The 131,991-nt window shown below is 35.6% G+C and overlaps 9 protein-coding genes, 2 long non-coding RNA genes and 1 pseudogene across 21 annotated transcripts; 6 read left to right on the top strand and 6 right to left on the bottom strand.

Annotated features, from left to right (window-relative positions):
• Nucleotides 1-45,126: 45,126 nt before the first annotated feature.
• On the top strand, nucleotides 45,127-50,790 carry LOC111001563 (zinc finger protein 888). Of its 2 annotated transcripts, XM_022271491.2 has the most exons (10): nucleotides 45,127-45,430; nucleotides 45,557-45,661; nucleotides 45,940-46,413; nucleotides 46,760-46,848; nucleotides 47,124-47,246; nucleotides 47,712-47,819; nucleotides 48,658-48,864; nucleotides 49,022-49,133; nucleotides 50,185-50,289; nucleotides 50,635-50,790. In XM_022271491.2, exons 1-10 carry the CDS (start codon nucleotides 45,284-45,286, stop codon nucleotides 50,770-50,772), a joined length of 1,608 nt encoding a protein of 535 aa, XP_022127183.2. In that variant the 5' UTR covers nucleotides 45,127-45,283; the 3' UTR covers nucleotides 50,773-50,790. The 2 variants fall into 2 exon arrangements, with proteins under 2 accessions (XP_022127183.2, XP_045489080.1); XM_045633124.1 differs by lacking the exon at nucleotides 45,557-45,661 and having other exon boundaries at nucleotides 45,133-45,430.
• Nucleotides 50,791-51,193: 403 nt separating this feature from the next.
• LOC123690147 (zinc finger protein 888-like) lies at nucleotides 51,194-60,241 on the top strand. 5 transcript variants are annotated; one of them, XM_045633125.1, is made up of 10 exons: nucleotides 51,218-51,884; nucleotides 51,995-52,099; nucleotides 52,392-52,865; nucleotides 53,211-53,299; nucleotides 53,565-53,687; nucleotides 54,157-54,264; nucleotides 56,888-57,094; nucleotides 58,534-58,645; nucleotides 59,639-59,743; nucleotides 60,086-60,241. In XM_045633125.1, exons 1-10 carry the CDS (start codon nucleotides 51,738-51,740, stop codon nucleotides 60,221-60,223), a joined length of 1,608 nt encoding a protein of 535 aa, XP_045489081.1. In that variant the 5' UTR covers nucleotides 51,218-51,737; the 3' UTR covers nucleotides 60,224-60,241. The 5 variants fall into 5 exon arrangements, with proteins under 5 accessions (XP_045489085.1, XP_045489083.1, XP_045489084.1 ...); XM_045633129.1 differs by lacking the exon at nucleotides 58,534-58,645 and having other exon boundaries at nucleotides 51,194-51,884; XM_045633127.1 differs by lacking the exons at nucleotides 59,639-59,743; nucleotides 60,086-60,241 and adding an exon at nucleotides 58,898-59,281 and having other exon boundaries at nucleotides 51,195-51,884.
• A 508-nt stretch (nucleotides 60,242-60,749) lies between these two features.
• Nucleotides 60,750-67,161, top strand: LOC110998881 (zinc finger protein 624-like). Of its 2 annotated transcripts, none has more exons than XM_045633131.1 (10): nucleotides 60,750-61,335; nucleotides 61,443-61,547; nucleotides 61,779-62,252; nucleotides 62,624-62,712; nucleotides 63,324-63,446; nucleotides 63,820-63,927; nucleotides 64,626-64,832; nucleotides 65,346-65,457; nucleotides 65,863-66,048; nucleotides 66,507-66,554. In XM_045633131.1, exons 1-9 carry the CDS (start codon nucleotides 61,189-61,191, stop codon nucleotides 65,989-65,991), a joined length of 1,494 nt encoding a protein of 497 aa, XP_045489087.1. In that variant the 5' UTR covers nucleotides 60,750-61,188; the 3' UTR covers nucleotides 65,992-66,048; nucleotides 66,507-66,554. The 2 variants fall into 2 exon arrangements, with proteins under 2 accessions (XP_045489087.1, XP_045489086.1); XM_045633130.1 differs by lacking the exon at nucleotides 65,863-66,048 and adding an exon at nucleotides 66,954-67,161 and having other exon boundaries at nucleotides 60,823-61,335; nucleotides 66,507-66,611.
• Nucleotides 67,162-68,746: 1,585 nt separating this feature from the next.
• On the top strand, nucleotides 68,747-75,139 carry LOC110998878 (zinc finger protein 93). Of its 2 annotated transcripts, XM_022267681.2 has the most exons (9): nucleotides 68,756-69,103; nucleotides 69,288-69,422; nucleotides 69,585-70,103; nucleotides 70,338-70,537; nucleotides 71,058-71,165; nucleotides 71,445-71,666; nucleotides 72,877-72,988; nucleotides 73,900-74,004; nucleotides 74,962-75,139. In XM_022267681.2, exons 1-9 carry the CDS (start codon nucleotides 68,969-68,971, stop codon nucleotides 75,118-75,120), a joined length of 1,695 nt encoding a protein of 564 aa, XP_022123373.1. In that variant the 5' UTR covers nucleotides 68,756-68,968; the 3' UTR covers nucleotides 75,121-75,139. The 2 variants fall into 2 exon arrangements, with proteins under 2 accessions (XP_045489078.1, XP_022123373.1); XM_045633122.1 differs by lacking the exons at nucleotides 71,058-71,165; nucleotides 71,445-71,666; nucleotides 72,877-72,988; nucleotides 73,900-74,004; nucleotides 74,962-75,139 and having other exon boundaries at nucleotides 68,747-69,103; nucleotides 69,585-70,035; nucleotides 70,338-70,463.
• A 209-nt stretch (nucleotides 75,140-75,348) lies between these two features.
• On the bottom strand, nucleotides 75,349-77,591 carry LOC110998879. Its single transcript, XM_022267682.2, has one exon. It carries the CDS (start codon nucleotides 77,162-77,164, stop codon nucleotides 76,427-76,429), a length of 738 nt encoding a protein of 245 aa, XP_022123374.1. The 5' UTR covers nucleotides 77,165-77,591; the 3' UTR covers nucleotides 75,349-76,426.
• A 557-nt stretch (nucleotides 77,592-78,148) lies between these two features.
• Nucleotides 78,149-83,600, bottom strand: LOC110998880 (zinc finger protein 2). Its single transcript, XM_022267683.2, has 10 exons — nucleotides 83,324-83,600; nucleotides 82,780-82,917; nucleotides 81,960-82,373; nucleotides 81,673-81,855; nucleotides 80,934-81,049; nucleotides 80,209-80,319; nucleotides 79,488-79,697; nucleotides 79,123-79,234; nucleotides 78,595-78,705; nucleotides 78,149-78,400 (listed from the first exon to the last, which is right to left on the bottom strand). The coding sequence occupies exons 1-10, from the start codon at nucleotides 83,474-83,476 to the stop codon at nucleotides 78,233-78,235; spliced, it is 1,716 nt and encodes a 571-aa protein (XP_022123375.2). The 5' UTR covers nucleotides 83,477-83,600; the 3' UTR covers nucleotides 78,149-78,232.
• A 10,490-nt stretch (nucleotides 83,601-94,090) lies between these two features.
• LOC110998876 lies at nucleotides 94,091-95,539 on the bottom strand (annotated as a pseudogene).
• A 6,919-nt stretch (nucleotides 95,540-102,458) lies between these two features.
• Nucleotides 102,459-103,013, bottom strand: LOC123690158. The gene is made up of 2 exons (XR_006750955.1): nucleotides 102,788-103,013; nucleotides 102,459-102,702 (listed from the first exon to the last, which is right to left on the bottom strand). It is a non-coding gene; the product is annotated as an uncharacterized LOC123690158 (long non-coding RNA).
• Nucleotides 103,014-103,120: 107 nt separating this feature from the next.
• LOC123690157 lies at nucleotides 103,121-105,750 on the top strand. 2 transcript variants are annotated; one of them, XR_006750953.1, is made up of 3 exons: nucleotides 103,121-103,698; nucleotides 104,721-104,877; nucleotides 105,006-105,750. It is a non-coding gene; the product is annotated as an uncharacterized LOC123690157 (long non-coding RNA). The 2 variants fall into 2 exon arrangements; XR_006750954.1 differs by having other exon boundaries at nucleotides 105,011-105,750.
• Nucleotides 103,818-105,945, bottom strand: LOC123690151. Its single transcript, XM_045633137.1, has 2 exons — nucleotides 105,648-105,945; nucleotides 103,818-104,609 (listed from the first exon to the last, which is right to left on the bottom strand). Exons 1-2 carry the CDS (start codon nucleotides 105,778-105,780, stop codon nucleotides 103,963-103,965), a joined length of 780 nt encoding a protein of 259 aa, XP_045489093.1. The 5' UTR covers nucleotides 105,781-105,945; the 3' UTR covers nucleotides 103,818-103,962.
• A 19,421-nt stretch (nucleotides 105,946-125,366) lies between these two features.
• Nucleotides 125,367-127,839, top strand: LOC123690170 (protein ANTAGONIST OF LIKE HETEROCHROMATIN PROTEIN 1-like). 3 transcript variants are annotated; one of them, XM_045633223.1, is made up of 3 exons: nucleotides 125,394-125,479; nucleotides 125,584-125,841; nucleotides 126,903-127,839. In XM_045633223.1, exons 1-3 carry the CDS (start codon nucleotides 125,448-125,450, stop codon nucleotides 127,804-127,806), a joined length of 1,194 nt encoding a protein of 397 aa, XP_045489179.1. In that variant the 5' UTR covers nucleotides 125,394-125,447; the 3' UTR covers nucleotides 127,807-127,839. The 3 variants fall into 3 exon arrangements, 2 of the variants coding, with proteins under 2 accessions (XP_045489179.1, XP_045489178.1); XR_006750970.1 differs by lacking the exon at nucleotides 126,903-127,839 and adding an exon at nucleotides 125,946-126,053 and having other exon boundaries at nucleotides 125,367-125,841; XM_045633222.1 differs by lacking the exon at nucleotides 125,394-125,479 and having other exon boundaries at nucleotides 125,534-125,841.
• LOC123690171 lies at nucleotides 125,837-128,310 on the bottom strand. The gene is made up of 2 exons (XM_045633224.1): nucleotides 127,841-128,310; nucleotides 125,837-126,775 (listed from the first exon to the last, which is right to left on the bottom strand). The coding sequence occupies exons 1-2, from the start codon at nucleotides 128,013-128,015 to the stop codon at nucleotides 125,982-125,984; spliced, it is 969 nt and encodes a 322-aa protein (XP_045489180.1). The 5' UTR covers nucleotides 128,016-128,310; the 3' UTR covers nucleotides 125,837-125,981.
• Between the last annotated feature and the right edge of the window lie 3,681 nt (nucleotides 128,311-131,991).

The raw sequence follows: 131,991 nt of genomic DNA on the forward strand, positions 1-131,991 counted from the left end.
TTGATATTGGGCGTAATGGTAATATTTCTTGTTTCCGCAGGCCTTTCATTATCGGGACACACCTCAAGAAGCAGATGGTCATTCCCATCCTCGATAATGCCAATCACCCAATGGCCTTCGATATGCCTCCCACGGTTATACTTTCTCTTGCCAAATTTTGACACGTCTATTTGGACAATTTTATTAGGACCCCCTATCTTCCCTTGGGCCCTTTGATGTTCGAGTTCAAAAATAACAATGGTTTCTCGACAATAGCTAAACCAATCAGCCACAGTTCTCTCCGAAACTACGAGGCCGTCATCATATGCCAGTTCCTTCCTGGTTTGGTGGTAAGACAGTCCCTCACTTAACGCGTACATTATTTGAAATATTAAATTAAGAGACTGATGCGCATTTTCGAACCATGTGCCGATAGCACGAGAGACTATATTTGTACGGCAGTTGCTTTCCGGCATCTGAATTTCCCAACTTGGCCGTACTTTTCTGATAACACCATTGGTTTCTTGTGATATATACATATTTTATTTACCGGAGTAAGAACTCTCTCCTCCGCAAACTGAAGACACTGTTCATTTGTACGCAACTTGGAGAAGATTTTCTCCAGTTCCACGTGGATCTGAAAAAAAAACGGTATACATAGTAAGCAGCAAATTAAAAGTTTGACTAATTATAGGTCCTTTTAAAACCTGATCTGACCTGAAATAGCAATGATATAAATTCTGAGAAGATCTAATTTGTAAATTCAGTGCCTTCATCGGTGGCAATTGATAAATAAACTTGTACGACTGGTATTGAGGTCTTTTTCGTTTTGTGCTGTAAAAAGATCAAGATGATCTATTTGGAAAGGCTTTGAAGGTGGAGGTACAAGTTGTACCGTACGACCAAACATCTCGGATCTCTATCTAATCGATTTTATTTATATATTTACGATATTTTCATCCTCGATGTGATTTGGGAGAGGAGCTCGCTAGTTTAAATTATTTGTCCTAATTTGTCTTCTTATGAGTTTGTGGCATTTGATTTTCGCAGCTTTCAAAGGATCAGCTAATCGCTGACCGAATCTATTGCTTGAAGTTGTTCTTTTAGATCTTTTTTAAGGTTATATAGAATAAAGTTTCGTCATATGAGAGTCTTGATATTGGGCGTAATGGTAATATTTCTTGTTTCCGCAGGCCTTTCATTATCGGGACACACCTCAAGAAGCAGATGGTCATTCCCATCCTCGATAATGCCAATCACCCAATGGCCTTCGATATGCCTCCCACGGTTATACTTTCTCTTGCCAAATTTTGACACGTCTATTTGGACAATTTTATTAGGACCCCCTATCTTCCCTTGGGCCCTTTGATGTTCGAGTTCAAAAATAACAATGGTTTCTCGACAATAGCTAAACCAATCAGCCACAGTTCTCTCCGAAACTACGAGGCCGTCATCATATGCCAGTTCCTTCCTGGTTTGGTGGTAAGACAGTCCCTCACTTAACGCGTACATTATTTGAAATATTAAATTAAGAGACTGATGCGCATTTTCGAACCATGTGCCGATAGCACGAGAGACTATATTTGTACGGCAGTTGCTTTCCGGCATCTGAATTTCCCAACTTGGCCGTACTTTTCTGATAACACCATTGGTTTCTTGTGATATATACATATTTTATTTACCGGAGTAAGAACTCTCTCCTCCGCAAACTGAAGACACTGTTCATTTGTACGCAACTTGGAGAAGATTTTCTCCAGTTCCACGTGGATCTGAAAAAAAAACGGTATACATAGTAAGCAGCAAATTAAAAGTTTGACTAATTATAGGTCCTTTTAAAACCTGATCTGACCTGAAATAGCAATGATATAAATTCTGAGAAGATCTAATTTGTAAATTCAGTTCCTTCATCGGTGGCAATTGATAAATAAACTTGTACGACTGGTATTGAGGTCTTTTTCGTTTTGTGCTGTAAAAAGATCAAGATGATCTATTTGGAAAGGCTTTGAAGGTGGAGGTACAAGTTGTACCGTACAACCAAACATCTCGGATCTCTATCTAATCGATTTTATTTATAAATTTACGATATTTTCATCCTCGATGTGATTTGGGAGAGGAGCTCGCTAGTTTAAATTATTTGTCCTAATTTGTCTTCATATGAGTTTGTGACATTTGATTTTCGCAGCTTTCAAAGGATCAGCTAATCGCTGACCGAATCTATTGCTTGAAGTTGTTCTTTTAGATCTTTTTTAAGGTTATATAGAATAAAGTTTCGTCATATGACTGAGTCTTGATATTGGGCGTAATGGTAATATTTCTTGTTTCCGCAGGCCTTTCATTATCGGGACACACCTCAAGACGCAGATGGTCATTCCCATCCTCGATAATGCCAATCACCCAATGGCCTTCGATATGCCTCCCACGGTTATACTTTCTCTTGCCAAATTTTGACACGTCTATTTGGACAATTTTATTAGGACCCAGTGCCTGCCAACGTTTATTGAAAAAGAAAGTTAAGCAACCAACCTCCCCTGAATTGTGTTGGATATTCATTTTTTCCCTTCTTTGTTAGGAAATGGGTATTTTTAAGTTGTTTTTTTTGTGGGTATCACGAAAATTATTTTTTTCATTTTGTGCCTGGGGTCTATATTTAGATGTAGATGCTGTCGATTCTTTGTATCTAGGTTTAAAAACCTCTCTTACTATTGGAGGTTGCGGCGGGGATAACCAGAATTGTGGCCCACTGAGGGATTGTACGAGGGACGCGAGTTTATTTTTGTCAATTAAAAATTCCTCGCTAGGAAGTATGTTACTAAGCGCAGTTTGAATACTTTTGTCCGAAATCTCGCTTATTAATCTTTTACGCCTTGTTTTTATTTTATACATTCCGCTCGTTTTCCGCATACAATTTGCAGAGTTTGTTAATGCAATTTGTGAGAGGTTATTCACTATTTCGGTTAAATTTAAAATTATGTTTAAATAATTATAAGTTAAAATACAATAATACATAACTTCAATCCGTTAAGAAAGTGTTTTTCTTTAAATTTGTAAAAGTTATGCTACTAAAGGCAATACTAGGTGATTCACTACCAAATATATCGGATATTTTTGTGAAAAGAATATCGGATTACAAAAGCCTGCAGAAGCCACAATGTCTACCAAGGCTTTTTGTATATGTCGCAGGCATTTTGTATGATTCCGCCGTTTACATACGGCGTCGGCAGTTTATAAACGCTCGCTGTTATTTAAAATGCCGAAGGCAAAATGTATAATGCCGTGTCATTATGTAATAGGCCTAAACATTTGATTGTCGATTGAATCGCTATATACATAATGCCGCGGCAAATTGAAGTATTTAGTTCTGTTTTTTACCACGCGCGTCGCTGTTGACCGAAACAAACAAAATGGCGTCAAGTTGTGGTTTTGTGTCACAAAAAATGATTGAAAACAGTGCAAATACTATGTGTTCAAAAGACTTTTCACAAAATAATTGTGATTTTAAAGACATTTATTATAGTGAGTTGAAAAAGTATTACGATCTTCAAGCGGGAGCAGTAAAAAAGCCGTGGACAAATGAGAAGATTTTTGAGGTTATCCGGCTCCTAAAAGATGCTAAGGTGTCCATAGAATCTGGTTCTCGGAAGACCCCTGCACAATATTTCTGGTCAAAAAAATGTTTGACATGCGCAAATAAATAATTCTTGATTTCTGTATTACTAAAACCCGCCTAATAATAATAGGCGAATTTTTTATTTCTTTTTATAATATTTTTCTAAATATGTTTTTCTTTGGATATTTTTTGTATTTGATTACTAAGACCCGCCTAATAATTACAGGCGAATTTTTGATTTCTTTTTATAATATTTTTCTAAATATCTTTTTCTTTGGACATTTTTGTATTTGATTACTTAGACCCGCCTAATAATTACAGGCGAATTTTCGATTTCTTTTTATAATATTTTTCTGAATATGTTTTCATCTGGATATTTTTGTATTTGACTGTGTAGAGGTATTGGGAAATATTAATAAATTTCGTTGAAATACGGATTTCAACAATACCAAACTAAGCAAATTATAACTAGGTTAATTTAAAATTAGTGTGAAGGAAAATATACTATATTTTTTAAATATTAATATTTAGTCATTTTGAAATGAATAACATTACAACAACTTACAAAAACACAACAACAAACATAGCAACACAAACACAACACAACATAAAGCCGTGACTCCTGCTCTCAAACAATATACAAAACATACCCCCGCGGGTCAGAGAGGGGAAGGGAAATGTTTGAGAAACCCTTCCTCTCTCTACCCCGCGGGGGTATGTTTTGTATATTGTTTGAGAGCAGGAGTCACGGCTTAACACAATAACAAACACACAACATAACATACACAACAACAACAAACAACAAACAACATAAATAACACATAACACACACATACATTGAAAGTGCCATATTATCCTAAGAAGTTTAATTATTGTTTAAAATATAAATGTCGTTATTGTTACTTAAATATTTTAACTAAGTAAGAAACCAAAGCACTGATTGTTAATTTTAACTAAGTAAGAAACAAAAGCACTAATTGCTAAAATAAAGTCTGATTTGTCCCAACTGTGTTTTCTTCATGGTCACCCTAAAACTACAACCAACGTTGAAATTACAACAATTGAACGAGTTGTCATATTGCCTTTGGCATTTTAAATAACAGCGAGCGTTTATAAACTGCCGACGCCGTATGTAAACGGCGGAATCATACAAAATGCCTGCGACATATATAATATGTTGCCACGTGGGACTATTAAAATGTTGGACGTTTATAAACTGACGTAATCGTTTTTCATCGGCCGTTTTAATAGTATTTTTATCGTCAATGTTTGTGCTACCTACCCCCAAGACCAGAGTTTTCGATTTTTTATTCGACGGATTAATTAAAAAAAACCGCTATCGTAGTTCGTCGGTTGGTGAGTGGCCTCGTCATTGGACGCACTTTCGTTGACATTTGGCACATATTGTTGATGCATTATAGAATTTGTAAGGAAACTCACCTGATTACATAACGCGTCGATCCGGGGATCGACCGTTACCTGTGGTTTTCGTTTTCTTTTCTTTCGTGGCGGTTCCACGCTCTCCGAGTCGCTATCAGACGCACTGCTGGTGCACGTGGAGTCCTCTTTGTCCTGCTATTGACCTTGCTCGACACTTTTCACTTTAGACTACCTGCCTGGTCGGCCCCGGTGGCGGCCTCATCGGCATCGTGAGTCGGCGCGGAATTCGTGACGCACGTGTAATGTATATATTAAACGGTTTGCTAATAATTAACACCAAGAAGGTCTATAAGAATAGTTGACTATGCACTGATTTTTGTTAATATTGAGTCGTTTCGGTTTCGACCGCACGCGGCGAAAGTACACAACGCTATGACGATGGAAATGACAACGTCCTAGCTGGTAAAGATAAGTATGAAGTTGAGGCGATTACAGCGCCAACTATTGTATTTAAGAGGAACTATTTCAGTCGGTAAGTATCGCACTTCACGGCTAAGTATACATTGCTTCTTCAATATACAATGCTGTATGTTTTCCGGAGGCACATCAATATTTAATTTAAAGAAAAACTGCGAAATTGACAGAGCCGATTGACACGTTTGTTTGTTTACATCCGAACGGCAACATCGCATCCCCGCGCCACCAACGCCGCCGCAGCAGGCGCGCACGAGCGCACGGCTTGGCAACGTCGCGCGTGAGCGGCGCTCCAGATTAGGATAGTTTCTCATACGAAATCTTTTGTTTCACGCGTCGGCCTGTGTCGATGTTTCTCTTTCGCACTCATTAAAAACAGTGCTAGTAATCGTACGAAACTTCGTTTCATAGGAGCGCATTCGCCAGCGCTCCACTCGGTTACAACTTGATGCCAAATGTACGCGTAGAAAAATAGACTATTATTACTGTAGGCATAGTAGAATGAAAAAAATACCTAGTTAGTAGGGATAGTATGTATATAATATACAAGAAATATCGAAGGATTATTTATAAAATTTTCGTGGGAGTGCACTGCACCAGCGCTCTTTAGGATGAGCCGCCTCTGCTTCCAAGGATTCTTTAGTAAAACCTGGGTCTCCTCCGATTTTTTCATACCACTTTCTAAGCCTTTTACGCCTTTCTGGTAGACAAGTAGGGTAGGGCGGGGCCCAAAGGTCCAATTTCACTATTAGCAATTGTACTGTGAAAATCAAACCGCCTATATCAAAATAAAAAACACATATGAAACAAACAACAATAGAACTATATTTACCCAATTCTCGATTGATTCATCATTACAGAAGTATATCTTTTTACTGTTTTTTAGACCTTGTCATCTGTCTCTTTTTGCCCCATAGCAGGGGTAAAACGGGACAGCGGGGAGGCCCGACGTCCAATATTTTAGTGTATATTACAAGTATATTTGTTTTTAAAAACAGAAATACTAGTGCGGTAATCATTGTAATAACAGAAAACATATTATCTTGATTTAAGTATAGGTAATTAAAAGGAATTACCTAGTCTTATTCAAATAAAAATACATGAATATTTTTTATATTTGGTTTTATTAGTAATTTCTCCTAACACTTAATAATCAGTCTCAGTTTAAATATATAAAATAAACAAATAAATGCTATCCTTTATGCATTCTGCCATAACCAGACAAAACTTTACAATAATGTCAAACATAAATATTTAAACTCTAATGAAAGGAAACAAAATGCTAAGTATTAAACAAAAAAAAATCTTCTAACTCTTATGAATATAAGAGGTATTGCTTTGGAGATAATACTTTTTGTATCTTAATCAGACTCATCATTTCCTGCATCACAATTATTACATACGAAGTAAACCCTACCTCGGTTTGAAATACATTTTTCGTGGGCCCAACGTTTGCAAAGATTACATTGTATCCAACCTTCGCCTGGAACGCTGTCATTGTAGTTCTCGCAGCAAATTCAACAGAAATATTCATCATCAGAGCTAGAATCACTATTAATCTCTTGTAATATTGCTTTTTTAACTTGTTCTACTTTTTTATTTACTTTCGCCTTCTTGTTTACACCTTAATTACATACGGTACCCTAAAGAAGATCGCTAACGTTGCAGCACGTGTATGGTCAACGTGCGGGCTTCAAGGAATCGTTTTGCTGCCTCATCATTTACCGCATTTTATTCACTTTGATTTAATAAAATATATGGCATTATATTCGTGTCTCGAATCGACTACGGATCTATATTCTGTAATTTAATTATAAGTTTAATTAATAAATAGTTACATAATTATTGGTTTTTTTTGAGAGTCCGGGCTGTCGATATCGTAATTCCTTTGGTCTTTTTTGTTCTTCGCAATGTCTTGTTCTTTTCGAAGATTTTCTTTTTCAGGTGTGTCTGTTAAAATAGCAGTTTAGCGGCGTTTTCTGTTTCCAATTGATTTTCGTGGGCCAGCTTTTGGTAGCGGCCGTACGACTTCGATACTACTACGATCGACCAATGTATCACCAGTGTCAATCATTGCGTCATGCTTGCTCTACGCCCTTGACTTGCGAACTGGTGGTAAATGTAAATTTACGATTAATTTAATTTGTTTTTCTTGACGTTCATAAGTGTACATGTTTACCTAAATGAATAAAGATATTATTATTATGACACTAGCGACCAGCCCCGGCTTCGCACGGGTGCAATGCTGATACTAAATACACTACAGAAAATCTGTGAACGTTGTATATAAAAATGTGGGTTATCCATAAGAGACATATACCATCACGGACTTTTCTGTAGACCTTTTCAATGTGTACAATACTTAGTGCATTATTTTGATAAAACTCGTAGGGTTCAGCCTGCGTTTGCAATGTAAGCGGAAAAAATGTAATTATTTACGACATCACATTAGAAACCTCAAAAATAACAGTACTTCTCCACTATTTAATGGATATTATTATACATTACCTTTCTCTTGAATCATTCTATCTATTCTAAAAAACCGCATCAAAATCCGTTGCTTAGTTTCAAAGATTTAAGCATACAAAGGGACACAGGGACAGAGAAAGCGACTTTGTTTTATACTATGTAGTGACAATACCGATAACAGATAAGATGAAAGTTCTTCCTCCGTACTTGTTTAAAAAAAAAACTGGTACGCTTAGACGGGCTGTGTACCCAACATATCACAAACGCATTATTTTTGCAATTTGTACGTCTATTTTAAAATCCGTGTGTACATTTGTTTTGCGGCACATTTTGATTGCTTGCAGAAATTACTTAATTGTTTACATTTTTATTACCACAAAAGCTGACCCGGCGAACTTTGTTCCGCCTTAATGGCAATAAATAAGCAGTTTGTTTTTTTTTATTGGAAAAAATACAAAAAAATTAAATACCTACATTAATCATTCATTATTATTTCTGTATTTTAGTACACAGGCTGCTCTTCACTTAAGTACCTTGTGATACAAGACATTTTTTGTTTTTATATAAACAACGCTGATGGTCTTCCGACCCGTGAACATGCCACGTATAATTGACCATGGGAAAAACATGAATGTTCTAGATTTAAACCACAAACTTTTAAGGATTGGCCTTGTGATTAGTTGATGGTCATCGCAAATGCAAGACGTATCGGAAATTGAAGTCTTTTAAATTCAAACGGCATATCGGTTGGGATCATCGGGATCCTCGAAATAAGAATTTCCTCACCTGTGAATTTTCCTATCATTATCGTAGCGTAAATAACATTGTTCTTCAATTTTCTAACCACCAAACGCATACCGTTGCACAGTTTTGGTTGGTTTATGTTTCGAAGCATGATTACTACGGAGCCAACCTTTAGGCGTAAATTGTGCGGTGGTAGGTAAGCCAGGCACGTCCAAAGAGTTTAAAAATTCAATTGGACTTCATCTTCATTTGTGACGCAGTGAATAGATTTGAATGAATGCATTGTTCCAATGATCTTATTTTGAATTATGTAGTTCAGGTCATCTACATCTTTATTCTTAGCCGCTAAAATTGCTCGCTCACTCAACCATTCATTATTTTTGTAGTTAGAAATAATGTTTGGAAATACATTGTTGATAAGTTCGTCTTTTGATTCCATTCATTGACAGGTACTTGACCATTACCGATAGTCAGCAATTGCTCCGAAAAATCTTCAGCAGATGTATCATTAAGCAATGTAACTCTCATGTTTGTTGTCAGCTGCAGTTTCTTCACATAGCGCCATAGATTTGACGATTTGATATGTAATAGTTGGTAATGAAGCTTTCCTTTGAAAACATACCAAATGCGACCGTATCCAGGACACCAAGCAACAGATGATGCTAATAAAACGAATTTCAATCATAGACTGTCATTAGCCCGACGACTAGTTGAAAATCGCATTGCACTCTGGCAGTGAATAGTTTATGCAAAAATGATGATATTCAGCCTTACAACGTGAGCAATGTAATGAGAGAGTGTTTGCTAAACCTTTCTAACGGGCGTCACATTTCTTACAGTCAGCCATGTTCTATTCTTTACCATAAGAGTTTTATGTTGTTTTTTATTATATCAAGTCCCAGAAGTTTTGGTAATTAAGAACCGTATCTCTAAGCAAATAGTACTGTTAACAAGAACTGTCACACACTTTATAGGTTATAATTTGAATGAAAGAAAAGTCTGTTAAAACAAACCAGGAAATGCGATTTTTAAATTTGAATTTGTCACTTTATTCTGCACTCGACGTAGTGAATAACAATTGTTGTTATAGGACCTCCGCAATTACAGCCCGATAAGCTCTTTAGACTAAGTATTTTTAAGGAAAACTATTTATTTAGCAACTACCCGTAGGTAATACTCTGCTACGCACTACTCGTACTTTGGCGCAAACTAATTGTTGTCGTCACTGGCAGAAGGACCAGCCCTGTGGAACACGTCTGCACAGCAAAATGCTGAGCCAGGTGCAGTTACCACAACACACACATATTACACACTTAAAATATACCTTATTCCTTTTAATTTATTATTATTATTGTGGGTTTCTGTGTGTTTTTAGTAATAAAGCTATACAATTGTTTTAAGCTTCGGACTGTGCGAACAATGACTCCCGTATGACAATATGTTTTTCACATACAAGAGCCGCAATGGAGACCACGAACTCGACGTTTGGTCTCAAGAATAACTTATAATTTTTATCCCGGGGAATCTGCCTCATTAGGAAGCCTCAGATCTGGGTTATTCTCCATCCCAGAGTATATTGGATACACGTTCTAAAATTTCTGGGCAATACACAATTCCGTTAAAAACTTTAAAAAGGTATAGCAAGTCGTTGTTTACCCTACGAACGCCCAGAGATTCCATGTTGTAAAAGTTTAACCGATCCTCATATTTACCTAAAATTGCACATTTATAATTTTTGAAAGATAAATGGTACAAAAACTTTCTTTGTACCCTCTCTAGCCTCGCCAAATGGGTTATGTACATTGGAGGCCAGGCACAACTATTGAACTCCTATATGTTGTTCATGTGTTGATTAGTAATACTATTGTAGCTTTGGTTACGCTGTTGAATAGATAAGGTATTTTGTTCTTCATGAACAAATTCAAGTGTTTTTTCTATAGACTCCGGACGCATCTAATTCGAGACCCGAGTGGATCACGAAGGCCAGGCTAATGAGCATGCATAGTTAACTTTTTATATAAAGCTCTTTTAACTTCATCGTATTTTGTACCGAATCATGTAGTAATGTATGACATAATTATTATACTATAAAGATTTTCAAATTAAATCAAATTCTAAATTCCTACGTACAATAGCTAACCTAGGGGTCCGTGATTCTTTAAGATGGAAAATCTTGGTTTGAAAATGACGAATCGCTCTGCCATGACCCAGCCATTGTCAGGTAAACGCACTCTGTATTCCATATGCAAAAGAGGGCTCAATCGTCAAAAAAATGTGACGTAACCTGTTATTGAAATAAACCACTCTCGCCATCGTAACGTTTCACAAAATCCTTCCTCTTTCCTAAATTGCGTTACTTAATACTTGAAAGTTTCCTTATAACTATATAAATGACAACTTTATATGCTTCAGCTTTCACTAAAGCCTTTGCCAGTAATTAGCATGTGTCGAGCAATCTATGGCTGAGCAATGTGTTGCAATATGTCTGCAATAGTATGGCCCATGATGCAGACTCCTAAACGGGCTACACAAACTGACAGCAATGGCTGATGAAATCACACTTGTCGCAGCAGCTTATATTGTTTTAAAATGAACAGAAAAAGAAGAGATTGTGGATTATTACTTAAATAGAAGTGAAACTGTAGACAATTTGAGTCTAGAAAAAAGGTTGGATGATGATAATCATGATCTTGGATAGTAAAGGACACAAGTTCTTCATAAGTTATATTTGACTGGGTTTGATCTGGAATGGCGTTATCTTCAGATTGAGGAACAATCACGTGATAAAAAGTAATTAGTTCCGACTGAGGTTGATTACGCCGGCGTACGCGTGTAATCTACATATTGTTACGAGCTAGGGGATCGGATAGAAACTGCCGTCGATTTATTCAAGGGTTTATTTTAATAAAATCTACGAGGAATTCGTTTACACTAATATCTTGAAGTTACGCACAGAAAAGCACTAATAACACACACAATTAAACACTGTCACTAATCACTTAAAACACTCAGTACTTTATCACTGGTTCGCACTTATTCGCACTTTTTCTCTTCGCTGTTTATCGCTTGGAATCGCATTCAAAACTGAACTGAGTGGTCGCGTTTTGGCTCGCTTATATATCCCTGGGAAGAATCTCGAACGATGTTTCCGATGTTTACGAGAACTTTCTAGGCGGGAGCGCTACTGAGTAGCGATCGCCTAATTCTAGAACGCGCGTACTTGCTATCTCTTTCGCACACTGCTACGTGCTTGTCGTACGACGTTCTAGAGTTCTCTGTCTAGCTTCGAGAAGGTTCTTATCTTTTCTCTCTTTCGCGTATCAAACAGTGCTTGTCCCACACCTAGAAAATTCGTTCTAGAATATTCCTTCATCAAAGGGTTATAACCAGGCCTGAAAACGCCTGAAAACGGGTCTGCTGAAAAGTGTACCATTCATCTATACGTGTTCTGAAACCGACTGAAAAAATGTTTCAGCCTCCTGAAAACTACGGCAACATTATGTAAATTTTGATTTTCTAATATGTGATTGACCCTCTCCTGAAACGGTCATAAATCATATTTCAGCCTGCTGAAAAGTTCTCTAAGTAGTGGAAAAATCTAAAAACATTGCAGTTGACCCGTCTTCGTAACACTACCCTCTCCTTAAGACATGCTCGTCCCGAGCATCATTACTTCCTTTATAGGGCGCCAATCGATTTATGTGAACGACTTTCGGTTTGCTCCTTAAACCACTCATTTTCTTTATCCGGTAAGTAACGTCATTAATCTTCGTGACTATCGTGTATGGACCGTCCCAGTCGGCTTGAAGCTTTGGTGATTTTCCTTTGCGTTTTGTCGGGTTATGGAGCCATACCTGCGAGCCTTCTTTAAATTCTATGTGATTCGTCTTCCTGTCATACCTTATCTTCGTAGTCTCACTTATTTTGCTCTGTGATGCTCGTACGTGTTCATGGATTTCATACAGTCTATTACGCAGTTCCGCCGCATATTCTGTAACAGTCTCCGGGGTGTCAGGTGGTCGTCCAGTTACAATATCCGCTGGTAATCTAAGTTGTCTCCCAAACATGGCTAAAGCAGGTGTAACGTTCGTTGTTTCATGAACCGCAGACCGGTAAGACATTAAAAATAACGGAATATACTTGTCCCAGTCCTTTTGTTGGCTGTCCACCAATTTTGCCAAATGCCTTTCCAAGGTTTGATTAAAACGTTCCACCATTCCATCTGACTGTGGGTGATATGGAGTAGTCCGCGTCTTATGAATTCCCATTAACCGGCATACTTCTTGAAACAGTTGAGACTCAAAATTTCTACCCTGATCACTGTGCATCTCCAAGGGTACTCCAAATCTAGAGAATACGTCATTTACAAGTATCTCAGCTACTGTAGCTGCCTCTTGATTAGGAATAGCGAATACTTCGGGCCACTTTGTAAAATAATCCATAACAACCATGATGTACTTATTTCCTTTTTCTGTTAATGGAAATGGTCCGGCTATGTCAACTGCTATCCTCTCCCATGGTGCTCCGACATTGTATTGCTTCATACTCGCTCTAGTTCTCGTCTGTGGGCCTTTAACAGCTGCACAAGCTTTACATTTCCGAATCCAGTCTTCTACATCTTCGCGGCAATGTATCCAATAAAATCTCTCTTTAATTTTCAGAAGAGTCCTTTTCACTCCTAAGTGCCCGCCTGATGAGCCATCATGATACATTTCCAATATGTTGCGAACCTTGGATCTTGGCACAACTAACTGCAGATGAGATGCATCCCCTCGAGTATTTTCCCATTTGCGACATAATACTCCATTGTGAAGAACTAAGCTATCCCATTGAGCCCAGTAACTCTTGGTCGTGGTGCTAGTAGATGCAACGTCATTCCATCGCGGCTTGATAGCTGAAGATTGCATCCAGTCCAGAATTGGTTTAATGTCAGAATCTTGTTGTTGCTCTTCCTGAATTAATTTCCCACACCAATCTGGACTAATGGTGTCTGTCCTTAGTATCCTTATATGGGCAACCTCTCTACCTTCGTGTCTTGTACAATGTTTGCAATCGTCCTCACATGGCCTTCGAGACAATGCATCTGCGTTCCCGTGGGCTCTGCCCTTGCGATGTTCGGTAGCAAAGTCATACTCTTGCAGTTGTTCGATCCATCGAGCCACTTGTCCTTCCGGATTCTTGAACTGAAGTAGCCATTTTAATGCAGCATGATCTGTTCTAAGACGGAACTTCCGACCTAACAAGTATTTGCTGAAGTGCTGCAGCGTCTTCACAACAGCCAGTAGTTCCCTCCGAGTGACACAGTAGTTCCGTTCTGGTTTCGACAACGACTTGCTGAAGTAGGCTATTACTTGCTCGTGCTCACCTTTTACTTGTGATAGTACACCTCCAATGCCAATTCCACTGGCATCTGTATCTACCACAAATTCGCCATCTGGATCCGGGTAGCCTAGTATCGGAGTCTCACATAGGTGGTTCTTGAGCTCATTGAACGCATCTTCGCACTCTTTGTCCCATGTGAATCGCCTCTTTTCTTCGGTGAGTCTGTGAAGTGGTTTTGCAATATCCGCGAAATTTTTCACGAACCGTCGGTAGTAAGAACATAAGCCTAAGAAAGCGCGGACTTCAGTTTTATCTTTAGGTACTGGCCACTCCTTTACCGCAACTATCTTATTGGGGTCTGTTCGAACACCATCCTGCGATATAATGTGACCCAAGTAGCTGACTTCTCTTTTGAAAAATAAACATTTCTTAGCACTAAGTTTCAGGTTGGCTTCCTGCAGTCTGGTGAGCACCCGTTGAAGATTCCGTATGTGATCATCGAAGTCTTTCCCAACGATGACTACATCATCCAAGTACACTAAGCAGGCTTCTCCTATCAGCCCTGACAGTACTTTCTCCATTAGTCTTTCGAAAGTGGCAGGTGCATTGCAAAGCCCAAACGGCATAACTTTAAATTGCCATAGTCCTTTTCCAGTTGAGAACGCTGTCTTCTCTTTATGACTTGGGTCTATCTCCACTTGCCAGTAGCCACTTTTCAAGTCTAAAGTTGTAAACCATTTGGCCCCACTTAAAGTATCCAAGGTGTCATCTATTCTAGGTAAGGGATAACTGTCCTTCTTCGTGATATCATTAAGACGACGGTAGTCGACGCAGAACCTCAAACTGTTATCCTTTTTCTTGACTAAAACTACTGGAGAACACCAAGGGCTAGAAGATGATTCAATGACATTATGGTTTGACATTTCCGCAATCATCTTGTCTATATTCTTTTCATATGCGACAGGTACTCGTCGCGGTCGCAAACGTATTGGTGATTCACTTCCAGTCTCAATTTGATGTTTGACTACTCCTGTTCTTCCTAAATCTCCATCGTGTGTAGCAAACATGTTTGAAAATGTATTCAATAGTTTCTTTGCTTTCGCAATTTCTTCTTTCGTCAAAGTTTCCTTACAGTCCTCCAATACTGCTTGAACTATCTCGCGTTGTTTACTGACTGTATCATCTGCAGTGATAGCTCTATAGACGTCGTACCCACTTTTCAACGTGTTGCCCTTTAGAGAAACTACCTCATCTCTACACTTGAATGTGCCGTTCTTCAGATCAATCTTACAGTTGTAATGCTTCATGAAGTCTAAACCGATAATACAGTCATCCACAATGTCAGCAATTACCACCTTGTGTCTGTATGATCTCCCACCAATCTTGAAGGTAGCGATACCTTCTCCTCGAACGGTTATGTGCTGGCCAGTAGCTGTAAGGAGCTGTACATTTCCACCAGAAAGACTTTTGTAAAATGATTTCAGAAGTTGGTATCTGATAACTGTCCGGGAAGCTCCAGTATCAAGGGTTAACTCACACCTAGTTCCGTTAACTTCTCCGTCAATGACAATGGTATTCCCATCCTGAGTTTGAGAGATCATAACTTTTGGGGCCTTCCTTACAGATCCGGCCAGCACCCGCCCCGTGGTCCTGGCTTCTATTCGTTTCCCTGCCGCTGTTCAGCGGCAGTCACATCCACTTCTTCGGGCTGCCCACGTCTTGTCTTCATTTCACTTTGGAGATTTCTCTTAGGGCATGAAAACCTCATATGCCCTACTTCTCCACAGAGGTAACAAGTGGGTCCACGTTGGGAAGTACGTTTTTCCGTGACAACCCTAATACGGTTAGGTCGAGAATCCTTGCAAAATGTTTCCACTTCCAACGCATGGGCAAGAGCATTCTTGAGGTCCTTATGATGTCCTAGGTTCACAGCCATTCGAATTTCACGGTCACGAATACCGTCGACGAAAGCTTGAACCAGCATCTTGTCTGCAACGTCTGGTGAGGATGCGTAGGCTTTCCTAACCAGCGTCTCTATTTCTACTCCCCATTTTTGCAAGCTTTCATTTGATTGCTGTATCCTATCCTTTAATTGAGCCCTATAGACGTGCTCTAAGTGTGCATCTCCGTACCGTGATTCCAGGGCATCCAGCAGTTGCTTCAACGTCACTTTACCTGTCTTGGTATCTAGTATGGTGAGGGCTTCATCTCGCAGTCCCATAATAAGGGCGGTGACAGCTTGATCGTCATTCCACCCGTTTGACTCTACTACAGTCTCAAACTGTACCTTGTACGCGCCCCAAGAAGATTTACCATCAAAGGGAGGCACTTTTAGATTTCCAGATGGTGCTACAGACGTTACGACACCCGTGGTCTTCAAGCACTGCATTTCATGTTCCAATCCGAGAATCCGTTTGTCCTGTTTCGCTAGCTTGCTATCCACGTCAGATTCCAAATTTTCAATTTTTTTATCAACTTCTTGTTTAAGATCTCCTAATTTTTCTCCTATATGACGAGCCTGTTCCTCCATCATACGACGTGTCTGAGCCTGTTCTTCCACCATTTGGCGTGTCTGTTCCTCTTGACGTCGTGCCTGTTCTTCCATCATTTGTCGAACTTGTTCCTCCTGATGCCGGGCCTGTTCCTCCTGACGGCGTGCCTGTTCTTCCATCATTTGTCGAACTTGTTCCTCCTGATGCCGGGCCTGTTCCTCCTGACGGCGTGCCTGCTCCTCCAGACGGCGTGCCTGTTCTTCCATCATTTGGCGCAGAGCAAGAAGGATGTTGGCGTCGCTGCTTTCGCCCATTCCGCGGTTCGCATCGAAACTCTGTCTCCGGGCGGCGTCGCGTGCTGCTTGTGCCCTGGTCTGCACTCCCTCCGCAGCTGAAGACTCTGCTACAAACTCCTCTTGACTCTCCCTTGGAGTAATTGGCATTTTTCTATCCCCAATTCTGACACCAAAATGTTACGAGCTAGGGGATCGGATAGAAACTGCCGTCAATTTATTCAAGGGTTTATTTTAATAAAATCTACGAGGAATTCGTTTACACTAATATCTTGAAGTTACGCACAGAAAAGCACTAATAACACACACAATTAAACACTGTCACTAATCACTTAAAACACTCAGTACTTTATCACTGGTTCGCACTTATTCGCACTTTTTCTCTTCGCTGTTTATCGCTTGGAATCGCATTCAAAACTGAACTGAGTGGTCGCGTTTTGGCTCGCTTATATATCCCTGGGAAGAATCTCGAACGATGTTTCCGATGTTTACGAGAACTTTCTAGGCGGGAGCGCTACTGAGTAGCGATCGCCTAATTCTAGAACGCGCGTACTTGCTATCTCTTTCGCACACTGCTACGTGCTTGTCGTACGACGTTCTAGAGTTCTCTGTCTAGCTTCGAGAAGGTTCTTATCTTTTCTCTCTTTCGCGTATCAAACAGTGCTTGTCCCACACCTAGAAAATTCGTTCTAGAATATTCCTTCATCAAAGGGTTATAACCAGGCCTGAAAACGCCTGAAAACGGGTCTGCTGAAAAGTGTACCATTCATCTATACGTGTTCTGAAACCGACTGAAAAAATGTTTCAGCCTCCTGAAAACTACGGCAACATTATGTAAATTTTGATTTTCTAATATGTGATTGACCCTCTCCTGAAACGGTCATAAATCATATTTCAGCCTGCTGAAAAGTTCTCTAAGTAGTGGAAAAATCTAAAAACATTGCAGTTGACCCGTCTTCGTAACAATATTATTTTCTCATTTTGTTGGCGACATGCTGTCCGAAAGCAGCATATTCGGTTTTTTCGAGTTCAGTTTCTAATAGAGGATCTGTAGTCTTGGACCTTTTAGTGCGTGGTTTTGGAGTAGTATCGACGCATTTTTTCAGATTTCGAGGATCGTTGGAATTTCCCTCACTACTAAGGTGCCTCGTGCACACACGTCGCAATAACCTGTCCACCGATTTAATATTATAGATAATTTCTAAAATACTTTATTAAAGATGATGTTAGAAGTTGCACTCTCACTATCTAATCCTATATTCGCGGTATTTCCATTCGCGGTCCCATCGTAAGTAAAGAGCAATGAGTACAATATTTAATTTCTCACATAATTCACTCACCATGTAGGTAAGGTGAGATTTGTGCCCATCGACGAAGAGTATTATTGGGAATTGTACCCCCGCTTTCACAAGACTGGGATACAAAACATTTTCAATATAATCATGAAAAATGTCAGACTTCATCCATCCATTGTCACTTAGCCCTATACCCCAGTCTGAAGGTATAGCAGATGTTATACTTGTTGATAGTCTTTTTAGCAACCAGAAGTGATAATTAAATTTAAAAAAAACATTTCGAAATAACCTATGAAGTGATTTACTCTTGATGACTAAGAAAACACGGTATTCTCAAAATCACACTAAAATTATCTTAAAACTGACTTATACAAACAAAACAACACGACTAGATAGTTACACAGTCACAAGACATATTTCATAATCTCTAACGAGAAACACCCACGCGTATTCTCATGCGCATTCCAAGAAAAGGGCTGACGGACTGTCTAGCTCCCAGTCTCGAATAATAGATATTAAGTTAGTCTTAAGCGAATTGCCATTGTAACCGGTACAATAAAATATTAATTAAAATAAATTTTATTCTTTTTAAAAACGCTCCAGCGCGACCTCGCGATTTGACTGGCGCAGCCGGTAGGATTTTCACACACCGCGAGTATCGAATTAAGTGAAAATACCTAAATAGATTTTCATAGTTCTTAAAATACCGTGGACTGTCTAATAGCAGAGTGAAAATCCGCGAACAAATAAATAAGTCAATAGAAGAGCATTAAAAGTGTCGGTGCAGTGCGTGATTCGTGACTCAGGAAGAATGAAATTGGGCTGGCGGTGAGTAAAGTTCACTTCCCGCTAAAAATTTCATTTTATTCCACATATATATTATTACATTATCTGATTTTGTGCGTAACAAATATACGAATAAAATTGAATTCAGAGTGTAATTAGAATAAGTATCATAGTTTTAAAATTATATTGCACAAGTATAGAATAAATATAGATAAATAAAATTTATATTATTTATAAGAACGAATTTATCGAAAATTCAGAATTATATAAATAATTTAAAGAAGTATCAGTGATTATATTGTATAATTGTATACTTATATAAAAATAAAATAAAATTAAATATTAAAAATGTCAATGGAAACATTTAAGTTAGTACCAAGTGAGGTTTTGTCCTTGATTCCTAAATATGATGGGACTGAAAACTTATTAAATTTATTTATTGCAAAAAGTGAATATGTAATTAAAGAATTTAGAGTCGAAGGTAATGCTGCCCAAAATTTATACTTATTTCATGCAATAACTAGTCGCTTAGTGGGCAAAGCGGCAACTCTATTAAGTGAAAATCAGAACATCATATCATGGGATCATTTCAAAGACATATTGACCCAGCATTTCGGCGACCCGCGTTCCGAGGAATGCATTGCTATAGAATTGGAATCGTTAAAAATTAAGTCAGGAGAGTCCTATATAGAGTTTTGTCAGAGAATTCAAAGCGTAAAAAGTTCTTTAATCTCAAAGGTTAACAGAGTAACAGATGAGGGATTAAAAGCAGCTAAATTAATAATTTACAATAATACGGCTCTTAACGTATTTCTTTATAATTTAACGGAAGACCTCTTACGTATAGTTCGCCTAAAGGGCTGCACTAATTTAGAAAGTGCTTTAAGCGTCGTTACCGAAGAGGTTAATTTCCAATACCAATACTCAATTAAAAATTAATCTTGGAAGAATAATTCACCCCCTAAACAAAATAATTTGAAACCTTTAATCTCTCAACAAAATAATTTAACATCGAATGTGCCTGTACAAAACAAGTTACAACATTAAGTTAGTCTTAAGCGAATTTCCATTGTAACCGGTACAATAAAATATTAATTGAAATAAATTTTATTCTTTTTTAAAAACGCTCCAGCGCGACCTCGCGATTTGACTAGATATTCTAAAAACACAACCGTTTATCTTAAAATAATAACAAAATCACACCGAATAAAATAACATGGAACGAACTCACAGTACGCGGCTTCGAAACCAACGACCACTCTAGTCAACGTCCGGGCAGCAAATGCTCGCGTGGCACACTGAGGCCTTTCTTTATAGTAAGCGGGTGGGGATCGAAACCACCTACTGCCCTCTGTTCAGTTTCTGCTTATAGTCTTTTATTCGGAAAAATGACCATTGGTGGAGTGATGCTTCCTTTCGCACCAAACGTGAACATAACGGTAAGTGATGTCTTAGCTGGTGCGTTGTCCACTTCATATAGATTTTTGGTTCCTTTTTGAGCCAATACTACCCCTGTTTTGGGACAAAGAAGGAAGTTTGTTTCATCACCATTATACATACACACGTGAGGGATCAGAAAGTATATGAAACAAATCGTTTTCGCGAAGATACTCCTCAATTTGTCTAAACCAACCTCTCACGTCGTTTTCTGAAATCGCCGCACTTGCAGAGGATAGCTAGCTAGAGGCTTCCGGTGTACGAAAAAAAATATTCGGATGACGGCGCAGAAAGAGTTTAAACCACTTTTCGCCGTTTTTGAAGGTAGTTGTTGTTTTCTTGTTTTTCAAAAAATGAGTAACACTACTAATGATGTCTTCCTTTCTTTTTGGGAATCCCTTTCGGCAGCATGTGTCAATCGAGTCTTCCAAAAGGTTCTCCTCTTTTTCAGTCATCACAGTAGAAGGACCTGGACGCGAATTATGGTCAGGATTCTTAATTTTGGATACCATTCAGTAACATCTTTTGTCCATTTTCCCTTATTGTTTCTTATCATATGGCCTACCCAGTTTCATTTAAGCTTTTTCACTGTGTGAGTGACATCCATAACTTTTGTCTTGCTTCTTATATTCTTAAGTTTAACTTTGTCTCTTAGCTGGAGGTTTAGGATGCTCCTCTCCATTTTGTTTTGGCACACTCTGAGTGCTCCACTCTGTTTGCTAGTGAGGGCCCAGGTTTGTGCTCCATAGGGGCCGTCCATATATTACGTCATTCTAAATTAGGGGGGGGGTTTGGTCTGCGGATGACGGTAAAATGATTGATGGGGGGGGGAGTGTTTCGAAATTGACGTCATTCTTATTTATTTACTTAAAGTTTATTTTTCACGTACAAAAAGATTATTTCTAACTAAAATAACTCATAATAAAATAACGTTTTGAAGGAAGGAAATAAAGGTGCGCCGCCAACTCCTAAAAAAACTGGACCAAAGCGAAGTTTCAAACATAAAATTGAAGAATTTACATTCTCCGCAATACGAAGAATTGTTCATCAGTTCTGTTACCGAAATGAACCTCCAACCATTGCAAAGGTTAGTCAATCAGTCAGGTTAGTCAGACAGTATTATTTTATACCTACATCTTTTATATATATAAGCAATGATTCCAAATGGTCTCGACCCCTCGAATCCCGCCGGGAAAACTGTTGCTTGGTGCTATTGTCGTAGACATGTCTCGCGGATTGCACCCTGTCAGTGGGCTTACCTTAACCAACCTTCCGAGTGGAAGGAAAACCACAATAAAAAACCCTGGATGTGCACGCGGGCCTCACTGGAGCCTCCGCCCGGGTGGACGATTTATATCCCTCATGTACCTAAACCACAATATGGAAAATAAATATGAAAAACTCAAAACAAAACAATTTTAGAAGGAGAAGTAGAGTTAACGGAGGAGAGGTGGAGAAAAGAGATGATGGAGGATGTCCAAAAATGTATACAGTCCACTACTCTTAGTTCAAATAACAGTGTCATACGATTCGATACGATTTCAAGACCCTCAATCAATTAACAAATAATTTTCAACTATAATTCCTTAACAGAGGAGATTATAAAGGGCAGCTTCGTTCATGCCCTGAAACAAGCCGTCCTAGATATAAGAAAGGATGCAGCTGCGCTCGCGCAGCAAACAATCTCAGAGGAGACGCGTGCGCTACGCCAGGACAATGAGAAGTAGAGAAGCTCAAGCTCAGATGCTGGGCCTCAGAGCCTCAGAGATGGAGGCCCGGTTCTACCGTAATATCGGGGAGAGGCTCAAGTTACATCAGAAGATGTTACATCACTGATGGATGATCTCATTAAACAGTCTAAGACTATTCCTACATTCCGGGGAAGACAAAAAATACGCCAGATTGAATTTTTTAATAACACCTTACAGTGTAGAAGACTTTCGTGTATTGTACTCACTATCATTTGGGATACTTTCAAGAAAACCCGAGATAGATAATGAGAATCACCAAGTATCTCTACCGTCTCCTTCGCGCATTCAAAAACCTACTGATGCTTCTGACAGCCATCTGATTGTTGCTATTGGAGATTATCTCCTGATTAAATGGGGCAAGGCAAGTTATCCCGGAGAGGTTCTTTCTGTTTTTGAAGATGGTTTCATGGAAAGGTGCATGAAGCGAGGACTGAAGTTTTGGAGATGGCCTTCGGTTAAAGACGAACAGTTATATAGCTGGGACAACGTTATACAGAAAATAAAGAGCGCAAAGTTAATTCCCGTAATTAATTAAATTACGTCATTACAGAGTTACATGACATTGCAATTAATAATGATGTTAAGACTGAATAATCTCTTATTTAAAATACCAAAAAATACATGTGGTTCATAAAGACTAATCAAATAATAAAAATAAATAAGTAAAGCTTAAAAATTAGTCTAGAGAAGATATTTTTAAGAGAAATGTTAAGTACAAAGTTTAAAAAGTTTAGTATCATTTGTTACCTACTGTTCTATTTTCTTTAAAAGAATTTAATTTTGTTTTTTTTCTTGACTATAAGTACAAAGTTTTGAGTTACATTTGTTTAGAATATGATACTTTAATGTTCAGTTTAATAAAAGTTACATAATTTCATATGTAATTATTTGTTTCAATATTATAAATATTTAAAAATCATTCCCTCACTCCCTTAATCATTTCCTCATTTAATTTATTTTTGAAACTCATTTTATATAGACTGTGGACAAAAATATGGAAGACTATTGCTCATAAATAAAACTCTTATAGCTACATTTTAGATTTCTGCAAAAAAAAAAATTTTATATCAAACAAAAAAAAAAATAATACCTGCAATTTCGAAATTTGATAAGAAATACCCATAAACATATGGGAGGTATAGACCGACCTTATGGAGACTTTTTGGGGTAGAAACCATATATATGTTTAATAATTAGTACCTGGATGGCCGAGCTTTGCTCAGTATTTTTATTTTTTTATAAATTGTGTTTTTTGGACGTTATATTTAAGTACGAATTACATACTAATAAAATGATGAAATATGAACATTATAGATTATATATGCTGGAATAGCTTTAGTGTTGCTGTGTCGTTAAAGCTATTAAAAAAATAGTATTATTATTCGCCGATAGATGTCAGGAAGATTCATTTTTCAGTTTAAATTGGGACTACTCAAACACCACCTTTTTGTTATTTTCTATCATTTATTCCTAGATCGATGTATCGCCCCCGAAACCCCCCGTATACTAAATTACATGAAAATCGTTGGAGCCGATGCCGAGATTCCAATTATATATATATATACATATATACAAGAATTGCTCGTTTAAAGATATAAGATAATAATCTTTTTTTAAATATAATCTTTTGTTTGCGGGTCGAAGATGTCGTTCAAGTAACACGTATTTGAATTGCTCTCGATAAATTGAAATCAAAGTGAAATTTCTTGTGTGTTTGAGTGCCTCATATTCTCTGGCTCTTTTTCTCCTTTAAAGTGCAAGCTGTCATTAGGCGAGTGAATTCTTAGGCTGAGTTGTAGACAATACCAATATACAGTAATATGACTGTCTAGGGACAAGAAAAGTCCTAAAAGGTTAATCAAAATGCCAATAGTTTCAAGTTTTCACCTCAAATCCCTCTTATGTCTACTTTATGTTTTTCAGATGCTTGTTTTAACATCCACAAAGTAAAAAGTAAACCCCATTACACAGGCTGGCCAAAGAGGCCTTTGAGGAGGAGGAATTTAAAAATGCTAAGCTTTGAGACGGCGAATGAGAACGCAGCGCGGGAGGTGGCGATCTGTTACTCGGTTGCTGTAGCTCATGGAGCAATGCACGGGTGAACAGCGTGCGTTCTGTGTAAAAGGTGTTACAAAAAATGCCGATTCGTGCATTATTGTTCGACGTTTATTTCGCTACTATGGATTGCATGACTTAAATCATCATCATTAATTAGGGCGTGGGTCAGTAAGTTCGAGGCTTACGGTTGGATAGAACCTCAACAACCTAACGAACCAATAAACGAAGTCGGAGCTTCCGTACTACGAAGTTTTGGACAATCAACTCGCAAGCGATCCATCGTACCATTTTAATTTAAATGTGCTTACGTGCATAACACACGAACAAAACAGTTGTTATTGGGCCTCAGACAATCCAAGTTTCGAACACCAAAAGCCTTTGCATTAGCCGAAAGTAACCGATCGGACCCTTCTTCTTTGAAGGCCAGCGAGGGAATTGTGTAACGGTAAATACTGACCGATACATAGCCAAGTTATGCAATTTCTTTTACCCGGAACTGTCAGAATTTTACGGGTACAATAGTGCGACATGGTTTCAACATGATGGCTGCACCAAACGAGAGTGTGGCAATCTTAAAGATGCTGGAATCTCATTTTGCGCCGAAGTGATAGCCATCTAGGATTCCGGACGTAACCCCACCAGACTTTTCCCTGTGGGGATACGTGAAAAGTAAGGAAACTCTTTTATAGCAGTACCACTACCAGTTGCCACAAACAATATTATCATCAAAAAAAAGACAAAATCAGTGACATGAGGAAGTTGTTGGAAAGACATTACAGATTGCAGTGAGGCATCAGAACTAGCATACGACAAAAAAATATTTAATAAGTTAAATTCTTAAATAAAATAATTATCACTTATTATCATATAGAAATGCAGTATGTTTTTGCAATTAGTACATAGTACCATAGCCATATTGTTGGCAAAACGACATCAAAAAAACCGCTGGTTCCAACTGAATTCAAGTAGCCCAATCTAGAGAGGTCTGGCTATCTTTGGAGGAGACCTTCACCTACAGAGGAGTTCTCACATCTAATAGCTAGTTTAAAAAGTAGGGTTAAGGAAAAACTAACAGAATTAAATTTAGGATACAAATTTAATTACTAACAAAACTATAGTGGGCTATAGTTATTCGCGTCCGTAAGAACTACCTAACCACTACCCTACACGTGACCCCTGGGTCACGGTAATATTATGTATACAGTTTTGTAACTTCATACAACAGACGACGCGCGAGCTATACCTACTCGCTCGGATCTCGGCATGCGCTCGGCATGCTACAGTCGCGGACGTGCCGCAGTGACGACCGGACGGTTTGTTGGTTTTTAGTCAGCAATCGCGCGATGGAGGAAATATTCCGAACTTCATTTAAAACTAAACATATAAATTGTAAAGTAGCTTCAGGTATCTAGCTAGGTACCAAGTAAAAGATATTCCTTTAATAACATAATATACATATACAACATAATAATAATAGGTAATTATGTCAGTATATTATTTGTTATAATCAAACATAGATAAAAATAAACATGATTTTTTAATTAAATCTACCATTAAAAAAATCTTGTATTTTTATTGAACACTTAATATTCAATTCACGAAGTATTTTATGTTATCATATTAATATTTCATATATAAAACGCTGTAGGTGGGCGACAGCCATATCGCATGCTAACGTACTGTGCTGCTGTAGGAATCTATTTCAAGGACACGGGCCAGTTACAATACTGTAGACATAATATTACCGTGCCTGGGTGGTGCCACATGAATGATAACGTCGGGTCTCGGGCGGCGGTTAATTAACCCAACCAAACCAATCTAACTCTAACCACAGTCCGCAAACGCCAAGAAAAACGGTCGACTCCACGTCGCTCCGCGCTATTAAAAAGTTTAAAATCGATTTTAAAAATAGTTCCAGTGCAGTTACAGTGACAGTTCATATACCAGTAGATGCGGAAAACCAGTAGATCCGCTCTATCTTTCAGTGTAAAGTGCATTTTAAATAATTTTCATTTTCTATTTTTTTTTAGTGAAAAACCGTAAAAAACTTAGTTATTGTGAATTCAAAAATAGTTATAGTGCTCCAAAAATTCTCGATAAGGCGCACATTTCGACCTACTTTTGGAGGATAAGGATGCAGAATTGAGGAAACCACTACCCAAAAACCGGTAAAACTTGAATAACTTTTAATCAAGATCTACGATAATAGTGTTTTACCTCTTATATAGCATCAAATCCGCCTGACAGGCAGCTACCGATTGACATATCGCACACCAAAATCGGAGGAGGAATCACTCCTCATTCATCGGAAAAAACGTTTTTGGGTATTAACCACCCCTGAACTTCCGAAAATCACATTTTACAATATACCGACACACGCGTCTTAACGCTTCAGGAGACACTAAGTTCACTAAAATCAGACACATATTTTGGGAGCTACGAAACCAGGAATATTTGCAGCCAGGGTTCCACCTGGAACCAACCACCTTAAAAATCAAGAATTACATTCGAACGATAGCCTTAATTCCGCGCTACCTTACTGCATCGCCGCCAACAAGCAACCATCGACTTCCGCCGAGCTGGTCACCAACTTTTCTGGTGACCACCTGGAATAGCTCCATCACCAACACCATTCGAAAGAGCTCGCTGCGGGCATTCAGGAAAGCCCGAACACCAACTCCTTCGAGACAGCGGCTCAGGAACAATCCAGCTGAGATTTATCAGGTAAGGTGGATGATCAGCCCCAATTTTTATTAATCCCGATTTTATCAATAACCACCCCGAGCTTGGGTTCGCCTAAACCGTCTCAACGAGACGAACACGAACCTGCACTCGGTTCCTCTCCATATACACCCTATTACCCCCCACAACCCACACAAACACCCCCACCTGCTATTAGTTTTAATATTTTTTTTAAGAAGGCAACTGATGCACAGTTGCATACCTTACTGTCAAACGTTATAATTAAGTTAAATGTAACTAGTTTTTAAGACGCAGACTCTGTGAAGTGGTTGAGGGAGAGAACTGTATCAAATAGCACAACCGACCCTCAACTACCAAACCTACAATTAATGTATAATTTATAAACTTCTTTAAATAAATAAACGGTTCTACACTTAATCTTAAGATAGCTTAGCTTCCTCGGCCCCGGGGCGTAAGTCGCCGGGGAGGTAGGCACACTAGCAATAAAAAATAAATAAATAAAAAAACACCCCCACCTCTGAAACCCACCCTCTTCGAGGGAACCCTACCGAGATTGGTATCAATCAACTCGGCTCCTTAAAGCGAACAATTCGGAACCTGTCTTAACCCCCCCTCCACCCTCTCCCCCCTTACCAGTTTTAATTTCACCGTGTTTGTACTCTATCAATTCGGCGTTACCTCGCGTACAGAACCACAGTAAATTCACTTTTATCTGCATCCTCTACAATCCCCCATCAGCAATATGCTGCCAAGAACCCCACCTAATACATCGAAAATGAGCACTCCGACATCGTCCATCTCCAACACCGCCTCTAGGCGGAGCCTAGTCGACAACTTCAGCCTAGCCTTCTCCCGCACCGATCACCCTGTGGAATCCACACAACTGCAGAGGGCGAGAGAGCTCAGACGCAAGGGTCTGCTTGCCCTCTCCACCTCGCGTAACTTAAAGACTGAGCTCAAGACGGCGCTCACTGAGGCAATTGATGGCTTATTTGGAACTGTCGCCTTTATCGTGTGGCGTACCTATGCCTTATATTCATATTAATAATTATATTAGTATAAATTCTCATGCACTCTATTAGAGCTGGGAGTATTAAATGTATCTTCGAACTGTGAACATCGTTCTTATTTAGTCCCGTAATTACATGGTGACCCTGCCATTTAAGGTTCGGTTTCAAGTTCAAGGCGGTTCAAGTTGCATTATACACATTGTTTTTTTTTGTACTTTATAATATTATTATTTTTTCTCTTTGTACTTAATATGTACATTTTATAAGATAGAATTTGTAATAGAACTTAAATGCATGATATATTAGAGTTAAAAAAGCAAATTGAGAGTATAAAAATTAATTTAACGAAACTGAGTAAAAGTAAAAGAAGTAAAAAGTTGTTAGAGCAGAAATACTTCGAGGCAAAATGTTTATATAATGAATATATTAAATACCGTGACTATTTACAGTTTAATGTTTCGAAAGGATATGTAAAACAGGACCATATAAATAGCGTATTACCTGTATTTGAGGAAATTGAAACGTATTATCAAAAAATCCAAACATTTTGTTTAGAAAGTGGACAAAATTTTAGCATCATGACTGAATTTGACATAAAAACTGCTACTTCTCTTCTACCTATTATGACAGGAGATGAAGAAGTTAATTGATTGTATCGAATTTTATAGTCAAAGTTTAAAAAAGGATCATGAACAGTTACTAATTTCATTTGTCCTTAAAACTCGTTTATCTAAGCATGCAAAGTTACGTTTGGCATCTAAATATGATTCTTTCATAGATCTTGTTACCGACATGAAAAATAACCTGTTGACTAAGCAATCGGCCACGGCGATGAAATGTTAAAATCGAGACAAGGTTCGCAGAGTATTGAAGAATTTGGTAAGAAACTTGAGGATTTATTTGTTGAATTGACGATTTCCCAAGCTAACGGTGACGATAATTCATTTAAAATATTAAGACCTGTGGCGTAGCCACAATTAATTTAATTAAACATATCTTTTTTATATAGCTGCATCGTCGTGTCCCCGAGCATTATCGGATAGTCCTCGTGTCGTATCGCACCGAGTGAGCGCGCACGAAGTCCCGTTACTGGCAGAACAAAGGAAGCCTAGAACGATCGCCGGCGCGGTGAAGCGCGCGCCCGCCGCCCGCCAGGGTGACCATTTGTGGCAGATTTCTGCCATTTGGGCAGATTTGGTACCTAAATTTTAACCCTGGCAGACCAAGCTGACGATTTAAAAAAGTGGCAGGATTTGGCAGATTTCAAAGAAATCCTAATTTTTTTTAAATACGTTTGAATGTATGTAATTCTATTTACTTAGAATACTTATAATTTTCTGTCTTATTATTTCCTTTATTTTTTATTATGCATTTATTTGGTAGGAAATCATTTACTGAGGTGGCAACTTTTGCTTGCTATGCCAGATAACACGGGAATCCCCGTTTATTCTGTTTTTATGTAGGTACGCCTTACGATTATGAACGGTAATGAATCAGTAATAAGGTTTATTTTCTTAATGATATAACTGATCGAGGTTCAAAACAATGTTTGTTGTTTTGTCTACTGCCACGTTATTCTCATTCGGCGTTGTGGTGCAGTGTCAGTGCGTTGTGTATTCCGTGCATGATGAAGAGAAAATACGAGCGTTCGTACCGACCTGAATGGGAGCAAGATCCTTTGCTTTCGTCCTGGATTTCCAGAGCAAAGGAGGACCCTGATGTTGCGTTTTGCAAAGCTTGCAATTGTAAATTAGTTACAAGATTGTCTTCATTAAAAGAACAAGTGTTATCCCAAAAACATAAGAAGCATATGATTGGGTATAGCGGCCAATCATCGGTAAGTACTTTGCAATAAATGGAAATATTTAATAGACGTAAATATGTAATACGTTTTCAATAGATACCTATTGCAAGTTTAGAAAAACTAATATCAAACAAATATTTCAGGTGCAACAGTTTTTTAAGAAATCTCCAATAGAAGAGGAAGTGAAAAAAGCAGAACTTAATATCTGTGCTATGTTAGTGGAACATAATTTACCGTTCCGATTAATGGATCATTTAAGTGAAATTATCTCAAAATGTTTTCACGATTCGGAAATTGCCAAGTCCTTTTCCTGCAAGAGAACTAAAGCAGCAGCGGTAACGTATAATGTTTTAAAGCCAGAGCTAGAAGCAGAGATGCTTGCCGATTTAAAATCATGTGAAAACATTAAAACTCGTACACCAATGTTTTCCTTAGTTATAGATGAGACCACAGATGTAACAACCACATCAACGCTTGCAGTTGTTACCAAATATTATTCCAAAAAAGATCTTCAGGTAAAAACAAAATTTTTAACTTTGGTGGACTTGCAAGGAGCATCAGCCCAAGCTTTGTTCGATTCACTTTCCAAGGCGTTAATCAATGCTAACCTTAACATTAACGATGCAATTGGTTTCGGAGCTGATACTACTAACGTTATGTTTGGCGAACAAGGTGGTATTATTGCCAAAATAAGATCTGTAAATCCCCATTGCATATTCATTAAGTGTGTATGTCATTCTACTGCTTTGTGTGTATCTCACGCCAGTAAAAACTCTTTACCAAGGGCTATTAACCAAATAGTGCAAGAGGTTTATGGATATTTTGCACATAGTAGTAAAAGGCAAAGGGAATTTGCTGAATTCCAAGACTTTATTGGCACTGAAAAGCATAAAATATTAAAACATTACGAAATTCGATGGCTATGTTTGCATGCATGTATTAAAAGAATTTTGGAGCAATGGGATGCCCTCAAACTTTTTTTTCAATCGCAGTTTCTGGAAGACAAAAATATTTCAGCTGAATTTTTATATAATAGTTTGAATGACAAGATATATAAACTTTATTTTTATGCTTTGGATTATATACTGCAAACAGTTAACAAACTGAACACTATATTTCAAGGAGATTATACGACAGTCCACACAGCATTTAAAGACATTTCCGAGGTGTACATGAGCCTCTTGAGTTATATGAAAGGTAATTATTTGAAAACCACAGATCCACTTTGTATAGATCCAAAATCTAACGTCAACTTTTTACCTTTAAAAGATTTGTATTTAGGTGTGAACGTTAGTAAAGAATTCGGTCGTCTATCTGCAGATGTTAGTCTTAAACCTGGAATTCAATCTTTCCTTCAAAGAATGCAAACATTTTTTATTGAACTCTGTAATCAGTTAAAAACACGTTTGCCACTGACTAATCTTTTTAAAGACTTACAATTTTTAGACCCGCAAAATGTTGTTTACAAAGATTTTGTATCAACAGTAAACATTGCAAATAAATTTCCCAATATAGTAGATGAAAATAATCTTCAAAAAGTTGACGACGAATTTCGACAAATTAAATTTGACAAAAGTGTAACCGATTTGTTGGAATCTGGTGGGAGTAGCACCAGTACAAATTTAAGTGTGGATAAATTCTGGGGAGCGATTGGGAAAATGCGTGATGCAAATGGAGCTCCAAAATATACTAATAGTGCAAACTTTGCAAAAGCTCTATTAATTTTGCCATTGTCAAATGCCTCTTGCGAAAGAATATTCTCCCAAGTAAATTTGAACAAAACAAAAATAAGGAACAGGTTCCAAAATAAACATGTATCCGCGTTAATAACAACAAAAGAAGGTATAAAGGAACATGGAGACTGTATCTCCTTTAAACCAACAAGGAATATGATTAAAAATATGTCGTCAAAATCAATTTACGAAAATGAAGAGTGCGGAGAAAGTTTTGATACTTTTATAGTTGAATAATAAAGGAATTCCTTTGAATAGTAGTATTTTATTTATTCATACCCGTCTTCAATGTCATTAGATGCTATAATATGATGGCATATTTTTGGCATTTTCTGGAGTTAGCTTTGGCAGATTTTGGCAGATTTTTTGCCAATATCGGGCAGATTCGCTATTTTTGAAATGGTCACACTGCCGCCGCCCGCTGTCCTTAGTCCGTCTCGCACGCTCACGGCAGACGCACGCTTGCTTTACTGCGCTAATCTTTCTGCTTACGCTTTTATTAATCATCTTTTCAGTTATATTTATATTGCTTATGCTTGATGTTAATTATATGAAATCATCCAGACCCTGAAAAGACCGGAAAACCGGTTTTCGCGTTCAAACTTCAGGAAGATAACGCACCACTTTCAAGAAAGTTACACCATCATAACCGGCTTTTCCTGGCCTATCTAACGACACAAAAATATAGTAGATCCGGAGATACCGAATTTTTTCTGAATTTTTCAGCAAATTTTGAATAACTTCCCCATTTTTAACATATTCATACAGCTCTTTACATAGAAAGATCGTTCACCAGAGACGCACCGTTTGATATATATATTGTGACAATTGGATTTCCGAAACCTGATTTTTCAGGGGCGAAAAACTGGATTTTCAGGTCTTTCAACTGCCAAATCACAACCCATACAGATACAAATAATTTGACTATTAAGAACAACGCGCAAAGCTATAAGCTATCAGCAGACATATCTTTTTTGAAAATCGGAACTGAAATAACCTCTCAAATCACTAAAAAAACAGTTTTAGCGTTCTAACACCCACAAGTCAACGCACCACAGTAACGCTCTTAATACCAAAGAAGCGCCTCCGTCTGGCGCACCAGACGGCATCAAGATCTCCATTTTTCGTCGAACAGTTCTCGAGTTACAAGCAATTTCAACTTTCAACCCAGGGTTTCCACAGGATCCACTTTAGCTAAAAATATAACTTTGATACCATCATATCCGCAATTCTTTTCTGCACCGGAACCGATCTCTTCGCCTCTTCACCACTCATCACCAGCTCCACCAGGAGCCAAAATTCCTGGTGATAATCAGCGTTGGCATCAACACCTGACAGAGCTCGGCGGGGGCTTTCAGAAAAACCCAAACACCGGGTTTTGCCAGGCAGTGTCAAAACTGCCTAAATTTCGGTCACACCAAGAGCCGCTGCCCCACAACCACCCCCACCTGCGCCAAGTGCTCCGCCAACCACCTCACAGCGCAGTTCAAGGAGGAAGTGCACAAAATCACCAACTGCCACAACCACAACACACAATTCCAAACTAACACAAGCACCCTACACCGCGCCGACTCCGACAAATGCCCGAAGGTAAGGGCCATGCGCGCACGCGTAGCGGCAAAAGTGAATTACATTTAAAGATACAAATATAAACACTAAAATCACTCAGTCAAATCAATCCACACAGTCAAATAACTAAACACAACAACAAATTAAAACAACTACTGCCTCAACGCGCGGTACCTGCCCTAAGGCATCACTAACACAAAACCACACAAAACACATAATCCCCTCCCATTATTAACACCACATTCCCTATGACCGTGGCTCAATCAATTTATAAAATAATAAACATTCCAATAACTTCACTTTGAACAACGATAAGTCGCAGATAATCCACCATTACCTACATTTACATTTTATACTTACTTAGTTTATAACTCTAAAATTCAAGTTTAATGTTTATCATCTTTATATTTCTCTTTATTTTTCACATGTTAAAATAGTTCAACCCAAATTCACTTTTGGTATATACCACTATTTTACTGTATAATTAATTTAACACCCTAATTATTATAAGTGCAATTAGAATAAGCTCTTACAGGTGAGAGATCTGTTGTATAGTTTAAATGCAAGCACATTTAATCGTATTTTTACATGTCCTAATTTTCACATGTCAAAGTAGTTTTAGCACATATTCACCTCACGTATACACCATTGTTCAAGTTTATAATTAAGTTAATACGTTAATCATTATAAGTATAATTAGAATAAGTATTGGCAAACAAGAGATCTATATTATACTATACTAGCGGATCCGACAGACGTTGTCCTGTCTATACGTCTTTAATTTGAAAATTTCAAACTTTTTTTAATAAGCTAAAACATTCTGGACCATTTTGATGAAAATTATTATTCAAATGTTATGACAATATCTAACGATCCAGCACATGGTCTACAATAACACAATGATAACAAAACTTTTTTTTTAATTTGATCGCAGCGCTAACTGTCGGGACAGACTAAAATTAAAATTCGAATATTATTTAAAATTTGACAGTGCGATGGTAGCGCCGTCTGTCGGATCCAATGTAAAACATTCCAAAATCAACAACTACTAATTAATTTAAAAAACCATTGTCCAGCGGACAAAATTGTGAATCTAAACCATTCTCGAATCTCCACGAACACACACAAAAAATTTCATCAAAATTGGTCCAGTCGTTTAGGAGGAGTTCAGTCACATACACACGCACACAAGAAATATATATATATATATTAAGATTATTTAATACAAATTTCAACAATAGTGGACTTAAACCGGGCGGCGGCTGGACGGCTATTGTATCATAGCAGAGCCGTCCACCAGCCAACCCTGTCCATCTACAGGCCTGCATTAATATTCATATTTTATCTCTACGTAACTTCAAAAGTAAATTCTCCGTAACAACCGGAAACAACCGGACTTAAACTGGGCGGGTGTGAGGAGGTGACTGTATCAAATAGCAGAACCAATCCACACCCTAAACCCGTCCTATCATACAGGCCTGCATATGTACATCCAATCATCTCTATATATCTCTAACACTTATTTTTACATGCCAAAGTAATTTTAATCCCTATTCACCTTTTAATATAGGAGCAATTAGAATAAGTACTAGCGAATAAGTAACCTGTAATAAATTAATTTTAAATGCAAATAATCTCATAAATGTCAAAATACTACAATAAATGTATGTGTAAATATTAATTTACATAACCACTAGATTTAAGACGGACTCTGTGAAATGGTTGAGGGAAAGTAGCGTATCAAATAGCATAACCGACCCTCAACCACCTAACCCACGCTCATGTATGTAAATTTTTTTTCACAATTAAACGGAACGACAAATATGCTTTATTATAGCTTAGCTTCCTCGGCCCCGGGGCGTAAGTCGCCGGGGAGGTAGGCCTACTATCAACTAGAAAAAAAAAAAAAACGCTACGCACAAAATAGTCACGCACATACACAAAGCCATCAGCGCCAACACAGACACACAAATCCGGTTCAAATGGGTAAAAGGACATTCTAACATCATCGGCAACGAGGAGGCTGACTTGGCAGCCAAATCGGCTGCAAACTCACACCTCAAATATGATGTTCAATGATTGCCCCATGTATTACATTAAGACAAAGGCCAAATCTGAAACAATGGCAACATGGGAGAAGCGATTCAATAATTAACCAACCGCGAAGCACACAAAAAACATCTTACAAAATATACACAACATTAAACGATTCACTCAACAATTTAATAATTCCCCATCACTTTTCAAACTACTCAATTACTCACTGGACATTCCTTCGCCAAAGATCACCTAAAACGCTTCCACACCACTGACAATTAACCTAAGAAGTTATTTTATGAACAAACTAAGAAAACACGATCATTTCAAAATCACATTAAAATTATCTTAAAACTGACTTATAGAAACAAAACAACACGACTTTAGATATTTTAAAAACACAACCGTTAATCTTAAAACAATAACACAAAATCACACCGAATAAAAATGACATGGAACGAACTCACAGTACGCGGCTTCGAAACCAACGACCACTCTAGTCAACGTCCGGGCAGCAAATGCTCGCGTGGCTTTTTTTTTTTTTTTTTTTTTTGAATGGAATCTCGCTGTTGGCCTTAAGGGCCTTTACAGCTCAGCACGGGCTGTTTGGCGAGCTTAGCTCAGCCGGAAAGGGGGGGTTTCCCGCGACTCGCGCAAGGGCGTCTCCTGTGAGACTCGAACCTCGGCTTGGGCCGTCGCGGGGGGGTCAATCGCCTGAAGGGCAGGACGGAAGCTCACTGGAGTGAGCGAAGTGCGAAGTAAAGGTCCTCGCCTTCCCCGGTGAAGGCGGTTTTTTACCCTAATCTGTCTATTGCTACTGCTATTATTATTGGCCGCGCGGGCGGCTTTTAATTTATCGTTAGCTACTGTGATTGGATCATCCGGATCCGTTAGTACGTGTCGGGGCCTCCTACGAGCCTTTTTAGTCGGGAAGGGGTAGTAATTGATGCTTTTACGCACCAGTGGGTTGGGATGGTGTTTAGCCTTGTCGAAGTGGCGTTCGGACGCCAACTTCATCCATTGGGCTATGGTAGGGAGCTCCAGGTCATAGTGGAGATCGACGTTTCTCACGTAGAAGGGTGCGCCGGTCGCGATTCTCATGAAACGCGACTGTAGCACCTGTAACCGGTGGATGTACGAGGGGGCACAGTGCGCGAAGACTACGCTAGCGTAAGTCATGCACGGTCGGACGCAGGCCTTGTACAAGGTTACCTTGTGTCTAAGGGACATGTGACTCCTTTTATTTAGGAGGTAATGGAGGCGAGAGAGGACAAAAGCGGCCTTCTTGCGAACGGCGGCTACATGCTTACGAAAATACATGCCGCTGTCGAGCGTGACTCACTGAGGCCTTTCTTTTATAGTAAGCGGGTGGGGATCGAAACCACCTACTGCCCTCTGTTCAGTTTCTGCTTATACGGCCTCTCCTGACCGTGCACCGTCCTCGGATGCACTGGCGATCTCTTCATCGGGAAAGCTGGTGGAAGGCACGGTGGCACCTTGCTCGCCGTGTTCACCCATATGTGATTCGTGTTTTCTTGAGGAAGCAGCAGGATCAGTACACGCAGGTGAAGGCTCACCAACGTCATCGGGGTATTCGTCATCGTTATTTGTGCAACAGTTATCCTGTTAGCTAATCATGACGATATTACGTTAGTGCCTAGTCTGTCAGTCATCACTCATCCAAGGCCCTCATACAAAAGCACACTTCCACAACATAGCTAAAACACTTCGCTTTCAAAAGTATGCATACATCATCTTAGATCAGAATTTCTCACACATTCTCATACTTGAACTTGTACAAGTTCCCACGTTAACAACGTGAACCAGGACTGCGCCTGAAGTGCGTTAAAAAGAACACACCACCCGGGACAGCGCCCGTAACACTCTCAAAGGAGCACCAGCACTGCGGCTGCCAGAACTGCGGCTCTCAGGACTGCGGCTGCCAGGACTCCGCGTGATATTCATTCAACGAACACATCTGCCGGGACAGCACCCCTCACGCGCACAGGACGCACGTCTGCCAGGACTGCGGCTGCCAGGACTACGGCTGCCAGGACTCCGCGTGATATGCATTCAAAGAACACATCTCCCGGAACAACACCCGCCACGCGCACAGGACGCAGGTCTGCCAAGGCCCGCTTCTCAAGGTTGCTGGTCCCAGGAACACACCATGACCGCACCACATTGGCAGTACGTTTCAACCAGCAAGGCACACACTTGCCTCACCCTCGCACGCATGTCAACATACGCGCGCTTCCTTAACATGAGAAAATAACACATTAGAAACAGGGTTGAAACTTACCTTCGAAAAATGTGGCACAAACTTGTACCCATAGGATTCAGGTACTGCACCCCACGTATCAACATGGATATTAAATGAAACAGTGTGACGTTTATTTACGTAATTACTTTAAACCGGGAAACCATTTAAAATTGGATCCTTCGTCTTGTCAACCTAGATATGTTCATGCTTTTCATGAAATACCCTCAGTAAGCTAAGCCTGTGACCCTTAGGTACATAACAAAGTAAACTCGGCTCCTCACCAACCGATGAATAACGATAATAGAGCACATCTCTCTCGCAGATCCTTTTTACGTGCTTTGTCCTGCTTGACGTTAGTTGGAGTAGACGAATTAACCAGCCTGCCAGCGCGTGATACAAGACTGGAGAACCGACTTAGACAGGGCAGAGATGGGTGGACATACAATAAGTGCCATATTGCCCGTCCTAACCAAGTGGCTGGAGAAGAAGCGCGGCCCTTTATCCTTTCGTCTGGTGCAGGTCATATCAGGCCATGGCTGTTTTGGCAAATACCTCCACCGCATCAGACGGGAACCGACCCCTGCGTGCCACCACTGCCAAGAGGATAACTATGGTGCCGCGCACACTCTAGCGGCTTGTCCGGCGTGGGCGGAGGAAAGGCGCCACCTGGTTGCGGCCTTCGGGACGGACCTGGGCTTGCCTGAAGTTATAAAGAAGGCGGTGGACGACCTTGACAAGTGGACCGTCCTAACAAGATTCTGTGGCGTGGTTATGCGGTTCAAGGAGGAAGCGGAGAGAGCCCGAGAATGTGAAAAAAATAAATAAAAAAAAATTATAATAATAAAAAAAAATTATAAAAAAGACAAAGGGACTAATTACTAGTGTGGTGTGTAATTATTTAAATTTTAATGTGTGTTAAGTAAACAGAGAGAGTCGCGAAAGCGGCAGCGCTAGACGGGGCGCGGTGAAAAGGCCTAGCTGTTACCCGCCCTCGTCTCATAGCGAACAGTGGGCCCTGGTGGTTTTAGTGGGTATGGGGTCATCGTATCTTACGGCCTTGACTCCCACACTCCCCGCGCCACTTAACAACTTGCCCAGGCGCGGGCGCCCGTAATCGGGTTTCCCCAGGTAAAAAAAAAAAAAAAAAGACGAATTAACCAACGCTTCAATTTTATGTAGACTCGGCCTAACCTGACCATGACTGATAACACGACCCAAGTACTAGCGCGATCTATTATTGCGCGAAAGGAAACGACGCGAATGCGAATGGGAACGAGAACGCGACCTAACGCGACGCGAATGTGACCTATCGTGACGCAAGCGCGACTTATTACGACGCAAACGTGACCTAACGCGACGTGAACGCGAGCGCGATCTATTGTGACGCGAATGAGAACGAGTCCTGCTATGACGCAAATATTATGTACGCACGTTATCACGACTTGCACACTGCCTATTGTTTAGCACAGACCACTTTTCACGGCTACCCTCAATATCAGTGCGAGGCGGCGGCGTCCTAAAGTATTGTTCACGGGAAACACGTGGCATCTTATTTTAAAATTAACGGTTGTTTACTCGTTTGAAAGGCTTATTTGTGAGCGAAATCCTATCCCACTTCTGATTTTAGCAACCAGAAGTGATAATTAAATTTAAAAAAAACAATTCGAAATAACCTAAGTTACTTTATGAACAAACTAAGAAAACACGATAATTTCAAAATCACATTAAAATTATCTTAAAACTGACTTATAGAAACAAAACAACACGACTTTAGATATTTTAAAAACACAACCGTTAATCTTAAAACAATAACACAAAATCACACCGAATAAAAATGACATGGAACGAACTCACAGTACGCGGCTTCGAAACCAACGACCACTCTAGTCAACGTCCGGGCAGCAAATGCTCGCGTGGCACACTGAGGCCTTTCTTTTATAGTAAGCGGGTGGGGATCGAAACCACCTACTGCCCTCTGTTCAGTTTCTGCTTATAATACCATCATCTCAACATCTTCACTCATACAACTATGTTCCCATCAACTTAACATAAGATATTTTGTAAATTGCACATGTAAACCTACTTTTATAGTTTTTTCTTTTATTTTATTTTTTTTCGATGTTTAAATAATTCTTTCTTTTTTATAATTAGTTTGTAAGACGCGGACTCTACGCAGGTGGTTGAGGGAAAGATGTATCAAATAGCAAAACTGGCCCTCAACCACCTCACCCATATTCAACTGTATTATTATTCCTACTTAATAAAAACAAGAGTTCTGAATAAATTTATTTGAGCTTAGCTTCCTCGGCCCCGGGGCGTGAGTCGCCGGGGAGGTAGGCCTACTAGATCAATTAAAAAAAACCAGTAACCAACTACTAAAATATAATACTACAACAACAACTAAACTAAGAGTAGGAAATGACTCCCACAAACCGCAACCCTGTGAACGCTGCTCGTAGAATCAGTAGTCTTGGCTTAATTGCCCGGACTATGAAGAAGAAATCTACTATAATAAATCACCCTAAACCTACGGTGAGATTCGTGCCAAGAGTCTGCATGGCTAGTGCGAGACCAGTGGCAAACGATCAACTTTGACGGACCTGACAAACGGCATTGTATTAGCCTTCTAGTGGCAAAAGGTGTCACCTTCCTAGCGACCTGTCATATCGGCCTTTCTCATGGGACTAAAATGGACCAATTAATTACAAATAATCAACAAACCCTACCAAATTTAAAAAAACTGACCAACCCTAATAGAATGATCCAACAACCTTTGTATGAAAGCATGTTTATTCAGAACAGAAGCAACTCGACTCGTTACTAAAATGTTTTTGTTAATTTGTGTAGTTATAAATGACGACTCATGCAATTTGTTTATATTTATACTATGTATATATTTATGTATTTCTACTTTTTATAAAATTTATTTATTTGACTGGTGTCAGTGGCCACTGGTGGGCCCAGTAGCAGTAAGCCCTTGACACATTTAGAAATAAGAATTTTAAATATCAAGTATATTAGCACACACAAGCCTTACAACCATCACAGGCCTCGAAGGTGTACAAGAGGCAGGTCTTGAGCTTCAGTACGAAGCATAGAAAGTATTGTCAATACCACACCTTAATCATCAGTTGATACAAGATTAATTGAGACAATGGAGGCAACAAATTCACGATCTCGTAAAAATAAGCCTATTGCATTTGAAAGAGCTGCAGAAGAATTTACTGCCATTGAAATTCGGCGTTTAGAAATTGATAATCAGTGTACCATAAATGAATCTGACCGCATTAGACTTGAATCAGATAAACTTAAAACAGAGGTGAGAATTGCTGAAATAAGGGAGCTTAGTAAAAACCTTAAAATACTGATAGAATAATTGAACGCAGAAATGAATAAATATTTTCATATGTTAATAGATGATTATTTGTTGTGTTCATTTTGTTTGTGATTTCTTTTGAAGATTGTTTTTCTATTCAATATTCAGACAGGCAGAGTGTTAAAGGCCTTAGGATTTTAGAGTCTGAATTGAAAAAGGCTTTTTATTTGGTTGTAAAATATCTAAATGTATATTGGACTCTAGAATTTTATTTAATATAAGTAATAGTAAAGTTGATTTATTAAGTTTGTATTTTAACAAACCTTTAAATTATGTATTAATCATTGAACTTAAAGACTGAATTGATAGGTAAATAATCCATCAAATGAAAATTACAGTCAGCTTTTAAAGTTTTTATAGTATTAAATATATAATTGATACTTGAAGTCTCAAGTAACATTAAGTATTTAAATTTTTAGTGTATTTTAAAAATGTTTTACATATTTATTATGACTTCAAGTTATTTTTTTTACATAAATCTAATTGATAATTCTAGGAGGATAATTTGACAGTAATTGATAAGTTTATCATCAACTAAAAAAGTAATGTGATTAGAAGACATCATCTCTGCCAGCAAACCTTAATGACTTTTACTCCAATCAACATAATAAGGAGAAAGACAATCTGGATTCACAGACTGAGACCCAATTTGACAGTGATTGTATGTAAGTAAACTAAATTAATCCAACCCTTGATCAGGGCTGCTTCGCACGCGAGAAGGCATTGGCTCATCTCGCTGAGTGCAGCTCATGGGGATGGGATGAGTGAGTGACTTTCGCGCCTTTCCTTTTATAGCCGTCATATATGTATAATTAATTTGTTCCACCAAATGCCACAATTAAATTATGAGGTAATAACAACTATCAGTATGTAACAAAAATTAATAAAAAATGACGAGGAAGGCTTTGACACAGGGTATTTACTAATAAAACAACTATGATAAAATGCACCTAAGGCTTGGTGATGACTTATTTACATTACACCTGAAAACCTCAATATGTATATAAAAAAACAATCAACAAGATATTGACAGCAGTCAAAAAATTATTTCAAGACAATATTTAAAAGTCTCATAACTTTTTTATAAATCCATTTGAAATTAACACAATTCAAGGTGAGTTTCCCATATACTGACCCAAATGGCAACTGAACTGAACTAATGTAGATTAAGCTGCACCGATTTTTAAAACTTGTACATTAAAAGCTGCTTAATGCTGCTGCTTTTTCAAATAAATCCAACATTAATACAAAATAATAATTCGAATTTTTTAAAATAGTTTTAGCAGTTTTAGATGCCGCAGCCGAAGCCGAATTGTCAATAAACGTCATCACTCATCTTACAATTTACATTTTTATCCTAGTTTAAAGTTTAGAAACTTGTTTACAGATTGATTTGTTTGTGACAAGCATTTTCACAGACGTCATAAAGTATAATAATATTTATTTAGTATACGCCAAGTATAACAATAGTAGTGGTAGGGCCAAATTATTATTTTTATTTATTTACTTCGTATTGAATTGAATTGTGTTATGGGATGTTCTATATTTTTATAAATCACAACCCATTTTTATCTTTGTTAAATTGATATATTTCTTAACAAACAACGGTAATTAATTTATATTCTTATAGAAAGGCTCATAGGAAAAAATACATGCTCACTCATCTTAAAAGTCTGTTCTGAGTGACGTCGTTTTTATTCTTTTCTTAGTGTCCTGTATTTATGTTGCCACATACATCAAAATCGTATAGAAAACACTACACCATACAGTATGTACATTTTTAGTGCGTATCTACGATACGCTACATCACCCCCCTACGGAGACAGAAAAGCTAAGTAGACAAATGATAGTATGTAACAATAAAATAAAAGGTACTTAAAATATTACACAACAAAAATTTTACATTACAAAGTCGCTCCAGCTCTAAATACGAAGCGTCGTTTGTTGCCATGTCGCGATGCTGGTGTTGATTGTACTCTAGCTATTTTCCGTCGAAGAGATACAATGAAATCAGCCTGGTTTCCCATTGCGAAAGTTGGCTGTTCATCTGGGACAAGGAGTTGTCCTGGTAGACTTAATGGCTCTCCATATGTCATTTCTGCAACTGAGCAGTTCAGGTCTTCCTTAAGGGCTGACCGCATACCCAGCAATATCAATGGCAACGCTCTAGTCCACGTGTCATCGTGGCAAGTTAGGGCGGCTTTAAGTTGCCGGTGAACTCGCTCAATCATGCCGTTTGCGCAGGGATGGTAAGAAGCGGTTCTTTTTCGCCTTGTAGCAAAACTTAACCTCAGCTACTTCCTCAGCGGTGATAGAATGCAAAGGCCAAGCTTCAGCCTACCTGGTCACTATCTATAGCTGTGAGGAGGTAACGGTAACTGTTACTGAAAGGTGGAGGTCCAACGATGTCAATGTGTACATGCAAAAATCGACCAGATGGCAATTTAAATTCTCCTGTTGGCGCCGAAACGTGTCGCGTAATTTCAAATTGTGAAACTAGTCAAAAACAGCGCGGCGAAAAGGAGGATTTTTTATGTACATTTTTAGTGCGTATCTACGATACGCTACAGTGTTAATTTAATCTCCGTCTGTTTTGACTTTTGAGCATTTTCTCCCAATCCCCTCCACCAACTACCATAAGCTCGTCAGCCCACCGTGCAAGAGTTCGGCGACCTCGGTTTCTTTTTCCTGGTGGCTCTTTCCACTATGTTACTCTCTTTACCTATCTGCCATTGTTCATTCGAGTGGTATGGCCCACCCATTTTCACTTAAGTTTTCAGCGATGGGATAGTGCATTAATAACCTTTTCCTTTGGTTTTAAATTGAGTAAACTGCGTTTGATGACTCGTTGGTAAGTTGTTATTTTTCTAATTCTAGTCATATATCCATGATTGGCTACCATCAAAAAGACAATACAGGCGTCCCAAACTTATTAGACATGAAGGAAAGTTAAAAGGTTCTACCTTAAATATTGTAGATAGTGTATTTTTCTGAAAGAAGACTATAAACAACCTACAGATCGCTCTTATAGCCTGCTTTTGGACTACAAATATTGATTTAATATCAACAGCATTACCCCATAAAATACCCTACATACACCATATGATGACATGATACTATAAAAAATAGCTGAAATAAACGAGCGTTGCGGTATTCTCATTGTAAAGTTTTTAAACAGGTCAACTCGAAAGATAGATCAGATTTATAAAGCTTTTATTAATTATAGGGAAATACAATACTTTTCTGTAAGACATTTTTTAAATCAACATTAACTTTTTCTTATAGGTTTGTTGCCAAGGCAACTTCTTTTATGCCAGTATATACATACTTCACCAGTATATACATACTTCACACTCATCCGTAAGATCGCGTATCTTTTTCACTGCGAACGTTGCAGAACTTAGAATATTCGAAAGACCTTTTAGGTGTCGGCCCCACTGAAGTTTACTATCTAAAGTAACTCCCAAGAACACCGCATTATCTATAACGTCTATTTCCTAATTTTTAATAATGTTCTGAGAATTACTACTATTTACATTAATTGTTGTTTCAAATTTAATACATTTTCTTTTCTTTTCGTTTAGCTTAAGATTATTATGTAAACCAGTGAACCACACTGGAGATGGCACTGTTTACTTGCTCAAATGATAGTTTCGTCATTTCACTTAAAATAAAAACGAAGTGTCATCAGCAAATGGAGTATGGAGCCTTGCGGTACATTCATAGTAACAGACGATCCCTGTGATATAGCTTCATTTGAATTCTATCGCTCCGTAAGATGTAGTGCTTTTTCGCCAATGCCATAGAGTTGAAGATTTATGACTAGTATTTCGTGATGGACACAGTCAAAAGCCTTTTTTGATAAATTGCAAAAAATTGCCAATGGCATAGTAAGAATTTTCCCAAGCATTGAAAATCTAGTAAATTAATTTAATGCCAGCAATTAATCTAACGTCGAGCTTGACCTCGTGTATAATTGATCAAGAATTTTTTCCAAACATTTTACTCAATTCAGGCAGCACAGATATGGGTCTAAAATTTGTGGGGTCAGAATAACGATGTGAATTACTTAGCTTCATCTGGTCTGGAAAGACTCCACAGTCTATATATTAATTAAATATTATGGTCAACTCTTAGCTGATAGCATCGATTACCGATTGTTAAATGAATACAGATACACCCCAAAGATCTTTAAGAACTCAATAGTTTTTAATATATCATTGCAGCTAATGTGGATAAATATAAAGTCATGATTGCATAGAGAAACATTATTTTGAAATAATAATATATAAATAATAACGCTGGTTGTATTAAACGGAATGTTAATAAATAATTTATTATAAAATTTGCATACGTCTTATCCTATATACAATAAATATACCGACGGAGGCCTTAACTATTAAGGCGGACGAGACCGTATCTTTCTTCGGTTAACTATCAAACTATGTAACATTCATCTACATTCTCTTTTTGCAACTTGACCTATGCCTTTGTTGCATTCAAAGACTACAAAATTGTACTGGCAATAGACAGATTGCATTGTTTTGACTTTTAGTTCTAAGTTCTAAGGTTTACTAATGTATTTTCACATATAAAATGTGATACGGCTTTATATTTATTTAATGTATTATATGATAATATATCATCCTTATATAGCTCTTCTTATAAATAGTACTATAAACAGATAATACAAATAAAATAATGGAGATATATTTAACTACAAATCATGAAATCATCGAAGAAAATGCTTACGAAAGATGTGTTTGTTGCAATCGAATACAAAATAATTTAACAAATTTGTCTGTTTGTAACTTTGCATACCTAATTGAACGTTTAGTGGACGTTAAGGTTTGTGTATTTTAGTTGTAATACGTGTTTTAGTACTCTTCACTTGCTTAGAAACTGAGTCGAAAGAAAAGATATATGTAAGTGTGTATATATGTAATTTCTTTTTGATTTTATTTTACTTTTCAGTTAAAAAAAAAGATATCTAAAATATGTTGTATTTGCCATTCAATTTTAAAAAGGATTTTTAAATTCACAAAACAGCTAGAAGCAAGCTTTGGACTAGATATCCAGGTATTTATCATTCGAAATATTTATTTCAGCTTAATGAAGAAACAGTCAGTTATTTTGCTTGCTTTTATTATTTTTAAAAATAAAATTATTAATTGAGAAGGTTAATGTGTAATCTTAAGTTTTTATTCTTAATTATGAGTGTGTATTTGAACATAATAATTTGTATAAACTTAATGTCTGAGAAAAAAAACAAATATATATTAGCTATAGGTTACATAATATAAATTAATTTTAAGGAAATGATTTATCTGTAATGTATTATTATGGCTTGGTTTCAGTACACCTCAAATACAAATTGGTTTAATCTTGAAAAATCAGACGTTCTCACAGTAGATACACAAGTTCCATTTTATCAACATAATAATTTAACAGAAGTCAATATTAAAGCAGAAGATATTCCCAAAATAAAAAATGAATTATCAGACGAGAATGAATCAAGTCACAGTGATGATAACTATGAAGATTTACAAGTAGAACCTATAGAACCATTACATGCTAAAAAGTTGCAAGCCACAAGTAAATGTCATAAAACAGTATTACCAGTTACTAAGAAGCCTCGTACACAACTAGAGGCTAATTATAAAGGCAAAATTAAAATTATAACAATTTCATTAGAGGAAGTTATGAAAGAGAGAAAAGAAGAACAGCTAAATAAAAAATATTTGAGATTGCCATATAAGTGTGAGGGCTGCATTGTTTCATTTCACTATGAACACGGCCTTACACAACATTTAAATAAGAGTCACTTTCCAGTAAGTTTCAAGTGCATTCACATGTACTTATACAATTATATTTTTCAATTAAGATTTTACTTGCAAAATAATCCAAAAACTTGATTGTAATGATTTACAAACCACAGTGGGGTTGATAGACTAGGCACAACTCCAATCACTGATGTTGTGCATTAAAATCTCGGCTGTACATCAAGATTTCTAACTATGTGCACAATGAATATTACATGAAGGGTGATCACCTATTAAGAATCCGTTAAGTGCCACAGGTATTTCTTTTTATAATATAATATATAATACATTGGATTTTTATTCAAATCATTTATGCCTAGTTTGTACTGTTATTGATTAAAGATTTTTTTCTTAGCACAAAAATGGAATTAAATGCACAATATGTAGTTGCATATTTCCAACACAACTATCATATGATGGCCATAGCAGGAGACATTTAAAGAGGTAATAATACCCCCATAACTCTTTCTAAGAGTTTCCTAATCTTGAATATGTCATAATATGTCATGTGATCCATAATTTAAAAATAATAATAATTACATAGAACTTAAAGTAAATGGACAATTTCAGTATCAAAGTTTAGGCCTCTTTACCAGAGGCTTGAGAATAAAATTTAAACATATTAGGTGACCCACTAAAGCCAAACAATTTTTATGACAATAGTCACGTGACCATTAATTAATGATGAACAATATTCTATATTCAAATTATTATTCCAGATATGAATGCATTCCTTGTGGAAAACGGTCGATGGCTGTATATCCATTGTTAAAACATTATAATGAAGTACATGATATTATAAAGGAGTCATATAAGTGTAAGAGATGTAATTTTGTTACAACGTAAGTATGAGAAGTAAACATTTAAGTCAGATATAAATGGGAATGGAAAAATCAATGCAGTAGTTTAGGGATGTTTTTTTAAATCTCCAATACAAAGAAGTACAGGTTTTAGACGTGACAATCAGCGGATTGTCCTTATCTTGTATAAAGTGATATCCACTAATGCCCTGTTACTTTCAATAGCTACAGCGTCCGTACGTTTAGTAAGTTTTGATGTCGCAACTTTGGAATAACACCAGTACATTTACAGTATTGGTATCAGTAAACTAATTCCTATATTTTGGTGACACAGTCGCATTTTACTCAATACTCGTGGAACTAGTATTTGTAACTAGTTTTTTTAAGTACTTGTACTCCTAAGACTTGGTCTGTCTTTAACCGAGTACGACTCACCTCTAGGTATCAGAATCGGTATTGCATGTTACAAAAGTAATTGGCATCTGTTTGAATAGTTTTTTTTTTCAGAAAATACTCGGAACACCGTCGTCATAGCCGAACTCACGGTCGTAAAGCATTCTGTAACCTCTGTGATAAAACATTCGCAAATAATACGTCGCTTGCCGTCCATGTCAGGTAATTTTCAAAGACTGAACTATTACTTTACTTTTAGTGCTGGGCAGGCTACTTCTAATTAATTTGCTATATTTGTTTTAAATATTGTAGAATTGTTTGATGATTTTCTTCTTTTTTTTAAAAAGAGTACCGAGAGTTTTTTACGCCGGCTTTTTCTCTCGGCCAATACCCTCTGTCTTCTTTGCCGATGAGTATGGATGCCAACAGGCTCGAATTTAATGACGTGGAATTAGTGATACCTTCATGATCCTATGTTCCAAAATAAACGTATTTTTTTTTATTGAACTCGTTCACTATCATTTTTGGATATATTTATGATGACATATAACAAACATATTTGATTTTATTTAAAGTAAATGAAGGTTTAAATACCGAACCAGGGTTGGATTTAGAATTACGTCGTCCGAATTTGTTGATACTGATTTTGTAGGTTTCTCGCGGGACCTTGATTGGAACATCTCCTTTTACTGCCGAAGTTCAGTCTAAGTATTAAAAAAATATTTAAAATTTTGTCATATATTGAAATTCGTCAACAATCCGTACATTTTCTACTTCTATTAGCTTATCGCTATAATCTTTTAATATATATTGGTTATGAAGAACAATATATATATATTAAAAGATTACAATATGTATTATAATAAAACATAAAAACAATCTTAACCTTAAAATATATTTTTTTATATTATCAAAGGTTATTAGAGATGTGACATTCTACACAAAATTCGATTTTTAATATTTATCGATTATTTCCTATTTTTTAATTTAAAAGTAATTAACATTGAAATTAAAATAGATTTTAGGTGAAATCCCCATGATATCTTGTATTATTTTTTAGCTCAGTACACAATACATCGAATGAAACATTTCCGTGCGATGAATGCGATAAGGTGTACAATAAACGAGCGAGTCTTTTAGCTCATCAGCGTTCTCACAAACCCGGGTTTTTTTACTGTGACGACTGTCAGAGGACGTTCAAGTCGAAGGCAATCCTGTCTACGCATTTAAAACGCCACTTACGGCATGCCAAGGATGATGCATGGCGGTGAGTTAGTAACAAACATAGAGCTGATTTTATTACACACAACTGTCATTTCTTTAATAGGCAAAAAATAAATAGTGTTTATATCATTAGTCTTCTTTTGCTTTTAAATTTATTTTTATTCCAACTACAAAACGTATTATAAATTAATTATTTTTAGATATAAATGTAACGATTGTGATGAAAAATTCATGGTGAAACGAAATCTAGAAGACCATATTAACTTCGAGCATTTGAAAATAATAAAATATGTATGCGATGTTTGCTCCAAGGTGAGTTATATAAAAATAGATATTGCGGAGTTTTTCTCCCTACTGCTTGTTTAATTTTAGTGATCTTTGAATCTGTTAATTTTCACAATTTTTTTTAAATGCTACATATTTTTATGTTTTACCTACTAGGTGAATCGAAATACATACAATGTATTTACTTACTCAAGTGACTTTGAATACAAAAATAAAAAATATTTCAGTACCGAATTACTAATTCGATGTTAAAACTTTAAAAAAATGTTCTCTTTACTTGTGCGTTTTTTACTGTTTGTTATGAAATGTAACGAAATTGAAAAATGTTCCTGGCCACAATGGTTTGCAATCTCTGTGTCACATGTCAAAAAATTATAGCTGTTAAGGACGTAAGAAAAATCGGAGTATGAAATATAAATCGAGTAAATCACGCACACATCTGGGGATCGTATAACGATAAATGTCAAGTGATAAATTATGGTTATAATTCGGTCATCTTGCAGCCTGGATAAATGTGTATCATTATTATTTAAGCTTTGTTGTCAACTAACGCACGTTTAACAATTTAAATGCATTTGCATAATTTGAGAATTTTTCATGTTATTAATACTGTTGATCAAATGAGTTGGCTAATGAGGAACTCATTTTTAATATAATTTAGCTTGATTGCGTAAATAAACCGGAAGTTAATATTGGAAGTGATATTTTATAACAATGCATTATTTTTCTTCCTAATATAGCTATTAGTAAATTTGGTCAAATATAACTTACGAGTATATTTTTAATATATTTAGTTGAATGTAACTTTTACTGCCAAATAACATTCACCATCGGTAAACACCCATTTTAAAACCAATACATACATATAATGCTTAAAACCCTAAAATGAAACGTATAACGCTATTTATTTGACTTCAGTAAATGAAGTCAAACAAGACAAGAATATACAAAACATAGAGTTCATTTCCCTTTCTCTATGATTAATAATTTTAATTTAAATAGATTTTATATTGTTGTAATTTATTTAAAATAAAAAAGTGCTTGCATACTTATAAAAAAATTGTGTATTCTTTTGCAGGTTTTCAAAACGCACCGTTGTCTTACAAGGCATGTTAAGAGTGTTCATGAAAAAATTCGCCCTCCAAAGAATAAAATTTGCGATTATTGTGGTCGGGGTTTCTCGGTAGGTATTTTTATTTACTGTATGAATTTATAACTGCATATTAATTATGTCTGCCACGCTGTGTATAAATCTATTAAATTTAATTGAATGTTTTCTTGATACTTAATTCCTACGTAATTTTTATATTATTGTTGCTGACATATTGTTCAATCTCCCTACGAACATTAATCAGCTAAATGAAATGTAGTAAAAAAAAGTATTTAAAAATACCGTATAAAAATTGAATTTGTATTTTAAAACTTATCATATTATGTGTATAAGTTTTCTTCAATTCAATTTTTTATTGGAAAGGTTATATAAATACAGGTTAAATAAAGGTTAATGACTTTAAGAGTTTTTTTTCAGTCCACAGCAGTGTTAAAAAATCATATCACAACACACACTGGAGAACGCCCCCACAAGTGCCCTTACTGTTCAGCAACGTTTGGCCAAACAGCATCTCTATACACTCATAAAAAACTTGTACATAAGAAAAATCTGTGAATATTTAGCATATACATAGAGCTTATTTTTATTTATAATTGTACCTTGTTGTATAAAAGTTATTTAAACAATCAACTATAAATAAATCTTCGTTTTATTATTATGACACCTCATGAATAGGTACTGGCATAGGTACTATAATAAATTTAAAAATTTAATCTACTGAAGTCGAGTTCAGTTAACTAAATCATATGTAATTGTCTGACGTAGTTTATACGTATAATAAGGAGTCATTTTTCAAATTATATTTATTTGAAATTTTATTTAAAAAAAGAGGGAATATTATTATTTAAGAATAAAAATATTTTGTTGCTACGAGCAAGCGGAATCATAATCCTATGCGAAGGGCAATCCTAAAAGATGTTTGACAATTGACTGTAGCCTATCTCAAAGTATATGTCAATTAAAAAAAATATTATCTGTTAAGGAATAATAACGATATCAACATATGTAGTATAAACTATTCAATTATTATTTATATTTAAGTCAAGGTGTACATTTTGAAATAAGAGTTCAATTTAGAATTACATCACCGGAATTTGATGATACTGATTATGTAGGTGTCTTGGGGGACCTTGATAGGAACACGTCCTACTGATTATTTAAAAACTTTGTGTAATGAATGGAAATTTGTGATCTAATTGTGCATTTTCTACTTTTCTATTAGTAAGTAGAGTAACTGCTGCCGGCACATAAAAGTAGTAAGGGGTGACAACAACAACCCCTTCTCTTTCTCAGTAGTAAATAAAAACGTCTTTTCTTGGCGTCCTGTAAAAAGTTGCCACATACATAAATTCTTTCAGATAAAATAATATAAAACAAAATATCTATATTTTCAGTTTATATCTATGACAAGTGGATGATAATTGATAGGCCACAGATTTATTTAATGTTTATACTCTAGCATCATTAGATAAGCTCTTCCCAGAAATCACTATAGATTGATATTTAATAAAAATAAAATAATGGAGATATATTTAACTACAAATCATGAAATCATCGAAGAAAATACTTACGAAAGATGTGTTTGTTGCAATCGAATACAAAACAATTTAACAAATTTGTCTGTTTGTAACTTTGCATACCTAATTGAACGTTTAGTGGACGTTAAGGTTTGTTTATTTTAGTTGTGATACGTGTTATTTACTTGCTCAGAAACTGAGTCGAAAGAAAAGAGTTATCAGTGTATATAATTTATTTTTGAATTTATTTTACTTTTCAGTTAAAAATAAAGATATCTAAAATATGTTGTATTTGCCATTCGATTTTAAAAAGGATTTTTAAATTCACAAAACAGCTAGAAGCAAGCTTTGGACTAGATATGCAGGTAGTTATCATTTGAAATATTCATTTCAGTTTAATGAAGAAACAAAGTCAGTTATTTTTACTTGCTTGCTTGCTTTTATTATTTTTTAAAATAAAATGACTAATTGAGAAGGTTTATGTGTACCTAATCTTAAGTTTTTATACTTAATTATGAGTGTGTATTTGAACACATTATTTAAACTTAATGTCTGAGAAAAAAAAACAAATATAGCTATAATATAATAATATATAACTTATAAATTAATTTTAAGAAAATCATTTATCTTTAATGTATTATTATGGCATGGTTTCAGTACACCTCAAATACAAATTGGTTTAATCTTGAAAAATCAGACGTTCTCACAGTAGATACACAAGTTCCATTTTATCAACATAATAATTTAACAGAAGTCAATATTAAAGCAGAAGATATTCCCGAAATAAAAAATGAATTATTAGATCAGAATGAATCAAATCACAGTGAAGATAACTATGAAGATTTACAAGTAGAACCTATAGAACCTTTACATGATGTAAAGTCGCAAGATCCAAGTAAATGTCATGAAACAGTATTACCAGTTACTAAGAAGCCTCATTCACAAAAAGAGGCTAATTATAAAGGCAAAATTAAAATTATAACAATTTCATTAGAGGAAGTTATGAAAGAGAGAAAAGAAGAACAGCTTAATGAAAAATATTTGAGATTGCCATATAAGTGTGAGGACTGCATTGTTTCATTTCACTATAAACACTGCCTTACACAACATTTAAATAAGAGTCACTTTCCAGTAAGTTTCAAGTGCATGCACATGTACATATACAATTATATTTTTCAATTAGATTTTACTTGCAAAATAATTCAAAAACTTGATTGTCATGATTTACAAAACACAGTGGGGTTGATAGACTAGGCACAACTCCAATCACTGATGTTGTGCATTAAAATCTCGGCTGTACATCAAGATTTTTAACTATGTGCACAATGAATATTACATGAAGGGTGATCACCTATTAAGAATCCGTGAAGTGCCACAGGTATTTCTTTTTATAATATTATATATAATACATTGGATTTTTATTCAAATCATTTATGCCTAGTTTGTACTGTTATTGATTAAAGATTTTTTTCTTAGCACAAAAATGGAATTAAATGCACAATATGTAGTTGCATATTTCCTACACAAAAATCATATGATGGCCATAGCAGGAGACATTTAAATAGGTAATACCCGCATAACTCTTTCTAAGAGTTTCATAATCTTGAATGTGCTTAGCATATGTCATGTAATCCATAATTTAAAAATAATAATAATTACATAGAACTTAAATTAAATGGATAACTTCACTATCAAAGTTTAGGCCTCTTTACCAAGTTTGTGAATAAAATTTAAACATTAGGTGACCCTCTACAGTCAAACAATTTTTATGACAATAGTCATGTGACCATTAATGATGAAGAGTATTCTATATTCAAATTATTATTGCAGATATGAATGCATTCCTTGTGGAAAACGGTCGATGGCTGTATATCCATTGTTAAAACATTATAATGAAGTACATGATATTATAAAGGAGTCATATAAGTGTAAGAGATGTAATTTTGTTACAACGTAAGTATGAAAAGAAGACATTTAAGTCAGATATAAATGTAAATGGAAAAATCAATGCAGTAGTTTAGGGATGTTTTTTTAAATCTCCAATACAAAGAAGTACAGGTTTTAGATGTGACAATCAGCGGATTGTCCTTATCTTGTATTAAGTGATATCCACTAATGCCCTATGTTACTTTCAATAGCTACAGCGTACGTACGTTTTGTAAGTTTTGATGTCGCAACTTTGGAATAACACCAGTACATTTACAGTATTGGTATCAGTAAACTAATTCCTATATTTTGGTGACACAGTCGCATTTTACTCAATACTCGTGGAACTAGTATTTGTAACTAGTTTTTTTAAGTACTTGTACTCCTAAGACTTGGTCTGTCTTTAACCGAGTACGACTCACCTCTAGGTATCAGAATCGGTATTGCATGTTACAAAAGTAATTGGCATCTGTTTGAATATTTTTTTTTTTCTCAGAAAATACTCGGAACACCGTCGTCATAGCCGAACTCACGGTCGTAAAGCATTCTGTAATCTCTGTGATAAAACATTCGCAAATAATACGTCGCTTGCCGTCCATGTCAGGTAATTTTCAAAGACTGAACTATTACTTTACTTTTAGTGCTGGGCAGGCTACTTCTAATTAATTTGCTATATTTGTTTTAAATATTGTAGAATTTTTTGTTTATTTGCTTTTTTTTTAAAGAGTACCGAGAGTTTTTTACGCCGGCTTTTTCTCTCGGCCAATACCCTCTGTCTTCTTTGTCTTCTTATTCGTGGAATAAGTGATACCATCATGATCTTATGTTCCAAAATAAACGTTTTTTTTTATTTTTGAATTTGTTCACTATAATTTTTGGATATATTTATGATGACAAACGTATTTGATTTTATTAAAAGTAAATGAAGGTTTAAATACCGAACCAGGGTTGGATTTAGAATTACGTCGTGCGAATTTGTTGATACTGATTTTGTAGGTTTCTCGCGGGACCTTGATTGGAACATCTCCTATTGCTGCCGGAACTCTGAACGGCTAAGCTAAGTCTAATGCCGAGATCTATAGAGCGCGCTTTGACTTAACTCAAACTTTACTAACGAAAAACTTAGCTTAGTGTACACTTAGCATAAACTATGATTTGGTATTTATAGACATTTTAACGGTAAGATTAAGGTAAGCACAAGCTAAGACAGAAAATGACAAAATACAAAGTGATGTTTCATTTCACGGAATACCTTCTTTATTATTCTTTAAAAAAGTATAACAATAACAAATATTTAAACGTCTAAAACGGTACACATTGATTGATATCTATTTATTTTATTATTGCACTAACTAGAATTTTACAAGTTTACCTTTAGAAAAATTATTTAAAAGTTAAATGACATAATTACAGAGATGACAATAATTTTTTGTTATGTAGAACGGATCGCATTGTTATGACAACTTGTATTTACAATTAAAAATTTTCAATCGCTTTTTCACTTTTGCTGTTTCTGTTTGTGTGAGCTGTTACAAATGTTTAATTATACTTTAAAACAACGACTGGCTTTGACTTGGACCTGGACCTAGCTTTATCGAAAGTGACATAATAGAGAATATAGAGAGAGAGTTCTATCTTTAATAGAAAACATTGCAAGGGTAGGAACTGCAGCCGATATGAATCCCCGAATACCAAAAGTATATGTTCGGAACGAACACAACCAAAATGAAGCTAGGACTACGGTCAAAATTGACAAATACCAGTAATATAAATATTGCTTATGCTGTACTGCATAATATAGGTATAGAGAGATGGGATGCTTATGACGATGGCCATCTTGCTGATCAGACACCAGAAGTTGAAGAACACAAAAACAATGAAATATATCTTACCGGTCTAGCATTCCGGCAATCCGTGATTGCCCAATTTAACTACGTTTTTGGTAATAAAGAAAATCAAACAAAACTTATTGTATTTTAATCATTTATTTTCCGATTCTTTTTTTAACTGTAAAGCTTCTAATGATAATTTATTTTTTAGTTGAAGAATCTATTTCTAACTGATTTTTTAATTTTAAATGTTCCATTTCTATCTCATATTTTCTTTTGTTGTTGTCCAACTCTTGCCACAGCAATTTTTTTTAAGGTCCTCAAATGAAGGTTTATTTTTTCTGCTTGCTGATTGACTTTTAGTGGTGACTTCAACACTGGTTTCCGTCAACCCAGCTTCTTCAGTCCAGTTGCGGCTTGTTCCCGGCTGATTTACATATTTAAATGTAGCATCTATAGTGGACGCTCTTGCCCTCTTTGGTCTCCAGCTTTCACTATTATTGTCATGATCAGTACCAGCTAAAAAAGTAAACAGTCTAATAAGTAAACATTTAGGAATGTCTTTTATTGGCTAAGATAACCATTAAATTTTTGCCGCGGGCTTATACCTAATTAGTGAATGAAGTGTATTAAGATCTTTGTATTTATCTTACAGCATATTGATATTTATAGATAGTGTAGATACAGTATGTGACACGGTAGAGAAGATTAAATATCTAAGATATTAATATTTTTAGGCAAACGAAAATAACAGATTTGAAGCGAGAGTTGAAGTTAGTTTGAATTTTGTTGTCAACATATGTCACTGCTATAGGGCAGATACGACAAAATAAAAAGTCAGGTAAAAGATATGATGGCAAAGTAAATTTTGAGCCATTATTTTTGTTAGGCTTATAGTCAAAGTTTTTGGTAAGTCGTCGATTTCGTGGACTTGAGATTAAGCTAAGCCAACACTCCGAGAGATTCGTAGTTTGCTCTATAAATACCAAATATGACTTAACTCGATAGTTTAGTCTGAGCAAAGTGTAAGTGCGCTCTATAGATCTCGGTAGTATTAAAAAAATATTTAAAATTTTGTGTCATGTATTGAATTTCGTCAACAATCCGTACATTTTCTAGTTCTATTGGCTTATCTATTGGTTATGAAGAACAATATATATTAAAAGATTACAATATGTATTATAATAAAACATAAAAACAATCTTGACCTTAAAATATATTTTATTATATTATCAAAGGTTATTAGAGATGTGACATTCTACACAAAAATCGATTTTTAATTAATAGATTTTTAATATTTATCGATTATTTCCTAATTTTTTAATTTAAAAGTAATTAACATTGAAATTAAAATAGATTTACAGTGAAATCCCCATGATATCTTGTATTATTTTTTAGCTCAGTACACAATACATCGAATGAAACATTTCCGTGCGATGAATGCGATAAGGTGTACAATAAACGAGCGAGTCTTTTAGCTCATCAGCGTTCTCACAAACCCGGGTTTTTTTACTGTGACGACTGTCAGAGGACGTTCAAGTCGAAATCAATCCTGTCTACGCATTTAAAACGCCACTTACGGCATGCCAAGGATGATGCATGGCGGTGAGTTAGTAACAAACATAGAGCTGATTTTATTACACACAACTGTCATTTCTTTAATACGCAAAAAATAAATAGGCATCTTGTATTCTCTTTTAGTTTTTTAATTATACTTTAACTTTTTTAATTATCATAGACAATATACAACAATGTCTTATACAATATAAAAAATATTTTTATAAAATATTCTAACTGCTAGACATCAGGAATGTAAAAAAATAATAATTTAGAGAGATTACATGTAAACAATAACATATATATAGTGGGTACAGTTTAAAGTCAAGGGAATAGAAAAATCATTATCGCACAGCTTCAGCATTACGTATTATAAGGCTGCAACTTGCAAGCTCCGCCCACCGCGTCTATTGCACTCGTAACCGTAATTCCATAATATAATGGAAATAAGGAGAGATGTTCTTGTTCGCCACAATTATCCCTGTACTGCTAATAACTTTCAATAACAATCCCATCTTTGTATGTTTTATCTAATATATAATAGTTCGTGGCGCTGTTGTTGAAACTGGTATCGTGTAGTAGAAAATCTCAACATTTATGTTGCAATCGCAGTCACTATTGGGAATTGGGATGTTAGCTCTTTAAGTAAAAACAGTTAATGATACAGTTTAGAATACTGTTACATGATACGTTAGTAATCTCGATGGTTATTAGTAGCGGCACGAAACTCTAGCGCTGACCGTTATTGCGCAGAAGTAAATTCTAAGGTACGTGACGGGGGCTAGCGGAATGAAGAGCGTCGATTGGCTCTCCAGTCGCATTCCGGCCCCCGCTCTACAGTACAAATGCGCAGCAATCCCCTCCACGTATCGGCCAGCGCTAGACTTACGTGCCTATAATAATAATATCGTCTTTTAAAACCCTTCTATACAAATATTTCCTAACCTTATCCTATCCTGATCAATCGTGACCTGTGTAATTCTTGAATCTCCTGTTCGTTTTGTTAATTCTCTATTTTCTTGAGTTTGTAAGATTAGTTTTAGCTAGTTATTATAATATATATAGTTACTAATAGATTAAGGATCTATATTTCTGCACTTCTTGCACCCATCATTTTTCTTTATTTATTTCTATTCTTACTAGGGTTGCCTGGAAGAGATCGCTTGTTAGCGATAAGGCCGCCCGTTGCATCCCTTGTAATTTATATATACTGTGTTATTTGTATTTCTTTAGCAACGAAGTGTAAATAAATAAATAAAATAAATAATAACATGAATGAAATAAAAGTAGGTACATACGACTTTTAAGATTAAATAAAATTAATATTATATTAGATCGCACAACCTCCATGCCAGTTCTCTGTCCGCACAGACTAAAACCGTTTGTAACTCTGCCATAGACTAAAAATCATTCTTATGTATTATTTTGTGCTTTTAAATTTATTTTTATTCCAACTACAAAACGTATTATAAATTAATTATTTTTAGATATAAATGTAACGATTGTGATGAAAAATTCAAGGTGAAACGAAATATAGAAGACCATATTTACTTCGAGCATTTGAAAATAATGAAATATGTATGCGATGTTTGCTCAAAGGTGAGGTATATAAAAATAGATATTGCGGAGTTTTTCATATTTCTAACTACTGCTTGTTTGATTTAAGTGATCTTTGAATCTGTTTATTTTCACAATTTTTAGTAAACCTTTAAAAAAATGTTCTCTTTACTTGTGCGTTTTTTACTGTTTGTTATGAAATGTAATTACCACTCGCCGTTAAACTACTTTTAATGCGGAGCTATGCACGTAATAAGCGGGATACATTCACTAACAAATTAAATGTATGTTTAGACTCAGATGTTCCGAATCGTATCGAAATTGACAAATGTTCCTGGCCACAATGGTTTGCAATCTCTGACATGTCATATAATTATAGCTGTCACGCACACATCTGGGGATCGTATAACGAAAAATGTCAAGTGATAAATTATGGTTATAATTCGGTCATCTTGCAGCCTGGATAAATGTGTATCATTATTATTTAAGCTTTGTTATCAACTAACGCAAGTTTAACAATTTAAATGCATTTGCATAATTTGAGAATTTTTCATGTTATTAATAGATACTGTTAATTAAATGAGTTAACTAATGAGGAACTCATTTTTATTATAATTTAGCTTGATTGCGTAAATAAACCGGAAGTTAATATTGGAAGTGATATTTTATAACAATGCATTATTTTTCTTCCTAATATAGCTGTTAGTAAATTTTTCAAATATAACTTACGAGTATATTTTTAATATATTTAGTTGAATGTAACTTTTACTGCCAAATAACATTCACCATCGGTAAACACGCATTTTAAAACCAATACATACATATAATGCTTAAAACACTAAAATTAAACGTATAACGCTATTTATTTGACTTCAGTAAATGAAGTCAAACAAGACAAGAATATACAAAACATAGAGTTCATTTCCCTTGCTCTATGATTAATAATTTTAATTTAAATAGACTTTATATTGTTGTAATTTATTTAATATAAAAAGTGCTTGCATACTTATAAAAAAATTGTGTATTCTTTTGCAGGTTTTCAAAAGGCACCGTTGTCTTACAAAGCATGTTAAGGGTGTTCATGAAAAAATTCGCCCACCAAAGAATAAAATTTGCGATTATTGTGGTCGGGGTTTCTCGGTAGGTATTTTTATTTACTGTATGAATTTATAACTGCATATTAAATAAGTCAGCCACGCTGTGTATAAATCTATTAAATTTAACTGAATGTTTTCTTGATACTTAATTCCTACGTAATTTTTATATTATTGTTGCTGACATATTGTTCAATCTCCCTACGAACATTAATCAGCTAAATGAAATGTAGTAAAAAAAGTATTTAAAAATACCGTATAAAAATTGAATTTGTATTTTAAAACTTATCATATTATGTGTATAAGTTTTCTTCAATTCAATTTTTTATTGGAAAGGTTATATAAATACAGGTTAAATAAAGGTTAATGACTAAGAGTTTTTTTTCAGTCCACAGCAGTGTTAAAAAATCATATCACAACACACACTGGAGAACGCCCCCACAAGTGCCCTTACTGTTCAGCAACGTTTGGCCAAACAGCATCTCTATACACTCATAAAAAACTTGTACATAAGAAAAATCTGTGAATATTTAGCATATACATAGAGCTTATTTTTATTTATAATTGTACCTTGTTGTATAAAAGTAATTTAAACAATCAACTATAAATAAATCTTCGTTTTATTATTATGACACCTCATGAATAGGTACTGGCATAGGTACTATAATAAATTTAAAAATTTAATCTACTGAAGTCGAGTTCAGTTAACTAAATCATATGTAATTGTCTGACGTAGTTTATACGTATAATAAGGAGTCATTTTTCAAATTATATTTATTTGAAATTTTATTTAAAAAAAGAGGGAATATTATTAATTAAGAATAAAAATATTTTGTTGCTACGAGCAAGCGGAATCATAATCCTGTGCGAAGGGCAATCCTAAAAGATGTTTGACAATTGACTGTAGCCTATCTCAAAGTATATGTCAATTAAAAAAAATATTATCTGTTAAGGAATAATAACGATATCAACATATGTAGTATAAACTATTCAATTATTATTTATATTTAAGTCAAGGTGTACATTTTGAAACAGGAGTTCAATTTAGAATTACATCACCCGAATTTGATGATACTGATTATGTAGGTGTCTTGGGGGACCTTGATAGGAACACGGCCTACTGATTATTTAAAAACTTTGTGTAATGAATAGAAATTTGTGATCTAATTGTGCATTTTCTACTTTTCTATTGGTAAGTAGAGTAACTGCTGCCGGCACATAAAAGTAGTAAGGGGTGACAACAACAACCCCTTCTCTTTCTCAGTAGTAAATAAAAACGTCTTTTCTTGGCGTCCTGTAAAAAGTTGCCACATACATAAATTCTTTCAGATAAAATAATATAAAACAAAATATCTATATTTTCAGTTTATATCTATGACAAGTGGATGATAATTGATAGGCCACAGATTTATTTAATGTTTATACTCTAGCATCATTAGATAAGCTCTTCCCAGAAATCACTATAGATTGATATTTAATAAAAATAAAATAATGGAGATATATTTAACTGCAAATCATGAAATCATCGAAGAAAATACTTACGAAAGATGTGTTTGTTGCAATCGAATACAAATTAATTTAACAAATTTGTCTGTTTGTAACTTTGCATACCTAATTGAACGTTTAGTGGACGTTAAGGTTTGTTTATTTTAGTTGTGATACGTGTTATTTACTTGCTTAGGAACTGAGTCGTGAGAAAAGATTTATCAGTGTATATAATTTCTTGAATTTATTTTACTTTTCAGTTAAAAAGAAAAATATCTAAAATATGTTGTATTTGCCATTCGATTTTAAAAAGGATTTTTAAATTCACAAAACAGCTAGAAGCAAGCTTTGGACTAGATATGCAGGTATTTATCATTTGAAATATTCATTTCAGTTTAATGAAGAAACAAAGTCAGTTATTTTTACTTGCTTGCTTGCTTTTATTATTTTTTTTAATAAAGTTATTAATTGAGAAGGTGTATTTGAACTCATTATTTAAACCTAATGTCTGAGAAGAAAACACAAATGTATATAGCATACAAATTAATTTTAAGGAAATGATTTATCTTTAATGTATTATTATGGCATGGTTTCAGTACAACTCAAATATAAATTGGTTTAATCTTGAAAAATCAGACGTTCTCACAGTAGATACACAAGTTCCAGTTTATCAACATAATAATTTAACAGAAGTCAATATTAAAGCAGAAGATATTCCCGAAATAAAAAATGAATTATTAGACCAGAATGAATCAAATCACAGTGAAGATAACTATGAAGATTTACAAGTAGAACCTATAGAACCTTTACATGACGTAAAGTTGCAAGATCCAAGTAAATGTCATGAAACAGTATTACCCGTCACTAAGAAGTCCTGTAGAAAAAAAGAGGCTAATTATAAAGGCAAAATTAAAATTATAACAATGTCAGTAGAGGAAGTTATGAAAGAGAGAAAAGAAGAACAGCTTAATGAAAAATATTTGAGATTGCCATATAAGTGTGAGGACTGCATAGTTTCATTTAACTATGAACACGGCCTTACACAACATTTAAATAAGAGTCACTTTCCAGTAAGTTTCAAGTGCATTCACATGTACATATACAATTATATTTTTCAATTAGATTTTACTTGCAAAATAATTCAAAAACTTGATTGTAATGATTTACAAACCATAGTGGGGTTGATAGACTAGGCACAACTCCAATCACTGATGTTGTGCATTAAAATCTCGGCTGTACATCAAGATTTTTAACTATGTGCATAATGAATATTACATGAAGGGTGATCATATTCACATATATACATATTCTATTTATAATATTACATTGATTAAAAATAAAATTTTATATGTCATATTTCATGACAATATAATTAATACATTGGATTTTTTTTATTCAAATTAATCATTGTACTGTTATTGATTAAAGGTTTTTTTCTTAGCACAAAAATGGAATTAAATGCTCAATATGCAGTTGCATATTTCCTACACAAAAATCATATGATGTCCACAGCAGGAGACATTTAAAGAGGTAATACACCCATAACTCTTTCTAAGAGTTTCATAATCTTGAATGTGCCCAGCATATGTCACATGATCCATAATTTAAAATTTACAAAGAACTTTAAGTAAATGGATAATTTAGCTTTCAAAGTTTAGGCTTCTTTACCAGGGGCTTGAAAATAAAATTTAAACATATTAGGTATTATGACTGCTTGCCGTCCACTCTTTTGTTCTTGGTGCTACCCTATTTATATTTTTAGTTATAAGTATTTAGTTAAATCTAGATATGTTAAAAATTACAAATCTCATCTAAAGATTGCATAGTTCCCAGTTTACCTCATTATTAATGCTAAACTATTATATGAAATATTATAACTCTGTTTTTTCTTATAAGTTTTTTAAAAAAGCAATACGGCTTTTTAAAAAAACGTTGTTTAGTTATAAGTTTGTTACATTCCAGGAAATAATGTACACTGGACATGTAGCACTTTTAATTGTTATTGAACATTGAATAAAGAATTTTTGAAATTGAAAAAAAAAAACATATTAGGTGACCCTCTACAGCCAAACAATTTTTATGACAATAGTCACGTGACCATTAATGATGAACAGTATTCTATATTCAAATTATTATTGCAGATATGAATGCATTCCTTGTGGAAAACAGGCGTTGGCTGCATATCCATTGTTAAAACATTACAACGAAGTACATGATATTATAAAGGAGTCATATAAGTGTAAGAGATGTAATTTTGTTACAACGTAAGTATGAGAAGTAAACATTTAAGTCAGATTTAAATGTGAATGGAAAAATCAATGCAGTAGTTTATGGGATGTTTTTTTTTAAATCTCCAATACAAAGAAGTACAGGTTTCAGATGCGACAATCAGCGGATTGTCCTTATTTATTTTTTTTATACAACAAAAGGCTCACCTGATGTTAAGTGATACCGCCGCCCATGGACACTATCTATATATACTCTAATGCTGGAGGCCTCGCGAGTGCGTTGCCGGCCTTTTAAGAATTGTTACGGTCTTTACTTGAGGGACTCTAATTCGAATTACAATATTATAACAATAATGTAAATAGTACATTTGACCGACTTTGGCATCTGTTTGAATAGTTTTTTTTTCAGAAAATACTCAGAACATCTTCGTCATGGACAAACTCACCGTCCTAAAGGATTCTGTAACCTCTGTGATAAAACATTCTCAAATAATACGTCGCTTGCCGTCCATGTCAGGTAATTTTCAAAGACTGAACTATTGAATTTGTTCACTATCATTTTTGTATATATTTATGATGACATATAACAAACATATTTGATTTTATTTAAAGTAAATGAAGGTTTAAATACCGAACCAGGGTTGGATTTAGAATTACGTCGTGCGAATTTGTTGATACTGATTATGTAGGTTTCTCGCGGGACCTTGATTGGAACATCTCCTTTTACTGCCGAAGTTAAGTCTAAGTATTAAAAAAATATTTAAAATTTTGTGTGAATGTATTGAAATTCGTCAACAATCCGTACAATAATAAGCCAATAGAAGTAGAAAACTTCTATTGGCTTATTATTATGGCTACATCTATTGGTTATGAAGAACAATATATATTAAAAGATTACAATATGTATTATAATAAAACATAAAAACAATCTTACCTTAAAATATATTTTATTATATTATCAAAGGTTTATATATTTAGGTATTATACACAAAAATCGATTTTTAATTAATAGATTTTTTAATATACAATATCGATTATTTCCTAATTTTTGAATTTAAAAGTTAGAATAATTAACGTTGAAATTAAAATATTTCGTGTTGATAGATTTTAGGTGATTTTCTTTCTTTTTTTTCGTTTCTTTAGTATATTAAAATTTTAATATTCTGTATTACAAAAGGCTACTTCTATTCTATTCTATCTTGTATTATTTTTTAGCTCAGTACACAATACATCGAATGTAACATTTCCGTGCGATGAATGCGATAAGGTGTACAATAAACGAGCGAGTCTTTTAGCTCATCAGCGTTCTCACAAACCCGGGTTTTTTTACTGTGACGACTGTCAGAGGACGTTCAAGTCGAAGGCAATCCTGTCTACGCATTTAAAACGCCACTTACGGCATGCCAAGGATGATGCATGGCGGTGAGTTAGTAACAAACATAGAGCTGATTTTATTACACACAACTGTCATTTCTTTAATAGGCAAAAATTCTTGTTCGCCACAATTATCTCTGTACTGCTAATAACTTTCAATAACAATCCCATCTTTGTATGCAATTGCTATAGTATTATCTAATATATAATAGTTCGTGGCGCTGTTGTTGAAACTGGTATCGTGTAGTAGAAAATCTCAACATTTATGTTGCAATCGCAGTCACTATTGGGAATTGGGATGTTGGCTCTTTAAGTAATCTTGATGGTTAACATGAAAGAAATAAAAGTAGGTACATACGACTTTTAAGCATAAATAAAATTAATATTATATTAGATCGCATAACCTCCATGCCAGTTCTGTGTCGGATCTGACAGACTAAATATGTTTGTAACCCTGCCATAGAGTATAAAATGTCATGTGTATTAAACATTAGTCTACTTTTGCTTTTAAATTTATTTTTATTCCAACTACAAAACGTATTATAAATTAATTATTTTTAGATATAAATGTAACGATTGTGATGAAAAATTCAAGGTGAAACGAAATATAGAAGACCATATTTACTTCGAGCATTTGAAAATAATGAAATATGTATGCGATGTTTGCTCAAAGGTGAGTTCTATAAAAATACATATTGCGTAGTTTTTCATTCATCATTGATTTAATAGATCTTTGAATCTGTTTATTTTTCATATCTTTTTTTAAATGCTTCTATATAATACTGATATTTTTTATGCTTTACCTACTAGGTGAATCCAAATATTTACTAACTCAAGTGACTTAATACAAAAATAACAGATATTTCAATAAGGAATTAACTTTAATTACTTTGTTTTATTCTTTACTACCTACTAATTTCAGGTTTAGTAAACCTTTAAAAAAATGTTCTCTTTACTTGTGCGTTTTTTACTGTTTGTTATGAAATGTAATTACCACTCGCCGTTAAACTACTTTTAATGCGGAGCTATGCACGTAATAAGCGGGATACATTCACTAACAAATTAAATGTATGTTTAGACTCAGATGTTCCGAATCGTATCGAAATTGACAAATGTTCCTGGCCACAATGGTTTGCAATCTCTGACATGTCAAATAATTATAGCTGTCACGCACACATCTGGGGATCGTATAACGAAAAATGTTTAGTGATAAATTATGGTTATAATTCGATCATCTTAGCTGCTGTGCATCCTGGATAAATGTGTATGATTATTATTTAATCAATTAACGCAAGTTTAAATTGGCATAATTTGAGAATTTTTCATGTTATTAATGTTGTTAATCGAATGGGTTGGGGAACTCATTTATTTTAATATAATTTAGCTTAATTTTGTAAAGTAACCCGAAAGTTATAATTAGAAGTGATATTTTCTTACAATGCATTATTTTTCTTCCTAATATAGCTTTTAGTAAAGTTGCCCAAATATAACCTATATCTTTAATTCGTTCATGTTACTTTTACTGCCAAATAATATACACCACTCAATATGACTTCAGTAAATGAAGTCAAACAAGACAATAATATGCAAAGCATAGAATTCATTTCACTTGCTCCATGATTAATAATTTTAATTTAAATAGACTTTATATTGTTGTACCTTATTTAATATCAAAACAAAAGTGCTTGCATACTTATAAAAAATTTGTGTATTCTTTTGCAGGTTTTCAAAACGCACCGTTGTCTTACAAGGCATGTTAAGAGTGTTCATGAAAAAATTCGCCCACCAAAGAATAAAATATGCGATTATTGTGGCCGGGGTTTCTCGGTAGGTATTTTTATTTACTGTATGAATTTATAACTGCATATTAATTATATCTGCCACGCTGTGTATAAATCTATTAAATTTAACTGAATGTTTTCTTGATACTTAATTCCTACGTAATTTTTATATTATTGTTGCTGACATATTGTTCAATCTCCCTACGAACATTAATCAACTAAATGAAATGTAGTAAAAAAAGTATTTAAAAATATCGTATAAAAATTGAATTTGTATTTTAAAACTTATCATATTATGTGTATAAGTTTTCTTCAATTCAATTTTTTATTGGAAAGCTTATATAAATACAGGTTAAATAAAGGTTAATGACTTTGAGTTTTTTTTCAGTCCACAGCAGAGTTAAAAAATCACATCACAACACACACTGGAGAACGCCCCCACAAGTGCCCTTACTGTTCAGCAACGTTTGGCCAAACAGCATCTCTATACACTCATAAAAAACTTGTACATAAGAAAAATCTGTGAATATTTAGCATACACATAGAGCTTATTTTTATTTATAATTGTACCTTGTTGTATAAAAGTTATTTAAACAATCAACTATACAAAATCTTTGTTTTATTATTATTATGACACCTCTATAGATAGAAGTCACCTCTATAGTACTTGCATATATTAAACTTTAAAAAAATTATCTACTTAAGTTTATTCCAGTTAATTTAATTTAATTGTCTGACGTAGTTTCTTTACCTACGTATATATAGTAATTTTTCAAATTTTATTTCCAGTCAATCCTGGATAAGGGAAAGCTCTAGGGATCACGATCGCTTTTTCTCTTTAACCCGAGTTTAGAGTTACGGAAGAGGTCTATAAATATACGGGAAATGTGACGCAATAAGAAACAAAATACGTGTACAAGTAGCGGCACGAAACTCTAGCGCTGACCGTTATTGCGCAGAAGTAAATATAATTTTCGGCACCGAACTTGGCAAGAGTCGTTAGATGCGCAGAAGTCGTTTTTTAGGTCTCTTTGGTGGTGAAGCGGGACGCGGGGTATGACGTAGCGCCGATCACAGCGCGCTATTGGTGCGTTAGTCGACCCTTGCCTCCCGCACCGCGTTTACATTTCGATTACACTTGCCGGCACAAAAGTTGTATCATTTGTTTTGTTGACTTTTTGGTACGAGTTCAGTTTTAAATTAAGTTTTAATTTTGTTTTGGTTTTGTTAATTGTTGTTGTTTTAAATTTAGTTTTTGTAACGTTTATTACAATGCCAGGACCAAATACCGTTTTACGCAGACATGCCAGAAAAATTTAATTAAAATACTAATTATAATTATTAAAATAATTTTTAATAATAATATTTTTTTTACTTAATTAAAAAATGCATATTATGTTTTATTTATAACACCTAATAAATGTCACGAATTCCTCTGCTTTGTTTATATACAAGATTTAAAATAAATGATGGCAATAACCATAATGACAATCAATAAAAGTGAACAGTTTTTGTTCCACTAAGTGTACGATGCGCGAACTTGCCCCCACTACGCCAAAACCTTGCCAACTACCGCGCCGGGGACTATAATAAGGTACGTGAGGTGCGCAGTAATCCCCTCCACGTATCGGCCAGCGCTAGACTTATGTGCCTAAAATAGTATGTATCGGTTATACATATTTATTGACATAGTAGCTTCTCTAATTAATATTATAACAACATTTGAAAAAATCTGATTTCTTTTATAATTTTCTTTTTAAATTTTGTGTACGTTTTTCATTTTTTATATTTCTCACTTAGAGGTTTAAGGAAGGCAAAGTGATGGGACCTGGTATACACTCTCATTAATAGAGTTTTTTCGCTAATCCAGTTCTCACTAATGTGGTTCAGAAGTGGTTGGCAGTAAAGACAAAAGTATTTTTTACTTTTTTTAATTGAGAAAAATGTAATGAGAGCTTAAAGGAGTCATTGCAGAAGAGGGGGGAACATATTCCTCGAAACGAGGACATATGCGTCGTATGACGTAAAAATCCGACACGCATTTTATTATTGTTACGAAAAATCGAACGAAGGGCAACCCTAACAGAGGATGCTTGACAATTGACTACCTCTTTCAAAGTCACTCACTCACTCAGTAAATATTATTTGACAGAATCGAGAAAGCGTAATAATTAAAATAGAGAATTGTTTTTTATTTTCGTTTTGTTGACAAATTAAAAAACATGTTCTAAAGGAATAAAATAGGCTGATAACAATATCAATATAATATTATAAACTATTCTTTATTATTTATATTTAAGTCACGGTGCATTTTAGAAATAGGAAAACGATGTTTCAGACAATAACTAAATAAACAATAGATTTAAGTTTAATGTATTAAATTAATAATGTGATTAAATTAAAATGGCAGATGTTAAGATGAAAATAAGTTTTCGTAAAGGTGTGTGCAGTGGATGTTTAAGTCTAGATCGAGTTACAAGTTCTATTGATAAACAGGATCTTTTTATAACGCTGTTATCTAAGGAAACACAGTATGTGGTATGTATATCTTTATTTTTATTATTGTTAAATATAATCTCTATAATCCTTATGTATATTTATTTATATATTATTTCATATTATTAATAATACTTAATCCAAGTAAACAAATCTCTTTGATATAGTCAAGCCACTGGTTTTCTCCAGCATAATAGATTTTAATTACAGTTTTATATCATTCCAGGAACCTAAGTTCTTAAGTATCCAGCTTTGTTGGGAATGCAAATCAATGTTGCGAAAAATAAGCCAATTTCAGCAAAGAATTTGTGAAGCACAATATATATTAAAAAATTCCATTAGTTTGGATCATAACACGTTTGTAAGTTAGCTTTGATCTATATAGTGAACCCAATATTATATTCACCTATTTTCAGATTATCACAGGTGGATACTGTATTCTTAATGTCTTTTACATTGCCCATATTCTATTTACTATATTATTTCAATTGATTTAGTATATATATAATTTATTAAATTTCAGATTTCAACAACAATCTCATTATCTACATTAAGCACAATATACAATCCAGAATTTGATTTTATAATAAGTCATGATGAAGCTGAAAAGGAGACATTAAAATTACCAGAACCTCTACTTGATACAATAAAAGAAGAAATAGAAGTGTTTCCAGATACCCTTAATGATAATGACTATGACAATGATTTTGATAGTAATGATTACATGAATAATTGTGATGTGAATGATGTAAAGAATGAAAGTAATATTGATAACAGAAAAGATGTACAAAGTAAAGAGAAACAAAAACAATGTGGCAGGTTTGAAAGGAGAGCAATTGTTACAACATTTGATTTAGATTTAAAAAATCCACATAAATATTATAATGAAGTTAATGTAAGTAACAATGAAATTTTGCAAATATTGGACAAAGAGAAGAGCTCTACAAAAAGTTCAACAAAATATAGAATAAAATGTGAGTGTAAGAATAGATTTAAAAAATTGTTAGATATGAAAAGACATATGGATATTGATCACTTAAAGGTAAATAGTATTGAAATTTTTTAAGTATTGGTCCATTCTTGAATGGCTCCTTTTTACATTTTTTTAAAGGGTATAAAGTATATTGGTCTTTTGTTTATGTACCTACTACATGTCAAAAATAAAATTTATATTATCTATATAAAAGTGAATTAAAAGAAAAATAAACTTGATGGATAACTATTTGATATTATCAACATAATGAGCGGAAATGATATTTTATTTAATGTGTTTCAGCCAAATCCTCCATATAACTGTTCTGAATGCTCTCAAATGTGTGAATCCGTTACTGAACTACACAGCCACTGGCAAACACACAATATTTTATATAAATGTATGTTTTGCTCGCAATATTTACAAAACATCACAGAAATAAAATGCCATTTAATGAATCACACCAAGTTGTATACGTGTAAAAAGTGTGCAATACAAAATCAGTAAGTATAAAAAGTTAATTAAAAAATTCTTTCATTTTTATAAATATAAAAGCTAACATAGTTAAAATAAAATAAAATAAATCATATATATATATCACTATTTCAGATCTATTTTAGTCTTAATTCCATCCGGTAATATTTAAATTAAGAAATAAAGATTCATTTATCCCTCACTGAGCGCCATTTGTATATCAGTGTTTTTTTTTAAATCAAGAACTTTAGTATTGAGCTAAGTCATTCACAATGCTGCATATGGGTTAAGGTCACCTGTAATGCATGATACTGCTTCATTTCGGGTATTCAATTATTTGGGCCTCAGTATGTACCATATTACAACTCTTTCGCAGAAAGGATTATCCATCTTTGCAAAAAGGAATTAGCTGTGTGTGTGTACTAGTCTTAAATCTGAGAAGGACATACTTTGGACTTCCCGTTCCTTATTTCTAACCTCAATGTATTTGACTGTCATGTAGTTTAATATGTGGATTACGGGTTTATTATAATCTTTTTACTTTTCTAGTTCATCACACCTTTTTAGAGAGCATTATAGGAAGTATCATACAAAATTCATATGCGATTATTGTGAAAAAGTATTTCACTGTAAAAGACTTCTTGAAAAACATATTGTGTGAGTATTTCTTATAATCTGTGCTATATTCCAAAAAAGTTGTTCAAAGGAGATAATATTAGTGACACTTCTGTTATACTCGACTCCAGAACTTCTCCAATTTTTTTGTTTGAAGGTACAGAAGAGATCAAAGGATGAGAAAAAATATGGAGAAATTCTTTTGTTTTGGAGTCTTTTGATCTATAGATACTGACCTAGTTCTAAAGACATTATTCACCTTTATTAATTAATATGCTGTGAAATATTAAAACAAAAAACTTAACATTTATTTATTTGCAGAAAAACTCACTTCCCTTCAATATGCCAGGTATGCAACCGAATGTTTAGCAAATACCATTCGTTAGAGGTGCATTACCGAAACTTCCATCCAGAATTAATATACAAAACGGTCAAGCGCGAGTTGTCATATTGCGTTGAGTGCGACAGACAATTTCCAAGCCAATATGTATATAAACGACACTTGAAAACGGCAGCGGCGCATGTTCAGAAAAAAACTATTAAGTACGTATAATATTTTAATAATCTACTATTCCGGCTCGATGGATCAAAATTACTTTTATGGATAGAACAATAAAATTTGACAGTTACATTCCATATTTTAATACGTAAGCTTTTTCATCGTATTAAACATTCTTTTGTTTTGACTTGTGGGGAGCGAGTGTGTCGGCATATTTCAGATATCTGATGTAGATATATAATATCGGTCGGTGATTCGATTCTTGTTTTTGGAAGGGAAATCGCGCATTGAAATCAAAGAATGCTTAGATGCAGTGTACGGAGACGACGTTTTAGCGCAATCCGCAGTCCTTCAAAAAAAGAGCGTACCAATTCTAAAAGGCCGGCAACGCACTCGCGAGCCCTCTGGCATTGAGAGTGTCCATGGGCGGCGGTATCACTTAACATCAGGTGAGCCTCCTGCCAGTTTGCCCCCTGTTCTATAAAAAAAAAAGTTTCTGTTTTGTGACCGTCGACGAGACGGGAATACATTGGTACATAGGGACCAAGAAACAATAAAAACTGGACTTCACCCGGCCAACGTTCTCCAAAGGCAGCCTGTCCCATGACCGGAAAGGTGATGGTCACAATTTTAGGACTGCAAAACGATCACACTGTGAGCTCTACTAGGCCGAATTATTGGTCCAATTCGACGCTGAAATAATGAAAAATAGTATTTATCGAATTTCGAAGAAAAGTGCACTTCCATCAGGATAACGCATCGGCTCACATCCCCGGCAAATTCGTAGAATTAGCTACCAACTGCTGCCCCTTCCACCGTATTCTCCGGATTTGGCCCCGTGCGACTTCTTTTTGTCTCATATTTCAATAAATCACTCGCTGGGAAAATTTACTCGAGTGACGCGGTTATCGCCGCCAAGAAGGTGTACTTTGCAGACTTCTAGAAGGCATATTCTTAAGAAGGCTTTAAGAAGTTGAAACGTTTCAAGTTGGGCCAAGTGTATTGAGGGAACGCAAATGAGATTGTGGAGAAATAAATCAATCAAAAAACAATTTTGTTGGCTAACTACTTATCGGGCCACCCTCCTATAAACTTCTTTCCTCCTTAAAAAAAAGCAACATATTATTTGTTAATTTACAGATACAAAATATGTTTTGTAACATAAAATTTACAGATACAAATGATACAAAATATTATTTGTAACAAAAAATTTACAGAAAATTTTGTTGTTCATAAATTTTTTCTTTCTTCCAGAATCCCTTGTCCGGAATGTGGAAAGGTATTCTCTCGTAAGGCGTATATGAAGAACCATTACAAATTGGTTCATGTTAGATCATCATCGCATTATTGCGAGATTTGTAGTAAGGTAAGTCACAAGCTCCAAAGTCGCTACCAAAATCGCTAATCGCTAAATCGCAAAGTTCATCAGCGATTTTTTTAATCATTGGTATTGTCCCACCAAAAACCTTAGTGACTGATACCGTGGAAATTAAATTTCATATAGATTGTTGAATATGTAATAATAATAATTTATTTCAATTTTTTATCTAATTGTGCTAGATATATAAAAAAATTAGTCAGCTATTTCTATCTCTATATATATAATTTATGACTAGGTGTGAACCTGTATACAGCATACAGCACCTAACCCCTTAAATATATCAGACTGTAGCATCAAGTACATAACTCATTGGAAAAACTTATAACGTATAATTTACTATCTATTTAACAAGTAGTGATATTATGGTGTGCAGTGTTGAAGTGTTCTCTATATGACCCAAACATAATATATACTATTAATATATTATACCTGTACATAAATAATTTAATAAATGCCTTCCAATTTTTATATATTTAATATGTCGAATAGTTATATCTATCCTATTTTTATAATTGATCGATCTGAATGTACCACTTTCTTGCAAATAAATGATTTATTTATTTATTATTATGTGAAGTTTGTTGTTTATTTATTTATTTGTTTGTGATAATCGTAGGTAAAATTGTGTTGCATAGACAATTTGCTGGTAGTAGGCAAATAGACTGTAAGTCTTGAGCCTGCCAGCTAGGATTGTTCGTGTGAGCATTTAACACTTTTGTCTTTAGACACAAATTTTCTCACCGTGTCAGGTTCAATAGGCTTACGAGCAAGTGTTAAATGCGCCTATAAAAAGGCCATTGGTGGGGGGTGTCCAGGGTTCGAATCACCCAGGGAGAAAAGTAGCACGCTCAAGCAACTAAGCCAAGTAGTGAAATTGATGATATATATTTTTTTAGCATTTCATTAGCGGATTTTCACTTCGCACTCACAGGAAATTTGTACACGAAAAAACTGCGAAGCCGAAAGACAAGATTTGTGATGTCTGTGGACGAGGTTTTCATGTAAGTAAAGTAAACAAAATATTATTTATAATAAAATAAATATTTATTCGTCTAGGTAAACAACAATGAACGTCAAAAAAAATTAATTTGTAACTTTACATTTACTACCAGTTCGCAAGACAAGGGCGTAGAGCGGTAAAGAGTCAATTGCTTCAATCTTTAGTAGTTTAGTGATCTGATTGAGAACGAAAAGATTTGTAAAAGAACTCAAATCATCAAAATCCAATTTTTTTTACGGGATGACGTCATCCTTTATTTTGATTAGTAGATTGTCAATGATACCTATATTCTCTACTAAAATAACACTTCATATGGGGAATTTTAGTTACTTTTAAAAATATGACCCCAACATTTTTCCATAATGTTCTTTAGGTTACAAGAGGACTATATATTGACATAACTCTTCTTTATCGGATATAAACTCGCAATAATTACATTAAAGTCTTTAATCATTTACATTACTGTAACACACAAAATGTTTTGAAGTTATACTTCTTTTGGCGCGATGGAGAAAAATGATGTGAGTGAATTTTTACGATGCGCGCGCACACCGTAGTCGACATTGTAAAGTTAGGTCTAGGTGGCATGGAAATCGATAACTATGTTCAAGTCGTCTAGTATTTTTATATTAAGAACACGTGTTTCGTAACAGTACAATTAAACAGTGTGAATAAATAAATATTATTTTGGTGTTTTTAAATAAATTTCATATACGAGGGTGATAGTATTTACGAATAATTTATTTATTTTAATAATTTTTTTGATTAATTTTAATATTTATCATTAATCACTACTGCATTTTAGTATTTTTTTCCATACGCCAAAGAAGTATAATTTCTAACGCGTGTACATAAGTACACACTTTTTTTATTTGTTAAGTTCTTTTGAAATGTACTTGTGTAAAGCAGACTGTGTATATATAGTGTTTATTCGAAATATTTTTAAATCTATTTTCAGACAAATCGGACACTAATAAATCACACAAGGACTCACACAGGCGAGCGACCATACAAGTGTTCGTATTGTCCTGCGGCGTTTGCACAGTCGTACGCTAGAAAGACGCACGAGAGGTCGCAACACAAACATCTCTCAGACGCGATAATCATTTACAGTTGAATAAAATATTGCATTCAAACTGTGTTTTATTTCCTTCCCCGAGAATTATAACCCATAGTTAATATCAAAGTTTATAAGGTAAAGAAAAGTCGAAATGTATGGTTTACTCACAGTCTATATTTATAATAAATTTACAATATATCTCAATGCATAAAGTTATAATTAATTCAGCCTTATTTGTATAAGTTATAAATAAAATTTATTGTTCCAAGGTGTAAAATTCATATAATTTTACATACATACTTTATTAATTTAATAACCACTGTAATAATGACAGAATGTGGCTGTTAGCTGCCAGAGCAAACAAATTGATTTTCTTCTCCAAGAATGTTCTTGGTTATGTAAAAATTAAGAACAACTAATAGCAGATCCTGCAGTCTTCCAATTGCAGTCTTCAATTAGAAATGCAAATTGGAGACAGATTTGTACATATGTAAAAGATATTTATATACATAATGACATTTTAACTGCATAAACTTAAAAGTTATATTTAAACACACTACACAATAAGTATGACTCCGGAATGTCAAATCTCATTTTGTAGACATTGGTTTTTATACTTAGGCCATCTCGGCTCCTGAGTCTAACCCATGGTTTGACACTGCCTAGATAACCTCAGCATAATTTAGGATAATACTGACTTCAATGATAGTGGGTATGACCGTGGGGTCAAAGTCACATAGTAGGAAACTTGCTGCTTGTAATAATGCTACAGAGGTAGTTTAAAACAACTTTAACCTCTATACATTACATTGATTTTTGATTGTGCATAAAATTAATTTTGTTAAATTACATTTACTTATTGCATTTTCTACAAAAGTACAAAACAGGTGCATTATTAATACAAATTTCTAATTATTTACATGTAAAATTAATGATAGTACTTAATAGTAGTTCCTATTTAAAGATACATATTTTACAATAGTGGTTCAAAGTATAAGTATAGTTTCAGCAATATCTTAAGATATAAGAAAATTATATTAATATAATATTTTTAGTAAATATCTATGTTAATCTGTGCCCACACAACTAAAATTATTGTTTTTATATTCAACACATTATACAGGGCTTACAAAGAACCTTTGTTTACTATATGATATTCATAGCCAATATGCTCTATATAATTATAAAATAATCACTGGTTACTGTAAAACTTCAAACTGTTTAATTTGATATAATAGATTCTATTAGAAACATATGCCATTTGGTTATTACAATGTTTTATATTACTATACATGCCGGGCATGTAAATTAATATAATAAATTCCATATCTTTTACTCACAGAACAAATGTGCACTAATACTGTTAATAAGACACAGGTGGAACATGAGGCATCATATTTGTATAAATACAATGGTTTTCTGGCTTCATTGGCTCCATTTGGATATGTGTCATTACTGGGGGTGGAGGCTGGTACTGTGGAGGAACCTCTTCCTGTTTAACACTCTTTTTCTTTTCACATTTTTTAAATTTAATACCTAATTTATTAAGTAATATTAATCTTAATGATTCCTTACCACCTCTATAATCTAGCTCGTGTTTAGCAGCAGCTAGAATCTTACCTAACGTTGGTACTTCTTTTCTTGATGCATAGCTATTTACTATGCCACGCAGGGCACACAGTTTATAGTAATCTAACTGAACTTTGGTTTTTCGCATTCGTTTCTTCTTAGGTCCTGTCATTTTAGTTTGGGTCGCCTCAGCGCGCAGTCCTTCCCTTTTAATTCGTTTTATTGTACTTTCTGAGAGCCCAGTTGCTGCACAGGCCCGTTTTACTACATTTTCCACTGGAAATGCATATCCTCTATTTTGCTTTTCGCTTTCGAAGAATTTTATCACTTTGAATATAATTTCGCGTGCCTGTCCATCTATAGCCTCTTTTTTCTTTTTGTCTACTTTTGGCTTGTGCTCTGGAGGCGGCGGAAGAGGTTCTACTTGCTGCTGATGCTGAATATTTATTTGATTTATATTTTGTTGTTGTTGATGAATGTGCATCGGTTGTAAAGTACTTAGGACAGGCACGTCGTGTAAATGGGCTTCCATTTTGATAATAAAACTTACAGTTCATATGAGAACATTAAATTATCCTTCATATTTAATGGTATCGTCGCTAAATAAATTACAAAATTCATGGAAACAAACATATAAAAACTTAATATTTCTAGGACGCCATCTGACATTAAATTTAAAAAATACATTTGATATTTCTGACATGACATCTGACAGCTTGGACTACACTTGGTATTATGTCTGAAGTCTATTAATACTCTACGTTCCAATCTCAATCCTCAAGTAGACTCTAGACTTAACCTATGGTAGTCTTTGATTACCTATTTATTTAATAAGTCTGTACTGCTTGTTATAATATACAATGTGTTTCGTAGGGTAATCACATACCAAATTACCATGATCACGCACAAGAAATCAACCATCTTGAACGATTTTCAAAATTTATGGCCCGGTCTGTGAAGGTTACTTCCCATATCAAGTATCAATACAAACCAACTTTGGACGTGGAGAGGCAGATGCAATCGCCGCATCGCATTTCGGGAAGCGGATAAGGCACTGCTGTTGCCGCATCCCACTTAAGGCTTGCTGGTGTCTCCTTTGGGTTTTAGTGGGCATGCACAATCGCAACTTAGCTATACTATTTACGTCTCGGTTTTTTCGATGTCTAATATTAATAAAAATTAATAAATTAGCAAAGATGTTAATTTGACTCAATTTGTTTGTATGGAAAAATTGGTTTCTTAATTATTAAAAATTTTCTTGTACTCTTACTTTAATATGCCTATTGGCACTGATAATCATTTAATAGGAAAATGACATGACGTTAAAAAACAGTTGAATAGAAACGAGGTTTTTTTTGCCGGCTTCCAAGGAAATTCCGTAACACGTTTTAATACTTTTTGCGGATATGTTACAAAACAAAAACGTAAACTCTTCAAAATACTGCCAATTTATAAAAATATAATATTGTATAGAAATTTATGATCGCAAAACTAGTTTAGTAATAAATAATAAAGCTTATATTTGAACATTTATTAGAGGCATTAACACACTTCGTTACAACCGTAAAATTTCATAAATAGGTTCAAAATATATCTTTTTTTATGTAATAAGAGAGATATGCTTTTTCTTAGGAAATAATATCTTATGCACTAGTCGCTTGTGAGTGTATAACGAAGCCTTCTGTCTAAATGTGTTGCCACAGATCTTACAAGATAGAGGTCGCTCGCCAGTATGTCTCATAATATGTTCTCTGAGTATTTTCTTGCACTGAAAAATGTATACAATCATTCGTTTACGTGTATAAAAATCATGCGCCGACGAAATATTATTTTTACCTTTTGTGTGAGCCATTTCACATATTTATTATCAATTGGTATAAATATATGTATTACCAAATATTGTTCATTTATAACATTAAAAATAATTGTATAAAACTGCAGACGATTTTTTTTTCAACTTACCCCAAACATTTGACCGCATATTTGACACATTTCTTTTTTGGCGGGGTCAGTTTTGTTCGAGTTGTGCCATTTTCTCATATGATGTGCTATACTCTTCTTCGTTGGGACTGGCTAAAAAAAATAGTAAAATCATACCTAAGGCACAGAAGGCATCTCATCTTTCATTGATTATTCTTCTTTATGATTGTTTTTAACTATCATTTTTTCTTTATATCTAATTATTTTTTGTTGGTTTACGTGATTACTACAGATTAAAAAAAGTTTAAACGGACAAAAATCTAATTTATAATATTTAGATTTACATTTTGATTGCTATGAAGTTTTGTAAGTTTTTGTGAGAAAATAAATCAATATATTATTATTATTATTATTACATTCTTTGAACTAATTTAAAAACATCTAAGCAAATAATTTCGCATTTATATATTATATACGACAAAGTAAAAAAAATCCTGTAGGACATTTTTCTACTAAAAAAGAAATTAAAAAAAATTAAGCTTCCAAATACAAATCTGACAATTTCAATACCTTATTACATAACGGACACGCGTGTTGAGTTTTGCCCATGTGCGTATAGTGAATGTGGTCCGATACTTCCACTTTACTCCTATAAGCTTTGCCACAATGATCGCATTTATATCTGAAATAATGTCCTAATGCATCTTCTCAAACATTTAATAAAATTTTTTTCTTTGCAATTTACCATCTCTATATATATATGAAATTCTCGTGTCACAATGTTAGTTCCCATAATCCTCCGAAACGGCTCGAAAGTATCTTATGAAATTTATTTTTAAAAAGACCACAAATTTAAGGCATTTATTATATGATTGTCAATAACATTTAATTTCAAAGTAGTATAATGTAAAGTATAGAGTATTTCCTTAACTCACTTGTATATATCCATTGTCGCATGAGCCTTTGTGTACTTCAGATGGTGATCATATGTAGCATGAGACTTGAATGTTTTCCCGCAAGGCACGCACTCCAATTCGCGAGATCTTTCAGCGTGATGCTGCATATGGGTAGCCATTGATTTTAAGCAAATTGATTTCCCACATTTTGAGCACGGTTTGCGATCTTGAACTAATTTTGTATGTAATCTATGAAAAAACTTAAGTAAGAAGACCCTCTTAGAGTCGAGATAGCGTATTTAGGACTACCGTAAATAAATGTATTGGAATTTGACTTACGGGAGTCAATTTCGTGCTAAATATCGTATTTGACATTTACTCTTTATAGAGATTCCACGCGAAGTATGACTCCTACTTGTCAAACACTAATACATTTTTGACGTAAGGGAGTCTATGGGGCTAAGCTTCGTTTCTAAATTATATATATTAAATACGAGTTATCGTACTTAGCGAGTGAGCAGTAAATAAATATATAATATGTTTAAAGATAGTTCAAGATTCCAATATACAGTCCTAAAATAAATAAATTGAACTAAAAACAGTTAAACAAGAGGTCAGGCATTAGGGAACCTCTTAAAATATATGTCACTATATAAGTACTACAGCTTATGAATTTTACAATTAAGTTACAAGTATTGATCGTGGCCTTAGATTTCTGTGTAGTTGGTTGTGTATTTGATATGACAAATATGTAACTTACAACTGGTGTTTATTGAGGTGAGCCTTAAAACTGAACACTTTGAAGCAAACGCCACATCTAAACCCTTTTCGGTGTCTTTTTTGTATGTGATTGTATCTCAGCCTTTTAGTCCTGAAAGAAACTAGATATTACAAATAATAACCAATATCCGTAGACGTTACTGGTATTTTTTATTAGTAACTATATTATCTATACATTTCGTTGTCATTTTAACTTGTTAATCGTAAAACATTAAAATTTAAAAAACCCGCCAAAATGCTTCTTTACGCTGTAGGCAAGATGGCGTGCACCCTGTGTAATGTCATTCTTGTAAACACGAAAACAAACTTTTTTATACTTATTTTAAAATTACAAAAGTATTATATTTCGATCAAGGTCAATCTTCAACTCCTAGATAGTATTAGGATTATGTAGACGAAGTCATATTATTTACAAAAACACTATCATATGATTTCGATGATGCCGATTCACCTAATCCTAGGGCGTTTTATGTCACATGACATATAAAAATTAATACAATAATTAAAAAAAAACGCATTTGTACCCGTTTTTAGTATATTTATTCAAAATATTTATTTATATTATATTTATTAAATGTGGCAGTAGTCAAAACGACACCTATTTGAGATGCGAATTAAAATACGGTTCTATGTTGGTAAAAGCATGTAAAACCATAGCAATGAAACAAGTAAAACCCGCTATTAAATAAACAAAGCTTGACTTACAAAAAATATTCGCTACATTCGGGACAAGCAAAGCCGCGAGACGTTTCCACATCTTTTAAAGCCGGATAAAGTCTTGGCTTCGAACCGGGATTTTTCACAAAAGGTGTCTTCCGCACCTGGAAATAATTTTTCCTTTAAAACAAGAAAGACTTTAAAAGAAGCAAAAAAGGAGGTTTTATATCGTCGAATATTTTAGTTTTTTAAGCATAGTATACACACGAGATGGATGCAAGAAAATAATTATACCTTTTAAGAATAGACTACAGATACCGGCAACAATCTTTGACAATTATTGTCCTTGCCTGCGTAGAAGTGATTTTTAGGTATCACTGGGAGTGGCAGCTTGGAAAATCAGTTGACGTTTGTGTCCCGCGCTGCGATACGATTTTTTTTTATAGAACAGGGGGCAAACGGGCAGTAGGCTCATGCATGTCCGCAGCCCATGGTCACTCTTAATACGAGGCGCAATCTTTCCCCCTTCCTTGTTTAATGATCAAGTTTGCCGGTATCTATATATATTCACAAAGGGCCGACCACACATTTGCGAGTGGTCGCAACTATAATCAAGCGACCCTGTCGGTTTAATATCATCATTGAATATAATAATATGCAGATTAATAAACAATAAAATATGAATAAAGTTTTATAAGTGAAAAACATATTTTTGCAAATTTTTTGACCATTGAAAGACGGTCCCTTTATAAACTACATTCAAAGTTAAAATACAATCTTTTCTTACATAAAACTCAGCTGGTTCCTTTTTATGTACAACTTTTAAATGCTGTTTCACTAATTTCTTTAAAAACAAAATTTCACTGCATAATTGGCATCTATAATACTGGTTATGGTCATCGTTGTGTTCATTAAATAAGGATTTCTTTATATAATTATTACATCCATCACACTGTAAATAGTTCTTTCTCTAAAAATCAACATAAAATTGATTGAATAATTCATAAATCACCTATTGAATGGTTTGACTTTACTGATCTATAGTCATAGATTACTGGCCACAGTAATGTATACCTGAGTATGCGTATTCTGAATATGTTGCCTCAAAGACTTGTTATCCTTAAACTTTTGGACACAAACATGGCATAGAATTCCATTACCATTTATGTGTAACAGTTTCTTTCTTTTCTCAAGATCAATTTCGTTTCTATGTGTCTTAATTATTGTATAGAATTCTTTATTCTCCTCATTTATCACTGGTATTGAATTTGGTTCCAATTTGACATCCTCAGTTTTAATATCAACCAGTTTAGTTGTGTTTGAAATGTTATTATTTTCTAGTTGAGCTTTAGAATTGTAGATTGGTAGCTCTTCTGAAACTTTAACAAAATCACCTAATTGTTGTGTTTCTACTTCAAAATTTTCAATATAATTTGTATTTTCACTATATGTGGATAATTGAGACAGGGTATTTCTAGGCTTTTCAATCTAAAACAATACACAGTTTATTTTAAATTATAAAAAAATGATGTACAAATTTAGTGTGGGATTGATACAGTTACTAACATAAATGTTAAAAACTATACATAACAGTGTAAAAATATGTTTAAGTTTCTTATCAAGGAGAATTAAAACTGAAGTGAAGGAAAACATTGTTAGGACCACCAAGGCTGTCCACAAATTCAATAGTGTGTGTCAGGTACAGAAAGCCGATCTCCTACATGCCTATTAGAAAAACAAATCACACAACAGATACAGAATTCTAAGGGCTTAACTTTAAAAACTTGTTCAATCATGGTTACAGTCCCATACTATAACATAGTTATATCTAAAAACTATTACATATTACAGAAATGACCTATGACTTTCTTCATGTCTGTGTAAATTTACTTACAGCAATGTGATCACTGCTTACTGAATCTAGCCACTTTTTGGCTTTGCAGAGTTGTCTCTTAAATTTAATAATCTTCCATATCACTGCTCTGCACTCCCAACACACATGTAACTTTGCTACATCTTTTGTAAATGTATCCTAAAATTTTTTTAATGTTTTTAATATTTCTTTCAATCTCCAGTGTACCTATTTTCTTACAAATATTTTATAAAGTAGACTTATCATTTAAATACTATCTCCCTTATTTTAAGCCATTCCTACTTATGGATACCGGTATGATGCATGTTTTATGCAACAGGTACTGGGTTCAATTCCCGCTGAAACAATAATTTAAAAACATCAATAATAATTTATTAATTTTAAATTATATTTTCATTATTCAAATTATTTATGTAAGCACACTGTAAAAAGTACGTAAACTAATAAAGTATAACTTTTCTTACGAATAATCGCTTGTTTGCTACCACACACACAGATTTAAAACCAAGGCGGTGTACCTAATAAAGCCTATACCAAATCATGAAAAAGTATACTAATTACTAACTCTATAGGCATCTCGATTGATAGATAGTAAATTGTATAAAATATTCACGCCATCAATTATTTGCATTAATGTATAATTTATTCTATTTTCACTGAGACATGTACAGCAAATCTGCTTGTAATTAATTTTATTTCTTTCATGATTTACCATCATGGTTACGCTTCTAAAGTCTAAACCGTATTATTCGTAACATATATGATAACAAATAATAATAACAAATTATTATCAGTTTTTTTGAGTTTATCGCCTGGTATCTCAAGACCTTTATGACAAGTCTTGAGTAAATTATTATCAAAGTATCAAGCAGTGTTGCCAACTCTGATTTTAAAAATTACGTAGATTTAGTAATAATTGCGGAGTGTAGGGTAGGTAAAAGTAAAAAAAAAAATACATGTTTTTTTATTTTAATGTTCATTATTACTTTCCGGTTAATTAAATTGTTCATGTTTTATCATGTTATAAACTCCAATAGAGGCAACTTGGTAAATATACATTTTCCTCATGATAAATATACATAAAAATTTGGGTTTTAGAAAATAACCGATGAGCGCACTAATCCTGCAGCCGTTCCTCATACAAAGATGACATCTTAAAATTTCAAAACTGACACTTCGCTTGTACACTTGTCTAATAAAAAAAATGCTGTTGTGCGTTATAGTACACTTACTACAGATACTACCATTTTCTCTATACTTATATAGAGAAAATGTAGTATCTGTATTAATATTATATACGTTTCCCCCCTGTTCTATAAAAAAAAATACTTTTTGGAGTTTGGATTGGATACTTCTGTTTAATCAATGTGGCGGTGTGTCGCGTCATATTTCACAAAATAGGAAACAAAACTTAAAAGCTTATAGTTTGTACTTTGTGTTGTCTTAATGAGATCAGTTGAGTTGAGTAGGTTTTATTTTTATTCAGATATATTGCTTATAGGTAGGTCGCTGTTTTTTAAATCAAGGGATAATCAAGGAATGAATGAGGAAAACTACAAACATTTGGTCTTCATTTTCTTTGGTCTTAAAGGCTATAAATGTCTTCTCTGGCAAGACTTGGCCAAACCAAATAGCCGGACTGACTGATTTCTTCTGTAGATATTAATGGTAACTATTTCCACAATACTAGGCATTCTGTCCTTGTGATGTGTTTCAAGCATGGTCTTTTTGATATTAGTTCTGTACAAGAAATGTATTTTAAAGAGACTAGGTACATTATCTGCTAGTGTCACAAGAAACAAAATGGTAGATATGGAAATTATTTTCCATCAGCAACAGTGCTAGTTAAAGATTTTGGTATAATTTCAAGCATATTATTTGCATTTAGATATGATATATTCAGTTGATCTAAAGTGGTTTCAAATATATTGTCAGCAACAAAGTAATTGGTGTTCCTGGGATCATCACTACCAGTTCGTCACCTACAGTAATGGGTACCTCAGTTGTTGATTGTTCCATTGCGGTTCCAAAAACACCATCCATATTTTTAGAGGCTGATGCTGACCTTTCCAAAGGCAGCTGAATGCCTACAGTAGTGATGCCTGATGAACTATATCCTTCAAAATTGAGATCAGACAATGGATTGTCCATTAACAAAATCTTTTTTATGAACCCTCTGTAGGACAAGATATCCAATTTTTAAAATAGGCAGTTGAAAGTGTTTATTGAAAGGAATGAAATTGTTTTTGAGAAAGTCTAATTAAAAGGGAGTAGTTTTTTTGATCATCTTAAATTAATAAACACCACACTGTCTCATAAAGTTTTGCTCATTATAAAACAACAGGACTACAGGATGTGTTCTAATATTTATATTTGAACACTGTTTGTGAAACACCAAAGCATATAGGAAATTTCAGTGTATTCTCTTTTCTGTCAAAATATTGTATATTGTAGTATCACATAATGCTATCAATTAGATTCAGTCAATCCATGTAGTGATTATATTCTCCTACAATATTTGTAAGATCAATCATTATCTACAGCTTGGCCCTTGGCCCTCCTCACCTGTGCTTTTGGAATTTCTCATACAAAACTTGAAGCCGAATTAACTACCTTTATAGGCATTGGTTGTTACATCCACACCGTTAATACCAGCAACTCATACTCAACAGAATAGTCAATGTCTTTCTTGTACATGTTTTTTGTCTGTAGGTAATTTACAATCAAGAATTCTGTTTCGACATAATACAAAGACTCAAAATACCATTTTTTGATAAGTATTAAAATAGCAAGCAGCTTGCAAAGCTTCTAAAGTAATTGTCAAAATATAATTTGTGATTTTGATTGCGGGGTATTTCTCTTGACGCATGATAACATTTGAGAATGCACCAAGATCCCGTTTGTGGGGCTGTTGCACATTTTCTGATCCAGATCGATTTTATATGTAAATCCATATACTCTACTGAGACCGTAAACGTTATAGCCCCATTTGTGAGGTTTCTTTTGGGTTACATTTTTTCAAGTTGTTTCTTGCAGTTGTAGAATACATTTTCTCATCGATGTAAAAGTATTGCTCTAAAGGGCTTTCTACAAAGGATTGGTTTAATCTTTGTATAACTATAAGTCTATAGGTCTAAGTCTAAAGAGTCTGTCCAATTGTGTATGATGGAGAGGTCTGTGTTGGGTGTTCTCATTAAAATGATCTCGCTGAATCTATTCAAACATCATGAGGGAATTTACTTTTTATTAATCATATGAGTTTCTTTTCCAATGCCAAGTAAATCAAGGTAAATGGATCAAAGACATACACTATGCTAATGAATTGCTGTTGAAATCTGTTGTTGAAGCCCGAGAATAATTAAGGGGTTTTCTTTGCATAAATTAGTTTGTGTTGGTATAAAATCAATCAAATGTTTAGTAAACAAAGACAAGAAAATCGGGTTGTCAAGCTCTAAAATATTTGTTGGTAATTTTTCGTTGATGCTCCTTCTTTGTAAACTTTTCGTCTTTAATCGCAGATTTAGTTTTTGCTTTCTGGGATAAACTATAAGTTTGTTGTGATGTTGGACCCAGTTGGCACAGCAGAGGCAAATAAGGTTGATTGTTATCGAGGAGGATTCAGCACCATTCCCTTTTCTTTACAAAATTGGAAAGTTTGAAGCGACAAATGGAATCGTTAATAAAGAGAATACCTAACCGGCAATCCTAATTAAAAAATTAATCACATAAATAAATATTTAATTTATGAAATCTTTTGTGCGGATAAGCACTGCACAAAGTTGTTGTTATATAACATAATAAAAACTATTGCACAGTAAAATTAGAAAAATTTCCAGAAAAAGTGTAAAGTTTTGATATTTTAGTAGTACTAATTGTTGGTGGCTCAGGTTCAGTCGGAATCATTTCAACATTAGGTATAAAACAGTATGAATATCTTCGACATTGGGGAAAAGAAATATTCTCGAAAAGCCTGGCTCCTTTCTTAGATAAGATACTTTAAATTCAGTCTGACTATAGTGACTTACAAGTTTTCCTACATATTTGATTGAGTCGATAATTTTAGTTCCCATTTTCAGAAGGGATTCTATACTTTTTATGTATGATGAGATTTTATATGTTTTTGTAGGTGTTGTGTCTACAGTGTGGTTTTTGGCAAAATAATGCCCAGTAACAGTATTTGAAACGTGGTTGGGCATTGTTGAATGAAAGTGTTAGTGTTTTGTAGATTTTAAAATATATATTTTGTGTGTCTGGCTGTAGGTTCATTGTTAAAACATTTTTCTAAGAGCTTGGTCGTTTCCTTTTAAGCCTGTTTGATGAATACCATAAGGGCATTGTATATAGAAAAAAAAAATGGCAGTTTGCGGGAGATCTGCCAGCCGCCTTGTTCCCAGTATTACTAAAATGGCCTTTGACCTAGTTGAATTTGATGTTTATGTATGTGTTATTAGAAATATCAGGTGGCGTAATATTGCACGTGCATTTATTAAGTATAAGTTAAAAAATAAATATAAAAGGTATAGTAGAAATAAAAAATATGATGATTAGGTAATTAAATGTAGTTTATTATTTTTAATTACATCATCTATTTGACGGTCCTCTCGAAGATGGCATTCCTCTAAACGGGAACACAGATTTGTGAAAACTCTTGTCAATAAGTCTGGGGTGTTAGCTGCCATTTCTCCACGGATATTGTCCTTGAGCTGACTGATGTTCCTCGTATTCTTCATGTAGACTTGATGTTTGAGGTATCCCCTAAACAAAAAAAAGTCGGGAGGCGTCAAGTCAGGGCTACATGGGGGCCAAGGGTAATCACCTCTTTTGGAAATTAGTCTTGCACGAAACATCTGTCTCACAACCGCCATAGTCATTTGATGTGTGACAGGTCGCTCCGTCTTGTTGAAACCAAGTCCTCGTATTCCCTATTCTCGATCTCGCAGGGAGTCAAATATCCAATCTAACATCGCAACATCGCGGTCGGTATTAACGGTGACATTTCGTCCTCGCGAATCTTCAAAGAAAAAAGGGCCAATAATTCTTTTGCTTGATATTTCGTCCGTTACATACTTTCGGACTATGCAGTGGTTTTTGATTTTTCATTTGCGGATTCTCGTCATTTCAATAGCGATAATTTTGTTGGTTTACGGACCTATTACAAATGAAAATGAGCCTCGTCAGAAAAAAGGATGTTGTCAAAAGTGGAAAATCGACTGAGCATTTCTTCAGCAAAGATTGATAGATTCTATTTGTTTCTTTTTCTTGTCAGCAATATCCCTTTTTTCTTTTAGTTTTTCTCTAGAATTGACAATATCTGCCTATTAGTATCTTCTTAAATCTGAGGGTCGATCAAAAGGCTAGGTGAGTTTCGGTTGAATGAAGTTGATGGCACAGGTATTGGGTGGTGTTATGTTCAGGTCTGCGACATACAATATTCGTTTTCAAATGTAGTTGGACAATTAGATAATAGTTAGATAGAAAAATAGTTTGTGTTCTGTGTCCAACTTCAACATGCTCACAAGGTTCTGCATTTTCGTTTAAAGAAGATGTTTGAAGAAGCGCTGTTGTAGTTTGATGTAGCACACAGGGTTGATCAGGATCATTGTCACTGCGATGTGCAATATAGTGAAAACAGAATCGGGCAAAGCATTAGGATTTAGTGGAGAAATCCTACTTCTTCGAAAGCCAGCAAGAGCATTTGCAGGTGTAGTAGCGCGTATCGATGCGTTGCGTATAAGGGTTCCAGCATTAACGGCTTATCTTTTTATTTGTATTTGCGCGCATAAACTGATTAGTTTCATGATGAAAGTATGTTTTGAATAGCCCAAACACCGCTACGTCTAACGGTTGTAAAGCTTAGGTAGTGTGGCTGGGTAAACATAACAAAATAATATCGTTATCAGAAGCAACTTGCAACATGTCTGGTGCGGATGAATGAAATGAGTGCCCGTCTAAAATAAGCAGAACCTTACCTTGCGGTTTCAAAGCTATGAAGTGTTCCGTAAGCCACTTATAGAAAAGATCGGTATTTATGTATGCCGACTTTTTGTTCATGTACACTTTCAAGCCCAGTGGTAGACCGTTCTCGAATTCTGGTTTCTTATTTACACCTTTAATTATTACTACTGGTGGGAGAAAATTACCAATGGCAACAGTCTACGATATTCATTGTTTCACCTTTCTCCGCAGATGTAACAGAATTTACTACTTTTGCACCGTTCTTTGCAATAACTTTGCCAGGCTTATTGTTAAGCTGAACTCCTGATTCGTCCCTATTATAAATCCTTTCAGGCTTATCCAAGAGATCATTATCGGCCAGGACTTTTGTCAGAAGTTCATGAAAATTATTCACTTCTTCTCTGCTAAGACCTTTAGCCCTAGCGACAGATAAACCTTCTGCTTGCCTGATAGACAACTCTGGATTTCATTATCAAAATTGTGTTGAATCTGTAGCTTTTCGGCAAATTGGTATGCTAACGTACGTATGCGAATGTAATTTTCGAAACATTAATCCTTAAATAGTCACACTATTTAATATCAGGTGTATCACAAAGAACGGTTCGGTGGCCGTCGATACGTAATCTCTTATACTAAAATAAGTCCTGAGTACATACCTCAATGTATTGCTCCTTATTAGGGCGAAGGCACAAAAAGACGTCAGCCGTAAGGATGGAGAAACTGTTAGTTTGGAAACAAGAGAGATTAGACTGATGTTGAAATTGCCTTACAATAATAGTTCACGCACAAAAACACTCACTATAAGACTTAATGGAGATTACCCCATGATTATTTTTGGATTGTCATAATGTATCCACTTCTCATCACCAGTTACGATACGATGTAAAAAACCCTTTTTTTATGTCTAGCTAGCAGTATTTCACTTAAGCATAATCGGCGTTCAATATCTCTTGGCTTTAAGTCGTACGGAATCCAATTTCCTTGTTTAAGAATCAGTCCTAATGATTTTAAACGATGTGAGACTGCTTGCTGAGTGACTTCTAATGTTAGAGCAAGTTCTTTTTATGTTTGAGATGAATCTTCCTCCAATAATTGCTCCAATTCTGCATCGTAAATGTTTGGCCTTTCACTGCGATCTTTGTCTTCTACGTCGAAATCACCGTTTTTAAACTTTTGAAACCACTCTCGACACGTTTTCTCACTCAAAGCACCATCAACATATGCTTCTACGAGCAATTTATGCGCCTCAGCAGCAGATTTTTTTTTATTCAAAAAAATAAATCGGTGGCGCTACAACCTCTTTTTATGTCTCGATTTTCTTCTTATCCTCTTTTTAGATTACTGAATCTGTTTTATGATCGTATTTAAATCTAATAGGCAAGTAGGTGATCAGTCTCCAGTGCCTGACACACGTCGTCGACTTTATGGGTCTAAGACATTTCGGTTTCCTCACGATATTTTCCTTCACTATTAGACCATATGTTAAATGCGCATAGAAAGTCCATTTGTGCACAACCGGGGATCATTTCTACCTCAGGTATGAGAGTCGCACGCTGAAGCCAACACTGCTCACATTAAAAAAGTAAACTAATATTTTCCGCAAATGACGCTTCTGATTTTGCTTATTAAACTCTAATATATCATCATCCATTTAAATTCTTACATAAAATGTATATATTAAGTACACAGAAAAATTTTTTTATTAAGTACATGTGTATAATGTATAAGGATAGGAGTCCGGAATTTTCTCCTCTCGCCTTGGTTCACGCCTGGTGATCGAACGTCTGAAGGTGCTCCTGGCCAACGCCGCATCTAATTTATGTGACAGCGTTTATATAATTTATAAACCATGAATTTTTCTCCCAAAATGATAATTACGAGGAAAATCGCCAAAATAATATTTGTCACTTTTTGGTTGTAGTGAAGCTGTTCCACATCAGCTGAATTTAGGCCATCCCGATCAGTCAGCATTTTGAGCAATCACGATTTATTCTTTACTTTGCTCCTTCCCCATTTTTATAAACCAATGTGTAACTCGCTCGTAAATGTTCGAACAATTAAAATTCGAATGTCCAAAACCATGTTTCACAATTCACTGAGTTGCAACCCGAAACCAAACTTTAACCCTTAAATGGACGACTTTTGTTTCACGTTTAAAAAAAAAATATTTGTGTAATTTGACAATGGCAAAAATTATCACAATAATGAGTTTAGAACTCTTTTGTTTAATCAACTAACGATAAATAATTATTTTAAGTAATAATTGAAAAAATATAAGTGTTAAAAAAAATCAATATTGATTTTGAAAATAAGATCGTAGAAAACAAATATTGTTGATTGTGTCATCAGCTAAACGACTTCTAATAGAGCTGCAAATATAGCCTGCGGCCTAAAAGGCCCTTTAAGCTTCTACACTTGTCGGCTTTATTGTCAGCAAATAATCATGAACAGCAGACAAGTATTCTCCTCGGACTCCATCGCTTTCAAATGTCGTCATTTCTTTTTTTAGTACTTTATCAAAATCTTTCTCTTTTTTAGTACGCACGCTATAACATGTGGCTTCTTGCTGGATTTGTAATTTTATTCTTCCTGTAATGTCAAATCTTTCTTTAGTGATGGTGAATCTCAGTTCTCCTCTACTATTTCTTCTATGTTTTCTTCAGATGTATCTTCTGAATAACTCTAAGATTTTTGTCATTTCTGATTGTATGACTTTTTATTTGGCATATTAAATGTATCATCAGATCGGTTTACATTTTCAAGATATTTCTTTGTATTCTGTAATTCTTAAATGGACGATTTTTGTTTCACGTTTTAAAAAAATATATTTTTGTGTAATAGACATGTATTACTGTCTAGGAAAAATGAGTAAAAAAATCTAGAAATGAATTTACTATACTTTTTTTGCAATAATGTGAGTGTTTTTTATAAACTACATTGCGCATTCATTGAGATTTTGCAAGTATAGGTAAAATAAGAGTGGATATTGTTTTTGAAATGTATTTATTTATTCTTCATTTTGATATTTATAAAAACAATTGCTTTTTTTCGTATCACATAAAGATACACGACATTTTTTGCACATTTTGAATGTAAAGCCTGAACATTTGGGAATTTGCACTTCTGCTGTTTATCCAGCCATGGCAGGGTCGCCGCCTCTAATCCTTGGCCGTTGAGGACGATCTTCTGGCTCGCTTCGAATTTCGTCCGTCGAATTCGAATTTAGTCCTCGGGAAGGTTGTGTAAGAAAATATTCTGCGCAAGGTTTGAGTAAAGTGGTTGTCTGGAAGAAATCGCTTTAAAACGATAAGGCCGCCAGTTGCTTTTCATTAAATTATGTTTAATATTTTACTTGTATGTAATGCAACGAAGTGTTAATAAATAAATTGAGATTTTACACGCTTTTAAATGTTGACTCTCTAAGCCTCCGTATTTAGCTTTCAAAGTTTTAGCAATGCCAAAAGCCCATTAATTGTGCTATTAACATTTTATAGCACATTTTTATGTTCAGCATCAAGCGAAGTTAGAAGCTCAACTTCTTCCCGGCTGAAATCGTTTTTCTTGATGGGCACGTAATATTCACATTACTATGTGGACAAACTTATTCTTATTACATAGTAATAAGAATAAGTTTGCAAAGTTTCTCCAAAATGAAATAATATTATTTTTTTATTACTAAATTATAAATTAATTACAATGGTTAAATTATTTGTATGAAATAAAATAAATTCTCTTGAGGGTTATAAACCGCTGCCGGCTATGCTGCGGCAGAAGATTATATGTCAGTCCACACAGTCGATAATTAAACTTCCATGTTTTACAGGAAATAAATATTGAACTCGAGACTTACAATTAAAATATTAGATGATGCACAGTAATTAATACAAGAGTATCGTGTACTTAGTGAATATGGATATAGTAATGGTGGTTGGCGCCACTTAGTTCCTAGTCACGCCAATAGAGCAAAGCCAGGTTGTCGCGTTTGTATCTGTCTCGCGTGGCAAGGCGAGAAGCCTCGACTTTCGGACGCTACCGAGTTCGCGAGGGAACGTCCCTTGTTTTTGTATTTATTCCATTATTCATTGGAATAAATACAAAAACACAGTAAGAACGATAATTAGGAAAAAAATCTTCTTGTCTTTGGTTAGGCATAAATAAACTTTGCACTTTATACATTTGACACGGGATTTTCCCTTGCATCGTATTTTACAACTATTCCCAGTTCTTGAAGAACTGCCAGATCCATTTTTATGATTTTATAAATGTTCTGTAATAGCTCATAAGTTGATCTAATGAATCCACGCCACCCATTGCATGATTATAGTGCTTTACGAACTCGGGTAGCTTAACCTAAATATATCGCTTTTTACTAAGTGCACGTACCCACTTTTTGAGAACAATTGTGTTTTAACTCTTCGGTTCTTTTTTGTTGAATCTCACAGTGAGATCCAAGTGAGATTCTCACTGTACCCATTTCTAATTCTAATTTATATTTTTTTCGAAGAAATTCTATTTCTGATTTTTTAATTTCATATGTTCCACTTCTATTTCAATTTATTTTGTGGTGGTCCAACTCTTGCCACAACTATTTTTTTAATGTCTTCGAAAGAAGTTTTATTTTTTCTGCTTGCTGTCTGTGTGGCAAATAATAACAAATAGCTGAAAGGATTCACTTTCAATGGTGTGGTTCACCTCAACAATGGTTTCCGTCAACTTTGTTCCCGGCTTATATTTAAATGTGGCATCTATACTGGACACTCTTATAATAATAATAATAATAAAAAGTCTTTATACATTTTAAGTACATTTTCTTTTCAAAGTGTAACAAGATTTGGAAACCCCTTCAAGTAAAAAATACCTGTCTTAGGGTTCCCAGCTCTTCCACAAACAAACTTAATTACTGAAAATAATGTCATTTTTAACCTATTTTTTTTTAACCGTTTCCTTTATATTTTTCTTTTTTGAACTCTAGCCCTCTTTGGTGTCCAGATTAATCGTCATTGTCCATAGTACCAGCTAGATAAGTGAACAGTCTAATACGTTAACATGTAGGTTTGGCTTTTATTGGTAAGATTACATGCAGGTCAACTGATATAACTGTCCAGAAGTCTGGTAGAGGTGAGAACAGAGTGTTCACAAATATTTGGGAGAGGCCTATGTTCAGCAGTGGATTTGAGTTGGTTAAAAACGATGAGGAATTATATCTTTGAGACATGATCTTACCTTCTGCTGTAGTTAATGTGTCACTGTCTATTGATACATCTATTGACGGCATTATATGTGGCATGACTGCAATCACTTGCGTGTCAATTGGCCCCATTTCAGGCGGTGCTGGTCCTCATATCCTCTTCCTTTGGGCTTCCAAAGCGTTAGTACCCTAGCTTTTGCCTTCATATTTTGCCACTAATTACATATATAATAAAGAACAACAAAACAATAATCGGCAAATAAAGTGCCATGGTGGCCATCAGCGGAGGTAGCATCACCAGCTTGTACATTACCACCAATATTATCCTCATTCTGTTCGGCCACATCGCCAGGTGTTGGCAAGCGAGCGTCCAGTGCAATGTTGTGTAGCACACAACATGCTGTTATTATTTGACTGGCAACTTGGGGTTGGTAATGAAGGGTACGATGCCTAAGCAGACATCTCAAACGAGCTTTTAGTAAGCCAAAACAACGCTCAATACAGTTTCTGGCTTGAACATGGCGTGTGGTGTAAACCTCCTCTCGTGACCCTGGTGCAGCATTGAGAATTGGTACCATCATAAGCTGTTTGAGGGCAACCTGAATCACCTAAAACAAAAAATAAATGTTAATAGGGTATAGATAGGTTACAGGTGTCCCAAAGTTAGCAAAAAAAAGGTGGCAAAAAACTACCTTAGCAAATATGTTTCTAAGATTTTTATTATATTTATAAAATAATTTACTCACCCATCAACCAAGTTTGTTCCCCGTTATGATGAAGCTCCCGCATGTATGGTTCTATTTGGCTGGTTGCCCAAATAAAATAATCATGTGTTGCACCTCTGAATTTCGCATTTACATTTGTAACTTTTAAATCATGGTCACAAATCTGTAAACAAATTACATAGAAATGAAACAAAAATACTTCAACCAGCCTTTTTCCTTTCTTCCCAAAACAGAGATAAATGGAAAGAAATGGCGGAGGCTTTTACTCAAGGAGTATGTACCATTTAGCATATTCACATCTGCACATTTACCAGCAAATGTGTAGATGTGAATATTAAATCTTAATAATAAAATTAAAAGTGCCTACATACTACAATGTAGACTGGGTAGGTTACTATTTACTATCAACACAACTTACCATTTGCACATTTATTCAGTGGTAGCCCTTTCGATTAAAAAAAAGATGCTCGTCAGTATCCGGCTTCAGAATAGCAATATGGGTGCAGTCAATGCACCCAATTACTCCCGGTACATAAAATTTTCTTTGAAACCTGAAAACCCAAGGAAAATAACATAAAAAGAAAAGGTAGGCAGAATATAATATATTCGGTGATAAGTTGAAAATTGGGGATAAACCAGTAACCTGTAACATATTTTCTTTATAACTGTCTCAAGGTTGTCTGGGAAGAGAAGCAACTGTAAATGTAACAGCCAAATCAAGCACTTACTCTTGTCTTATTCTCGTCCGTTCTTGGTGTGAATGTGGAAATAAAATCCATTGATTAATAATGCTTTGATCATTAAGTGCCGCCACGACTTCTTTTATGCAACGACTTGTCGTACGTTGGGGTAAGTGTTGGGTCATACCAACTATTCGTTGTTACGATCCTGTCGCTAGGAAGCACAGCGTGCACAGAACCTACGGACAAAATACTGCTGTATTATAATTGAATCTTTGAGTAGGTTGGTTTCAATTTACTTGAGTATAGTTATGTAGGAACTTACTTTACTTCCAAAGGCTGCTTTCTAGCAGTATGAGCCCGCAAATCGCAACAAAGTTGTTTAAATGTTCTTTTGTTTAATCTAAAACGCTCCATGAACAAGAACTCCGGCATTTCCTCCATTTGTTCCAGACACATTCAGGAATTAAATCTTCTTTGTCGCCTATGCCACACTTCCTCATTGTGTGCGGCCCAAATTAATCGCAGAGTATGCTTTTTCAATTCCAAAGCCACTTCACTCTACACAGCTGACTAAACAACCGCCATTTTTGTGGTTATCTACAGGGTCCTAGCGTACGATTTGTCATCGCTTAAACGATACGATTGATGATTACATTACCTGTCAAAATGTACCACTTGGCTACGATTTGTATGGCGTAGCGAACGACGCATTCTGTTTATCCAATGCGATAACGAATCATGACGGAACTATGCCACTTGGCTGCGAAATAAAACGATCGCTGTATTTGCGATAAGGTAGATCACGTGATAAATGTCATTCCCATACATTTTAATTCTATTCTACTTTTGTTCACGATATTAGATGTCCACTTGTCTAAGCCTGCTGATTGGCCGAATAGGATGTTTTATTTTCTCTACCTTTTCCCTTTTTTTCAAGCATTTAGCAGAAATAGCAATATGATTACCCTCACAGTTTGCACATTTGGCATCCTTGGGAGCAACCTGACAAGATTTAAAATTGTGTTTCTCTGAACAAATTGAACACACTTCCGAATTACGGTAAAATTTAGCAATATGTCCAAAACGCATACATTTGAACCATTGTTTAACGGGTGGAATATATATTTACATTATGACGCCAAGAGTCTAAATAAACATCTGTGTTATGTTGGTAAGCAAATGTGACGGAAAGTGCCTATGTAGGTATGAATGAAAAACTACCACTATCACTTCTGACACGTCGCATGAAGTGCCTGACTTGTTATTTGTTTATTGGAACAGAGTGAGTTTCGCTATTTTTTTCCTTTCTTTCTCCTCTAAAATAACTTTCAAAGGAGTCGCCGTCAGTATGGTAGCATGTTGTTTCCGCTGTCTTTTCCTTGGCTTAGAAAGTGGTGCAACAGTTGGTGTCTTTGCTATTGTAGCAAAGGATACCGGAGTTGTATGGCCACCAGCAAGATCTTCGTTATAAATAACTGCTGAAACGGATTCAGAGCATTGATTCCTGTTTGACGGACCCGACAGATGAGTTTCAATTTACTTGAGTATAGTTATGTAGGAACTTACTTTACTTCCAAAGGTATTTCGCGAGTTCCTGTAGCAGTATGAGCCCGCAAATCGCAACAAAGTTGTTTAAATGTTCTTTTGTTTAATCTAAAACGCTCCATGAACAAGAACTCCGGCATTTCCTCCATTTGTTCCAGACACATTCAGGAATTAAATCTTCTTTGTCGCCTATGCCACACTTCCTCATTGTGTGTGGCCCAAATTAATCGCAGAGTATGCATTTTCAATTCCAAAGCCATTTCACCCTACACAGCTTGCATGTCCTGAAATTATGCTTGTACCTTCAGATTGCACATTTTCATTAACCTGGGCATTTGGATTTTGGTTTTCAGTTGTTTGTTCCTATTCCAGTGCTATCAGCGATGCTGCCAAAAAGTCTTGATCAGTGAAAACGTTTGGGTTAATTGGGTATATTCCCGTGGCGCGAAATCCAGATTCTGCTTTACGCACTTCACGGTCGCATGACGCGGGCTGACTGTCCGGTCGCATCGCTGCCCGTTAGAGGCCCCCTCCCCTCGCCCTTCACACGAGGTGGCGTGATGCTATGTACTATTTTAACGGAGCTAGAGAGGTGAGCGCCATTCCCCCTGCTTACCCTAATAAGCCTCTTATCCTGAACTGCTTTCTCCTTTGTATAGTGGTGTCTGTTTATGTATAAAATATCTCTTAGTTCAGTGCGCCTCTTGGCAAAGGCCTCCTCTAACAATGTCCATTGTACTCTGTCTCTAGCAACCCTTCTCCATTTTATCTGGTATTGAAGCTTTAAAAGATAACTGATCAAGCACTTTCTGGTTTTCAGAAACATATTTGCATTGTTAGGCAAATCAAATGTTACAGATTATTCCGACCTTATATTTATTAATAGTACGTATAGTACCGCGGGAATACGCGGTATCTGGTGTCAGGTGTCAAGGTGGTAAACACCTTTTTACTCTATATATAGGTATATTTATCTTTGGGTTCCAGGCTCCAGCGGCTGCTGGCTTGATCCTGAAGGGACGATACCACCCCTCTTCCGCTTCTTTTTCGGCATTGCGAGAAGTTTTCAAAAATCATTTATTCATGTAGGTAACATAATGTACACTTATGAACGTCAAAAAAAGAAATATACATTAAATGCTTCTAATTTTACATTAACTGCCAGTTCTCAAATCAAAGGCGTAGAACGGAAGAGAAGAACTGGTAATAAACTCTCCGCCACTCTTTTAAATCGGCAAGCTTTTTCTTTTACACAACGTTTGTAAGGAGCTGCAACCATGTTCCATATGACAACTTTAGTAATAAAGAATAATAAAATAAATTAAACACAAAGATTTTTGTCCTCTATCAGCTATGGCTTGGTGAAATGTTGTGTGTTAGAGAAGCATTAGAGAATTTTATGAAAAGGTCGAGAGATACTTAAAATGACTCACCCTGCATCCAGCCTAAAGGATTTGCCGTGACAATCGATCCCACCGGCCCGTCTCTAATAAAAGTGATCATGATAACAAACTCTCAGAAATATAAAAAAGAGAAAACAGTTTCAATGTGGCGTATACATAATTTCTCCTCTTTAGGAGCAGAATCTAATGTTCAAGATTCATCGATAAATTCTCACTTTCATTTAGAACATTTTCTGATTGTTCTGTAGGATCTGAGCGATCATTAACATGGGGCGCAAAGTCACTATATTGGAAAGTATCAACATTCAAAGGTCAAATACCAGTAGCTTTTAATCCACTGATAATACATGTTTGCAGGGTTCAAGATAGAGTAATAATTTATTTTATTTAATTGTTTATTTCGGAAAACAAGGTTCCATAGCAATGTTATTTATTTATTTATTTATTTAGTAAATACAACTTAATAACTTAAATCTAAGTGTTAGTAGGTTTGCATTATATTCCAACCGGAATCATTCCGCATGAAATAGAAGTGATTGAGGTATTGGCAATCGACTTGGTCCGCGATCATGCGGAGGATGCCGTTACCGTTAGCTCTCACCCTGCGCACCAAGGATGCACATCTCTTGCGCATGGTGGCGTAGAAACAATCCACCCGCGCCTCAGCGAACATCCCCGATGCGCTGCAGAATCGAGGCAACCGCAACAGCACTCTGAACGCATTATTATATTGGATACGGAAAACGTTGTATGACAATCGAATATATTTCGACCATTAGGCGCTCGTATAAAATGATGTGCAGAATGCTCTAAACATTTATTTTTTTCACATCTATTGAACATCGCGCAAACCTGCGGGCGATCAAATTCGCCCAGACACACAACGCTCTCCGTTCCCTATCTATATCAGCATCGTCCCTGAGGTCGGGTGTCAAAATGTGACCAAGATATTTAAATGTTTGTAAAAATTTTAAGACCCCGTATAGAGATATGGGGGGTATACTGGACACACCCTTCCAAAAATCCTCTTCCGTCAATTATTATTCGCGCACTTTCGATCTTGCAGGACTCCAGGAGTTTGAGGTCCAAAGGAACATAACCTGCGAGGGCGATCGCTGCGTTCGTTGACGAACACAGACGTTTTTGAAGGCCCTGGTGGTCCTGATGGCAAAACCTCTGCGTTTTTAGTAAAAGTTTCTTGTTGTATCTTTTATTGGCGGCGTGTCCCCAGATTGAGACCCCGTAAGTTATTATAGGTTCAATGACCATTTTGTAGATTAATTTTATGTTCCTGGGGTGAGGTCCCCAAGAGGGTCGTGTATATATTGTAAGTTTATTGAATAAATGTGTTGCTTTGGTGGTTGGTATTATTTGTTTATTTGTTGTTTATTTAAGTGCATATATTAGTAGTTTGGTATCAAATTTGGTCAAATTTTAGGCTATTTTCTACAATAGTAACATTTCCATATTTTCATATGGCCACCTCCAACCAAACAAAGATGAGGCGGGTAATTTAAACGCGATATCAATATAAAAAGGAGAGAAAATAAAAACCTTATCCCCATATAAATATGTTCAACTGATTGACACAAGCATTGGAAGACAGCGCTTGCAATTTCGTTGGAGGCTTTTGGTGAAATATCTTCCTTCCACGTGTAAGAATAGACATTTTCTTTGTTAAGCTCCGTTTTAGAGTGTCCTACAATAACAGTAAAGTTGTAAATATACAGTTTCCGGGAATAATACGTTATTTGATCCGGTATTTTGGACATCGGTTGATTCTTTTGGCAATCAAAGCTCAAAATTAACAAATTTTCATTATTTTCTTTCAGTAAGTCATAGAAAGCCCTTGCCCGGAGTTTATGAACCTTTTCATTGATCATCCATTATTTTTTTTTGTTTTCGTTCTTTTCGTGTTGTAACTGGCTCTGGATAGGTCCGATAATAAGTATTGTCTGCAATTTATGCTCCCTCGGCAATAATCTGCGTTGTGCTGAAAATTTGACTTTTTTCCGATCTCCCCCTCTATTTTCTTGTGCTGAAGCCCCAATACTCATAAAATTACGGCTTATGCTTTTGCTAAACCTTTCAAACAGGCGTCACATTTCTTATAGTCAGCCATGTTCTCTTCTTTACCATAAGAGTTTATGTTGTTATTTATTATCTGAAGTGTTTGAAATCGTAATAAATTATAATTAATAATTTTTAAATTTATTCTGATTTTTAAAGATTTCTTCAGGTACGAACTATGAACCTCAATAGTGATAACAAAATATTTATCCGTTGCACCAGCGTAACTTGAATGAGTACAGTGAAATATGAGAAGTAATTAATATTGTCTATGATGAAATACACTCAAATTGTTTGCATCACCGAAATTGCCATATACGGTTACGTTCGCATACTTAAATTGACCAATCGTAGTGATCGGAGGACCGATGACTCCAGGCTAATGAACTCACTGCACTGATGTTAATCAATGTAATTTTCGTTTTATTTAAACACTGTTATGAATTAGTTTTTATCCGAATTAAGGGCCAGAGAACTTCTATAGGGTTTTTCAACAAGAACATTGTTTTCTAAAACAAAATAAAACAAAGAATTTAGAGGAAAATGAATAAATTTTTTATTGTATTACAAAGAGAAAAGTTTGGCAATTATGAATGAAAAATGATATCTGGCAAATGTCCACCACGACCACGCTGACAGATGTTGATTCTTTCATCAAAATTTTTAATCACTTTTTGGCAAAATGGACTCACTTTGGCTCCGTATAGACTCTGTCTTTAACATAGCCCCACAAAAAATAATCCAGTGATGTTAAATCACACGATCTGGCTGGCCACTTAACAGCTGAATTTCGCGAAATTATGCGCTCGGGAAATTTGGTTTGCAATAAATTGATCGTTTCATTGGCTGTGTGACATGTGGCACCGTCCTGTTGAAACCACATTTCAGTGATATCCATGTCATCAATAATAGGCCAAAATTTAGTGGTTAACATCTCGCGATACCGTGATCCATTGACTGTTACCGCATTTCCAGCCTCATCTTCGAAAAAAAAACGGCCCAATCACGCTTCAGACCACATAGCGCACCACACAGTAACACGTTGAGTATGCAAAGCCTTCTCAATAATTGCTTTAGGATTTTCAGAAGCCCAAATGCGACAATTTTGCTTGTTGACGTACCCTGACAAATGAAAATGGGCTTCGTCTGAAAAAATGATTTTTTCAGAAAAACCAGCAGGTTGTTCCTGAATGAACTGAGCAAATCTGCGGCGATGGTCGATCAGCTTTAATTCCTGCACCAGTTGAATCTTGTAAGGCTTCAAAGCCAAATCCTTTCGCAAAATTCGCCATGTTGTGCTTTTGGATAACCCCAATTGTTGAGAACGTCGTGAAATTGATAAATTTTGATCTTCTTCAACACTGTGGCTCACGGCGGCGATGTTTTCTGTTGAACGACCCGGTCGAACACGTGTTGGTGTTGGCACATTTTGTACCGAGCCTGTCGACTCAAATTTCGCGACCAAATTCTTAACAGCGGTCTCAGAAGGACGATTATGCTGGCCGAAAATATCACGAATTTTACGAAATGTAACTTTAACAGAACCACCATTTTTATAGTAGATTTGAATTATTTTAATGCGATTTTCGAGCGAAATTGAATTCATTGTAATAATTGCCAAAGCACCTACTACGAATACCGCCAAAAACTAAATGTCAAAACTATCACGTTTTCGGTGTTGCCACAATTGAAAAACAAACTTCTTGTTGAAATACCCAGTATATAGCCAATCAGATACCAAATTCAGACCTATCTAAGCATGTTGAAACGCCTCAGACCAATCCTGACCATGGAACAACAAGACTGCGTCATCAGCAAATGCCACTATTTTTCCATTCCTAAGGTACATCCTACACAAATCATTGATATAAAAAAAACAGTGTGGGTCCCAGTACGCTGCCCTGTGGCACACCGAAGGTCACAGGTAGCTCAGTACTAGTCCAATCAACCAGCCTCACAACTTGCGTACCTCCAGAGAGGTAACTCGCGAAGAGTTGTTGAGTTATGCCCCTAATGCCCAATCTCTCCATTTTGTGCAGTAGTATTTCAACAGAAACGCTGTCAAATGCTTTGCACAAGTTCATGAAGACACTGTTATGGGTTTTTGAACTATAAAATAAAACAAAATAAACACATTTTGAAATATTTATGACAAACCTTAAGCTAAGTAAATACTAACATGCATTAACTAATTAACTAAACTTATAAACTAAAATTAACATTAACTAATAGGTTATGGGCGCCAGGAGGATTTTTATTCTTGGGTCATCCCACCAAAACCCGCTGTATTGTACAGGAGTGTTCACAACACAGTGACACTATCTTCATCCAAACATTTGTTTTATGAATATTAAATTTGAGGGCATTTCATAAAGCTAAAAAAACAAACCAGAAAAAAAAACATTTCAAATACTAAAACAAAATTAAGCCACAAGATAATAATAATAAAAAAACACATACCCCTCAACACAGTAATAACACTAGAACCAAAATTTTATATAACACCAAAATGTTAATATTAAGTGTGTCACCGACACGTCCAATTATCGGCAAACACCAACCGTGTCCGTCCTCTCGTTCCTACCCTCTTACTATCACAACACCAATCACTTTTTCCCTCCTATCCATATTCCTAACTATAAATTCGGTCAAGTTATGAACTGCGTCATCAGTGGACCTACCCGAACGAAAACCATATTGGGAGTCTGAAATAATATTGTATTTGTCGAGGAAATGAACCAATCTCCTATTCATCAAACGTTCCAAGATTTTGGACAGGATGGGAAGTAAGGGTCCGTTCACACAGACCGGCTCGGAGAGCATCGGCCTGCTTTTTTCTTTTCACACAGACCGGGTCGTATACGCTTGGAATTGGCCGGAGCGGAGCCGCCAACTATTTCACATCGACCGGCTGGAAGAGATCTGAAAGCGGGTGCGGTTGGATGTGCTCGGAGCCGGTCGGATGCGCTCGGAGTCGGGTGGATACACTACAAAGGCAGTGCCAGTATTCCGCGCAGTCTAAGTTTTGTTTTCGGTGTGTTAACGTGTGCTTTTCGAAACATGGATTTAGATAGCTCCGACGAAGAAATATATTTGTTAGCAAGATTACTTGAAATAGAACATAGGAAACGTAAGCGCAAGCGGAAACAAATATGGGTAAAACATATTTGGAAAAACAGACTAATCCATGGGGAGTTTCACACCATTTTCGAGGAATTGAAGAGAGATAGCCTAAAATTTTATGAGTATTATCGTATGGAATATTGGCAATTTTTGAAATTGACAGATTTGTTAAGAGTACATATAACAAAAAAGACTACAAATTATCGTTGCACCATTACAGCCGAAGAAAGGTTAACGGTAACTTTAAGGTAAATAAAAAACAATTATTTATACTAATCATGTTATTTAGATCACAAAATCACAGCCCTCCATTTATTAAGCATTGTTTACGTTAATGAAATGTAAATTACTTATACTTATCATGTTAAATAACACAAACATCTAAATAGATCACAAAATCACAGCCCTCCATTTATTAAGCATTATTTACGTTAATGAAATGTAATTAAATAGTACAGATTTGTGTGTGTTTAATTATTATTATTATAATTATTATTGTTTTTGATTGTTTATTATTTTGTATTTTGTGTGCTGGTATTGTACCCGTAAGTAGTCTGATCTGGATAGTTTTGAGGAATATAGGTTTCGTTTGACACTAGGTAAGTAGATTGATTAGTCGATGGCGGTGAATTTATAGACAAAGAATAATTCAAATCTGTACTATTTTCATACAGACTTAATTCAGCTTCATTAACAATGTTAAACACGCGCCTTTTAATTCGTGCTTGGACTTCTTTTGGGAATGTTTCCACTGTATCTGACATAGACAAAAAAAAATTACGTAATGCCTTGTCACGGGGTGTAGTATTTCTTTTTTCTTCAAGATACTCTTCGAAAACCGTAGCAACATCTTTGCTTAAGCGTGGTCTCTTTTTCGAGCCAGAAGTACTTGCAAGCGATTCAACTTCAGAATGGTCAGAACGTTTAGATGATGTCGATGGTGGTGGTATTGGTGTGCCAGGCTCTGAATCATCCGATGATAATGTTACATTAGATATTTGGTTTCGATTGCGAAAAAATGGTATTATAAAAGAAAGTTCTTTTTCAAATTTTATCAATTTGGACGTAGTTGCACCATCGCCACTCTTGCCTTTTCGGTTATAATAGGCTTTTCTGAAGTTATCTCGCAGTTTCTTCCAACGATCCTGGCACTGCGTCACTGGAAAGAACAGAAATGAAAAATTAATAACATAACTCTTTTTTATTTTATAGTTCGTTTTGGTACGGCAGTCTTATATTTCTATTTTGTGTGTTTGTTTTATTTTTACAGATTCCTCATCACTGGTTGCAGTTTCAAAAACTTGTCATTTAATTTTCGAATGGGAATTTCTACAGTTCATTCAATTATTCATGAGACAATCAGAGTAATTTGTGATGTTTTGATGCCCATAGTTATGCAGATGCCAGATGAAGAAATTTGGGAAAAGGTTTCACGTGATTTCTTTAATATTTGGAATTTTCCTAACTGTTTGGGCGCTATAGACGGAAAGCATGTCAATATACAGGCACCAGATAATAGTGGAAGCTTATACTATAATTATAAAAACTTTTTCAGTACAGTGTTACTAGCTGTGGTCGACGCGAAATACAGTTTTTTAATTGTTGATGTCGGATCATATGGTAAAAATAGCGACGGCGGAATTTTACAGAATTCAAAATTTTGGAAAAAACTCAACACCAATAAGTTAAAGCTGCCCCCAAAGAAACCTCTACCTAGTACCACTGAAAGCTTACCACATGTTTTTATAGGAGACGAGGCATTTCCTTTGAGCAATAATATATTGCGGCCGTATCCAAGAGAACAAGCAAGAACAGAATTATCAAAAAAAGTATTTAATCTGCGTTTAAGCAGGGCAAGAAAAGTCGTAGAATGTGCATTTGGAATGCTAACTCAAAGATTTGAAATTTATCAAAAACGAATGAAAATTCAGCCGAAGTACTGTGATTTAATTATATTAGCAACTACATGTTTACATAATTTTTTAATAGAAAATCGGACGCCAGGACAAGAGAATGAATTTCACAGCAATATAAATTTATTAACAGCAATAACAGACAATAATAATGAAAACAGTTCTAATAGCGACGCAGTTCTAACCACAAGGAATAAATTTAAGGATTATTTTTCATCAAGTGGTGCTTTAGATTGGCAAGACCAAGTGGCTACGCGAGTTTAAACAATGAAAACCTTACTTACCACTTATTCCGAGACATTTGCTAATTTCCTCCCATGCATTGTCTTTCATTATCCGATCGCTATATGATGGCTTGGTTATGTCAAATAAACACTCATATTTTGACACGAGTATTATTAATTTTTCATCATTCATCTTTTCGTACAAGTACGCACAACTATTACGTTCAAATGTTGCTATCAAAATGGCGGTCGGCGCGGCCGCAGCGGGCACGCAATCGGAGCCGATCGGCTACGCGATAGAGAAAGAGCACGCAATCGGAGCCCATCGGCTGCGCGAGCGAGAAAGAGCACGCAATCGGAGCCGACACGCTGCGCAAGCGAGAAAGAGCACGCAATCAGAGCCGATCGGCTGCGCGAGCGAGAAAGAGCACGCAAGCGGAGCCGGTCGGCTCCTTTTATTACTTCACACGAAGCGCGTTCAGGCATTTTTAATGACAAAAAAGGTGCAAATGCAAAAATAAACTTTACTACAATCACTCAAAACACTGTTTCCAACGTGATAAAAATCTGCTCTCCTCTCCGAGCCGGTCTGTGTGAACGGACCCTAAGGAGATAGGCCTGTAGTTTTCTACAAGGCTCTTGTCACCTCCCTTAGGCGTTATGAGAGATTTCTTGTAGATGTCCGAAAACACTCTTGTTTCCATGAAGAGGTTGCTTAACACGCTAAACGCTCACCCTTCCTCTATCATAGCGCAATGGGGGTCACCGGTGACCTCAACGTATAGTCATATTCAAACTACTTTTTCCCGCCGCCGGCCATCAAATCCAAACCAGCCCAAGAAACTGTTTTATTTCTGTCTTGTTTGTTGGCTTCCATGAATGAGACCTTGATTCCAGGCTTTGTTTGCCTGGCTGTGACTTGCGAACAAAGTTGTCTGCTCAGCAATCATTTCAAGAATTTCTTCAGGCACCAATAGATCATAATAGGGCCAGCTTCTTTCAGCAAATTAGAATATGGAGGTTTCATACCCTCGAACTCGGTGAAAGGAATCACTAATGGCTGTCGTCTTTTTGGCTTCGACCATTTTGAGGAAATACGGTCATTTTGCGATATATTGGCGGCAACAAAATTTTCAGCCGACTCACTATCACTATCACTTGCGATAACAATAATGCGAAAATATATTTTCTGTATTTGTGCGCCATGGGGTGCACCGGTGACCTCAGCTATGTATTTGACTGTAACTATGTAACCCATGTACAGAATTGAATAAAACTTATTTTCTATACGTATCGTAACATAATAAACAAATTACGACCAAAAGTATTTTTACGATTTTTATTTTTTTCTATAGGCGTTTAACGTGATAAGTAAGTGGTGGGTGGTACCAAAACTTCGATGTGTTGTTTGAGAAGTCGGCCAGGTATCAGATCATTACCAACAGCACATTTGTCTTGCAGATTCATCACAGCTCTTTACTTCTGCATTATCAGTTGGCATGAGGACAAGAGAATTTGTTCACGGGGCGGGAGAAGTGTTATCATATGCTAGCTATATTGTATCCTGTTTAGATGAAAATTCATTGAAGATCGTTCTAGGCTTTTTAGGTAAGTTTGGTTGTGGTAAATAAAACTCCCTAATAACTTGTCGAGAAGAGGTTGAAGATGGAACTGAGTATATAAGAATGTAAATTGAATATTGAAAGAATCTGAATGAATGCATAATATTTTACAAAACTAAGAATGAATAATATTTCTATACATTTGTATAGAAAACTTAACCTATGCTTAAAAGTAGTAGTAACATGTTGTCTTAAAACGTTCAGCCAATACGCGCAGGGTGTGGCCGAAAGGGATCTTTCGCTACCTGACTCGTGTTTCAACAAAAGCGAGGCGCGGCAAAAATTTGACCCTTTTCTGCGCGCAGCGGCTGAAGCGTTCGGATGTGTTCTCCCGAGATCACTTCGATATGCTTGTAGCCTATGCGATAACACTGACAAACTGTTCTTTTCAGAACACACTCGTATCTTACGCAAACGTATAACTGTTCTTTTCAGAACAATTTATTCATGTATCAACGTCATAACGTTAACAGCTAATTTGGTCACCTACAGGATTCCCCCTCTAGCGAAGTGTAGGCGTATGACGCGGCCTCGGCGAGTTGTCCTTGTAGGTGTTAAATTGTTCCCAATGTCTAGTTGTTTCAGGCTGTTGTCATTTTGATGTTTCAGGTTATCGTCGTTTTGATATTTCTTGTCGATGTCGTTGTGATGTTTCAGGTTGTCGTTTTGATATTTCTTGTCGTTATTGTTTTGATTCAGGCTATTTGATTGGTTTTGTGGTTCGCTCGCATTCGATGTGCTTTGCTTGTTACAGTTACTTGGTATTGTATTAGTAGGCATATCTTGCTCGGCGATAGTGTAGGCAGGTTTGAGTCTGTCGATAGAGATATTCATTTCTCGGTTAGGCAATTGCAGTGTGAATATCTTGTCGTCTCGTTTAAGCACGCGGTAGGGTCCGTCGTAAGGTGCTTGTAATGGCTTGTTTACGGCGTCTATGCGTACAAATACGAATTCGCATGTTTGTAGGTCTCTGTGTATGAATATCGGTTTGGTATTACTATGAGGTTGGCTCGGCATTGGTTGCAAGTTCCGTATTGCGTCGCGCAGCTGGTCGATGTAGGCAGAGTCCATGGTTACGTCATCACGGGTTGTTGATAAAAAATCACCGGGTAAGCGAATGTTGCATCCGTAGGTAAGTTGGGCGGCGCTTACGCCAGTGTCACTTCGCATAGCGGTGCGTACTCCGAGTAGGACGGTTGGTAGCTCGTTTATCCAGCTTCTTGCGGTCTGTAGTCTTGCCTTTAATGCGGCCTTAAGAACACGGTGCCATCTTTCGATGATACCGTTACACTGTGCATGGTAGGAGGTTGTACGCGTTTTTTCAATTCCGAGTAAGCGAGAAAGAGATGCAAATACTCTGCTTTCGAATTGGCGTCCTTGGTCTGTTTTGGATTGGCTGAACGTTTTAAGACAACATGTTACTACTACTTTTAAGCATAGGTTAAGTTTTCTATACAAATGTACCTAGTTTTGTAAAATATTATTCATTTATTTAGATTCATTCAATATTCAATATACATTCTTATATACTCAGTTCCATCTTCAACCTCTTCTCGACAAGTAATTAGGGAGTTTTATTTATCATAACCAAACTTACCTAAAGTGGTGACCCCTGGAAGAACACAAGGCCGAAAAGAACGCAAACCCAATCTAGGCACTGTTTTTCTAGCTGATGTTTTAAAATCTCAATTTTCTCTTCACTCTGTATAATTTCATATCTCCCACATTCACTCTCAAACTCACTAATCCATTGGTCAGCATTCATTGTTTTATTTGAAAAATTTTCTAATAAAAATCTATCAGCAACTTTTCCAATATTTTTTTGCTCTGGTGCATTGTTATTAGAGTTGTTGTTTGAGGACATTGCCTCTCCTTTAATCTCATCTAAATACTGTTCACCAAATTGTATATATTCACCTTCATCCATATATATTTCTTTCAACTCAATATTTAGAGGGATCCAGACTGAGCGTGACTGATGTCTTTTTTTAAGTGAATTTTTGATCTTCGTATATACATTGGAAGATAATATAGCAGTGTGCTTACTTACAGGCTTTAACTCATCTGGCATCTCAAATACACGTCCATCTGGTGTCTCAATAGAGGTTATGCATATCACATTTGTTTTTCCATCCGTTGACCCCAATACTATAAATTTAAATAGTAGTTTCTCCATGTTCCTCGATTTAACTAGAAATGTAGTTTTATAAGATTGTATATCTTATTTTATATGGAATTGATAAATCGAAATAAACAATCGTGTTTCTCTGAAAATAAAGATATTTATTTTAGTACTTACACATTATACTAATTACATTATCTTTAACTTAAATAACAATATCCTACCTGAAAATAAAGAAACTACATTAAAAGTCTATTTTTTATAATTATCAATCCCTTTTTACAATAACCTCAAAACTAAACAATATTGATTTCAATCACACTGACTTTTTACTTCTGTCAAACTTTCAACCGCGACGGCTGCAAACGCCACCTAGCATACTATAAAGAAACATGCAAGTTTCTTTACATATATTATATTATTGTATTTATATAGTAGTTAGTTTTATTAAATGCATTGTGGCTACGCCACAAATGTATTCCTCTGATCGTAGCGTTGTTGGTTCAAACCGTTGTTAATCGTTCAGTCTCAATTTTGTCATACATGTCAACTGCAAACTGATCAAAGTCGTTCGACACATCAAAATATGATTAATTTCACCTTGATTGATCATGAGTCTGTATGAATAGAAATTCATAGCACTAACTTTTTTGTTGGTTTCAGCACCTGCAATCAAAAATTGATAAATGTTACTTAGATGAATTGAATTTAAAAATATAATTTAATCCTGCTCAATTTATTTACCTGTTACATGATTTACCATTTTGATATTAAAATCATGTTACATCATAGCTCACGTGTTTCAGATACACGTTTTAATTCACTATTCCGACGATGAAGCACAATATCTCTAGATTGTAAATTTTCTCCCACCATGACAACAGCCACTTCATCAATGGTAGGTGAATTAAACTTTCTTGTGTCTTCACCGGCAGGCGTTTTGTCTGCTCGAATGATAATATTACGGTATCAGATGGCACCCGATCAAATGCTTTTTTGAACATGTTTAATAAATTGTTAATCTGATGAAGAAACACTGTTGAATTGTGAGCACAACGATTATCAACTTCCGCATCTGAATTGCCCATAAAATAAATTTGTAAAAATTGATGATCTGCATCAGGTAGTGGTAACAGTGCCCCCAGTAAGTGATAAATTGGTCCCTGTATCTGTAATATTTTAAATTTTGTCCATCAGTTATATATATATATATATATATACACTAGCTGACCCGACAGACTTCGTCCTGTCAAAAAGATTTGTAATGTGGCAGTTCTTGTGCCTACGTACTTTAAAAAATTCTCCTGAACAGAACCGTCACCCTGGTGATAGGGCGTTGTGAATAAATAATAATTAAATAAAACATATATAAGGATTTAAAAGTAAGTAATCGCTTTATTGTTAATAGTGTTAATCATAATTATTATTGTTATCATTGTAGTGCTTTGTGGTATACGATGTTTTTTGTTTGATTACCTGGCGCATAGATAAACAAATCTGATGGTTTTCCAACACGGGAACAGGCAACATACAATTGACCATGTGAGAAACATGGGTTTTCTAGATTAATACCACAAACACTTAATGATTGCCCCTGGAACTTGTTTATAGTCATAGCAAAAGCAAGCCGCGCTGGAAACTGTAGTCGTTTAAACTCAAATGGCACATCAGTCGGAATCATTGGGATGCGCGGTATGAGAACATCTTGAGTTCATCAGCTGGCGTTGATCGTGGAATCACTGGCAATGTTTGACGTAAATCTCCTGCTAATAAAACCATTGCACCACCAAATCGGTTATTATTGCTCCGTAGATCTTTTAAGGTTCTGTCTAAAGCCTCCAAAGATTTTTTATATGCCATCGTGCATTCATCCCAAACAATCAATTTACATTGCTGCAAAACCTTTGCCATTGCAGAGTTCTTCGAAACGTTGCAGGTTGGAGTTTCATTGCTTTGCATATTTAATGGCAATTTTAATGCTGAATGAGCTGTTCGACCACCTTCAAGCAAAGTTGCTGCGATTCCCGACGAAGCGAGTGCAAGTGCAATTTTATTTTTTGAGCGAATTGTTGCTAATATTAATGAAATCAAAAAAGTTTTTCCTGTACCACCAGGTGCATCTAAGAAGTAAATCCCTCCAGTTTCATCATTTGTTACTTTCATAATAGTTTCAAATACATACTTCTGTTGTTCATTTAACAGTGGAAGATTTGTTTGAATTAATTCTTTCAAAGCGTTGAGATCATACAGTTTTTCTCGATGCAACTCTTGGTTAAAAGCGTCATGCATTGGACGATTGGGCGCGGTCAGGCCTAATTGAATCAATAGTTTGTTTGACATTATCAAGCACATGTCCTCAATTGAAATCAATGCTTCATTGTAAATTTCTTCACTGATTTGTATATTTGGATTTCCCATTCTATTCCGTATTTGATACAAAATATCATCACACATATAATCTTTGTACTTGATCCACAAATCAATTGGGTTTGATGGGAAGCATTTTGATATGATTATAGAAAACAATGTTCGTATTTGATGAGCGGTTGATGATATTACAGCATCATTGAGAGTTTGATCCCAATGAGCGTCATTTTTAAGCAATTGCAAACGTTGACAGGCTTCTCTGTAGGATCCACACAATCCACCATCAACAGTTCGTAACTGTTGGAATGATGTTGGGCCACGTATATTGACTAATAGCAGTCGTAAATAAAAACATTCATTATTGCTTGGATGTACTGAATAAATCCGACCAATCGCATCGGTGGAATATACATCTGTATATCCTGGAACTGGTATTCCTTGTTTCCGTCGTATAAATCTCCTTGAGGATTGATTCCAGGTATAATATTTTGGCATTTCAGAATATAGCAATCTTTTTGCGAAATCATCGTTTTGGCATGTCTCAAAAAAACTGGTTTATGTAGTAGATGGTGGCTGAGCAGCTCTTTGTACTGCGTTCTGTGCTGTAAAATACACTCTTTGTCCATTTTCTAAATGCACAGCTAAGTGAACAACAGAAGGGTGTCTCTCATGAATAGGAAAAGAAAATATTCGCCATACTGCTTCATTACTACTGACATAGCGGCCCATTTGGTATTGGGTAACTTCATCATTGGAATTCTCTGCACCAATTCCAATCACAGCCATATTCCTTCTCTTCCTTTGGTTACATATTTGCAAATGTAATAGATTTCACTGAATGACAAGATTCAACGTTGATGTGTGCTTTGAATGTCTTTGATAAAATGGGTGAATATGGAACAATCCAACGATTATCTATTTCAATATCTTGTTGATTTATTATTTAGGACGGCCTAAAATTATCAAACACCTGGGATCCAATAATATCCAAATTAAAATCTCAAAATAAACAATCCGCGAAAATGGAGGACACCGTAAGCAATTTCTGCAAAAACCCTACATCTTTTAGTCGATACCAACTCCGGGGAAATAAATACAGATAACACAACATTTTCTGCAGCTGTAATACTTTTTGACATTTAACACCTTTGTCTTCAGTCACCGTGACCACGCACGCTGTAAAGCACGCGAAACGTCGGTTTAAATTTAAAATTATGTACAAATAATTATAAGTTCAAATACAATAATACATAACTATAATCCGTTAAAAAAGTGTTTTTCTATAAATAAATATTCTGGTATAATACCTTGAAAGTGGGGATGAAATTGTCCTGTATAATATGTGTTGCGCCAAATGATGTCATCTGGAACAGTTATTATATTTATGAATGTTGGCCAAGAAGTGCTTAGAATCATTTCCAATCCCAGAAACTAAAGAGCGTAAAGCATCTGGTGGTGGGACCAATTGTGGCAATTTTACTTTGTCTCCAGCACAACATAATCCAGTAGATTCACCAGTGTATTTTAACGTCTTATATTATTTTCATTCCCAATTGTTACCAATTTTTCGGCACAGTAATCAATTGCCGGATCATAGTGGAATGCAACTCGTTCAAGAATCACAGGAACACTGCGTCTGCGGATTCGCTCAATTTAATTATGTCGTGCTCGCTGTTGTTGTGTTTGATGTGCACGAACTCATTCTAATTGCATTCTAAGCCTATTCACATCATAGTCACTCACTAAATAACGCAATTCTGACATAGCAATACGACTAAGCCAGGTCGTCTCCTCCTCGTAACGTAATTAATCTAAATCAATCTCGAAATATCAAAAAAGGAGCACACTACTTGGAATGTCACTATCACAAAAGTAAAGAAAGTTCTCGCGCACGTAGCGGTAATCGTCACTCACAAAGATAGAAGGATGCAGTCATAGAATATCGTAACCGTGATGGTAACACGATCAGATAAATTTTATTAAAATATAAAATGTTTTTAAAAATGTCTTTCTCATCCCAGTCACATGGAATACGTCTCACAATTCCCATGCGGGTGATTGTAAAAGCTGGCATAAAGGCTTTGTATTTGTTGATGTCGAGAGATTTGTGATTTAATAATGTATTAGCATCCTGAAATGTTTCAAATTGTAACGACAACATGTTCCTTCCTATTGTTTTCTATGCTTCCCTCTACAATGCTTTTTACAAAAAAAATACGGATAAATCCAAATTGTATTGGGTGAAAAGATCCGGTTCGATTTGTTTGCAAGACTTTTTGGACATGGACAACATAAGGCGCAGGGTCTGGTAAAGCGACCTAGCAGCGCGAGGATTAATTAAAATATTAGAGTGGGCATCCTCATTTTGGTGTATTACAGTGCTTTTAATTGGAAGGACAAGGTCTTTAGGAAGCAAGGCTTTTCCTGGTAAGGACTTTAGGAATTACATTCTCTTTTAAATTATTAGGGGAATTTTGGCAATCTGATAGATCCGTAGGTCTGTGATTCCTTCTCTTCTTTTCGTTTCTAACCGATATTCTTTTTCTTTTATCTGATTTCGTGCTTTTCGAACAGTCTGTATCTATAATCGAAACTTCCGTTTCCATTCCCGACGCATCAATTGTGACTACACGAGACACCTGGAGGGATCTCCCTCCAGGCTCTTCGGGCTTCAACATGGACGTCAAGAGAAAAATCCTATCTACATATAATAAATAAAATTACTTACCAGGCTAAGAAAACAAACTAAAAATATAAACAACAATAAATATTACTATATGTACACTTTACAACTTAACTGATCCTGTACTATTATATTAATTTAGATTTCAAAAGTTAAGCCAGAAAAACCCACCCGCCTATTTCAACACTTCCCGCGCTTTTCTTCTTTGGCTTTTGGCTTTTCGACTCGTTGCACCTTTCACCACAAAATAAACATTGATTTTTAAAACCATAAGTGGGAATGACCTGCAGTTGTTCTTCGGGTTCTGCTTCTTGCGATGGAGACTCGCTTCGTCGAGAAGCAATGGACGCTAGCCGTTGGTTGACATAGAGCGCGCCTATTGCAGCGTTGGGCGCGCTAGAGGTCGTAATTTCTCAGGATAATGAAAAATAAAGAGGCGAATTTGTAGGTCTGAACACGCTCTAGAAGTTTCGTTCTGAACACTTTTCGATATCTGTGACGAGAAAAAAAGGAAATAGCGTGTGCATAACAACCCTTACAGTAATATTATACAATAAGCTGTAAAAAGTCAAGTGACGTGTAGCAGTGGGGTATACTGGACTAAACTGGTTTTCAGGCTATATAAGCACGGCGCGCTGTATGGTCGGGCGCACTTCTTCGACGCTCGCACTAGATATAGGACGTTACTATTGTTGTTAAATTTGTGGTTAATTTCGTGTAATTTAATTTGGTTATTTTTAGTAATTTTATTTGTTAATTTCTAACTTCAGTAGTGGGATTCGTTCTCATTTCTGATTAGTTTAAATTAACGCCCACGTGGTTTTATTTTAGTCAGTTTGAAACGCGAGTGTTATACGTTTAATAAAAATAATGGAGGGTAGGCGGTGAACACGTAAAAAAATGACGGTGTGCCCGTCTCTGGGCTTGAAGAAACGTTACAGTCGATATTAAACCGTCAACCGACGCAAGCGACTGAGCTATGTCCACCAGTGGTGTCACCACAACAGTGCTCAGCAACACCACCGCGAGGGGATCGGGCCTTTGCACCGACATGCGCAACACCATCGGATTTGCTGCTTTCTTCCTTAAGTGACACTCGTTACCACCTGGTACTGACGGTTCGCACAATGGTACTGAGAACGCTCCGGTGCCAAGTTCAAGCAGCGCATGCGAGTCAAGCACTGATCTGGTACTTAATCAGGTGACCGACAAACTAGTAAGTGCGTTGAGCACAATTCTGGTAAGATCTAACTCCATTTATATTTCTAATTTTGATCCGTCTTTCAAATATTTCGATATATGGTGTGAGCAGGAAGACTGCGCGGTTGTCTAATTATTGGGATGACCGTGAGTGTGTATCTCTGATTGGATACTGTTTGAAAGGGGATGCTAAAGTGTGGCTAAATGAGTGGCTTAGTAATGATCATAGTTGAGAGAATTTAAATAGCTTTTTCCGTAGCGACTTAGCAAATATTTTATTCGACGTAATGACAACAGACTCTGATAGTTATCTCATGTATTGCGTGTTATACGAGGAATGAGTGAAAAGTTAATTGTCGCAGTAGTTATTCGGGGTATTAAGGACCCACAAGTTCGCGCCGCCGCGACTTGTGCTAATTTATCATCGGAAGGCTTAGTTAAATTCCTCTCATTATATACCAAGCCCCTAGAACCGCGCTCTATAATACAAAATCACGTTAAAAGGCCAAATTTGCGAGATAATTTCGGAAAACGAGATAATTTTCAGTCTAATATTAACTGTTCATGTTTCATGTAGGGAAATTGGTCATATACAAATTTTGTGTCCTAAAAAAAACTAAGTATGAAACCGCACCAGAGACTCAATCTACAAACAATTCAAGTTTAGAAAAAAGGCAGTTTTCTAATATCAAAATTATTTGCACATTTTGTAAGAAGGTAGGACATAAAACGGAGGACTGTTTTGTTCGACAGCGTTCCGAGTCGAGCGGTAGGCTAAATTAGTTATAGTTTACCGCCCTTATAAAATGTCGTGTGATGAAAAATTACGCGTTAGAGATATCATAAAAGATGTGTTAAATCAATAAATAATTAGAGATAGAGATTTGTAAAGAAAAAAAGCGATTCAGATAGGCTTTGTGTCGACTTTAAACTTAAAACTCAAAGACAGTTAAAATACCCGCTTCCGTTAATTGAGGACCATATTGTTTGGCTAGGTAAAGCTACCTATTATATTTACCTTGATATGGCTACTGGCTTTCACCAGATAAAATTAAATAAAAAAATCGACACCACTCCCGAGATTCGTAACACCTGAGGGTCATTATGAGTAAATACGTTACGATTTTACATAGATTAGGCAGAGCCCTTGTGTGTTGTAATTGTGTATATGACGTATTATTACCTAGTAAAACAATAGAAGAGGGTTTAGGTACATTACATGATGTGTCAGAGATGGGGGTAAGGGTAAGGGACCAGGCAGGCTTTTTCATTAATTAAAAAAAAAAAATGTAACTTTCAGACTACGGAGATCGAGTATCTATGCCGAGTCATTAGCAATGGTCAAGATATGAAGACATCGTGCATTGCGAGGTTGACTCGCAAGGGTGTGCATTTCAATGGCGGCGATTTTGCATTTGTGCCAAGCTGTTGGTAAGCTAGACTCCTGTATGCGCGGACCATATGTGGTTTTAGCGACGTTGTCGCAGGACAGATATGAACTAAAATTAGTCGCTGGTTCTTATGGTAAAGCTGCCGCGGAATACATGTTGCCCTGGCGCGGGGAATGGACCCCTGATGTGTGTGCCGCATTCTTTGAGAGTAAGTAATTTTTACTTGCCTTTTCAAAACTTATGTATGTTGATAAATGTTTGTGAAAACTGTCATTTTATTAGAACTGCTTATCATATAGGTAGTAACTATTTTGGTAAAGACCTGCGGGAGTCTTGTGTGATAGTAATGGAGTCGCTCTTACTATCAAAAGCAATGGAGTCGCTCTTGCTTAGTGTGATGTACAGTAATGGAGTCGCTCTTACTGTTAAAGCAATGGAGTCGCTCTTGCTTAGTGTGATGTACAGTAATGGAGTCGCTCTTACTGTTGATAGCAATGGAGACGCTCTTGCTATGTAAAAAAAAAAATAAAAAAAAAAAATGAACTAATGTTGTGTCGAAAGTAATGGATGCGCTCTTACTTTCGATGAAGTTATGTTAATTTAACGTTATAATAACAAAAATGATGTAATTTTTAGGTGGCGCAGATGATGACGATAGTCCTTCACCACAACCACCGCACGTGATACAAGAGTCATCAGCAGGTCAAGTTTCAACATGCCAACCTGCCTATCATCACACGGGCGAGGACGCACCGTCGTCAGGAGAGGCCGAATAAGCTGTAAAAAGTCAAGTGACGTGTAGCAGTGGGGTATACTGGACTAAACTGGTTTTCAGGCTATATAAGCACGGCGCGCTGTATGGTCGGGCGCACTTCTTCGACGCTCGCACTAGATATAGGACGTTACTATTGTTGTTAAATTTGTGGTTAATTTCGTGTAATTTAATTTGGTTATTTTTAGTAATTTTATTTGTTAATTTCTAACTATACATATTTACTATAAAGCTGTGATTGTGTTCCGCTATGGTTTCTCCCCTCTGGGTATCCTCTCCTTAAGCTCCTGCACTATTGGAGTCCGATATTTTACTGAGCTTAGCATTTTCTATTATTTGTGGAGAAAGTTGAAGATTTTGTACTGTTCTTGCTGATAGTGTTTCTTGAGTTTTTCTTCTTGTTTTCACCCACTCGTATGTTAACTTCAATTCTTCTGGATGACTGTTCTTCATCTGTCGCACCGTCATATGTTGTTATATGCAGTGTTTCTTTCTTACCAACTGCTCCTCTTTTATTAGCAACCTTATCGTTAATTAGGGTAATGGTTGACCCGTCATCCAACAATGCGTATGTATCAATCACTCCCGCCGGCCCAGAAATGCGAATAGGTGCGATCTTCAGAAATGACTCTTTGGGAACCCACGCCGAGTTAACATTGTCATTCATCGAGTCATCTTCGAGAGACTTCTCTATCGAGAGTATCCTATCATATCCTATGCGATGATGTGTTCTAATACATCCTTCAACCCCACACTTTCTTGTTAGACAGCTATGTTTAAATTTCCTTATTTTAAGACACCTGAAGCATAATCTCTAACAGGAGTAACAGGCTCCTTTGCCATGTCCCAACGTTCTTGGCAGTTTGCTTTGGTAAATTTGTGACAGTCTTTTGATTTGTGTTCGCTTCTTTGACAGAACACGCACTTTAATGAATTATCGAAAGTCTTTTGGCGCCCATTTTCTCTTACAGCATGTATACGTTGTCTAGGTCGAGCTTTATCGGTTTTCTGTATGACTATGTCCTAGAGTGGTACCCAAAGATTCGTTCTTCAAATACCGACTGAAAGTCACTAATTCAGCTTCATTTGGTAGACGCGTTAAGGCAAAGTCATACCATCGTAGTTGCAGAGGTTCTGTTAGTTTCTCGATCATTGATTTCAACAGATCTGGATTATATAAATATTGCACACATCCAAGAGCTTCCATGGTTTTAACTACATTATCGACCTTTGTTGACCATTCTATAATATCTCTTGCGACATGAGTTTTTCTGGGTAGCGCCTTTAACTTACTGATGCTATGGCGTCTGGTCTTCCGAACTTCGTTTCAAGAGTTTCCATAATGTATTCCGGACTATTGTGTGTATAGAGAAGACTACTAACTGATTCTCTTTCTAAACCTTTGAGACGCACTTCGTTTAACTGCTGTTCTTTTTGACCATACTCAATAGTTGATCCATGTTGTTGCGCGCTTGCGCTGCGCTGCACTCAACTTCATCACTTCGTTGATTTGTCTCCAACCATGTGAGATAATAAAGAAACGACGTGTAATACGAATCAAGGTTTATTGGTGACTGACGCACAGCACACTACAATGGTACATTTAGGTATCTCAATTCGTGCGCACGCACACACGCGCTTCACTCATACACTACATAATCTCCACCCTTATTTCACACAACTGTTACTAAAAAAAATAAACTTACATTAACTAATTACTTAATTAAATCTATTACAGGTAATCTTATTGTCTAACAATTATATAAACCAACACCATACTTATTACTAAACTTAGGTAAATTATAAATGACTACTAGTAAATCAAAACTTATAATTTGGTGGATTGTTTAATCGACATTGTCGAAAACAACGAGGTTGAACCGGTTCAGGGGTAGGTGTTGAAGCCTGAAAGGTACCCGGGCTCTGGTGCTCCCTACTCTCAAAGAATTCATCCTGCCCACCACTGTTAGGAGAAACGGAAACTGTCGCGGGCGTCATCGGCGTCTCGGGGGTTCTCGGTGAATCGCCCCTTGACCTATTGCTTGGACTGGGTTCTCCAGGCTCCGCGGTTGGCGCTTCATCGTGCACACTTGGCTGTGTCGGAATAGAAGGGCCGATCAATGAACTCCGTATCCGTCTCTTTAGTTGATCGATGTGTTTATGTGTTACCCTGCCTAAAGCATCTACTATCCTATAATCCGTAATACCTATCCTTTCCTCTACTGTTCCCGGCACCCATCTTTCTCTTCCCCCGCCTTGACGTAACCAAACCTCTTCCCCCTTGCCTAGCTGACGTGTCCCCTTCGGCCCCTGGTCCCTTTGGCGACTTTGTGCCTTTTTAACCGCGTCCTCCCGGCTCGGTGTGAGTGCATCGAGCTTGGCACGCAGCCTACGTCCTACCATCAACTCTGCTGGCGTTTCGCCCGTCGTGCAATGTTCCGTGTTGCTATAATATAGTAAATAATGAGTTTATTACGGGTAGTCGCGGTGCGAACGTTGTGTCCTCGCAATAAAATACTAAATAAATAGTTCTATGAGACGGGACACTTATTTGGCGAACGGAAACAACGTGGTTCAAACTCGGAGATATTTATTATACAAGAAGTATATAGGAATATTTGACATGTAGTACTTTGAAATTAAGCACCTCTCAAGCACCAGCAGGCGTTTCGACAGAGACACCGTACTACCACTTGAGAAGTGATTTTATTTACGAGGATTGCAGTGGAAGGTGATCAATTGCTTGAAGGCAGCCAACCAAGTACAATACTCGCTCCTAACATTAGTCATCAGTGAAATTTTACATAGGGCTTATATAGATTCTACGTCGAGCAAACGATAGCGCGTTCTATTTCAATCCCAGCGCCATCTATGAACAACTTAGGGTACTACACTTCTCCTTAAATATACGAAGTCAAAAGTGCTTATCCAGATGTAATAGTGGAGTTCTTGTTAACTGTGCTATTTGCTGAGAGAAACGGTTCTTATTTACCAAAACTTCTGGGACTTGATGTAAAGTGTATACGTGACTTGTGATTAATCATACATTAGTCACTTAACAGTGTTATTGTATCTCAAGGAACTGTACTATTTATTCGCCTGTGAACACAACGCCGTAGTGGCGCAACGTTCTCGTCGTGGTACTCACAATCAATACGACGCGAGATCAAAACTGCTCGTCAACCATTACATTTTTTATTTTTATTTTTTATTTCTTTTGGTATTGTTTAATTATTATTGGTTTTATTTTTTTTTGAATAATACAAGATGGATTGTGGCAAATGCCTAAAACATGCCTCTGATGCTGAAATGATTAAATGCACATCTTGTCTCACTGTGTTGCATTTCTTCTGCGCTGATCTTTCTGAAACGGATTTTAAAAGAATTCTTCCAATGAATAGGAAAAAGTGGAAGTGCTCGGCCTGCAAGAGCAAAAAGATTACTCCTACTTCATCGGTGTCACCAAAAACAGGTTTGGCATCCTCATTAAACGTCGACACTGAGATACTGACCAAATATATGGATAGTAAACTCGCAGATCTGAGGCAGCAATGGCGGGAAGACCTCAACGCTGCTATTCTCGAGGTGATGCGGAAATTCCGGGATGACATAATCTCGCTTGAAGCTCGAATGAATACCTGGGAGTGCAGACTTTTGAAAGTGGAAGAAAAATCGCCCAATAATGAATTGTTGCCAAACGATTTGACCGACAAGCATCTTTCTAATGAAACTCTGATCAATGAGATTAGAGATCGCAATCAAAGGGAGAAACACGTCATTATTGCAGGTATACCTGAACAAATAACCATTAACGCAGAGGAAAGAAAGTTTAAGGATGAGGATAAGATAATACAAATGATTTCCACTATAAACCCAAATCTACCAAAACCCCTTAAGGTCTTTCGTATAGGAAAGTTTAATCCAGGCAAAAACCGTAGAATCAAAGTTTGTTACGAAACAAATAGTACGGCTAAATTCTTATTACGTAACAAGTCTAAATTTCCAGAAGCCATTAAAATTTATTCAGACTTAACTCCAGCTCAGCAAAAATATCTGCAAAATTTAAACGATGAACTAGTGCGACGTCAGGCTGCGGGAGATACTGACATCACTATTAAATACAGATCTGGAATACCCACTATTACCAAAATGTTTTCAAAAAACTCGAAGTAATAAACACAATCAAACATCTCAACACAGATACGAATACCTATGAAGTCTTAGAAAACCATAATCAGCTACAGCCGCACAAGTCACACTTATCGTTCTTATACCTTAATGCTAGGAGTATCCGAGTGAAAGGCAAATTTGATGAACTCAAATGCATTTTAAAAACAATTTCTAAAACTGTTCATATCGTACTAATAACAGAAACATGGATCACTAATGAAACTCAGGCCCAAGAGATGAATCTACCAAACTACACTCATTATTTCAATTATAGATCGGATTTTAGAGGTGGTGGAGTCTCAACTTATGTCCATAACAGTATAAGACATAGTTTGTCTGAGTCAACATATAAAGACGGCAACAACTACCTGTGGGTCAAATTAGACAGATATGCCACCGAAATTGGACTATATCTTCGGACTCTTCATCAGCCATTTCATAAAAAATATTTTCCTCTTTATCCATTCCACGGCAGCAGGTTTCCAAATTTTTCGGACTTATTTGGGTTTCAGCAGCAATTTGCTCTATTACTTCCGAAGGTACACTGATTTGTGGATCGTTGGAAGGATTGGCGACTATATCTGGCCACAACTTTTTCCAAGACAATGTAATAGTTGATGAAGGTAATGCATTCCACGATTGACAAAGAGCAAAAACCAAGTCTTTCATGTTAAATTCTTTTAACGTTTTTTTCTATTGGCTGGTCTTTTGATACGGCTTTTAGAAGAAGGTTTTTCTAAAATCTTGCTTTACAAATTGGTGTATAATACCTTCATTCTTGAGAAGTGAGTCAAATTCTTTATTGCAGAACTCACACCCATTATCGCTTCTCAAGATTTTAATTTTCTTGCTCGTTTGCTTCTCCACTTTGGCTTTATATTCTGCAAAACATCTGAGCGCTTCACTTTTATGCTTTAAGAAGTACACTGCTAACATTCGGCTGAAGTCGTCAATGAACAAGATAAAATACCTCAAGCCTCCCAACGATTCATGCTCCATTGGTCCACAAATGTCAGTGTATACCAAACCTAGCAACTCATTGCATCTAGAACCACTTGGGGATGGCAGACGACACTGTTTGCCCTCACAGCATAAAAAATTAAAAAAAAAAAATTCAAAATTTATTTATTCAGTTTAAATGCGACTTAAGGCATGCTTATGAATGTCAGAAACGTTTACAAAATTCGCGAAAGAGCAAAACTACGCCATCCGTTCGCAAGACTACCAGGAGGTCTTGTTCTGAGACAGGACAGATGATACAGGACAAGATGACTTATTTATGTCAACTTTTTCTTGGAGATCCATTCCTTCCACAGCAATTGACATTTTATTTAAATAAGTGCTATTGACATGGCCTAGTCTTCTGTGCCAGACATCTGACACTGCTAAACTTGTCACTTCACTGTCAGCAAGTCTCATCTTGTACACTCCGTTACTGAGCACAGTGATAGCCACCATTTCATTATTTCTGTTGAACTGTAACGCCTTCTGCCGTAAATTGAACTCTGTTACCAGTCTCGATCAATTGGCTTACGGACAACAAATTTGTTGTCAATCCAGGAGCACACATAACATCTTTCACTGGTATCTCATATTCACATTGATCAGTTTTCGTCACAATATTTACGTCGCCGGAACATAATACTTGAAGTTTCTCGTTGTTTGCAACACATATCTCCCGCATATCGTGGTATGTTGCATCCTTTATCCACTTTTCATTGGCCGTCAAGTGCATACTCGCGCCAGAGTCGATGTACCAGTCGTACTTGTTGAATTGGCCACTCAAAAACACTGCACTGAATGCATTACTCTGTTTATGTTGCAATTATTTCGGATGATTACTTGAATTATCATTACTTGGGCATTGATTCTTGTAGTGACCCATTTGTTTACACCGGTAACATATGACACTTCGGCGCGCCACTTGCAAATGCCCCACCAATTTCACTGGATTGAGAACCCACTTCCGTTTCCATATCGATCAGCTTGGTTCTAATGGTATCCGTTGTAATTTGGATACCTGAATGCTCAATGGCCATGATCATCGGCATGAATTTTTCCGTCAATCCAGCTAGTAAAAGACAGCCGATCCACTCGTCACTGATTTTAAAACCTGTCCTGCTCAACTTTTGACCTGTCTCGACGATCTGCGTTACGTACGCCTGCATGGAAGTACAGTTTTCCAACCGTATTGAAATGAGGTTTCGCAAAAGAGATATTCTTCGCGAAAATCCGGAATCATCAAATAATGACTAAAGCTTGTTCCAAAGTTCTGACTTCCTTGATATGCACGTACAAGGCGCTGTCTATAGTCATGATAAGCTTTGCCTTTGTTTTCGCATCTTCTGCAGCTTCTATCGTCTTCCCAGGTATTGGCCTGATGCAATGCACCATATCCTCCAGGACTAGAAAATTCTCTGCAGCAAAAACCCATTCTGAGTAATTTTCTCTGCCTTTCAGTTTGGGCACGTTGACTAGGTAATTCGATGCCATCCTCGTTAGTTAACTTACTGGATAACACGATCGATACAATTATAAATTCAATAAGTCCGAAACTTCTCGACACAAAATTACTACTTTTAACAAAAGTATAGAGGTGGGCGCACCTGGGCCCATAACCTTAAATGAAACGCAATCACTTTCAGTGACAAAGAACGACTAATTTATTCAAACACATCACAGATACAATAGAGCACAGTAATACATTTTGACATAACTGTCATTATGTCGATACTTGTACCATTTCTATATTTTGATACTTTCAACAAGCCTCATGTATGTTCGGTCCTATAGTTTCCAAATGATTATAAATTCGAGCTCGAAAAGCTCGAAAAGCTTACCGGCTCATCTAGGAGAACTATAAGACGATACGCTGATGGTGACTCCGGAGGTTTTCCACCCTTTTTTTAGAAGAACTAACAGACCAGTCTTCCATGTCCACGGAAAAAGGCCCCTTTTAAGACATTCCGTGAGGAGGTTTCTAAAGCGCATGTCAAGGCCACCGTCGAGGGTTAGAGCCAAAACTCGTCCGTGCACGCTATCGGGGCCGGATGCCGTCTTCTTAGTGGACATGCGTGCTGTTGCCGTCTTTAGCTCCAAAGGAGACACTTCAGACGCTATTTCTCCGTAATCCAAAGTCGTATCATGTGGGATGCTCGGAGCTACACATTCAGGAAAGAGTTCCGTCACCACTGTACTGAGCAGTTCCGGCTCCATGTGTGTTGTGAGGGGTGGGGCCCGCGAGCGTAGCTTTTTTGTGACTATTTGGTACGGGCTCCATGGATCCCGCTCAAGAGTGTCTGTTCGCAGCGCCAGTTTTGCATCTCGGTATGCGCTATTTGCAACCAATGCCGAGCCAACCACATAACAGTAACACAAAACCATATACATAACCATACACAGAGACCTACAAACATGTAGGTATTCGTACGCATAGACGCCGTAAAGAAGCCATTAGGCATCTTTTCCATTACACGGTTGTTCAAACGTACGGTGTGTAAGCCGTACGGTTGAAAAAACGTGCTAGCTTGTACATGATACGGCAAAATCACCGCGCGAGACATTGGTAAGTACTGGCTAGTAGCGCTTTTTACTCGGGCTGTGTAGGACGTGCTGCGTCATGAATTTTCTTACGAAAAAAAAGATTATAGTTGCTTATTACATATATAGGAAAAAGAAAATAGAAAAAAAAAGGGAAGTAAGGTTTTGGATACATCCGATTTTAGAAAAAAGGGAGGAATATGGCGCGTTTCATACACTTGTCAAGAATCAATTGAGAGAAGATGAAGACAAGTTTTACAATTATTTTAGAATGCAGAAAACTACATTCGACAACTTGCTCCAAAAATTATCCCAGGAACTAAAACATCAAGATACTTTTATGCGAGAGAGTATATCGCCCGCAGAAAGATTGGCTGTAACTCTGAGGTAAGTAGGTACAAAATTAAATGACATATTTTAGTTTAAAATTGTTTATTGCACACAAACAAAATTATTACATGTAATTGAATTTTAATAATTATTAATTTAAGAACAAGTAAATCAAAAAATACACTACGCTGAAAATGCTACTCAAGTGCGGTACTAAAATCGAATTCGTCTTCAATAGAAACTTGAGAATCTGCCGAGATACTTTCCGCATTTACACTATGTACAGATAATTGTGATTCGGGTCGGTAGTGGATTGGCTCTAAACCAGAACCGTGTCCAAAATCATGAGAAGACGTCTGTGGACGACTTATTCCATAGCTCGATCTAGCAGCTGTAGAATATCCATATGTTGACGATTGCGCATTTGAGGATGCTGTACCACTTAAATATCCTTGATGGCCTTGATCCCATTGGTTTCTTGATGTAGGTATATACTGAGTACACTGTCTTTGTTGAATATTTTTAATTATTGAAATTACTTGAAACTGAAAGTCTATCATATTTTCATCACTGAACTTGTCAACTGTATCAGCGATTCCCATAAAAAAGTTCATACTACGGCTTTTCTTTTTCTCATCTCGTTCTGCTGAATCCATAAACTTCATAAACCTAATGTCAACTTCACTTAGTTCATTTTTTCTTTTTTTTTTAGCCCTTTGCGTCTCACTCCGTTCAGTGTATCCCGAGCTTGATTGATTCGGGACTGCACTATCAAAATTTTCATTACTGAGGCTAGAATCATGAACATGTTCAGTCATGTTAGAATCGGTCTTGCGATGCTCAACATTTTTTTTTAGGAACATCATTTCATCATAGAACATATATTTTCTTATTTTTTTTGCTGAAGAACCAGACTTACATTCATTAATTTTTTTGTCATATTTTATCCAGCTATCTTTCATATTGGTCCACTTCTTCATCACCATTTGCCCTGAAAATAAATAAATAATTATTATTAAATTCAAAATTTATGAAAACCCCCGACCTAAACTGAATCGACCCCGACCTAAAATGGGGTTTTAGTATTTGAACCTGAACCGTTTTGTTTTATATTTCAGGTATCTAGCAACAGGAGATACCTTTACTGACCTATACTACAGCTATAGAATTGGAATAAAAACCATAAGTTGCATCGTACGTGAAGTATGCCACTACATTTGGTTAGAACTGTATAAAGAATATATGAAAATGCCATCTAAAGAAGACTGGCTACACATTGCAAGCAAATTTCAAGAATCTTCCAACTTCCCGCTGTGCTTAGGAGCGGTCGATGGAAAACACATCAGACTTATTAAGCCAATTGATAGTGGCTCGATGTTTTTAAATTACAAACATTTTTTTTCTATAGTTTTGATGGCAGTAGTAGATAGCAATTACAACTTTATATTTGTTGACGTTGGCGCCTACGGAAAGGAGTGTGATTCCAGTGTGTTTAAAGAGACCCCATTTTGGAAAAATTTAACAAACAACGGATTAAATCTACCCGATGCAACACGTTTGCCTGGAATTGACTACGATTTGCCATATGTGTTCGTTGCGGACGAAGCCTTTGCTTTGCATTATCACTTGCTTCGTCCATTTGGTGGTCATCAGCTTGATCAATTAAAACGTACATTTAACTACAGACTCACAAGAGCGCGAAGATTTGTTGAATGTGCGTTTGGCATTTTATCCAATAAATGGCGAATTTTTCACCGGCCAATGAATGTGTCCATCGATTTGGCAGTTGATATTGTGAAAACATGTTGTGTTTTGCAAAATTTTATACATAAGCAGGAAAACTTTCAGTTTCACAATGCGAGTGAAAATGAGTCCACCCTTGATTCAGAATCGGAACTAATCCAGTTACCTATCACGAATGCAGTTCGCGGAAGTTTGGCGGCTAATGAAGTTCGCAACAGATTTGCACAATATTTTGTATCTAACGAAGGTCGCCTCTCCTATCAAAACAACTATGCATAAGTAAAAAGTTAATAATTAAATATCTGTAACTTACCAAACTTGTTTTTCTCATCACCACTTAAATCTTCAAATGTGGGCTGGAAATGAATAAATATTTCTTTCCAGGAATCATATTTAAGCCGCTTATTTTTATAATCGTCGATGGTCTTATCCCATATTACAGGCCTTTCTTGAATCAACGTAATTAATAATTCTTGATTTATGTTCATTTTATAATAAAATCGCGAAACAGCGTATATAAGCGGTCACGAATCCGTGCGTACGTCCGGCACCGTCGACACACCCCGATAGACTGCCATACAACACTGGTGAAAATCACGCCGTGCGTAGACGCGGCGCGCCGAGGGGCAGTCACGGCGCACGCGGCCGCGGCGCCGTGCCTTGGCGCCACCGTGCATGTCGACAAGCTCATATAGTGATCCATACCACACTGACGACCGTGCCTACACGCGGCGAATTAACCGTAGATTTTCACGGCGAGAAACCGTGTAATGGAAAAGAGGCCTTACAAACACCTTACGACGAACCCTACCGCGTGCTTAAACGAGACGACAAGATATTCACACTGCAATTGCCTAACCGTGAAATGAATATCTCTATCGTGTTTAGGGTAGGGAATTTTACTGGTTTTTCGCCACCGCCCTAATGGAGCTACCATTTTCTATCATTATTAATGCTGACATCATATTGCCTTTTTTGTGTTTTCCAATTTTTCTTTCCTTATTTCTTGACCTTGGCATCCTAAAACAAACAAAAATATTTATGATTTTCAGCATCACACTATCCTTGAACAGTTAACCAGTATCGTAAGGTACACAGTGGTGAATCGGTTCACTGTGTACTATGCGTACTTAGTTCACTGTTCAATACAGACACTATTCTACTAATAATGGTAATATTAAAAAATGATAGGTTGTAGGCTGAATTGTCACAAAGCAATATGCTCAGAAAACGTCTAAAACTACAACAATATCGACACCATAAAGCTTTTGAAACTAGAATTAATAACGAAATATATAAAAATCAAGATACCTGAGAATTCTATGTTTTTTTGGCGAGAAACAAACAAACCGCTCACACATCAAACTCAAGCCGCGGCCACCGGCTAACTAAGGGAGAGGGGAAAGGTGCCTACGTGAGAAGTTTTAACACGATCGGTTGAATTGGCAACCTCGCAGTTTTTTGAACATGGTGGTGGTTCAATGTTTATTTATTTATGTATCCTTTATCGCCTTATACAAAAACACACATAACAAAAATAAAAAAACAGTTACTAAAGTTATAAGGCAAAGGGCGGCCTTATCGCTTACAAGCGATTTCTTCCAGGCAACCCTTATGAGAGACAACGATAAAAAAACACTAATAGAGGGTAGAGTACAAAAAATGAAAAACAATTAACAAAAAAACTTAAAACAAACGTTAACCTATTGAGTGCGTGAGAAGATCCAGACGTCAATCAGGTTCTGGGGAGTAAATAGACTCAAAGTTATCAGCAAATATTTCTGCTATCAGTGATGGCTCAACAACAAGTTCATCTGCCTCATTTTTTAAAACCGATGGGATTCCTGTTATAGAGCTGAATTGTTTTTTAATGTTCCTGGTTGGTTCACTGTTCAACAACCGACCCTACTGTTTCCAGACTCGACTGCCGCCAACATGTCTTTCAAATCTCCCAACATACACAAGAATAAATCTTCTTGTATCAAAAATGCCTCATTCTCGAAATATGGCAGCAATTCACGCTGCTCACGAGTGGTGCAGATCAATAATTTTACATGGGCTTATTTAAAGGTCACCCAATATTCTTCTATAGTTTTAATTCTGCTTTGTAGGTAACCTTAGCTTTAATTTCTATGCGGCTCTAAGTCGACCAGGTGAGGTCGCATGCATGCTGCAATATTTATTTTTTACCCCAAGGAATAAAATTTTGCCCGTATTCTTCCCTATTATGGCAGCAGCACCCGATAGTGCGGTATAGTTTTTTTTGTAGGATCGCTTACTCCAGCACCCATCTGTCACTACGTCAATGATAGGGATTACTATCTTTATTTATTCTGCCTGCTTCAATTGCTATTGCTTTTTCCTCATCATCCAGCTTCTGCCATTGAGGTTTTAAGTGTCTTTTCCCATTGTTCTCATACCACATCATGGTGTTTCTGGTACGTATTTTGGGTCATTAGCGGTAGATCTAAAGCTGAAGACACACACACAATATATTTTTTTTTTCAAATGCATATGAGTAATAGTTCTTCCAACAATTTAATTTAAACTAGCCCTAGTTGACCGATTTGAACACTGTTCAAGCCTTAATCTTTTTAAAAACTTTAACGTCGTCGGCAAATAATAGAACTTTGGAATATTTAATACAGCGCGGAAGGTCGTTAATCATTATCAAAACTGGCAACGGTCCCAGGTTTGAAACCTGGCTGATACCAGAACTTGTTGAATAATATAGTAAGGGTATAATATATCTCATATTGTCCATATTTAACGTATTGGTTACGATTTCATAGGTAACTAGTAAAAAACTTAAGCAGAACAGGTCCACACCCAATTGCGGCCAACTTTTGGAGAAGAATGTCATTGTCTACTCGATCGAATGCTTTGCGAAAATTCAAATATACTACATCCACCTAACACCGCTTATCAATTTCACGCGATACCATGTCGGCCAACGACAATATATTAGTATTAACTGATCTGCGTGCTGGGAAGGAGTGATATGGGGAATGCATTTAGGCAACATTAACGAGCGCAAAGACATTTCAAATACCTTCGCCAGCGTACAAAGAATCGCGGTAGGCCTGTAGTTTTCAACTCTGCCACTACAATCAGCTTTAGGAACTGGGGTCACGCGGGATGTTTTCCATAACTTTGGGTAGACCCCTGATATAGATTATACTTTTTAGCTGACCTTTTTTTATAAAAATAAAACATCATATTATTAGTAAAATTTTATAAGGTCTACAATATACTATAATATATAACTAATATATAAATAATACCATGGAATACAACAGCCGAATTTTGTCAAAATTGGAATGAACTTAAAAAAAACCCTAAAATGGCACTATTAACAATGTCATGTGACTAGTATAATCTATGGAAGATATTTTACTTTCACAACACGATCATTACGACTATAACAACTATTTGCACTAATTATTTTGTATATGAATATTACCATAACGTAAACACACCTAAATTCTGATTTTTAGTTCCGTAAAATTCTGACATTTCATAAGTGTTCCTACTAAAAAAGTTCCCAGCCAAATTTGACCCATTTGAGGGCAAGTAAAAATAAAACGATACGTAATTTTATGTTTTACCTACTAAAAGGCAAATCTAAATATTTACTTACTCAAGTCACCTAATACAAAAAAAAAACAAATATTTCAATACATCGAACTAACTTTCATTACATTATTTTATTCACTGCCTACTAATTCCAGGTTTAGTAAACCTTTAAAAAAATATATTATCATTATATGTGCATTTTTATACTGTTTGTGATGAAAAGGGACAATTATGACTCGCCGTTTTTAATGTGGAGCACTAAAAAGGATACATTAATTAAACAAAATGTATGTATGAGTTCCGACTCGTATCGAAATTGTAAAATGTCCCCGGCCAAAAAGGTTTGTAATCTCTGACATGTCAAAGATAGCTGTCAACTTCTACGGAATTAAAAATCAGAGTATAAACTATTGACTGAAACCACATTTTTATTACAATTACAATTGATAAATTAAGCTAGTTTCGCCCTAAAATTATAGTAAAATATTAGTAAATTTCTATTTTTAGATTAATAGTGACATTGTACTTATGTAAATTGTTTTGGGAAATTTGCTAGTCGTATTAAATTGACTCTAATTTACATTTGTATATTTAACGTGGACATTATACGATAAAATGAAAAATGACTCGCAATTTGTATAATATAAGCATATAAATATTGACATTAATTAATTTATTATGAATAAAATTCAATGGACTCGCATTAGACTTTTATAAGTAAAATGTATATTTAAATACATCTAAGTTAAATTGGTGTTAAAAATTACTAAATGTATGTATTTTTTTGTTTTTTCTAATGAGTATTCAAATTAAATACTATGTTACACTTCATTTTAATTCTAATTTTAAATATTAAATGTATTCTATCCGATTATTTGTATGTTTTAT

Source organism: Pieris rapae, chromosome 22 (genome assembly GCF_905147795.1).
Source record: "Pieris rapae chromosome 22, ilPieRapa1.1, whole genome shotgun sequence".
Taxonomy (NCBI): Eukaryota; Metazoa; Arthropoda; class Insecta; order Lepidoptera; family Pieridae; genus Pieris; species Pieris rapae.

Excerpts from the sequence above, each read along its gene's own strand:
- LOC111001563 (XM_022271491.2), top strand. The coding sequence starts at position 45,284 with ATGGAGATATATTTAACTACAAATCATGAAATCATCGAAGAAAATGCT. Across the intron at positions 46,849-47,123 it reads AGCAGGAGACATTTAAAGAG|ATATGAATGCATTCCTTGTG; the intron begins GTAATAATACCC and ends TTATTATTCCAG. Across the intron at positions 47,820-48,657 it reads TCGCTTGCCGTCCATGTCAG|CTCAGTACACAATACATCGA; the intron begins GTAATTTTCAAA and ends ATTATTTTTTAG.
- LOC123690147 (XM_045633125.1), top strand. The coding sequence starts at position 51,738 with ATGGAGATATATTTAACTACAAATCATGAAATCATCGAAGAAAATACT. Across the intron at positions 54,265-56,887 it reads TCGCTTGCCGTCCATGTCAG|CTCAGTACACAATACATCGA; the intron begins GTAATTTTCAAA and ends ATTATTTTTTAG. Across the intron at positions 58,646-59,638 it reads TATGCGATGTTTGCTCAAAG|GTTTTCAAAAGGCACCGTTG; the intron begins GTGAGGTATATA and ends ATTCTTTTGCAG.
- LOC110998881 (XM_045633130.1), top strand. The coding sequence starts at position 61,189 with ATGGAGATATATTTAACTGCAAATCATGAAATCATCGAAGAAAATACT. Across the intron at positions 62,253-62,623 it reads TAAATAAGAGTCACTTTCCA|CACAAAAATGGAATTAAATG; the intron begins GTAAGTTTCAAG and ends TTTTTTTCTTAG. Across the intron at positions 63,928-64,625 it reads TCGCTTGCCGTCCATGTCAG|CTCAGTACACAATACATCGA; the intron begins GTAATTTTCAAA and ends ATTATTTTTTAG.
- LOC110998878 (XM_022267681.2), top strand. The coding sequence starts at position 68,969 with ATGGCAGATGTTAAGATGAAAATAAGTTTTCGTAAAGGTGTGTGCAGT. Across the intron at positions 71,667-72,876 it reads GTTCAGAAAAAAACTATTAA|AATCCCTTGTCCGGAATGTG; the intron begins GTACGTATAATA and ends TCTTTCTTCCAG. Across the intron at positions 72,989-73,899 it reads ATTGCGAGATTTGTAGTAAG|CATTTCATTAGCGGATTTTC; the intron begins GTAAGTCACAAG and ends ATATTTTTTTAG.
- LOC110998879 (XM_022267682.2), bottom strand. The coding sequence starts at position 77,164 with ATGGAAGCCCATTTACACGACGTGCCTGTCCTAAGTACTTTACAACCG.
- LOC110998880 (XM_022267683.2), bottom strand. The coding sequence starts at position 83,476 with ATGATGGTAAATCATGAAAGAAATAAAATTAATTACAAGCAGATTTGC. Across the intron at positions 82,918-83,323 it reads TCAATCGAGATGCCTATAGA|GATACATTTACAAAAGATGT; the intron begins GTTAGTAATTAG and ends AAAAAATTTTAG. Across the intron at positions 82,374-82,779 it reads TAAGCAGTGATCACATTGCT|ATTGAAAAGCCTAGAAATAC; the intron begins GTAAGTAAATTT and ends GTATTGTTTTAG.
- LOC123690151 (XM_045633137.1), bottom strand. The coding sequence starts at position 105,780 with ATGAATGATGAAAAATTAATAATACTCGTGTCAAAATATGAGTGTTTA. Across the intron at positions 104,610-105,647 it reads CAAATGTCTCGGAATAAGTG|TGACGCAGTGCCAGGATCGT; the intron begins GTAAGTAAGGTT and ends TGTTCTTTCCAG.
- LOC123690170 (XM_045633222.1), top strand. The coding sequence starts at position 125,534 with ATGAATTTTCTTACGAAAAAAAAGATTATAGTTGCTTATTACATATAT. Across the intron at positions 125,842-126,902 it reads AGATTGGCTGTAACTCTGAG|GTATCTAGCAACAGGAGATA; the intron begins GTAAGTAGGTAC and ends TTTATATTTCAG.
- LOC123690171 (XM_045633224.1), bottom strand. The coding sequence starts at position 128,015 with ATGAACATAAATCAAGAATTATTAATTACGTTGATTCAAGAAAGGCCT. Across the intron at positions 126,776-127,840 it reads TGATGAGAAAAACAAGTTTG|GGCAAATGGTGATGAAGAAG; the intron begins GTAAGTTACAGA and ends ATTTATTTTCAG.